Genomic DNA, 108,690 nt, shown 5'->3' with positions numbered 1-108,690 from the left:
ACACCCGATGTAATATGTAACGGGGCGACTGGTCGTAATTCATTATATGCATTTTAAGGACGTTTTAGGAGGATCAAGGATGTTTAATGCTATACATCCCTATGAGGATTCGGGATGTCGCTAAATGATTGTTGTATGCCTATATAATATATATATATGTATACACATATAAGACGGTATTGCAAAGAAATCTACATGTAATAGCCGTCGGTATAAGGGAGATAACTCTTATGTAAATCCAACCTATCTGTCTAACAATTCCACCACTGGTACCAGTGTTACGTTTCTATATCTCACAGTTTGTTTACCGCTGCCACCAGTTCAAAATTAATTGAACAAAAAGGTATGTAACATTATATTTACACTTTATTTACAACACCATAACTCATATAAATACATCAATTGATACAGTTGTTAACTCCAGCTACTAAAACTACACACTACTATTCACACTATCTACCACAAACTACTCTAAGACTACTAAAGCTATCCAATCTCTGGAATATATTCTCAACTCTCAGATCTCCTCGAATCACCTAACCTCCAGACCTCTTTACTGTCTGATCTCCAACCCACTAGTCCTACTACTCACTACTGACCGCTGACTACTGACTAACTGACCATTCTCTCCAAAATCCCTAGTCTAAATGTGCTCCCCTTTGTCATAATCCTGGTACCTAAAACGAGGCTGCTGATAAGGATAACTTTAATAGATTGACTTACAGGTCAGCTCATCCGGCCTCCCTAACAAGTGATGTCACAGACTAGACTTCTCCACACAAGATTTCACACGGTCACTCTAATATACAGCTTCCGAACCAAAACAATTATCTATGGCTACTTAGCTGCCCAAATACCTCTTTAACTCTGTCCAGGAGCCAAGGCTAATAAAATGCATAACAAATTATATACAGAATAAACAGTTAAATGACCCCTAAATACATGACAGTAATAATATCTGATATACACGTCTCTGAGTGGACCGAACTTAAATCACAGACTTATTTTGAATCAATTTCCACGTGCAATTTCTTGAGTTGACACTCTTTGATGGTTACCAATGTTTAAGTCTTCCTCTCAAAATATCCGACACAAGTCACTTCGATTATCATTTAATTGTCGATTAAAATCTAAGTCCCGTAGGAGAAAACTTCCTGGAAAGGAAAGTGAAACCATACTGTCTTCAGGTCAAATTCAGGTCAGTTTCAGGTTAATATCTTCAGATCAAATTTATCTGAAAAGAGCAGAGTCAAGAAATTGACCTAGATTTGACCTGAAATTGACCTAAATTTGACATGAAAAAGTTCAAGTGAAATTCAAACCAATTCCAAGTCAAAATTCAGGTTAATTCATGTCAAGAAATTAAAATTTGGGTCAAATTCTTGACATGAAATTGACCTGAGATTCCTTCCATGCAAACTTCGGAAAAAATTAAGGTCAATTTCAGTTCAATATTTTTTTCATGTAAAATTAACCTCAAGATATTTTGCCTGGGTACTGTGCTTACGACAATTATAATTCCAAGAGTTAACTCATTCACCATTAACCTACTTCAGTTTTACATCCCAGTAATAATGCAAACTATTCAAATCCAGGCAAAACTGGGTTAATTCATAGGCGACTGTATCTGGTTATTATTTATAGAAAAAAATAGTAGCCCCTACTCCTAGGTTTTCCCCCATAAATATTAACCAGATGCAGACGCATGTGATCAATTGTAGATACTGTGTAACCAGAGATAGCTGTTCTATGTTATAGATGCCTAATAACTTGAGTTCCAGATCTAGAATTCACTTAATTAACTTTAGGTTGGCATATCAATTGATTCGGAGTGTAGATATTCAATTATTATTGTTCACATGATGACATAACAGATCTGTCAGTATTTGTAGTGACAGTTTTCAAATTGTATAGGCCGGGCAAAAGTATCTTGGAAACTCTGCACTTAATTGACCTTTGGTTGTGAGGCCATAATTACAATGGTCTAATTTAAGCGCACTGCCCACAACCCGAATGGATGATTCATTTAGGTGTTCATCAGTCGAAAATGACAAGATTATATTGAATATCATAACAGGAACGAAGAGAGAAATGGAACCAGTAGAAATATCACGCGTCTCCCTTCTTTAAAAGGCGATATTCAATACATATTGAGCATTACTCACCTCCGAACTCAGCATTTCTGTTTAAAAATGATGGTATTTAAATAGTGACAGTCGGGATCTTGACCAAGTTATGCCAATAAACCCCAGAACACAACGAATGACATTTATTGATGCAATCATTGCGGAAGGTTACGGCCATGACACAAATGAAGAAAAGTACAATAGCGCGAGTAGGAAAAAACAACAACAACAACAAAACAAAACAAAAACAAAACAAGATTTAATCAGGATAAAAACACGGGATTTCTAACCAGAACATTTTCTTATTTTGGATATGCTATGAATCTGACGGTCGTTTGTATACGTTTTATAGACTTCTTTCCTACGTTCTCTCTTCGCCTCTCTCCTTTGACCGTTCATTTTATTTTATTTTGACCTACTTTTGAGGCTTTGACCCTGATATATTCTCTGATAACACTGAGAAAATAGCCCCGACCATGAACTACATACAGCATTAAAAGTACATACAGTGGAGTTAACGATTATGAAGATATCGTTGTTCGAAAAGCTATCTAAACGCCCCGTTTCTAGATGTCTGTGACCTTGACCTTTGAACTTATCACAAAGCACGATTGTTTACAAGATCTGTGGAAATAAGAAAAAGAAAAATGATGCTGTAATAAGAAGAAAAACAACGTAAATCCGTAAAAAAACTAAAAAATGCAATACAGAATACATAACAGGAACAGAGACAAAATGAGAAGAAAACAACTGACAGGCAGTATTAAAGTTGTTTTTTCTTCTCCTTTTTTTTAAAGTACAGTGTACAACCGATTTTATTCCCCAGAACATTCATACACGTATAGACTTCAGCCAAGGTCGAGACCCCGGATTCAGTATCAGGGCTCCCATTCACCACACTTTTTATATTCTATAAATCTGTAATCCAAATTACATTTATTCGGTTTTATCAGCTAATTATATATAATTTATCGATACTTTGCAGCAGTGAAATCAACATGATAAGCTTGTCTATGTACATCCTTTAAACCTGGCAAAATTTACATACTTTGTCTGAAGAATACATCATATTTCGCGCGTTTGAATGAAATGAATTAGCACGAAATTACTTTCTCCCACGGGTATTCCGCTGGGTGGTGTGACACACGGGGTTGTACCCGTGTACACCGCAGAGTATCAGTTCAGGCAGTGCACTGGGCGACGACAGAGGGATTGTTGTTTTTTTTGGGGGGGGGGGGGCTTATAAAATGTGTTTGTATAGTATATTAAATATTATTCGAGTGTATGAAAAAAATTATGATTGATGACTTGATGACATTTCATATATAAATTTTATATATAAATGGCAATCGTGCAGTGCGTTGTGAATATGCTGTGATGTGTTTGTTGTTCATTGCCACCTTGTGGGTGGCCTGTGGGAGAATTATATTTTACAAGTTAAATAGGCGAGATCCTCCCAAATGCCTAACCGAGCATATGACAATCCCCACAATGGAGCCAAAGATGGTATACATATATATTACTTCCAAAAAGGGGATTATGGTATCAAATAATGTCTATAGATGTCGCTATCAATCGTGTTGGAATTGGTGTCAACTACTTTATACAATCCACTAGTTTTGCCCTTTATGTGACCGTTCCCGACATGCTAAATATTTCAGTACTCTTATTTTTGTTATATGTTTTACGTTTTATTTACATAAGATTATTACATCATTCAGAGAGTGATTTCAAGCTAGCTCTTGTTACTATGTAGCATCCTCTCTAACGGAACTATTTACTTTTATATCTTTCCATTATGAGCTGAGAAGTTGGTGCATATCAGGTGACATTGAGTTTAACTCCTGTCCTTTTTTTACCATTCGATCATTTGTTTCTACTTCCTCTTCAAGTATCCAGATTGTAATAAAAGATATTCTTCTGTCCTTCTCAGCGTCACCAGTCTCAAAGATAAAGCGATATGCATTACATAAGTGCTAACTTCACTTCCTCTTGTAGTAGGTACGCTTACGAAATGTGTCGTTATATTTATGTTCTGCTCTGAACTATTGACATTTATTCATATCTGGAGATATAGAGCTGAACCCTGGTCCGATATCTTATAGCTCGTCTTCTTCATCTATACTTTCAAACTTTAGTGGCCAGTTTGACGTAGAGACTAATTTCTCATTTGTAGATTTAAATGTTTAAAGTCTAAAACAAAAACTCGATATATCCTGTACATCGAGTTAAGTAACATAACAATATTATCCTTTACTGAGACATGGTTAAATGTCTTTGTTAGATCTAAACCTGCCTTAATACTCTGACCACTTCCGCTACTGTAGACCTGTCAGAATAGGTGGTGGTGTATCGGTTTATGTATACGATTACATTTCTACAAAGAGAAGATCCGATATAGGAATAGTTAACATTGAATGTGTCTGGTTACAGATTGTACTCGGTTCAGAAAAAATATGATATGTTACTTTTTATCGGCCTCCACACTCTTCTGTAAACACATGATCCCAGATCTCACATTCTATAGCGTATAACACAGGTATTGCTCACATTGTAATAACTGGTGACTTTAATGCAAATATTTTAGTAGACCACTTCTCATCCCACTTACGTGATATACTTGTTTCTTTTAATCTATCTCAGCTTGTTGAATCACCAACTTTTTATATAGAAGCATCGGGGTCATTGTTAGATATTGTCTGCACTAGTAGCGATAATCTTATTAGTAAATTGTTGAAAAAAGCTTCCTCGACCAACCAGTTAGATACCACTGTCCAATATACTGGTCTTTTCATATTCCAAAGCTAGAGCAGCAGATACTTAAACGTAATGTTTGACGTTTTGAGCTAGAAAATTATGATTTATTTAGGAGAAAACTCATTTCACTATGTACTAAAACAGGCTGGTCTCCCCTCGAGGAAAGACGAAAGCAGCACAAACTTATTCTATTCCACAAAATGGTTCATGGTCTTGCTCTTTAATATCTTCTCAATATTCTTCCCCAACGGAATAAAATTACCACAACCATGATACTCGCACGGGTAGTAATTTCCGTCCTCCAGTGTGTGACACGAGTCTATCTTATAAGTCCTTTTTGCCATCTGTCATCAGTATCTGGAACTCATTGCCAAATTTTATTAAAGGTGACCCTTTAATTTATAACCTTAAAACCTATCTACGCACTCCCGCTCAAAAAATTCCAATATTTTACTTAAATGGCTCTAGACTGGGCAAATTTACCATGCTAGGTTAAGGATTGGAATGTAGCTCCCTAAAGTGTTATCTATTCCAACGTAACCTTATTGATAGTCCTCTATGTTCATGCAAATGAAACATTGTCTATATCCGCAACTATGATTTACTCTTGTTCGGGAACGATGAGCTTTCAAAAGATGAAAATGCTTTATTTTTTTCAATTGTTCAAAATTTCATCATCCTCTCCAACAGATTTGAATAATCACTTTTCATCGAACAAATAGATATCGTCAGAAAACGGATTTACATAAGTTACTTCAACTTGTGTCCGGATCCTGTTCTTTCCTACTATACTATGTGTTGTTATGAAGTTAGTATTATATTATGAATGAAATAACGTTTATATCAAAAGGGGAATTAACATACTTTATTCCAATCTAATTAAAATTTAGATGGGCATTCTCACTACGTTACATGTAACGTAGCAGTGAGAACGACCATCTTAATTTTAATTAGATTGACTTTATTCTAAATCAGAGGCCGGTAAATGGTGGCCATTTTGTTAAAATATGAAACTGAGGCTACGAGAGTGACATTTGTTCCATGATTTACCAACGTACAAAATGTCATCAAAATCTGACAAAAATTTATATTTTGACCAAACAGAAGTCATCTCTGTGGTGGCCATATTGTTTTAAGTTTCATCTTTTAAATTTTGTGATCCTCAACATAATATTGAGGACGAATGTCATTTTGTCTTTGTGTATCAAGGTATAAGAACGAAGTGTATAAAAAGATACCACTGGAAAAAACATCTGTATTTAAACTAGTCAAGCTTTACTACGAATGTAAAAGAGTAAAATTTGTTGAGTGAGTTTGTGTACGATGCAAATGATTTGAGAAAATCATTAATATGCTGTCGTTCTCTATGATGAGCTTTAAAGCTGGCAATAAAAGAATTTGAATTTTTAATTTGACTCGTCAAAAGTCCACAAATAAATCAAAGTACCGGATGACAAGGAGGGATCTAAAAACAAAACCGAAAATAACAGATCATGCAATCAGTCTGACCACTGTTCTATCGAAATTGTTGGTTTGGTTTATTTTGTCTAACATTCTATTAACAGCCAGGATCATTTAAGGACGTGCCAGGTTTTGGAGGAAGAGGAAAGCCGGAGTACCCGGAGAAAAAACACCGGCCTACGGTCAGTACCAGGTAACTGCCCAACGTGGGTTTCGAACTCGCGACCCAGAGGTGATAAAGTGTCGGGACACCTTATAACCACTCAATCTCTCGAATCATTTCAACAGAACAATATATTTGTCAAAGATCAGCATGGTTCAGAAAGCACGGCTCATGTGTGACACAATTAATTTAGGTATTTGAGGAATGGACAAGAAATCTCGACGAAAGAAATGAAATGGAAACCATATACCTAGATTTCTATAAAAAAAACTCTTCCTCATTGAATACTGATAAAAATCTACAAGGTTCTGGTGAGAAAGGAAGCATTACGAAATACGTTGAAAGTTTCTGGAAAACGAAGTACATGTATATAGACGTGACCAGGACAACCCTCAAGGAAGCGTATTAAGGCCAGCGATATCCATGATTTACATTAATGTTCTGCGATCGATTGAAACAAAACATTCCTGACGACCTGCAACATTACCAAACTCAAAACAATTATCCTTAATAACACTAACCAGGGTATCAAGATTTTAAGATTCGTCAAAACATCCCGTTATAGAGATATACTGCATATTTTGCGATATGGTGTGATATTGTGTAATGATTTCACGCGATATGGTGGGATATTGTGTAATGATTTCACGCGATATGGCGGGATATAGTGTAATGATTTCACGCGATATGGCGGGATATTGTGTAATGATTTCACGCGATATGGCGGGATATAGTGTAATGATTTCACGCGATATGGTGTGATATAGTGTAATGATTTCACGCGATATTGTGGGATATTGTGTAATGATTTCACGCGATATGGCGGGATATTGTGTAATGATTTCACGCGATATTGTGGGATATTGTGTAATGATTTCACGCGATATGGTCGGATATTGTGTAATGATTTCACGCGATATGGTGTGATATAGTGTAATGAGCGATGTGGTGGGATATTGTGTAATGATTTCACGCGATATGGTGTGATATAGTGTAATGATTTCACGCGATATTGTGGGATATTGTGTAATGATTTCACGCGATATGGCGGGATATTGTGTAATGATTTCACGCGATATGGCGGGATATAGTGTAATGATTTCACGCGATATGGTCGGATATTGTGTAATGATTTCACGCGATATGGCGGGATATTGTGTAATGATTTCACGCGATATTGTGGGATATTGTGTAATGATTTCACGCGATATGGTGTGATATAGTGTAATGAGCGATGTGGTGGGATATTGTGTAATGATTTCACGCGATATGGTGGGATATTGTGTAATGATTTCACGCGATATTGTGGGATATTGTGTAATGATTTCACGCGATATGGTGTGATATAGTGTAATGAGCGATGTGGTGGGATATTGTGTAATGATTTCACGCGATATGGTGTGATATAGTGTAATGATTTCACGCGATATGGCGGGATATTGTGAAATGATTTCACGCGATATGGCGGGAATTAGTGTAATGATTTCACGCGATATGGCGAGATATTGTGTAATGATTTCACTCGATATGGTGGGATATTGTGTAATGATTTCACGCGATATGGCGGGATATTGTGTAATGATTTCACGCAATATGGTGGGATATTGTGTAATGATTTCACGCGATATGGTGGGATATTGTGTAATGATTTCACGCGATATGGCGGGATATAGTGTAATGATTTCACGCGATATTGTGGGATATTGTGTAATGATTTCACGCGATATGGTGGGATATAGTGTAATGATTTCACGCGATATGGCGGGATATTGTGTAATGATTTCACGCGATATGGTGGGATATTGTGTAATGATTTCACGCGAGATGGCGGGATATAGTGTAATGATTTCACGCGATATTGTGGGATATTGTTTAATGATTTCACGCGATATGGTGGGATATAGTGTAATGATTTCACGCGATATGGCGGGATATTGTGTAATGATTTCACGCGATATGGCGGGATATTGTGTAATGATTTCACGCGATATGGTGGGATATAGTGTAATGATTTCACGCGATATGGCGGGATATTGTGTAATGATTTCACGCGATATGGCGGGATATTGTGTAATGATTTCACGCGATATTGTGGGATATTGTGTAATGATTTCACGCGATATGGTGGGATATTGTGTAATGATTTTACGCGATATGGTGGGATATAGTGTAATGATTTCACGCGATATGGTGTGATATAGTGTAATGATTTCACGCGATATGGCGGGATATAGTGTAATGATTTCACGCAATATGGCGGGATATAGTGTAATGATTTCACGCAATATGGTGTGATATAGTGTAATGATTTCACGCGATATGGTGGGATATAGTGTAATTATTTCACGCAATATAGCGGGATATAGTGTAATGATTTCACGCGATATGATAGGATATAGTGTAATTATTTCACGCAATATGGTGGGATATGGTGGATTCTTTTGTGGATGGAATGTTTTGCCTTTTGGTATATCAACATTGTCCTGTGATGGATTTTCACTATTATAATTTGTAATTTGGTCGGCGTACGACTACTGGTTGATTTGAAGAGTTTTATTTATTTGTTTATTTATTTGTTTATTTTTTTAGGAGGGGCAGATTAGTATCCATCTGTCATACAACTTGTATTCATATCTTCACCCTATCATCTGGTAACAGTTCAGTTAATATATTTTAATTCTTCTGTTTGTTAGCGTTAATATTATGTGATTGTATCATAAAGCGTTTAACATGGTGCACCTCACACTTCAGACTTTTTGTACGATGGCTTAGTACGAAAAGGGTACTGGTATTACTGTATGTATATACATGTATATATATATATTGATCTATGATATTGTAGTATGAAGAGTGTGAAGATGTCTATTGTATCACTGTGATTTCATGTAAGGTTTCTATACCGTCTATCACCATACATTACTTGATATTTCCGGGGCCGCGGTGGCCGAGTGGTTAAGGTGTCCCGACACTTTATCACTAGCCCTCCACCTCTGGGTTGCGAGTTCGAAATCTACGTGGGGCAGTTGCCAGGTACTGACTGTAGGCCGGTGGTTTTTCTCCGGGTACTCCGGCTATCCTCTACCTCCAAAACCTGACACGTCCTTAAATGACCCTGGCTGTTAATAGGACGTTAAACAAAAAACAAACCAAAATTGATATTTCCAATTATATCACAGCGTTGTGTTATAGTTCTTTATGATACTCTACGAGTTTATCATTATCATACTATGTGTGTGTCTATCCAAGTGTATGTATACGTCATTATGTAAAGCTGTGATCTTTCAGTGTTGTTGGAGATGTATTCGTATTGTTCTCTAGTTCTGTAACTCTTCATATTGGAGGAAATAAAGGAAATAATAACAACAATAGTCCAGTTTAATAGTTTTATTTCATTTTCTTTAAATAAACATCACAACACATATATACATACAATAATGGTGTTCGCAGTTGATGAAATAGATACATTTATAACCTTAAATACGCACACATGGCACTGTTTGAAGTCCAGATTTCATTTTCTTTCCGTTCGGGGCGGAATAATTATAAAGTATCGTGTATCTGAAGTTATGTCACTACGACCCTTCACTTACTGTAGTTTATCATATTGTGACATACGGAAGACATGTAATGGTATGAACTATTGGTGATACAATAACATAGATTATCTTGTTTATTGTCAAGTTTGCACAATCTGTAAACTGGAGTTTTTGGAGTTTTACGAAATCATCTTATTCTTATATCTCCTACAATAACGGTATGGAAATACACATTTTACATTACATCACTTTATTATATCACGTTAAACCCCCCATTCTTCTGTTAATAACATCACTTTATTAAATCTCGTTAAAACCCCCATTCTTCTGTTAATTACATCACTTTATAAAATCTCGTTATAACCCCCATTCGTCTGTACATTACATCATTCATTATATCTCGTTATTCTGCCGGCCTTCACAAATATATCTAATGTTTATGCTTTAGAAATCTAACATTGTTATCTACAGAAATGGCCGATGTCAGACATTCTTTCGGCCGCCACAAATACTAGTATATCTTTTAAAAAAACGTATGAAGGTAAATAAGACAAGAATAATTACTCTCGTGTCCCCAAATATTCACGGCCACACGCGCACAAACAGTCACTCGCATGTTCACATCCTCACTGCCGCACGCGTACAAACTCTTACCACAGGTCCTAGCCTCGTCTGTCAATACACCCAATATATAATCTTTGATTATATATTGGGTGTATTGACAGACGAGGCTAGGACCTGTGCTCTTACTATCGTGTAACGAAATACTCACGGCAACACGCGCACAAAGTCTCACACGTGTTCTCAAATATTCACCGGTTGCACACGCACACAATCTCATAGTATACTCAAACACTCACGGCACGTGACCAAACTCTCACTCGTCTTATCATGCACTCACGGCATGTCCACAAGCTCTCACTCGTTTAATAACTCATCCATTTTCTCACCTATTTTACCAGTGATCTGATCAACATTAAATCTTAATGTTCACAAGACATTGCAATTTAAAATAGAAAACCCAGTGAAATATCTGTTCCATTTTCAGTATAAAAACAACTTTCTACATGTATTACGATATGTTGAAATTATATGTGAACGCCAAGTCAAGGGCGATCTGGATAAATTAAGTGTCATTTTCCTTCATTATTATCCGGTCAGAGATATTGACTGCCTACTCTAGATTTAGGATTCAAGTTGTTTTGTTACCCACTGCTTCAAGATCTGAAACAAACAAAAACTTATTGTTATATTAGTGTGTAAAATTCCCTATACAAACTGTAATTAAAGACAAGCAACAGTTTCTCTATTCCATGTTGCAAACAGAAAACAGCTTTCCTGGCCCGGTCTTTTATTTTTTACCACCCGCCCTGGCGTGGTTGCCAAGGTTACATTTCTAATTTCCCGCGATCCGGGTTTAACTTGCAATTTGATTGGGTGATATTTCAAACGTCTCCGGGACCTTGCGGGTCTGCCAGTTGGTTCCCAGTTCCGGTGTAAACAAACATGAAAGACTCAACCCGATTTGCTTCTTACGATGAAGAACATTTAACAAAAATATTGAGTGACAGAGACCGCAAAATACTGTCAATGTAATCGAGGTTGTTGTTTGGTATATTAACAGAAACTATAGAATTCAGAGAGCTTATCTAAAATACTTTTTGTGAAACATTTACAATAATATTTATTAGTGTTTATCGATAAGCTAAATAAGCTCAATTTTGCAGCTTGCTAAAATTGTGCGTCTGGACTTTTAATTACGGATTTTTTGGTAATTTTCTTCGTCAAGGTATCTTCAGAAAAACTTGTGAACGCTCTTCGACGTTGTGTATCTGGGTATATATGGCAAGCCGTTTTAACATTTAATCCCATTTCCTCTTAAGGGGATATTTTTTTCACTTAAGTGAAAAAAACATAATGCAAATAAATGTTAATATCCCTTAAGACAAAAAGAATTTCACTTAAGTGAAAAAAAATTATGTGCAGACATAATGCAAAATACTTGTCCCTTAAGTGAAATTCTTTTCATCTTAAGGTAAATAAAACTGACCATATGTTCATGAAATCGCTCTGTCCTCCTATCCACCCCATGGTATAATGGAATGAACCCTCCCCTTGGACCTGTCTCCAAACCGGTTTTATACCACATTTGTATATCCACAACCATAACTTGAAGATACTTTTTTATCATCATGAAAGTAAAGTGAAACATATTTCAATATATGTTATGTTTCATTGCCATTATGTTTTATTTTCTCCAAGGTAAAAAAAAAATTATTTTCATTATGTTTTATTTCACTTATGATTTATTTCCCTTATGCTTTATTTCCATTATGTTTTATTTCACTTAAGTGAAAAAGATTTTCCCTTAAGATGAATAAAAATTATTTCACTTAAGTGAAATTCTTTTTCACTTAAGTGAAATAAAACATAATACAAAAAAAATCTTTTAACCTTAAGGTAAAAAGTATTTCATTTAAGTGAAATAAATTTGAAGCATATTTTTTACCTTAAGAGGAAATGGGATTAAATGTTAAAACGGCTTGCATTATGTTTTTTCACTTAAGTGAAATTCTTTTTTCACTTAAGTGAATAAAATATCCACTTAAGAGGAAATGGGATTAAATGTTAAAACGGCTTGCCATAGGTATACGTTTTCCATTCTAATCTCCTCTTAAATTCTGAAGATAATGTAATGAATATATTAATGTGTGATACTGCACCCAAACAACGATGATGAAGTGGTACACAACCTCCGACACGTCTTCATTTTAGACAGGAATTTTGTATCAAAAATTACAACCATATTTAAATAGGAAATTGTCCAAGACACAATGAAAATCGGAGTTCGTGTAATATCAGTCAAACGGATTACCTCTAGACATTTTTATACTTGGGCGTGGTATAACTTCGTAAAATATATAGGCCTAAAATAATTTTACCAAAATTTGCTGGAAAAGTTGCCTATTAAGTGTAATTCCTGTAAACAGTGGTGACTTTAATCCCTGTCTTACCTGTATGCCATCGTACACAGGTGTGCAGTACTCTTTGACAAAATTCTCAGGTAATGCAACGTCCAATCCAATAGCCAGGCTGGCTTCAAGAGCAGACCTACCATCAAATGGAACGAAACATAGACGAGTGGTCAGTTCTCCGACCGGGCGTAAAAACGCAGGTCCGCCTGCCATCAGCTACAAAGATATCGGACACTTCATTGGTCATTTCCCAAACACTCTGTCATTAGGGGAAGATAGGGCAGCCACATAAGATATGGTTTACAGTATACTGACAGATTAAGTTGATTTTCTCATTCGATTTCAGAAAAGCATTCTGCTGTTTTGGCACATTGAGTGGCTTTTCAAGACTGAGATCCAAGTTCTATAATTGTAGTGGCAGATTCCATGGTCTCACAGAACAGTTTTTAGTGTATTGTTAGAAAGTTCGGTCTCTAAGAAGAAAGTTTTTACCGTGTTTTAATTGTTAAAACTTACCGCTACGCATGTTTCAGCAAAGATGGCGTCACACATTTGCTGGCATGTTTCAATCCCACGCTGCATCAGCTTGTATTTTACGACACCAAAATCAGGGAAAATGTAATAGCCGGCTGTTGGTTCTACCGCTTTCACCCCTACTGAGGTCAGCTCTCTGAGGAAAGATTACATTATTACGGAGAGAAATGTCATTACGTCATGGTCATGGATTTGTTACTAACTGAGTCACTGTAGATTATAACAACATTGGGGAATATCCGATACAGGGTTACAGAAGGTTACACTTTTGATTATTACATGGAACAGCTTGTTTTCGAAATACAACATTTTATGTCAAAATTTAAGATACTAAAAACATGTAGAAACTTCATAAAATGAAAAATCAAGTCGACGATTGAGGAACATCGAGTTATACCGTGGTACACCTACCTATGGGAGTATCTTCCCACCATTCCCATGATTCGGGAACAATGCTTCATGTACCTATCACAGCCATCAAGGTCCTTTAGCATCTACAAAGCAAATTTTATCATTATGGTTTACCATAAATGATCATTTCTTATACCACGGTTAATGACGTCATAAGTATACTTTGGCCGGTAAAAACTAGATATAGTCCTAACAGATAACGGATGAAGTGACAGGCGAAGTGACAGGTGACGTGACAGGTGACGTGACAGGCGAAGTGACAGGTGACGTGACAGGCGAAGTGACAGGTGAAGTGACAGGTGAAGTGACAGGTGAAGTGACAGATGAAGTGACAGGTGAAGTGACAGGTGAAGTGACAGGTGACGTGACAGGTGAAGTGACAGATGAAGTGACAGGTGAAGTGACAGGTGAAGTGACAGGTGAAGTGACAGATGAAGTGACAGGTGAAGTGACAGGTGAAGTGACAGGTGAGGTGACAGGTGACGTGACAGGTGACGTGACAGGTGAAGTGACAGGTGAAGTGACAGGTGAAGTGACAGGTGAAATGACAGATGAAGTGACATATGAAGTGACAGATGAAGTGACAGGTGAAGTGACAGGTGAAGTGACAGGTGAAGTGACAGGTGACGTGACAGGTGACGTGACAGATGAAGTGACAGATGAAGTGACAGGTGAAGTGACAGGTGAGGTGACAGGTGAAGTGACAGGTGAGGTGACAGGCGAAGTGACAGGCGACGTGACAGGTGAAGTGACAGGTGAAGTGACAGGTGAAGTGACAGGTGAAGTGACAGGTGAAGTGACAGGTGAAGTGACAGGTGAAATGACAGATGAAGTGACAGATGAAGTGACAGATGAAGTGACAGATGAAGTGACAGGTGAAGTGACAGGTGAAGTGACAGGTGAAATGACAGGTGAAGTGACAGGTGAAATGACAGGTGACGTGACAGGTGAAATGACAGGTGAAGTGACAGGTGAAGTGACAGGTGAAGTGACAGGTGACGTGACAGGCGAAGTGACAGGTGAAGTGACAGGTGACGTGACAGGTGACGTGACAGGTGACGTGACAGGTGAAGTGACAGGTGAAGTGACAGGTGAAATGACAGGTGACGTGACAGGCGAAGTGACAGGTGACGTGACAGGCGAAGTGACAGGTGAAGTGACAGGTGACGTGACAGGCGAAGTGACAGGTGAAGTGACAGGTGAAGTGACAGGTGAGGTGACAGGTGAAGTGACAGGTGAGGTGACAGGCGATGTGTTATGTGAAGTGACAGGCGAAGTGCTAAGCGAAGTGACAGGTGAAGTGAACAGGTACCTGTATTTTTGTCAATAGAAAGAAAAAACTTGAAGCCGTACAATCGAAATTGTACCCATAAAATAGTATTCTCCTTGTAGACTTAGTGAGACATCTCAGACGAGTGTTTCCTTACCATGTCACGTACTTGGATAAAAGAAGACAAAGCCCTATTTTATGAATTAAGAAAAAAAATCCCGTGCAAACATTCATGGAAACGAAGCAATAACCTTGGATACTGCAAACTGCACGGGGGCCGATGCACAGGAGTAGGTATGACTGGCAGCACCCAGGACCGCTCTCATCAGGGGAGATAACTGTGGTGGATATATATGGTAACCAATCTGTCAACAAATGTAAAAAGAGCTATCTTAAGACTCCACCGACATTTTTTGACAAAACAACTATAAATCACAATGTTATACCGAAATCATACTGATAAGTGGTAATGTTATATCAAATATTTCGTGACGTGAGTGCTGAATCTGTATTTTAACTGGAGCCATAATATATAGAAAGTGCAATACATATTGTGCATGAGAATATAAAGCACAAGAGGCCAAAATGGCCGTCGTCATTCGTTCCCTGTTAATAATGATAAGATATTACTATCAAAGATACTGTAGTAGATATATAGACAAAATGTTTACTAATTTTGGTTTCTGTGTGTATTGTTCAAAGATACCAAATACAAATTGTACATGTATATGGACGTCGGTTTAGGATCTCAGAACTGACCCTCACTACATAACTTACCCGCCATCCTCCAGCGCTGGCCCATTTTGACATCCCTGTACATAATACTGTACCCTCTGGGTAAACCTGTAACAAGTACATAATTTAAGGGTAAGATTAAAAACAAGAGGCCCGTGGGGCCTGTATCGCTCACCTGGTTAGATTTGACCAAATGTCAAAAAATAATGTTCATGTTCAATTCCTTTTGTTTGTTAACCTCAAACAATTCTATATATGGTTATATTATACCTCATTCATTTAAGTGCCTATTTGAGTCTAGTAGTTGCTCCGGTCCATATATAGTATATGGCCCGGAGTCAAGGGCCGAAGTCCTTGACTCCGGGCCGACGCTATATGAAAATGACGTCATAATACCAAGTTGACGTCGTCATATTATGACGTCATCATTTCAGACACTGAGCGAAATGGCGTCTGGCAGTGATAGATTTGCGTCCTTGGACGAAACCGAACTTGTTTCGATAACCGATGCGAAGGACTCCATCAATACCAAACAAGCAACTAAATACGCAGTGAACACCTGAGTAAGTAAGTGAGTGAGTAAGGAACACCCTGTATTTTTGCATCGTTTTGTTTGTTTCAAATTAAATGTTTAATGATTAAGAACAACTTGTTGTTTATTTTTTCCATGTCATGTTGGTCATATTCGGTATAATATAACAAATATTGCATGTCACTTCGGGCAATATGGGAGTTTATGGACTGGTCAGTCACCCAAATATATGTATATGGACCTCAGCTTCGCTTCGGTCCATATACATATATTTGGGTGACTGACCAGTCCATAAACTCCCATATTGCCCTCAGTGCCATGCAATATTTGTTAAATAGTGTGGGGATCCCAACTGCTTTAAAGAAATAATGAAGTCCAGACTCTCTGAGTTTACAACATGCATTTATAACTCTATGACTAGTAGCGATTTAAAGGAATTACCTCTATTTCCCCTATGGGCCCTTTGGCCCCTTGGGGTCAGAGTCATCATTTATGCAAAATCTGGTTCCCTTCACACAAGAATGTTTCTGACCAAATTGGGTTCAAATCTATTCATAACTTTATGACTAGTAGCGATTTGAAGGAATTACCTCTATTTCTCCATTAGGCCCCGCCCCTTTGGCCCCTTGGGGGTCAGCGTCACCATTTATGCAAAATCTGTTCCCCTTCCCCAAAGGATGTTTCTTACTAAATTGGGTTCAAATCCATTCATAACTTTATGACTAGTAGCGATTTGAAGAAATTACCTCTATTTCCCCATTAGGCCCCGCCCCTTTGGCCCCTCGGGGGTCAGAGTCACCATTTATGTAAAATCTGTTCCCCTTCCCCCAATGATGTTTCTGACCAAATTGGGTTCAAATCCTTTCATGATTTTATTGCTAGTAGCGATTTAAAGGAATTACCTCTATTTCCCCATTAGGCCCCGCCCCTTTTGTCCCTTGGGGGTCAGAGTCACCATTTATGCAAAAACTGTTCCCCTTCCCCAAGAATGTTTCTGACCAAATTGGGTTCAAATCCATTCATAACTTCATGACTAGTAGCGATTTGAAGGAATTACCTCTATTTCCCCATTAGTCCCAGCCCCTTTGGCCCCTTGGGGGTCAGAGTCACCATTTATGTTAAATCTGTTCCCCTTCCCCAAAGGATGGTTCTGACTAAATTGAGTTCAAATCCATTCATAACTTTATGACTAGTAGCTATTAAAAGGAATTGCCTCAATTTCCCTATTGGGCCCCGTCCCTCAGGCCCCTTGGGGGTCAGAGTCACCATTTATGCAAAATCTGATCCCATTCCGCCAAGGATGTTTCTGGCCAAATTTGGTCAAAATCCAATAAGAACTTTTTGACTAGTAGCGATTTGAAGCAAATGTTGACTGACGGACGACGGACGCCGCACCATGGCATAAGCTCACCGGACCTTCGGTCCAGGTGAGCTAAAAAGTATGTTTTCATATCACATACATGTCCTATTTTTAGTGGGTAGGGGACATGTAATACACTCAGAATGCCTGTTTTAATAAGCAGCCCTCTAACATTAATTTGCGGCATCCCTCCACTGCTTCCTACCGTGAGGTGGTATCATTAGATTAAGATTGCTTAACTTTTTTGCACGCGCGCGTGATCAAATAACCATGACCAGCTGGAGGGGTGAAGTTATGACCAAATAAGGTTAGGCTCATTGTCGATGTAATTGAGTAACAACTTAAAACAATTTATATGTTAAATATGAGTGTAAGCTGCTTTGAAACCAACGACAGGATATAGTTTCCAGTTGATACAGTCTGCCTCTCGTCCTTACTTACCACCATACAAAGAAGTATGGTGCTTTTTGGCATGTTTCGACCCAAATGTGACCGTTAAAAATAATCTTCCAATCAACAAATCGGATTTATCATTTAGTAAGGTACTATAAAAATGTTGGAACCTTTAGACATTTTGATAAATTTCAGTGAATTCGTGAAATGAATAAAATGTACCAGAATTATAATAAGTATCTATTTTTACACGCTGTCGAAACATCAATCAGGAACATTTACTTTCACATTGCTCCATGTAATCTGACAACAATTTGCCAACATGTTTATGTTAACATACACGTGTTTTAATTTTTTTTTTTTTTTGCCATTTTTATATTGAAATACTTTTCTTTAAATGAGTCTACAAAGGTCTTGATTTTTTTTTTGGCACAAAGGTAAATTTCCTGAAATTTACCTTCTTTAGCAGTAACCACAGGAATCCAATCGGGAATTATTCAACCTCTTACAAAACTGGCGGGATCATCGTTTTAAATCAGGAGTCGGACGTTCTTACGTCTATACATTTACTATTTTTACTTAAACAGCTGGAACACATATTTCTTATGCACAATTCACAGAACGTCTGATTCCTGTGCAGTAACCTAAGTAAACATTATAGTCTTGGTTATTATACTATCTAATATCTATGTAGACAGCATGTTTTAATTAAACTGTTCGCTGTATACTGGTACATATGTATAAGTAATGAGCTGCATGTCTTTTCTACATCTTTTATTGATACTTTTAACTATATAGATAATACTGATATAACGTCAGTACTCCTCAGTAATCATAGTGTATAACGTTTTACTGCCAAAACCTGCTATACCTTTTCAGCTATGATATGAAATAAATGCTTAAGAATTTGAATTCTTAAAAGCCAAAACGGCAAAACGTTGCAAATCGCCTTGAAGATACCGCTATTTGATTTTCGGATAATTGTCCGAAACTGATAAAACTTGTTCATGAAAGATTAGTAACTCCCAGACATGATTCATAGAGTAAATTGTCAACATCGTGGATATATGAATGAGCCAACAAGGTTAATTATTCTATAGGCAAACCTTTGCGATACGAATTTGTTTTGCTTGAAGGAAAAACGAAACTCAATTAATTAAAAAAAATGTGTTTGATTTTAACAAAATATTAATTCCTTATAGTATAAACACAATTCTATACAAAATTCAAGCTAAATTTACGTACAGCCTGTAAAAGATACAAGATATTTTTATCCAAGAAACGAGAGCTAGTTTAGAAAGCTCTTCTAAGTGCACCATATATAAACACATCGTTGATACGTTTATCATACAGGACTATCTCAGTAAACCATTAACTTTCAAAATAAAACGAATAATATCCAAATACAGATTAAATGCTCATTCGTTGAATATTGAAATTGGTAGATACAATGGTATCCCTAGACACCAAAGGCTGTGTACTTTGTGTGATAATCATGAAGTTGAGGATGAAGTCCATTTTATTTTGTTATGTCCAAAGTATTTGGATTTAAGAGTGAAGTATTTAAAACCATATTTTTATCGCCGTCCATCTGTTTTCAAAATGACTGAATTGTTCTGTAGTACCAATGTAAAAACTTTAAGAAATTTTGGAAAATATTTAATTCAGGCGACGGCCAAAAGGAAGTCACTGTTACTTAGTTAATAAGTATTTATATGTTTGATTAATAGTAAATTAATTAGTAATTGCACAATAGTTTTTTCTTTATCAGAACCTTCTAGAGAAAATATGTCTAGGAATATAATTTCAAGTATGTGATTGTCTTTTTATGTCTTAAAAATTCGTGTAGTTTAAAATTGCAATTGTAATATTGTAATTGTATGATATACACTTTTTGTGATGGCAAAAAAATATTAACACATGCTTTATTGAAATGTATAATACTTGGTGTTACATTGGCTGTGTTCTCCGCCGTCTTGCGCAAATGTAAATTGTTGTCATGTGTATGTATATTGTGATCCTATATGCTATTTGCATACGGAATAAAATAATTGAAAAGCATATCTTCGGGACATTTTTAATGCGTCAACTCACAAGCAATTATCGGCGCGTGACGATTAGAACACCAGAAATCACAGATACCTGTGGTGCAGTGACATATGTGACGAGCTTGTGGACGTAATTTCACACCTGGTAATTGTTTAGCGGTATACTAACCAACTCGAATTGAATATATATATATATACATGTATTTTTGAATTCCTGTTTTAAGAGAAGACATGGCTTGCGACACACGACTGGAAAAGTAAAATCACAAGGATCTCAATCACTTCACGATAATTATACAATTAAAAAAAAAACAAAAAAACAAAAAAAAACAAAACAAAAAACCACATACACTTTAATTATTGCGAGTTTAATAAGTTTTTAGTATTAATCATAATTAGTCACGATGGACTAAATTGTATAATTTTTAACGGAGCTATAATTACGGATTCAATAATTACCTACATGTATATGTACCTTTACGTAAACTATCAATAATATAACTGTTGTGAACCACTGTTATATAATTCGACTACCAATTATCGTATATATATATATATCTTTCTCAAGCATTTAATCGTCGGTAATCCATGAGAGAAGGGGTACAAGGCGTGTTGATAGAGAGTTATATTCTGTTACAGAATTGCAGTTCTCAGAAAATCATTAGTTGTTAAAGGGTCATTCCTTCGCTCGAACGCCAGATGTGTGTTGTACGGTAATTATACGATTTATGAGTAAATTAAGCTTACACTCATATTTATGATTAACTGTGATATTGTCATTAATAATAGTAACATATATACATGTAATTAGTGCTTTGATTTTTGAAAACAATTTTATTTTTTTATTTATTTTTTTCTATAGTGCATAACTTAATGCAGAGACGTATATACAAGTCTCTGCTTAATGGTTTGACAATTTAAAAAAATAATCATTTTATATATATATATATTTATTCATATAATAGTAAAATAATCTATAGGATAGTACTTTTGAATTTAGAAAAAAATGATCTGATTCATATTCCTGAGTTGACCCTATCTTTTACCTGAGTTAGTATTCAATATTGAAACAGACTAACTGAAATTCTAAGAACTTCCTACAGAAACACCTTCCTTCGTCTTCACCGGCGTTGGTGTTCGGGGAATGAGCCGTTGGTGGCCGATTTGGGAGACTCTGTCCGCCCCCCCCCCCCCCCCCCCCCCCCCCCCCTTCCCCACTCCCCACCAACCTCACCGACTAACATCAGGTGTGTCACAGCATCTAACCTGTTCTCGCCCTCTTTCTTTCGGAAATACACCCCAGGGGTCCATTTACAGCCAGTATATACAGTGTTTAGTCTGTCTTATGTAACTGGTTGCTGGAGTTTAGCTTAGGTCATGTTAAGTGAATGATACATATTGATTATCTATTGAAATACAGCAATTAGAATTTAAAAAAATGTTATCAACTGAACAATTAAATGGAATTCATATTACATGTTGATTTTTATTGTAACGAAGATACAAATGTATTCTATAAACAGCAATGATTATTCTTATAATTACAACTTTATGCAGATATAAAACGACTGGAGGACGCATTGAATTCCAAAATAACCCCGATTGCATGTAAAAAAAATTCTATCATGTGGATATTACTTACTGAATAAACTTGGGTTAGAAGCTATATCAAAAGGCAAATACGTGTATAAACTATCAGAAAAAAATGCATAAACTATTCCAACTGAATAATGAAGTTGAAATTTCAGTTGCCATTTGTTAATGAAACTAACATAGCCTCCTATATCCGACGTATTACTGTGAAGATATATAAAGTCTAACATAGCCTCCTATATCCGACGTATTACTGTGAAGATATATAAATGACTTGTGTTAAGTACTTTTTATTTTCTAATCGCCGACTTTAATACATACAAAAAATCTATTTCTAACAATCATTCCGTATGATTATATCTGTGTGCAGCACATTTTATCACTTTAAAGTCCGACCAAATAAACAGAGGATATTGAATGGTTTCCCGTTAAATATAATATATATATTTCACGAGTATCATAGAATATCGATCTTCAAATCAATTTGTTTATTAACCTTGAGCTTTACAGCTCATCAGTACAAACATGAATAACAATTGATACATGATAGCAGTGTAGAACAAAGAATATAAATTGTGTAGAGAATGGACAATTCAAAATTAGGCGATATACATTAAATCATACTTTTCCGTATTTGTGTAGCATCATATATATATTAACTCAGCACTGATAAATCTTTGAAATTATTTGTACATTTTATAGATGCAATAAGTGTACAGAGACGTGTATATCATACGGGATATCAGTCTTCGGGTCCAGATATGATAAGTACAAAATTACTGATTGAAGGTGTAAATGAACTGTCTCGTCCACAATGTCAATTGTTCAACAAATCCTTACATTCCTCTTACTACCCAGATGAATGGAAATTCGCAAATATTACTCCAATCTTTAAAGAGGCCCATGGGCCTTAACGGTCACCTGAGACTTATGACTAACTTCTATGTACATTGTATTAAGAATGAAATTCTAAACAGTTCATAAATAAATACACGTAGTAGTAAAGTTTCGCCCTAATAATTCTAAAAGTTATTTAGAATCCGTGTTTTGAATAATATTTCTTCAGGTGTCAAACGCAGTTTTTCAAAACCTGTTCTTTAGCTGTGAACATGATATCAGTTTTTTGAGAATCGTATCATGCTGCTGCAAGAACCGTGAAATGAATATGACGCAAATGGAAACTGCATTTAACTATGCTGTAACATAATAAAAAAATAAAACAACTGTTTATTGCATTTTCTCCGGTGAAATTAAGAAATTTATCAAACTAATAAAACTTATATATTCACTGCAGCGATGAGCAGTGAAAATATAAGATTTGACAGTAAAAATATAAGATTTTGCAGTCAAAATATAAGTTTTGCAGTCAAAATATAAGTTTTTCGTTTTTGACCAAATAGAGGGAACCTTTGTATTCACTTCATCGAAACTTTTTCCAGTCGAAGCGAAGTTAGAAAAATGGGTTATTTCGCTGTATTTCTGAAATATTCGGCTGGTTGTTGACAAAATGCTCACTTGACGTTAGCTTTTTAAGCACAGATTCTCCAATGACAGAACACCACGCGCTAAATTGCGTTAATCAGTCCTTTCAAAACGTGGAGTAACGTCACAAAGAGATGACGTCATTAATTATGTTACTGATTCCCGCATTCTTTTACGTTATTAATTTTTCGATGATTTTAATTTTTTTATCATAAAATGCAATAAAAAAAATTGAATGGTTTTTCATTGGTGCTTCTCACTTGTAAAAATATCAATATTCTGTCATACTCAAGAAATGATATATGTTATATTAAAGGGAAACCACTATATATTTGTAAGTACATGATGTTGATACCAAACACATTTATAGTCCTCATCTATGAAAGTTAAAAAATGTACGAGCATATTCAAGATAAGGACTAAGGATTTAATGTGACCTTAAACTAACCTTTGTCATAGAAACATGTGCCTGGTCATAATGCAAACGGCCATAGATCTCATCACTCAACACCAGAATGTTGTATTCACGGAAAACCTCACTGTAAACAAAATCATTAATAATGGAATTAAAAAAAAACTAAAATGTTTCTAACACTGAATGTAAAGTCCCTTTAAGGATCCGCAAGTAAAATGTATTTCAAGATTCAACTGAATAATGCTATTATATTGAGGTTTCGTTTCTAAATCTACCATGTTCGATACATCTCTACTATGATTTCTTCCCAAGCAAGACTCCACCAAGTAATTAAACATCTTTTATTGGTCCGACTTATCGATCTGCCAATTCCCTCAATGTCTAACAATAATTTGCCATACAAGTAAAATTTATGCTTTTATTGAAATAAAAAGTATTGGCCATTAATAGATAGTAAACCAATCATAACAAAATTAATAGTTTTTATGGAATATAAATGCAAGAAGACTTCGTTTTCAACATGAGCCATGCGTATTAGAAATATTATCGACAATGGATTATACTTTTCTAGTGGTGAACTCTTGTAATAGTAGACTTGTAAACAAAAATAACGATTAAAATACTGATCGGGTACTTTCTGTCAGATACATGCTGACGTAACGTTTTCTGTGTCTGTTCACTACTTCCGAAATATACACAGCATAAAATGAAATCTGATGCATGACAGAAATTTAATACCCAGCCCTTTTTAGTTTGAAACTGTTTAAAAATGTAAATAATCAATATTGTATACTTAAATGTCCTTGATTTTATTTTTCTCAGTTTCTGTGATAATCCTATAATTGTTTATGACATGAAAACAGTTTCAAGGTTACCTGAGTGCTTTCAGTTCTGTCTGATTATAACCGGTTCCAGCTGAAAATAGACTCTCATGATAACACACAAATACACAAACAGAACATGGATTTGTACTTTTGAGGCAAAAACGTTTGTATTTTGTAACTGACAACCACCCTTGCCCCGCCCCTTGTGTTATCAAGATAATGTTTGACATATGAAACATATAGATAGTTTTCGATAGTAGTCTAATGTAGAAGACTAATGTAGAATTTAATTGAAGAGTTGACACTTGTTAAGCGAAGTAAACATATACAGGCATAACCATTAACACTTTGTAAATAACCATGTAAACATTTCTTATCGTATTTGATTTTCTTATTTTAAACACTTTGAGAATGTCTTTATACTATTACCAGGCGCGGATCCAGGATTTTCGAAAGGGAGGGGGCTCCAGTGATTTAGTGATAATGCGAGCGCCATAGGCACGAGTCGATTTTTTTCCCATTTTTAAGGCTATAAAACAAATTTTTGCAACTTTTAAAAAATAACTTACGAGTGGGAAATAAATTCCATATCCAACAATTTCGAGTCGTGTGACCTGTTTCTACCACAATAATATCGGCTTGAATCAAAGGGAAACGTGGCCAAGTATAATTTCGCGTATGCAAATAAAGTGTACCGGTGACGTCCGGGGCCCGGTGATGTGACGTCATTAGATTATTGATGACGTCAATAACAATTGCAGCTTGGGTCAAAGTTCACCGTGTTAGCCAATCATAATGCGTACAGAGTTTATACCACGTGTGGTATAAACAGATTGTTAATCAACAGCTGTAATGATTAACTGATGGTCTGAGAGTTGAATAACACAGGCTATTGTGGTAGAAATAGAGGTTACACAACGAGTGGTTGTTGGATATTGAATTTATTTCACACAAGTAAGTTATTTTTTATAAGTTACAAAAGACACGAGCTTTAGCGAGTGTTTTTTGCAACTTTTAAAAAATAACTTACGAGTGTGAAATAAATTCCATATCCAACAATTTCGAGTCGTGTGACCTGTTTCTACCACAATAATATCGGCTTGAATCAAAGGGAAACGTGGCCAAGTATAATTTCGCGTATGCAAATAAAGTGTACCGGTGGCGTCCGGGACCCGGTGATGTGACGTCATTAGATTATTGATGACGTCAATAACAATTGCAGCTTGGGTCAAAGTTCACCGTGTTAGCCAATCGAAATGCGTACAGAGTTTATACCACGTGTGGTATAAACAGATTGTTAATCAACAGCTGTAATGATTAACTGATGGTCTGAGAGTTGAATAACACAGGGTATTGTGGTAGAAATATATATATATATATAAAGAAGAAAAAAAATGGCGGATGCATATCTCGCTTCTTTGTAAGTCTGTCTGACGTTTTACTCCTATCTGACGACTTCCCATTTATCGATATGGTAGAAAGCACATTTGATGCATCCGAGATTCTTTGACTGACGAAGAATTATTTACAGAACATGTCGTTGTTTCAAACAATCAAAGACCTTCCTCGTATACTGGAAATTTTGATGGTGTTTCCGCCAGGACAATCACGTAAAATTGTAATAATAATCCACACAGAAATACCATTACATTGTAATAACATTTGCCCTTTTTCAACCAAAAATGTTGATGTACTAGTAAAAAGGTGAATTGTGTTTAGATGAACGTGTTTTTGACATTATTCCATCTCAATATTCCGTCTAAGCTTAAATTTTCGGATGAAACAACGTAACTCTGACGAAAACACCGTCAAAAATGCCAGTATAAGAGGGTGGTCTTTGAATGTTTGAAATAACCACATATTTTTTAATAATCCGTTGCCAGCAAAGAATCTTGAATGCATCAGATGAACTTTCGACCACATCGATAAATGGGAAGTCGCGGTATAAGAGTGCACTCACTTGGATTGTCTGGGTTATTGAAGATCAACAGTCGGTTCTTCTTCAACGTGTTATTTTTCATCAACTGGTAAACAAATGAAACATATTGTCTTTATATAACTATATTTACATTCCTAATGTGGTTTGCTGATATGAACATACCAAGTGAAAACAACAAACATATGACCATGAATACACTATGAAAACCGTATGAAAACATTGTCTCTGCAAATCACCTGATTAATCGGGTCATATTAATACGACATCGACAGTAAGACAGGAAGAGTAGCTTCCTTTGGATCGATAACGTAGGTACGAGATAAGTGTTAAAAATATTGAATGATTGTATTTAATATTATTTTTACTTTAATACTTCTTTCTTTTTTGTTTTATACAAAATTAAACAAAAAAGACCGAAAAATGCGGAACGACATTAAAACAATGGCGTGGTGCATAGGCGGGATCTCCCGGCTGTTCTAATAATTTGGCGTTTCGTCGTATACATGACAAATTTTTCTTTTTAATAAAATTTCTCGTTTTCTCGATATAAATTTTTTGAATCAAGGTTATGTAAATATATGAATTGAATAGATTTTTTTAAATTTTTCATTGTGGCTATGAATACCAGTAGCTAGCTACATATCCTCCGAGGCGCGCTACCGCGCGCCACGGGATATGTAGCTAGCTACTGGTATTCATAGCCGCAATGAAAATTTAAAAAATCTATTCAATCCATATATGGTTTCTATTTCTGCTCAGGAAACACTTAATACTTAATATAGAATTTTTCACCGGTGAATAAATCAATAAATCAAAGGGTATCATTCGAGGCCATTTGATATACTGAGTGATGATAGTACACATTGTATATGTTGATGGTTGCTGATCAATTGAATTGGACATTGTCATAAATGCCCGTGAGTAAGTTAATGACTTAAGTCGGTAGAATGGGAATATCGAAAATCTTTTTATAGTAATGGTGACCTCAGTTTTGACTCCATGTGGTTGAAACATAAATGTATAAAGTTTCAGGACAATCGGATAATTAATAAAGTAGGTTGTGCGAGGCTACCGTGTGGTTCCCGTCTCGTGACGAGGGGATGATTATTGTTTATGTTGAAATGCACACATTATGTAATAGCGATTCGCTTATTGGATGTCAGGTTCAGGTAGTTAATCAAACATGGGTCACTTTCATTTCTCTGGTTCAACCGTAATTTCTGGTGAAACATGGAAATTAAACATGAAGTTCACATCTGATTAGAGCGAAGACTGACCATGGAAAATTTAATTTACACGTGTAGGTTGACAGGACCAATACTGACACTGGATAATTTGATTGACACGTGTAGGTTGAGAGAACAAAAACTAACCCCTAGAAAATTTGATTTACATGTGTAGGTTGAGAGAACAAAAATGACCCCTAGGAAATTAGATTTTCACGTGTTGGTTGACAGGACCAATACTGACACCGGATAATTTGATTGACACGTGTAGGTTGAGAGAACCAAAACTGACCCCTAGAAAATTTGATTTACACGAGTAGGTTAGTGTATATCGTTGACCGTTTATTGTATTCTGATTGGTCAGTGTTGTGTTGTACCTGATTGGTTGATATTGTGTTGTACCTGATTGGTTGATATTGTGTTGTACCTGATTGGTTGATATTGTGTTGTACCTAATTGGCCAATATTGTGTCGTACCTGATGAACAAGCGCTGGTGTGATTTTCCAGTCATTTTCTATGTTGGTCTCAATTACATAGGCTTTGTGATGGGCCAGCTTTGTCTGCGGTTTATAGGTCGTCCACGATGGCGAAATTACAATCACATCTGAAAGCGAGGAACGTTATTATTACATCTACTATACGTAACAATGTAAGAAGAAGTGCAATTCGCCAAGATAAAAAAAAACTCCATCACAGATTCCTGCTCAAGACTGCTGAAAGTGGATGAGATAGCAGGAAATGAGGAATATATTATGGTTTTGGCACAACAGGCTACCGATGTGTTACTTTACCAATATCATCCTTTCCCTCAAGTATGGAGTGAAAAAGTGATGACCATGCAAACAAAATGCTTTGTCATGTTTCATCCCTTCTCTTAACGGTTATATAATTTGTATGTAATTCTACAGACTTAACAAATCAAACAGGGATCATTGCTACCATCCCAGGAAGGTCGTATTATAATTGGATATAAATAGTCTTGTCTATTTTGATTGGCTAGCCTACTTTAAACGCAGTGATTGGTTACGTGCTGTCTTTGATGTCACCATTCGTAGAGGTACCATTGGGGGAATTCATTGCAAACAACATGTTTATGTTTTGTTTTGTTTGTTTTTTTTTATTAATATGATCGGAAATCGATAAAATCTGGGAGATATGGATATGAGTGAAACTCCTCAGTACCTGATAATGACCAACCGGTTCACAGTTGTCCGCTAGTGGACACAATTAGAACCAAGTCATATCCCCCATAGATAAATTTTCAACATAACTAACTACGCGAGCTTCTACTTACCCATCAATCTCAAACTTTACTATAACTGCTTGCCAATGAATAATGTTATTGCTAGACCTCTTAGCTAATTATTTTATATTAACACAGAAAATATGTAATGAATTCTGCAATGTATTTTCACTGGGTTGAAATGTCGTAAACAAATATGGACTTGGTGGGTACATTGTTGATATGATTAGCATCCTGCTCATTTTATCATTATTATTTTTCGGCAGATATTGGCCAACGGATTTACGTACAAATACCTACCTCCATTAAATATCTGAAGGAGAAGAAATATCAGCTCCTTGCTCCCAGGGCCAACAATTATGTTGTCGGGATCAACGTCAATGCCATCATACTTCACATGGAATTTGCTAATACCGTCACGCAGTTCATATAATCCTTCAGAAAAAAAACAAGAAAAAATATTAGTGCACCATGATCTAAATCAAGTTTGAAAAATCCATCGATTACGAATGTTGACACCGGTTTAAAACGACATCATTGTAAAATATTTTGGTACTTTTTTCATCTAATATATATTAAGTGTATCTACACAACTAATGAAGTGCTACCCAAACGCAGATTTGACCTTGAAGCCCAAAATGATGAAATAATGTGGATTGAATTTCAAATTGACAATAATAAATATCTCCTTTGTGTACTTTACAAACCCCCCTGGCAACATTCAAATTCAGGCATCTGGACAAGACTTAAACACTCCCTTGATCTAGCTTTTAATTACACTCCACATGTTCTACTGACAGGCGATACTAACACTGATCTACTACTAGGTAATAACAACGATCTTAGCATACTTACCCAACTATATAATCTAACTAACATTGTCACCAGCCCAACACGGGTAACTAATACAAGTCAATCCCTAATCGACCCATTTTTCACTAGTGACTCTATCAGAACCGATCTATCCATGGTTATACCTGTTTTAGAAACCATAAGTGATCATAGAGCAGTTCTTGTCTCTATATCATCCCCTTTGCTCAAACAAAATTATTTTAAGCGAAAAATTTGGCTTTTTAACAGAGCAGATATTCTGAACCTTAAAACTGAAGTTGCTCACGTAAACTGGAATAACCTTTTTTCCAATGTTGAAAATGTAAGTGAAAAAACTGATATCTTTACTAATACCCTTACTAGAATTTTGGAAAAGCATATTCCTAAAAAAAACTATTACTGTGAATAAAAATGACAAGCCATGGATGAACGGAGATCTACGAAAGGCAATAAAGCGTAGAAACAGACTAAGGAAACACTTTATAAGAGTTAAGTCACCACAATCTGAAATTAAATTCAAACGTGCAAGAAACAAAGTAAGTAACATGCTCAAACACGCTAAGGCTCTTTTCTACGAGAATATTGATGGACAAATAAATGATAAGTCAGCTAACCCTAGAACTTATTGGAAACTAATGCGCATGCTGCTGAAAGGTAATACAATCTCTGATCTTCCTCCTTTGCTAAATCCAACAACTAACTGCCTTACTTCAGACAACTTTGAAAAATCAAATATTCTTAACAACTTTTTTCAATCTGTTTCTAACCTGGACAACCCCGATGATGATACACCCTACTTTGAAACCCAGACTGACACATCCCTTTCCGAAATAATTATAACTGAACAAGAAGTGTCTGATACTATCAATACTCTAGATACTAACAAAGCCGCTGGTCCCGACGGTATTAGCCATAAGATGTTAAAAATACTTACCCCGGAAATAGTTGCGCCGCTTACTCTTATATTCAACGAATCTCTTCGTACTTCTGTATTTCCCGAATCATGGAAGCTTGCCTATGTCACTCCCATTTTCAAAAAAGGTGAACCTGAACTTGCTAATAACTATAGACCCATCTCACTTCTTAGCTGTCTTGGAAAACTATTTGAACGCATTGTCCACAAGCACATCTACAACTATCTTTTTAGTAATGAACTTATCTATAACTTACAGTCTGGCTTCCTACCTAACCACTCTACTACTCACCAACTAATCGAATTATATCACAACATACTTCTTGCCCTGGAGAATCATGAATATACTGCTATTGTTTTTTGTGACTTTTCTAAAGCTTTCGACAGAGTTTGGCATAAGGGTCTCTTAATAAAACTAGAAAAATATGGGATAAAAGACAAACTTCTGGATTGGATAAAAAATTACTTAACAAACAGGCGTCAATCAGTTGTACTGCAAAATTCTATTTCTTCACAATTATCCATAAAAGCTGGAGTTCCTCAGGGATCAGTATTAGGGCCACTTCTCTTCCTGGTTTATATTAATGATATCTCCAACACACTACTTTCTGTTACAAGACTATTTGCCGACGACACCGCACTAACACACTCTTCCAAAAATTTACTCGATGTTGAACAGGTAATAAACTTTGACATGGAACAAATGAATCTCTGGTCGAAAAAATGGTTAATGACTTTCAATCCCACTAAAACGGAAATAATCATGATTTCTAATACCGCAATTCCTTCTAACCCTAAATTTCTTTTCGATAACACGCCGATCCCTATTGTAACCAGTCACAAACATCTAGGTGTAGTCCTTAACAGTGGCGGTACATGGAATACCCATATCGAAGACAATATAAACAGAACCATAAAATACATAGCAACTTTACGAAAATTAAAATACATTTTAAAAAGGAAAAATTTAGAAAAAATATACCTTGTTTTTATTAGACCACTTTTTGAGTATGCCTCTGAAGTATGGGACAACTGTAACGCCACTTTAACTAACAAACTTGAGAATATGCAGTTCGAAGCTGGTCGAATCATAACCGGTTTACCTATCTTTACTAAGAAAGAGTTTATATATAGTGAACTAGGGTGGCAGTCATTAGCTGATAGACGGAAAAATAGAAAATTGTGTATGTTTTATAATATTCGTAATGATAACTCTCCTTCTTTCCTAAAGTCCCTACTCCCACACACAGTGTCTAACTATACTAACTACAACCTAAGAAACAGAGATGACTATCAAAATCCTTACTATAGACTGCAAATTACAAAATCATCTTTTATCCCAAACACAACTAATTCTTGGAACAACCTACCAACTGAAGCAAAATCATCGCAATCCATCAGACAATTTAAGACCTTTCTAACTCACCAAGATACTAATCCACCACAAATTCAACAATTCCTTGAATATGGTTCAAGAAAAGCCAATATTTTACATTGTCAATTACGTAATCGCTGTAGTCCTTTAAAGCACGACCTTCATAAAGCCCATCTTTCAGAAAACGCTATCTGTGACTGTGGACACTATTGCGAAAATTCTTCCCACTTCTTCCTACACTGTAAAAACCATGAACAGTCCCGTAACAAAATGATTGATTCCTTGAACTGGTATAACAGAATCACCGTAGAACATCTTTTGTCTGGGGACCCAAATCTAGACACTAACCATAATATTCTTATCTGTAGGTCTGTACAAACGTTTATTCTAGATTCCAAAAGATTCAACATATAGTATCTACTTGCTTGTTTCTACTAATAAGATATCTACCATTTGTATCAAAAGCCGGGTTGTTAGTGCTATTCTTATGTTTCTTCCTTTCTTTTTTCTCCTTACTGTTTTCTCCCTTTTCAATTATTTTTTTTTAATAAATCTAAACCTCTTTTTCGAACACCATAAGTATATCATAAGTATCCTAAAGTATCATTTAAATCATATTACTTTATCATGAAATTACATATATAGACTGCATCGTGTTTCAGTGGTCCTGCCGGCGAAGTAAGGTTAAGTAATTAGGTATTCCATGGAGTGATCAAAGATGGACAACGTCAGACTGGAGAAAGCTTCTAAGCACAGGATGTGACGAGCTCTTAGAAAGTAGAAGGATCGGAGTGTATGAACAGTAGTGTTTTACTTGCGCCGTCAGGGCCACTGAAACCTCTTGCATGTATAAACGATAAACATTATATCATACTTGGTGTTCACAATCTATTTCGCTGCTTTACATTTTCCAACCTTTTGTTTAAAAAAAAGTTTAATAATTATGTCACGTGAAACATTGTATATACACATTTGTTACGGAAAGGACGTTGGTAAGTTGCATAACTTTTGTCCAATCCATTTGTCATTATGCAATAAAATTGATTTAAACTAAAAGTGTATCACCTTACGAACAATGACAACTGGATTTCCCTGAAACATTAACATGAAGATGTGTATCAATAATTTCAAATGGGGAAATCTCTCACTGTTGACCAACAGTCTGTATAAAGAGGATATTGAATGGTTTCCCCGTTTAATATTACATTTATTTCACAAGTATTACAACATAAAAACTAAATTAAAAACATCGAACAAATTATAGTGTAAAAAGGTGCGAGAATCAGCAACATAATTCATGACGTCATCTCTTTTGAAGTTACTACATGTCAACTTGACGGCGCCATTTTGAAAGGACTGATTAATGCAATTTAAGCGTTTTCTGCTGTTATCGGAGAATCTGTGCATTCTATCGTCAAGCGAGTATTTTGTCAAAACTTTTCAGAAATAGCGAAATAGCCAATTTATCTATATTCGCTTCGATTTGAAAAATCGCAAGCTTCAACGAGGTGAATACAAAGGTTCGCTCTGATTGGTCAAAAACGAAAAACTTATATTTTCGCTGCAAAATCTAAAAATATATAAATTTCAGTTTTATTAGTTTGATAAATTTCTATATTTCACTGAAAAAAATGCAATACATTTACTTTGTGCATCATACATGATAATGTATGTGCACAACACAACACATACCCGTTGTTGTATAATTTAAGGTTTCGAAGGTTCATAATGATTAATCATGGCTTTTAATATTTATAAACGGATATTTACATTTTTGTTATTTATCGTACCACGAAATCTTAAAATCGATAGTTAATAAAAACAAGGAGCGAATACCTGATTCACTACAGTTTCTGACATAGGAATGGCCATACGAAATCAGCTTGGTAAGTCGCACTTTAAAACTACGGATAGTTTCAATTTCTTAGAAAACCGTGTCTTTTTGTCTTCGAACGTAGGTAGGTCATTATAGCTCCACGAGCTTATGTCTTCTTTAGAACTGATCATTATATGCTATAGTATGTATCATCCCATGCAGGATTCATGGACTCCTTTCCTCGACAAATTTCTGTCCGTAACAACGGAATTAACATTAGAATGTTTGGGAAAACAGAGACCAGGGCCCAGTTGTTCAAAAGTGATTAGCTTAATCGCTTGATTAGTGAAAATTTCATTTCTCCTTTACTTCAAATCATATGTGTGTGTATTCTTCAAAATAGACGGGTATGAAGAGACTGATGGCTGCTATAGTTTCAGACAATTTTGCCAAACAAGTTTTACCAGAAACTACTTTATCAGGATTTTAATATGGGTGTTAAACTGTGAATAGCCTAATCACCTTTTGAACAACTGGGCTCAGGCGTCGCATCCTCTCGTATAATCTGGTCACATGATATCGGACCTCCCATAAACTTTAAAAGGTGTTCATGAAATAGTCTCGAACAGGTTTTCCAGAAGAAGTTGACTTCTTATGAATACTTCGTGGTTCATGTAGGCATTCTTGGGAGATCAACTTTACGTCTATAAAAAGCAAAATCGCTATGTTGTCAAGCGGAAATTTTCCTGCAGCTACCAGCTTTTGAAACGATACAAACTCATACTTTTTTAACTCTGCGTTTAAGTTCTTCAGATAAGGAAGAACTTTGTTGTTGTTGTCTTGCCCTTGTACATTTTATGTGTTCAGAAAATTTCCAACTAGGTGATCGATGGTCGTTGAGGAAGATGAAAACTTCTCCGAGCAGTTACTGCATCTATACTATACAATTTCCGAAAGACAAACAAATGGCACCAAACAAATAAATCTCCATTTGATCTCCATTTATACAACATCTATGGCAGCATATTTTTGACTACCACTGCCAATTCCCGCCGTGAGCTGCAGCAGCGCTAAGAAACAGAATTGCGAAAGTGGATTGGTCCATTAGGGAAAATGGCCTGTTAGCTATGATAGTAGGCAACACTAGTGTAAACACCTGGCAATGTGCAATCTAACGTCACACAATACAGCTTTCAGCAGAAATTTAAAAGGAGCTTGCAGTTTGGGAGCAAGAACAACTCCAATCAGAAAGCCAGCGACGGGCACTGTCGACAAAAGATTAAGATCAACAGAAGAGAAGTCTATAACAATTTAAATACTGGGAAATGTCTGCGGGGAGACCATTGTATTTTTCTATCACGCAAGTCTACCAGCCACGCAGCTGACACGTGCAGAAACTCAGGGAATAATAGGGAAAGCAAACAGTGACTCGGGTCCCAGCATTATGTGGCAGTCTATTAACGGTTTTTGACAATCTGTTTTTTCGGACAAGCATTCCTTCAAAGAATGCAAGAACCTCCAGTCAGTGGATGGTGACACAATCAGATGTAGCAGGTAAGCTGATTCCGAGTGAAGTGGATAAAGGGTTTTGACAAGGACCCTATGATACTTTACCATTCGAATGTTACATAAGTCCCATAGGGATATATTTCGGTAAATATCCAGGGAAACCGCGCCTCATTGTTGATCTGTCAGCACCTCATCAATATGAACTTGATTCTAGTGTGAACGAATTAATCGACAAGGAATCATGCTCCCTCACATATGTCAGCATAGATGACGCTATCAACAAAATCTTGGAACTGGGGAAGGGAACCACTATGATGCATTCAAGATAATTTTCATTCTACCTTCGCAATGACACATGTTTTGTATTAAATTGAGGAACAAATTTTATTATTACAACAAACTGGCCTTCGGTTGTAGGTCAAGTCCGAAAATGTTTGACAATCTTTCTGTAGCAGTGTGTTTGATAGCACAACATCAATATAATATCAAACACATACTGCGTCTTAAGACGATTTCATCACATTTGAGTTTCCGGACAACTGTGGTGATAGGAACATGGCCCTTATACACCTGATTTTCCAACGACTAGGGATTCCTATGGCCAAACACAAAAACTTGTGGACCTGCCACATTGATTGAATACCTGGGGATTGTGCTTGATTCTGACAGGATAAAGGCTAGATTACCTATTGATAAACTGACTAGGATTATAGAGCTCTTGAAATCCTTTCAGTCAAGACATTCGTGTAATAAGAGAGAGCTTCTGTAGCTCCTAGGTCATTAGACTTTCGCGAGTCGCGTGGTACTACAGGGAAGGGCGTTCGTATCACAACTTCTTATTTTATCAACTGCAGTCAAGGAACTACACCACCACGTGAAGTTAAACAACAATTGTCGGGAAGATATCACACTATGGATGTGTTTCCTGTCTAACTGGAACGATGTATCCGTGTTTTACAATGTCATAGTAATTACATCTGATGACATACGCCTCTTCACTGATGCATCAGGCACCATAGGCTATGGTAATTTCTATCAAGGACAATGGTTCACAGAACCATGGCCAGTAGACCTACATAACCCATACGCGGAGAACAGCGATCTATCTATAGCCTTTAAGGAGTTGTACCCGTAGCTGCTATGATTTGGTGGCACCTGTGGGTAGGTCAACGGATAGTGTTTATGTGTGACAATATAGCTACAGTAGGCATATCTCAGAAAGGCAGGCCCAAATCCTCTCATACCATGCCTCTTTTGTTCGTAGTCTCACCCTTTGTGCAGGCATCATACAACTTCAACTGACTTCGTCTGACACCCCACGCAGCTCGGTTCCCATGCAGAGTACCGAGAGGCGTTCTATAAGAATTGATCCAGCGATAAAAGAATTGTGGTCAGCAACCATAGCACCGAGCACCAGAAGGTCTTATCAAACAGGTTTCGACAATTACTTTCAGTTCCTATTATTTTCGGGCCTAATTGCCACCGTCTTTTTACTGCGATTAACTGTGAGGATTTCCTGATTCAGTTCGTCGCCTATTGCTTCAGCAGCAACATATCCTTTACTTACTAACATTAAACTTTCTCTTTGTGGTATCAGGTTCACGAGTTTAGAGAAGAACATTGTATATCCATATGTACAGGATATGCCTCGGCTTCATGCTATTCTAAACGGTGTCAAGAGGTCGCAGGTTAAGAGTTCCAAACCAAGATTGCACATTACTTTCTCCATTCTCGAGAAAATATGTGGTCATCTCCGCAAGACCACTATTTAGACCTCATGTTAGAGTCTGTGTGCACCGTACCATTTTTCGGATTTTTACGTTGCGGAGAATTTACTGTGTCTGGCCTATGTGATGCATCTTTTAACATGTGTATTAAAGACTTGGTGATCGTCGAGGATCGCAAGTTACTAACTCTAAGATCAAAGACAGACCCCTTTAGACAGGGCGTAGTTATAGACCCCTTTAGACAGGGCGTAGTTATAGACCTCTTTAGACAGGGCGTAGTTATAGACCCCTTTAGACAGGGCGTAGTTATAGACCCCTTTAGACAGGGCGTAGTTATAGACCCATTTAGACAGGGCGTAGTTATAGACCCCTTTAGACAGGGTGTAGTTATAGACCCTTTTAGGCAGGGTGTAGTTATAGACCCCTTTAGACATGGTGTAGTTATAGACCCCTTTAGACAGGGTGTAGTTATAGACCCCTTTAGACATGGCGTAGTTATAGACCCCTTTAGACAGGGTGTAATTATAGACACCTTTAGACAGGGCGTAGTTATTAGACTGTTCCCAACTAACCACTCTGTGTGTCCTTACACTATCTGTTGTAAGTACATGGCCCAGGAAATGTGCGTGCAAACAAATCCTTTTGATCCCTTGTTTGTGAGCAATACAGGACTAGTTTTATCGCGATTGATGTTTATAGACCTTAATAACCTTAGATTGTGTAAATCTCGACTCCAGTCTGTATAATGGACATTCGATTCGTATTGGAGCAGCGACGACTGTCACGCATGTTCACATAAAAGATCACGGTCGTCCGACGCATATCGTCGATATACAAGGACATCCATGGAAGACATAACAGCCGAACGTTCCATGGTTTTGTGGTTAGACTGGTACAGATTTGGTATTATAACATAACACATGTATAGAACGGTAATTGATGTACATGTAGCATAGATATAAGAATAGTTCGCATAAACCCAAGTCATGTACATGTATACCCTATAATTATTTTGGGGCATTTTGTATACTCGTTAAGAGCAGCATGGCTGTGTTTTAAGAGGGTTGGATTGCCCCTTTTGCCAAATTATTTGTATGTGAAAATTTTTACGCATTGATGCGATCTATATGAATAAAATGTTGTATATAATGTACGTACAAAATCTAGAATGATTTTTTCTTCATAAACTACTGTATGCTACACGAAGATAGCCGATTGGAGTCACGTGGGTGCGAGTAGCGTGATAACATGTGCCTGGAAGATAACTGTCATTTTGATAATTATTTAGATGTCTTACTGATAATTAAGATAGAGTCATTTGTTGTAAATTTCGTACAACTAATCATAAAAATTCATTGTTGAAACTGGCAGATGGCGCCAGATAGAGTATATTGAAAGAAAATGCCCATATTGTAATGGTCAACACATTGGTGACGAATTTCATTTACTTGAATGTACAACATTGTCTGCTCATAGAATGTTATATAAAGACAAATATTATTAATCAATACCAAATATTATTAAGTTTAATAAACTCATGAACACAGCTTATATTAAAACACTAATGAAAATATGTTATTTATAAGAATAATTCACAGCATTATATTGTTTGTCCTCCTTGATACAAATCATCTTTATACTGACTAGACTACATCTGACTAGACTACATTTTTATACTGACTAGACTACATCTTTATACTGACTAGACTACATCTTTACACTGACTAGACTACATCTGTATACTGACTAGACTACATCTGACTAGACTACATCTTTATATTGACTAGACTACATCTTTATACTGACTAGACTACATCTTTATACTGACTAGACTACATCTGACTAGACTACATTTTTATACTGACTAGACTACATCTTTATACTGACTAGACTACATCTTTATATTGACTAGACAAATCTGTATATTGACTAGACTACATCTTTATATTGACTAGACTACATCTTTATACTGACTAGACTACATCTTTATACTGACTAGACTACATCTTTATATTGACTAGACTACATCTGTATGTTGACTAGACTACATCTTTATATTGACTAGACTACATCTTTATATTGACTAGACTACATCTTTATACTGACTAGACTACATCTTTATTCTGACTAGACTACATCTTTATACTGACTAGACTACATCTTTATACTGACTAGACTACATCTTTATTCTGACTAGACTACATCTTTATACTGACTAGACTACATCTTTATACTGACTAGACTACATCTTTATACTGACTAGACTACATCTTTATACTGACTAGACTACATCTTTATACTGACTAGACTACATCTTTATACTGACTAGACTACATCTTTATACTGACTAGACTACATCTTTATACTGACTAGACTACATCTTTATACTGACTAGACTACATCTTTATACTGACTAGACTACATCTTATATTGACTAGACTACATCTTTATACTGACTAGACTACATCTTTATACTGACTAGACTATCTTTATACTGACTAGACTACATCTTTATACTGACTAGACTACATCTTTATACTGACTAGACTACATCTTTATACTGACTAGACTACATCTTTATACTGACTAGACTACATCTTTATACTGACTAGACTACATCTTTATACTGACTAGACTATCTTTATACTGACTAGACTACATCTTTATACTGACTAGACTACATCTTTATACTGACTAGACTACATCTTTATACTGACTAGACTACATCTTTATACTGACTAGACTACATCTTTATACTGACTAGACTACATCTTTATACTGACTAGACTACATCTTTATACTGACTAGACTACATCTTTATACTGACTAGACTACATCTTTATACTGACTAGACTACATCTTTATACTGACTAGACTACATCTTTATACTGACTAGACTACATCTTTATACTGACTAGACTACATTTTATATTGACTAGACTACATCTTTATACTGACTAGACTACATCTTTATACTGACTAGACTACATCTTATACTGACTAGACTACATTTTATACTGACTAGACTACATCTTTATACTGACTAGACTACATCTTTATACTGACTAGACTACATCTTTATACTGACTAGACTACATCTTTATACTGACTAGACTACATCTTTATACTGACTAGACTACATCTTATACTGACTAGACTACATCTTTATACTGACTAGACTACATCTTATACTGACTAGACTACATCTTTATACTGACTAGACTACATCTTTATACTGACTAGACTACATCTTTATACTGACTAGACTACATCTTTATACTGACTAGACTACATCTTTATACTGACTAGACTACATCTTTATACTGACTAGACTACATCTTTATACTGACTAGACTACATCTTTATACTGACTAGACTACATCTGACTAGACTACATCTTTATACTGACTAGACTACATCTTTATACTGACTAGACTACATCTGTATACTGACTAGACTACATCTTTATACTGACTAGACTACATCTTTATACTGACTAGACTACATCTGTATACTGAGTAGACTACATCTTTATACTGACTAGACTACATCTTTATATTGACTAGACTACATCTGACTAGACTACATCTTTATACTGACTAGACTACATCTTTATACTGACTAGACTACATCTTTATACAGACTAGACTACATCTTTATACTGACTAGACTACATCTTTATACTGACTAGAATACCATCTTTATACTGACTAGACTACATCTTTATACTGACTAGACTACATCTTTATATTGACTAGACTACATCTTTATACTGACTAGACTACATCTTTATACTGACTAGCTACATCATTATACTGACTAGACTACATCTTTATACTGACTAGACTACATCTTTATACTGACTAGCTACATCTTTATACTGACTAGCTACATCTTTATACTGACTAGACTAGATCTTTATACTGACTAGACTACATCTTTATATTGACTAGACTACATCTTTATATAGACTACATCTTTATATTGACTAGACTACATCTTTATACTGACTAGACTATATCTTTATACTGACTAGACTACATCTTTACACTGACTAGACTACATCTTTATACTGACTAGACTACATCTTTATACTGACTAGACTACATCTTTATACTGACTAGACTACATCTTTATACTGACTAGCTACATCTTTATACTGACTAGACTATATCTGACTAGACTACATCTTTATACTGACTAGACTACATCTTTATACTGACTAGACTATATCTTTATACTGACTAGACTACATCTTTATACTGACTAGACTACATCTTTATACTGACTAGAATACATCTTTATATTGACTAGATTACAAGCCGAAGCCAATTCAAGCATGCGTCCTTTATCTACTCACTGTGAGCGGAATTTGAAAATATATTTATGAGACTTTTTATGTGACCTGAACTTTTAATTTGTGCTCTTATATTCTCCGAAAGTATGGAAAGTGACCCGTCATTCTGATAACAAAACAATATTTTAAATATCACAGATACATGTTATATATATACGAACCGCTGGAATGTATTCGTGCCAGCCAAGTACCAAGGACCACGGAGACGGCTGTTTGTACCAAGTCCCTGTGTTTTAACTCACTCAGCTATCACGAGGCTGTGTTAGAATTATAACATTATACGACCCCCTGTGCTCATATTCTATACAGTGTGGACTGATTTGTGGGCTATGTCCTGACGTCAGAAAAGAAAAATGTCGTGATTAGATAGCTGGAGTCCACCAAGACACAACAGGATTAAAGCCATCGATTCACGGCAAGCTAAAGCTAGATCTATTTATAAAAACACGCGCGCATACCAACCTGCAACGGGAAGATAGGCGTTTTGTTGAGCATTTTCCTTCAGAGCTTCTGTTGCTATCTCTATCAATGGAAATGGCGACTGTCCAAAAGCGAAATGATAAACCTTCTCTCCCTGTTCAATCAATTTCCTGATCTTCCTCATTGAAGGCAAGGTTAGAAGCTGGTGCGTATCCCCTCCAAATCGGTCCGAACCAAGTCTACATTCTTAGAGTCGGTAGACATGTTGGCGTTCCACTCTAGATAATAAATATGTGTGTGGGTTTAGCTGCTAGGCCTAGATATAGGACGACCCTGATCGAAATGTTGTCTATAAATATGTCAGTAAGGGCTACCCTGATATGTTGACATATCTCGTACTGGTACACTGGATCTAACATAAAGGCGGAGATAGCCGAAACAGGAACCGATTATCCTCTCATACCGTAAATACTCGCAGAAATAAGGACAGTGATATATATAGTCACAGGGACCGGACCATTTGTTACGTGTACAATCACAGGGACCCGACCATGTGTTACGTGTACAATCACAGGGACCCGACCATGTGTTACGTGTACAATTACAGGGACCCGACCATGTGTTACGTGTACAATTACAGGGACCCGACCATGTGTTACGTGTACAATTACAGGGACCCGACCATATGTTACGTGTACAATCACAGTGACCCGACCATGTGTTACGTGTACAATCACAGGGACCCGACCATGTGTTACGTGTACAATCACAGGGACCCGACCGTGTGTTACGTGTACAATCACAGGGACCCGACCGTGTGTTACGTGTACAATCACAGGGACCCGACCGTGTGTTACGTGTACAATCACAGGGACCCGACCATGTGTTACGTGTGCAGGGACCCGACCATGTGTTACGTGTACAATCACAGGGACCCGACCATGTGTTACGTGTACAATCACAGGGACCCGACCGTGTGTTACGTGTACAATCACAGGGGCCCGACCATGTGTTACGTGTACAATCACAGGGACCCGACCATGTGTTACGTGTACAATCACAGGGACCCGACCATGTGTTACGTGTGCAGGGACCCGACCATGTGTTAAGTGGGATAGGTCGATATACACCTAGTCTGGTCCGGAGTTCTTAGGTCCCTGTGATCGAGAGAGGTAGATATACACCTGAAATACTCCTCGGCGTTATCAATTCATGCTTTATGATTCGTGTCATAGTAAACGTACAATTTTACTACAGAGAGTATTTGTTATATACAAAAGAACGAGACAAGATGAAATATACAACATTGTGTAATACAGAACAGAGTTAATGCTAGATTAGTTCATATCAAATAATATTAACTATCAAAGTAAAATAGATTTAAAGCTGGACCTGGATACAAAACAAGTGATAGCTATAGTATGTACAGTCAGGAAGAAATCCGTAAGATAAAAAAAAATGATAAAATCAAGCGAATCAAGTTATCGAGTCGCACACTTTCTCAGATTTTAATTCAATTCGATTCAAATAGTTGTTGCACAATTCTAATAACACAAGTAGATTTGATGCCAATACAAAAAAGTAACATGTATAAACATATAAAACGGTTCAACAATTTAAGAAGAGTATTAGATTATACAGGATACGAGGTCACTCTCCTCGGGTCTAACGACTGTTTTATGAATGTACATGTTATCAGCTGGCAAAATGGTAATTTTTCATATTCTGACATAGATCTACCAAATTTCAGACAAATAACAGTGTAGATTTCGTTTTCAATAACATATTAAACTTGACAGTCTTCGGGTTTCATTCGTCACTCGGACACGCTAATTGTGTGTAAGAAGAGACACGTGGCTTGCAGAGGTCCTTAGTATGATAATAGGGTTGCAATACGAGTAAATCCAAGGGCATCAGAATAACAGTTTATCGGAGTTATCCCCCCTGTGCGCGCTGATGAGAATTAGTAATAATGAGCAATGAGTACGAATCGGAGAATTCAAATTCATGTGATAACAAAAAGGAAGCATGATATCAGAGGCGGATCCAGGAATTTGAAAGGGGGGGGGGGGGGGGGGGGGGGGGGGGTCCAGTAATTTAGCGGTAATGCGAGCGCCGTAGGCGCGATCCGAATTTTTTGGCGAGGGGTCTGGGGGCCAAAATTTCGGAGAATGAAATGATTATAGCAAATTTTGCAATCTTTCAGGGATAAGATTTTCGATATATTCAACTTGCCGAAATAATTCAAATTTCCATACTGGGGAAATAAAGACACCCCCTACCCTCCCCACAAGACCCTACCCCTCCCCACAAGACCCTACCCTCCCCACAAGATACCAATTTTAGACCTAGGAGTCTGGATCTCTGTCAATTTAACATTTCTTACCATGTCAAAAATGTTGTATCAAAAGGTATGCAAATGCTTTGGATTTTTAAAGCGTTCTTGTAAATATTTTAGAAACGTTTCAGTGATACGGTCATTATATGTCAGTCTGGTTAGAAGTCAGTTGGAATATTGGAGTGAGATCTGGTCACCGTACCAAACTACCTTCGTATCGCTCTAAAGAATTTGTTTGAAATATTTGTGCTTTAAGGCGGACTTAGATTACCAAAGTCATTCTTATTCTGATTTATGTAAACATCTTAACCTGCCTACAATAGAAAGTACGCGGCAATATATGGTTATTTGTTTCCTTTTTAAATGTATTCACAGACTTTGGATTGTCTGTTCTAAGTAGAAAAGATAGGTATTTTAGTCCCCAAATGTTTACGTCCTTGTAGAGTTTTACACTTTGTTTCTTCCCCTAGTTGGATTTATCTTAGAAATAGTACAGTTAATCGCCCAGTAATGTCTATTAACACAAACGCCGGTGACCTAGGCGGGAAATTTAATTGTACATTGCCTTCTTTGAAATCCCTCCTAAAGACAACATGTTTTAAATGAGCCTATTGTTACTTGTATTTCTCTCTTATTTTAAGAATGTTACACATTTTTATAACTTGTTTATATGTAACTGTGATATTTTAATATACCTGTTTGTATTGTTATCAATTCTGTAATTGGGACCCTCGGGTCTGTTGAATTGAATAATCAGTATACGGACCTCCATATCTTGCTCGGGTAACGAAAATACCCGTATAGAACTCTTGTGTAAGATTTGATTCGTTGTATTTCAATCTTAAATGTCTTCCCCACTAAGAACCAAACTCATAGTCAGAAATCCACTTTTTTAGCCCACCATCATCAGATGGTTGGCTATTCAAATCGCCCTGCGTCCGTGGTCCGTGGTCCGGCCGTCCCTCCGTCCGTAAACAATTCTTGTTATCGCTATTTCTCAGAATCTTTCTCAAATTTCATATATAGGATCCCCTTGGTTCCTAGTTATGCATATTGCATTTTGAGACCAATCGGAAAACAACATGGCCGACAGGCAGCCATCTTGGATTTTGACAATTAGAGTTTGTTATCACTATATCTCAGAAAGCACTGAAGGGATCTTTCTCAATTTTCATATGTAGGTTCCTCTTGGTGCCTAGTTATGCATATTGCATTTTGAGACCAATCGGAAAACAAAATGGCCGACAGGCAGCCATCTTGGATTTTGACAATTGAAGTTTGTTATCGCTATTTCTCAGAAAGTGCAGAAGGGATCAAATTTCATATGTAGGTTCCACTTGCTGCCTAGTTATGCATATTGCATTTTGACACTGATCAGAAAACAACATGGCCGACAGGTAGCCATCTTGGATTTTGACAATTGAAGTTTGTTATCGCTATTTCTCAGCAAATACTGAAAGGATCTTTCTCAAATTTCATATATAGGTTCCTCTTGATTTCTTATTATGCATATTGCATTTTGGGACCGATCGGAAAACAACATGGCCGACAGGCAGTCATCTTGGATTTTGACAATTGAAGTTTGTTATCGCTATTTCTCAGAAATTGCTGAAAGGATCTTTCTGAAATTTCATTTTGCCCTCGGTCCTTAATTATGCATATAAGATTTTGAGACCAGTCAGAAAACAACATGGCCGACAGGCAGCCATCTTGGATTTTGACAATTGAAGTTTGTTATCGCTATTTTACAGAAGGTACTGAAGGGATCTTTCTCAAATTTCATATGCAGGTTCCCCTTGGTCCCTGGTATTGCATTTTGAGACCAATCCGAAAACAACATGGCCGACAGACAGCCATTATCGCTAAATCTTAAATTTTAGATATAGGTTCCCCTTGTTTGAAAAGTACTAGAGGGCTGTTTCTGAGGAATGGAAAAGTAGAGAAAAGATCAATCTGACATGGAACCTATAAAGATCATTCAATGGTGGGCGCCAAGATCCCTCTGGGATCTCCTGTTTTACATTTGGAGCCAGATATCCTATACAATTTGGCCCAGTGACCATGATCTTTGAAAAGCTAAATTCTTGTTTAATTCCAAGGTCAGCAGATCCCCGAATGCATTACCAATGGAAAGGACCTGTCACAAAGAACACACATGTAAAATAACTAAGCTGTATCCTAATTAGTATTAACACGATTTAAAAGAAACAACACTTTAACCTAGCTGTCCAGGGACGCAGAAGCCATGGGTACAACTAGAACTTGCAGCATGTATACTTTTCTCTCACTATATTCCTAGCCCCTTTACGCGTCTGCGAACATACGACTGGAGCTCGCAGCCTGATCAAGTCGTGAGAATGACTGATTTTCTGGTCGACATCTCCCAACAGACTATTGGCATGGGAACAACCTGTGCTCCTCTCTTCGCAAAAATTATTATTTTTTTTTTATTTATTTATTTCATTCAATGCTGATTATATCTAAGAGCTTATCGGAAACCGGCCTTGCATATATTGACAATCTGCCATCTTTAAATAATGAACTTTATTGACCATGTCAATTGGATAAACCTTGAACTGCTTACCTCAAATTTTACTAATCACCAGGGACACCATACAAGCCATATGTGTTTTGCATGCTCATTAGTCAAAGATTGACTTTGACATTTCTATACATACCATTGATCTTTGACTGAGTGCTGAATACCTATGATATTAATAACCTGGATTTGGTCTAGGAACAGAGGCTTTCACCAATGAAACAGAACACGCTTACCCTTCCTGACCACCTAATCTTTTTTTCCTCATACTTTTGTAAGGTTCTCCGTAAAAGTCTTTTCTTTTGTACGGTTCTCCATGAAAGTCCTTTCTTTTGTGAGGTTCTACATCAAAGTCTTTTCTTTTGTACGGTTCTCCATGAAAGTCCTTTCTTTTGTGAGGTTCTACATCAAAGTCCTTTCTTTTGTAAGGTTCTCCATGATAGTCCTTTCTTTTGTAAGGTTCTCCATCAAAGTCCTTTCTTTTGTAAGGTTCTCCATGAAAGTCCTTTCTTTTGTAAGGTTCTCCATGAAAGTCCTTTCTTTTGTAAGGTTCTCCATCAAAGTCCTTTCTTTTGTAAGGTTCTCCATGATAGTCCTTTCTTTTGTGAGGTTCACCATCAAAGTCCTTTCTTTTGTAAGGTTCACCATGATAGTCCTTTCTTTTGTGAGGTTCTCCATCAAAGTCCTTTCTTTTGTAAGGTTCTCCATCAAAGTCCTTTCTTTTGTGAGGTTCTCCATCAAAGTCCTTTCTTTTGTGAGGTTCTCCATCAAAGTCCTTTCTTTTGTAAGGTTCACCATGATAGTCCTTTCTTTTGTGTGGTTTTCCATCAAAGTCCTTTCTTTTGTGAGGTTCTCCATGATAGTCCTTTCTTTTGTGAGGTTCTCCATCAAAGTCCTTTCTTTTGTAAGGTTCACCATGATAGTCCTTTCTTTTGTGAGGTTCTCCATCAAAGTCCTTTCTTTTGTGAGGTTCTCCATCAAAGTCCTTTCTTTTGTAAGGTTCACCATGATAGTCCTTTCTTTTGTGAGGTTCTCCATCAAAGTCCTTTCTTTTGTAAGGTTCTCCATCAAAGTCCTTTCTTTTGTGAGGTTCTCCATCAAAGTCCTTTCTTTTGTAAGGTTCACCATGATAGTCCTTTCTTTTGTGAGGTTCTCCATCAAAGTCCTTTCTTTTGTAAGGTTCTCCATCAAAGTCCTTTCTTTTGTAAAGTTCTCCGCGAGTCCTTTCTTTTGTTAGGTTCACCATGATAGTCCTTTCTTTTGTAAGGTTCTCCATCAAAGTCCTTTCTTTTGTGAGGTTTTCCATCAAAGTCCTCTCTTTTGTGAGGTTCTCCATCAAAGTCCTTTCTTTTGCGAGTTTCTCCATGAAAGTCCTTTCTTTTGTAAGGTTCTCCATCAAAGTCCTTTCTTTTGTAAGGTTCTCCATGATAGTCCTTTCTTTTGTAAGGTTCTCCATCAAAGTCCTTTCTTTGGCGAGTTTCTCCATCAAAGTCTTTTCTTCTGTGAGGTTCTCCATCAAAGTCCTTTCTTTTGTAAGGTTCTCCATGATAGTCCTTTCTTTTGTAAGGTTCTCCATCAAAGTCCTTTCTTTTGTGAGGTTCTCCATCAAAGTCCTTTCTTTTGTGAGGTTCTCCATCAAAGTCCTTTCTTTTGTAAGGTTCTCCATGATAGTCCTTTCTTTTGTAAGGTTCTCCATCAAAGTCCTTTCTTTTGTAAGGTTCTCCATCAAAGTCCTTTCTTTTGTAAGGTTCTCCATCAAAGTCCTTTCTTTTGTAAGGTTCTCCATGATAGTCCTTTCTTTTGTAAGGTTCTCCATGAAAGTCCTTTCTTTTGTAAGGTTCTCCATGAAAGTCCTTTCTTTTGTAAGGTTCTCCTCTCCATGAAAGTCCTTTCTTTTGTAAGGTTCTCCATGAAAGTCCTTTCTTTTGTAAGGTTCTCCATGAAAGTCCTTTCTTTTGTAAGGTTCTCCTCTCCATCAAAGTCCTTTCTTTTGTAAGGTTCTCCATGATAGTCCTTTCTTTTGTAAGGTTCACCATGAGGTCCTTTCTTTTCCCGTTTTTATTACCTTGCTTCATTGATTTGGAATTTTTGTTTAATTGTCAGTATTTTCTGCTGTTTTTTTCTTTTTACTATGTCTGTAAAACCATGTACATACTTGCCGTTGATAAGGATCTTTGATAGCTGACCTGAAATAATATCCTTTTGTACCACATTATTTTCTTGAACGGGACCGGTATAACTGGTCTTGCACAGCATCCAGAAAGGAACAGAAAATTAATGTTGCCACTGAATCTGCTAAGACAGCTACAGTATTGCTGTATCTACCTAGATAGCCACAGTATTGCTGTATCTACCAAGAGAGCCACAGTATTGCTGTATCTACCAAGAGAGCTACAGTATTGCTGTATCTACCAAGAGAGCCACTGTATTGCTGTATCTACCAAGAGAGCCACAGTATTGGTGTATCTACCAAGAGAGCTACAGTATTGCTGTATCTACCAAGAGAGCTACAGTATTGCTGTATCTACCAAGAGAACCACCGTATTGCTGTATCTACCAAGAGAGCCACAGTATTGCTGTATCTACCAAGAGAGCCAGTATTGGTGTATCTACCAAGAGAGCCACAGTATTGCTGTATCTACCAAGAGCCACAGTATTGCTGTATCTACCAAGAGAGCCACAGTATTGCTGTATCTACCAAGAGCCACAGTATTGCTGTATCTACCAAGAGAGCCACAGTATTGCTGTATCTACCAAGAGAGCTACAGTATTGCTGTATCTACCAAGACAGCCACAGTATTGCTGTATCTACCAAGAGAGCCACAGTATTGCTGGATCTACCAAGAGAGCCACAGTATTGCTGTATCTACCAAGAGAAACACAGTATTGCTGCATCTACCAAGAGAGCCACAGTATTGCTGTATCTACCTAGATAGCCACAGTATTGCTGATTGAACAAATTTCAGGAAGCCTTCATAATTCACATTCCTCATGTTTTAATTTCTTCACAAAGTAAAAACTAACAATTAATTTGTTTACATTTTTTATTTTTTTCTTCTTGGGCATGAAAATGAAATTCACAATAATGTAATGCAGCAAATAATTCAATAAATAAAATTAGCACTTTTGAAAAACTTAAAGTCAACCCTCTATCTTGACTTCTGTAAGTAATAAGAGCACAGGGCGCGGGCAATTGACAGTTATCAAGATTCCTTGTTCTGAAGTTTTATGAAACAGACTATACCTTATAGCAGAATACCCAAGGCTGTTAAAACGGTAAAATATTCAGTCATAAAAATATTCCAGATGAAGATATCACATTGAGTATTCATCATCATATATTAAGCTTAAACTTCACTTGAATATTCCTGTAAACTTGTAAACAATATTAGCTGTTATTTGGAACATGATTTCACAAATCATATTTGACATCGTTTTCTTTGACCTAATAATTGATTTACAATGTCTTTTACTAGCTTTCTGTTCTTTACAACATTTAGTTAACAAAATGAATGAAGTTTCAAATAAGTATGGTAGTTATTGATAAGTAATTTGTATGTGTGTTTAGCATTAGTTTCAGGCACACTTTGTACTGACATCTGTATCACTGAATAGACAAAATGTGGCAAAAACTTCTGTTCCAGTGACTTAATTTGCTGAAGAAAATTGAACACATAAAGTAGCAAAACATTTCACATGAATTATTACTTTTGAACACCATTTTGGCACTCAGTCAAAGATTTTTTTCTTGGGAGAAAAAAGGTAGGGGTGCCCTTATTAGGGCAGACGCACTTATTAGGTCATATCCAGTACATAATAGAATATCAAACTGTCGAAAAAGTAACATGTCCACCAACCAAAGCTTTTCTAGCAATCATTTGATCTTTTCCTTACATACAATGTCACACCATGTTGAATCGTCACTTCAGAACTAAGTGAAAAAGAATATCAATTCAATTTGAATACCTAATCATGTTTTGGTATAAGTGCCGTTTTTTCTGGACATCAATTTTCTTAATCAAAGTACACCCCCCTCCCCACAAGATGGGGGCTGGGGGTTTCATGTCATTACAATTTGTGCTTCTTGCACAAAGTTAATTATTGAAATCCCCAAACCATTTGTTAAATTTAACAATATTGAAATGAGAAATTGTAACAGATAGAACATAATGCCATGTATTGTATGCTATCAATTCTCTTATCAATGAAGGTCATGCCTACAATACTTATTGCAGTCCTTCACAGGAAAGAGATGCTAAGTTAAATATACATGTAAGGATCACAAGCTTCGCCACATTTCTAGCACTTTCCATGGCGTGTTCACTGTAAACAATACCAAACCTGTCTATAAAGACCATTGATCCTTTAGACCAGGTGAACTATCAAAATTGATACAGAATGAATTGCGTTATATTGGGAACCATATCAGATGGACTTTATAGACAGATGGTCTAAAACATTTCTTTATAGAGGCGGGCAAAAAACAAAATGGCCTGTACAGTGAGATGGTGTTCAGGGCCAGTTCCACTACACAGTACACTTCAGTGCTACATTACATAAGATGACAACAGCCAATGTAAGAATGGATGATCAATAAACTGTAACAGATGAAATATCACTAACAACACTGGATTCACTCAGGTTCATCTTGGCCGAAAGTCATTTACACAAAATGCTGATAATTGTTGCCTTATCAGACTGTAAGGCGAACATCTTTTCTTTTTTCTTTCTATCACTCTAAAAATTTCAGGTACAAAAAAATATCCGGCCTTCACCATGTAAACTATACGTTATAACAATCAAATATTTAGATCTAATCAAGAATATACTATCAAGTCTGCTCTGTAGATTCATCTGTTTCCACAAAGGCTGGCTTCCACAGGAAAAACAGTTTGAAATTGTCGTTCAGTGCCAATCAGTGGGAAATATTTTTGTTTAATCCTATTCTCTCACTCCATTCCCTCAAACCGCCATGTTGAGGCGTTCAATGACATGGCGATACATGTCTAGATTTTCTTGAAATGTGTTCTCAAGATATGCAAGTCTTTGTTCTTTGGACAAGCAACTCAATGTTGCTGACAGTTCATCGGGGCGTAATACTTTCTCCAACTTATCAAAGTCACGTCCTTTTTTCTAGAGGAGAAAAAAAAAGAGGGAGATATTAGAGTCATTCATGTAAGGTGGAACTAAATATTGGTAAAATATCAACATCAAACAGGGAAACATGTAGGGACACTACAATACATGGGTCACAATACTTTGGTTTTGTTTTGTTTTATTTGTTTAACGTTCTCAGGTCATTTAAGTACGTCCTCCAGTGCGTGCGATATGTATGCACGTGGTGAGTGTATGTGTGTTTTGGGAGGCTACGGTATGTTTGTCTTAAGTCTCCTTATGACAGTCCGGAACTTTTGCTGATTTATAGTGCTATCTCACTGAAGCATACTGCCGAAGACACCCAGCAGGACACCCCACCCGGTCACATTATACTAACAACGGGCGAAACAGTCTTCACACTCCTTATATGCTGAACGCTAAGCAGGAGTTGCAACTACCATTTTCAAAGAGTCTGGTATGTCTCGGCCAGGGGACAGAACCCAAAGCCTTCCTCACAGGGGCGAACGCTCAACTAAAGGCCAAAAGTGAAAGCATTGTTGAGGGAGACATTAAGTTAGTAAGACAGAAGAGAAAAGATAAGATCCCAAATTTAGTCGCCTCTTACGATCATGCAATGGGGACAGCAGGTACAATTCTTATGCCCTACTTATCGGTCACGCTACAATACATACCAATACATATCCCTTCACATTGCTTTAAGAAAATAGTTGTGATTAAGTAGTCTGTAGTTCAAAACTGTTCTCCCATATTTTCATGTGTGTAAATCAAACACAAAGGATTACAAGCACATATGTACCAATGGGATGAACATCAAGGTCATGCATCATCAAAGCTTTTTGTTAAAGATGTTTAAGTCAAGTTCTAACCAAAGAGACAGAAAAGGAGATATTGAATAATCAGCAATTGGGTCTGAACATGGCTATTATATACTGGTAATACAACAACTACATGTTGTCAGTCTACTCTCATACTTTATATACTGGTAATACAACAACTACCTGTTGTCGATCTACTCTCATACTTTATATACTGGCAATACAACAACTATATGTTGTCGATCTACTCTCATACTTTATATACTGGTAATACAACAACTATATGTTGTCGATCTACTCTCATACTTTATATACTGGTAATACAACAACTACATGTTGTCAGTCTACTCTCATACTTTATATACTGGTAATACAACAACTAAATGTTGTCAGTCTACTCTCATACTTTATATACTGGTAATACAACAACTAAATGTTGTCAGTCTACTGTCATACTTTATATACTGGTAATACAACAACTACATGTTGTCGATCTACTCTCATACTTTATATACTGGTAATACAACAACTACATGTTGTCAGTCTACTCTCATACTTTATATACTGGTAATACAACAACTACATGTTGTCAGTCTACTCTCATACTTTATATACTGGTGATACAACAACTACATGTTGTCAGTCTACTCTCATACTTTATATACTGGTAATACAACAACTACATGTTGTCGATCTACTCTCATACTTTATATACTGGTAATACAACAACTACATGTTGTCGATCTACTCTCATACTTTATATACTGGTAATACAACAACTACATGTTGTCAGTCTACTCTCATACTTTATATACTGGTAATACAACAACTACTCTCATACTTTATATACTGGTAATACAACAACTACATGTTGTCAGTCTACTCTCATACTTTATATACTGGTAATACAACAACTACATGTTGTCGATCTACTCTCATACTTTATATACTGGTAATACAACAACTACATGTTGTCGATCTACTCTCATACTTTATATACTGGTAATACAACAACTACTCTCATACTTTATATACTGGTAATACAACAACTACCTGTTGTCAGTCTACTCTTAGTATTGGATCTTACACAGCAATATTTAGTAACTTATTTGTAAATTGGTTATTGAATCTGAGGATGAGACAGCTTACCTGGAAGGGAGCATTGAGTCTGCGTTTGATATCCAGTCTATAGGCTCGGTACATCTCCTGGTCGCTCGTGTCCGTCGCTTTCAATCTAAGGATCTCGTATATTCTCCGTGATTGTCTCTGAAATTGTCACAAACAATCATTAGGTTTTCATTTGAAAATTTGATGAGTAAAGTGTTTGTTATTGCAGACTGTCATACCTGTAGACAGTTTTTGAACAATATGATGCTCATCTGGTAAGCTCTGTTATTTTATCAACTAATTAAATTATTTGGATTAAGGATTATGTACACTTTTTAGAAGTCACAGTGACACTTAAGAAAATGTAATTTTTTCTGATTTAATAAACTGGATAGACAATCGAAAAGCTTTAAATAATTAACAGTGATATACAACTGAAGAATCAGCGAGAACTAAGTCAGAAGCTCACTTTAATGATGGTAAAAAACTTCAACAAATTCGCCTAATGACCACAACACAGCTGGCCTATCTGATTGACGTGCTTGTGTCTGTCATATTGTCAATGTCAAGATAAAGGAATATTTGTGTTACAAGACCAATTAATAATAAATATTCAACATTCACTACACTTGGTCTGTATGTTCATGCTCTACATTCATATACAATGTACTGGCAAAATAAGATGAAATAAAACTACCGCCAACTGTCCACGTGGTAAATTTTCCTCTGTCAGTTGAGCACTTGCAACCAGGTATGTCGCACAACATGGTTGACAGTACACAGTAAGGATATAAAAGATAGCAGTATTGCACCTTATTACCGTGTCATGTCAGAAAAATATTTATATCTTATTATTCATGAGTTTTGGAACTTACCGTATTTGACTTAATAAGGGCGCAGGGCGCGGGTAATTGACAGTGGGGGCGCCCTTATTAAGATTAGTTATTCTGAAGTTTTATGAAACGGACTATATCTTATAGCAGAATACCCAAGGCTGTGGAAACGGTAAAATATTCAGTCATGAAAATATTCCAGATGAAGATATCTATTCATTATCATATATTAAGCTTAAACATTACTTGAATATTCCTGTAAACCATACCAGCTGATCTTTAGACCAGAGAACGTGTGTTCCACCATTTATGTTCAAAAGGAACTCTTTTGTGTTCAATTTATAGACACAGGTGATTTCCCAGATCATATCATTGATTTACAATGTCTTTTACTAGCTTTCTGTTCTGAACAAAAGTTATTTATCAACAAGAATGAAGTCTTTTACTTTATCTTCAAATAAAGATGGTTATTATTTGTATGTGTATTTAGTTTCGGGTGCTCTTTGCACTGACATGTCATCTGTAGGAATAGACAAAATGTGGCGAAAACTTGTGTTCTAGTTACTTAATTTGCTGAAGGAAATTGAACACATAAATTAACAAAACATTTCACATGAATTATTACTTTTGAACACCATTTTAACACTCAGTCAAAGATTTATTTCCTTGAAAAAAGATTGGGGCGCCTTTATTAGGTCAAATACGGTATTCATGTCAAAATAGTTGCAATATACATGTTTTTTCATGTTACACTGAATGCTGGATTGGAACGGAAATCTGACGTTTGAACACAGTTTCAATGAGTTTGGCCCGGAGATGATTTGCTATATTAGATGTAGTACTTTTGTACGTTAAAACCACCAAGCTTACATTCTGCTTTAGATTTATTGGAATTTAGCTGGAAATGCTTCCAAACTCAACTGGAATGTTTGTCCATGCTTCAGATCAAAGGACTAAAAGAGGTTAATATCGTACCGAATATTCGAATACTATTCCACTATTCGTTTCAGCTCTATCACTAACCTTGTTTAGCTTGAGTTTTTCTCTTGCTTCTTTTGCCATATCCTCGGAGAAGCCATCCCTGAGTTTTGAGGACTCGTAGCTTGGAAGACTCATACAGTTTCTTGCATCAATAAAATCGCGTAACCTCTGGAAGTTTTCTGAAGGATCTTCCACTGGATTAAACAAGTAAGTTAAAATCGCTCAAAATCGAAATTAACATGGCTTTCGTCAAACTCAAAGAGACCCCTTTTAAGATGGAATATTCTGAAATTTCATTATAACCATTGCCAAAATGGTGTTAAAACAATATATAATTTAATGTGTAAAACTTTTTTGTCATAAGTTTGATGACCTGGACAGAAATGTTGACCTTCATTATAACCCTTTGGATAAAAATGACCTCAAGTGCTTACCTGTTATGTCCATGACCTCTGACCTTGTGTAACAGTCGTTGTAAAATGTCTGTACCATGTGACATCCATGACCTTGTTTTTGGAAAGGTGGTAAAACTAAAACTTGACTGTAATAAATAATCGAAGTACTGTAAGTAAGGGCCCTGGGGGAGTAAAACAGAATTTCAGCAGTTGTCGAGAATTCATATATATATATATAAGTTACATTGCATTGCTAATTTGATATATAAATGAATTGAACACCTATTGTAAAAAGATCTTCTTTTGTGTTTAGATCAATACTAAACATCATAAGATGTTTGTTTGCTGTATTTATCGCCCTGTGAACAGCCAAGGCTATTTTGAATAAGGATCTGAGTCTCCTTGTAGTAGTTGGTTTCATCAAATTTATGCGGTAACAGTTGCAGGTGAAATCATTTTCATGTTTTTACAATACATACTGATTCCAAGTAATATACCCTGTTGGTAATGAACAGACATCAGTCAAGTCTTACACAGAAATCAAATGGATTTTTAAAATCACAAGTTTGGTGAAGACTGGAATATACTACCTGTCAATTTTTCAAAAGTAGAAAGTTTGAGGTGACAGTGTAGGTTAGAAACTGTTTCTAATTTAACAAAGACATCAGGAATGAGTTCTCAACAATAACCACCTCCACAGAGTAAGTTGATAGTATACAAGTACTTTTATTATTAACACCCCCTAACTACCCTCAGAGTGGTACCCTTATCATGTGACATGTATTGTTATAGGGGAGGTAACTCTCAATTATCAATGTACAGCCAATCATTTAAAAGAGTAACCAGAGATGGTTTGCCCACTCCAACTAGCCTGATTAAAGAAACAGTAAACATGTATAAACATTCAAATAAGCTGTGGACTATTATGCAAGTGCTGTCACAGAAAAGTTGAAACAAGAGGCCCAGAGGGCCTGTATCGCTCACCTGGTTTCATGAGATATGAAACAAGAATGATGCTTCAGTATATGTCAATATATATTATAAGCATTTTATATGGGTACATGTACATTGGTTTTATTTTAATACTAAAAATGCCAAAAAGTGCATTAATCCATGAAATGAAATTGACTTTTGGTGCGACCCCATAGGGATGCTACCAGTAAAACCATTGCTAAGTTTCAGAGAATAATTTGTTTAAATCAATTTAGCCGAATTGACCCCTTTTGGCCCCACCCCTCAGCCCCCTGGCGGCCTGGGTCAACCTCAACATTTGTACAATTTTGAATCCCCACCCCATAACCATGCTACCATACAAATGTGAGTAATATCCATTGCTTAGTTTTAGAGAAGAAGTTGTTTAAACAAATTTACCAATTTTGGCCCCACCTCTCAGGCCCCTTGGGGTTTAGCCCCACCATTTGTACAATTATGAATCCCCACCCCATAGGGATGCTACCAGGCAAATATGAGCGATATCCATTGCTCAGTTTCAGAGCAGCAGTCGTTTATATCAATTCTGCAAAACCGACCCCTTTTGGCCCTGCCCCTCAGCCCCCAGGGGGCTGGCCCCGTCATTTGTACAATTTCAAATCCCTACCCCAAGGTGATGCTACCAGTAAAATATGAGAGATATCCATTGTTTGGTTCCAGAGAAGAAGTCAATTATATGAATATAGCCTGATTGACCACATTTGGCCCCGCCCCTCAGGCCCCTGGGGGGTCAGTCCCATCATTTGTACAATTTTGAATCCCCACCCCATAGTGATGCTACCAGGCAAATATGAGCGACAGGCATTGCTCGGTTTCAGAGAAGAAGTCGTTTATATCAATATAGCCCAATTGACCCCTTTGGCCCCGCCCCTCAGGCCCCTGGGGGCCAGCCCCATCATTTGTACAATTTTGAATCCTCACCCCATAGTGATGCTACCAGGCAAATATGAGCGATATCCATTGCTTGGTTTCAGAGAAGAAGTTGTTAATATCAATATAGCCCAATTGACCACATTTGGCCCTGCCCCTCAGGCCCCTGGGGGCCAGCCCCATCATTTGTACAATCTTGAATCCTCACCCCATAGTGATGCTACCAGACAAATAGTAGCGATATCCATTGCTTGGTTTCAGATGAAGAAGTCGTTTATATCAATATAGCTAAATTGACCCCTTTTGGCCCCGCCCCTCAGGCTCCCTGGGGGGCCAGCCCCATCATTTGTACAATTTTGAGTCCCCTTCCCATAGGGATGCTTCTGACCAAATTTGATCAAATTCTGATCAGCGGTTATGAAGAAGAAGTCAATTGTTGACGGACGGACGGACGACGGACGGCGCGGTATGGCATAAGCTCACCTTGGTCCTTTGGACCAGGTGAGCTAAAAAGGAACTTAATATTGACCTTAAATTGCCAACAATAAAACCTTTACATGCTAAATAGCTTACAAAGGCAGTGTCAGTCCCTGAATTTTTTTTTTTTTTTTGATAAATCGCCCGCATCTGTTTTTGATCCATTAAAACGGTAAAATAAAATGCCACCCTCCCTCATCTATTTTTTCAAAAATTTGCCTTAGAACCAACTAATTGATTTTATATGTCCTTAGAAGTCCATACACAATGAATAAAAGTTCCAAGAATTATCAATAGGGGTATAATAGTCGAAAAGACAGTATTACATTGTCGAAAAGACAGTATTACGTTGTCGAAAAGACAGTATTACGTTGTCGAAAAGACAGTATTACGTTGTCGAAAAGACAGTATTACGTTGTCGTAAAGACAGTATTACGTTATGTTGACAAGTACACAAAGGCGGTGAGCCATAGGTAAAAAGAATGTTTTGAATGTGGTGTTTATGAACATTTGTTCTATAATACACTGCTATAACAACCAACCAAGGGAAAGACAGGTACCTAAATGTGCCTACTGCAATCAATGAATCCACAAGAACCAATTTACAAGGCTAAATGGTGGGATAATCGAAAATTCACTTACAAGCCGGCCAGCGATATCTAAATTTAAACATTCTACTTTGACAAACCCCTCCAGTGAGGTAACTGACTTCGAAACTAATAAATGATGGTCAGAAGAAAATTTGGGATGGTGCTCTCTCAGAAAAGGTTTTTAAAAGGTAATGGGGAGGTATGAGAAACAAATAACAAAATTTGACGTGAATAACTGCCAAAGTTGATGATCCATTACCTTATTCTTGGACGAACTTTCTCCGGATATGCATAGTAATTGTAAACAGTCATGTATCCTGCAATAGCGTAGACAGGGTTTCCATCCACCTTGTATCTCTCAAACCTGAAACATTTAAACAAATGAATCAGGCAACATTCTACAGGCTTTTTTTTGCAGAAAGCAGAAAAGTTCCTCATACATTAGTGTAGTGAGGATAGAATTTCAAGGCCTTACTAATAATGTTAACAAAATAGGCATGATTAACATGGTAAAAATATGACAGAATAATCTACAATCCTGATGTTATATGTATATTTACAAAGATATCTGTGAAGATTAGCCATTACATACAATAAATAAAACATCCATCTGTCATCATCCACATCTATATAGGAAGCAGCGTCGATGAAGAAGAGGATGAACGTCTGTAAATGTTCGTGGTATTCTTGGAATCCAGGCGGTGATATATCTGTTTTGTATATCTCAAAGTTTCTCTCCTGATTGTCTGAAAGGTATACAAAATGCAGGAGCAATTTTCACAATACTTCATCTCATTAGATATTCCATGAGAAGAATAACCAAAGATTCAAGAAAAAAATACAAGAAGCTTGTGGGGTCTGTATTGTTGAATTTGTTCACCTGGACATTTCAGTAATTTTGGTTAAGTACTCTGAAGCTAAGTTACAAATACTATTCGCATTTCTTTTAACCAAACTGAGGACTGGTCCCAAAGACAGTGGAGTTCCCATCTCGACTGACAAAGCCGAAAGTTTCATTCTATACACAATAAGACCACAAAGTGGGTAGAAATCATTCATGCTTTTATTACAAACCAAACCATAAGTGTCAGTGGATGCGACATAATAAAAACTTCCGAATATTGATCTACATGAGCAACAGAAAATCGTTCAAGCGTAAAGCTAAGTTACCTGTACAAATTGGAAGTGAAAACAAGGAATTGAAAATGAGAAATACCCTATGTCTATAAATTGAACACAAAGAGTTCCTCGATCACCAAAAACAGAACAAAATGATGGTATCGTCAAGGGAAATATATAGCAATTTAGGATGTTTGTATTGTAACAAACCTGGATGGGGTATACCAGGGTGACACTCAATGAAGGAATTACATAAGAGAGAAATTCGTTCCAGAGATTTAGTCGACACGATGCGAGGGTCGCGGTAGATTCAGGTGGCAATAGGCCGAGGGTAGACTGTACTTAATGCAACTCTTTTATCCTTCCACCTCCATATACCAGTAGAATACTTATTTGTTAAGATTTTTTTTTTTGTTGGCGTCAGGCTCATTGTTTATACAAGATTGGTTCCCCTTCACCAAAGGATGCTTCAGGCCAATATGACTTTTTTCAAAGAATTTCCTTTGGACCAGATGAGCGAAATTTTCGAAAATAAAATGCTGCCCAAGACAACTCAACTACATATTGTAACTTAAAGGCAAGTTTCAAAGTTGAGAACGTTTGGAGGAGATCTCTGGACAACACCAACTACAGTGTATTACTACTAGTATACCTTTGATAACTTTGTAGCTGTGAATCATCTCGCCATATGGTTTAAATGTGGCATCCTTCTCTAGAGAGGCTAGGAACATGTCCTTATTTGTGAGATAACCTGCAGGGAGTTTTCTGTTTAAAGTTCCCATCACATTATCTGGCTATTGATAAAATAAAAACATATTAAGTTTACCTTGTGAGTAACACCAGAAGTGTGAAACTTATACTTCCCCATACTCAGTATCAAATTTAATATGACATTTGGATTGTTAATTCACCTGTCTTACATGTAGTTCCTAGTATCACAACACAATTTTCATGAAGCCTTGACCCAAAATTTACTAGCCCTGGAAGTCGGGCATAATGGTACACCTGAACATTGTAAAAACATGTAAATTATGAGTTATATTTTCATATATATATATATATATCTCTAGAACAAAAACACATGTTTTTGCAATACATTGTAGTTGTAATTGAATAATATTGAAGTATTCTGGTTGAAAAAAAGACATAGTTTTAACTTTGAAATCACCTGTATCCCATCAAATCGCTGCGGTGTGACTTTGTCAGAATATTTCATGTTGACAAAGGTTGTGAGTCTCGCCGCACTGTAGAACATTTCCACCACTAAATCCTTGTAGCCAAATATACTCTCCCTATAACACATATTTAATACATGGTTATACAAATTTTTCATACTATACAAATTTTTCATACTATACAAATTTTTCATACAAAGATTGAAACATTTTTCTAGCATTTTTTTCTCAATTTTTCAGACGAACATGTAGTGAATGGAGACAATTTTTATGTTATATCGTAAGTGACAAGAGGCCTAGAGGGCTTGTATCGCTCACCTGGTTGGATTTGACCAAACGTGAAAATAATATGCATTGGAGAAACACTGAAAACTGGAGAATAGTCAAGATAGTTTGGAGGCCATCCAGGGCCGAGAACTATGCATTACCATGACAATTCTATAGTGTGAGGTGTTTCTCATACTTAAAACATGGCGTCATTAGACTTGACTATTACACAGGTGTATTGTTCAACTATTCCACTGTTCAAGGTAAACCTTTTCCTGTTACACTCTCGAGACCTATTCACTTTGTTAACTTCATTAAACAAGAGGCCCATGGGCCTTAACGGTCACCTGAGACTTGAAATATTTCAGTTTATTTAATTGACCCTTTTTGCCCCCCCCCCCCCCCCTATCAGCCCCTAGGGGTCAGTCAGGGCCAACATATGCATATTATCAAACTTTCATTCCATGCTGAAAATGTTAACCAGAATGAATTCCACTAGAAATCAAAACAAATCAGTTAAAAGTGTGATGTCCCTATATATAAACTATAGTAAAATTTACCCCCTCCCCAGAGGCAACCTTGTGACCCCAGGGTCATGAAATTTAAAATTTCAATAAAGCACCATAAGACCCTTCAAACTATAAAGGGTATTTGATTCCACCTTATTTCAGTCTTGAGAAGAAGATTTTTGAAATTTCAGTCAATTTGACCCTTTTTAGCCCCGCCCATCAGCCCCTGGGGGTCAGTCAGGGCCAACATGTGCATGCCATCAAACTGTCATATCATGCTGACAATGGTTACAAAATTAGAATGAATTCCAATAGAAATAAACCAAATAAAAGTCAAAAATGTTATTTCCCTATATAAACTATAGTAAAGTTTAGCCCCGCCCCAGGGGCAAACTTGAGACCCCAGGGTCATGAAATTCACAATTTTGGTAAAAACCTTCAAACCCAGCCATCTATGAAGTGTATTTGATTCTATCATATCTGAGAGTAGAGAAAGATTTGTGAAATTTAAGTCAATTTGGCCCTTTTTAGCCCCGCCCATCAGCCCCTGGGGGTCAGTCAGGGCCAACATGTGCATGCCATCAAACTGTCATCCCATGCTGACAATGTTTACAAAATTAGAATGAATTCCAATAGAAATAAAATAAATTAAAGTCAAAAATGTGATTACCCTATATAAACTATAGTAAAGTTTAGCCCCTCCCCAGGGGAAAAAGTGAAACCCCTGGGTCATGAAATTTACAATTTGGTAAAGCACCTTAAGACCCTTCCATCTATGAAGAGTGTTTGATTCCAGCATATCTGAGAGTAGAGAAGACGATTTTTGAAATTTCAGTCAATTTGGCCCTTTTTAGCCCTGCCCATCAGCCCCTGGGGGTCAGTCAGGGCCAACATGTGCATGCCATCAAACTGTCATCCCATGCTGACAATGTTTACAAAATTAGAATGAATTACAATAGAAATAAAATAAATTAAAGTCAAAAATGTGATTTCCCTATATAAACTTTAGTAAAGTTTAGCCCCTCCCCAGGGGAAAACGTGAAACCCCTGGGTCATGAAATTTACAATTTTGGTAAAGCACCTTAAGACCCTTCCATCTATGAAGAGTGTTTGATTCCAGCATATCTGAGAGTAGAGAAGAAGATTTTTGAAGTTTTAGTCAATTTGACCCTATTTGCCCCGCCCCTCAGGCCCCTGGGGGGTGGGGACCATATAATTTACAATTTTGGTTGACCTTTAGCCATAGAAGTTTCCTGCCAAATTTCATAGAATTTGGTTTGTGGGTTTTTGAGAAGAAGTTGAAAATGTAAATTGTTTACGGACGACGGACGACGCCGGACAACAGGGGATTAGAATAGGTCACTTGAGACTTTGTCTCAGGTGACCTAAAAAAAACTCATCATCAATCTGTAAATGTTTCACAGGTGCAATCGATTCAGAACAGGAACATAATCAAGCAATACAGGAAACAGAGCATAAATTGGAGAACACTGTTAACAATAACCGCCAGTTTCAGAAATATCGTGGCAAACAGGACTGTCAGTCATTCGAGGCCTAAAGACTGATGGAAACTAAAAGGCTATAAACCGTCAATATATATATATATATATATGAAGTACAAGAGACCCAATGGACCTGTAACTCCTACCTGGCTCTACAGCAACTTTGAGGTCAATTCTGCAGATAGTATGCTAATCACCACTTTATTCAAATATCAGAGAAGGGTAGGTTTATTGATGTCAATAAATTTTCTAGTCCTTCATTCCAGCATACCACTGGCCTAAAATCAGGACTCTTGGCTATCAAGAAATCATTGGTTCAAGATTAAAACCTATTTGACTGACATGACCTTTAATGAAGGTCAAGGTTATTCATCTGAACAAACTTGGTAGCCTTTCAACACGTCATACCACAGGCCCATATCAAGTACCTGGGCCTCTTTGTTATCGAGAAGTCATTTCAAGATCTTAACTTATTTGATCCATGTGACCTTGAATGAAGGTCAAGGTCATTCATTTGAACAAACTTGGTAGCTCTTCACCCCACAATGCTACAGGTCTAATATCAAGTCCCTTGACCTTTTGGTTATTAAGAAGAAGTTGCCCTTCGGGCAAGTGAGCTAAAATGGTGTGCACTATATGCGAATATTTACTGTACTAAGTACGCAGAAAGATAGGAGAATTGTTAGCCATTGCGGCTATCTTGAATTTGGGACTGACCAAATTTTTTTTTTTTTAAATAACAACACTTGTTCAGGAGGAGCTTGTGAGGATTATTTCTGGTAAGTTAGAGCTGAATCCAACTGATAGAACTTTAGAAGAAATTTGAAATGTAAAAAGTTTACGAATGGGGTATGACAAGGGGCAAAGCATGATGGCTATAGGTTATCCTGACCCTGGCCATAAGATGACCTAATAAAAAGATGTTTTTTTTTATATTCTAAATCAAATATTTAATCATCAACACTTACTGATCTCCAAACAGTTGGTGAGACATATCAGGTAAAAATGTTGTACTGTCATCTTCAACATCAGATTGTTGTCTTACTGAAAAAGAACAATGAAGACTTTATAGGAGTTTATACATATATATCTAAATGAAATTTAAAGTCAAATGGACATGTCCTTGCAAACACAAGACACAAAATTAATTCTGGCGAGTCAAAAACATACCATCAACTATCAAAGGCCAATGCAAGTGAAAGCTGTGGTACACTACACATATGAAATTGCAAAAATTATTTTTGCATAAATTTATATTTTACATGTACAATTTTGTATATTTCTTCTTCAGAATTAGTACATCATTTTATTTATCATTGTTGAAAATTATACAAACTCATTTCATCATAAATTTGAACATGCTGCCATGAAATTAATTTCTTTGTATTAAACACTTTTAAAACAATTTATTACATCATTTATTCATTAATATTACTATTTTTTATAGAGAGTAGTCATTGTGTATACATTACCCAGTTTGAAGTGTATGGCTTCATTTGCGGAACATTTGTAGGCCTCAAGTCTATCTTTCATAAATGATATGCCTGCAACATGTGTAAAAGTTTATAAATTCTATATATGTTTATGAACCGGTACATTATAGTTATTTTACAAATTTTTCTATTCTGTATATTTCAACTGTGAAAAAAAAATCAATACTAATACAAAGCTATACAAGCTAGATTTAATATTCTATCTGTAAATGAAAGGAAAACATCAGTTATTAGGAAGAGTCTTTGACTACACATGATTATAAAGCCTACACAATTTCAAAGAGAATACATAATTGAAACCTATTAGGGAAGAAATCTCTAGACAAATTAAAGTTTACACTGGACATAAATAAAACACAATACATGTACCATAATACTTGTCTTCAGTAACATTTTAATGGTTTTTTTAAAAATGATTTTTATAATTACACTTTCAATCAATCTAATATCTAGATGGTCATTCTCACAATGTTACATGAACATCTAATGACATTGCATGAGGGATCACGTCAGGATGACTTTTTTTCTATTAACCTATCAAATTACTACTTAAAGAATCTTGGAAGAGAATTTCGTATGTGCAAAATAGCATGACTAGAGTGCATAGCTTGCATAATCTGTCAATCTGTTCAAGTCATTTCATCCAACGAAGCATATAGCTATATACATGCTGTATCGAAATGGTTAGCTTCAGATGCACGATGTGATGAATTGGTGAGATCGATGATGTCGAAAAATTGACGATTTGACCTTAAAGTGAAATATTGAGATAACAAAGGTCACCAAAATGTGACCCCTTATGTGATGTCATTAGATGTTCATGTAACGTTATGTAGTGAGAATGAGCATCTATATTTTAATTAGATTGACTTGCAATGTAGGTATATCATAGCATTAACTGATAACATCTTGATCAGCGCTGGCAAGTATTCGAGTCAATTGCTAACTGACCACACTTTGATGTCATCTCTTTAGCTGTCCACTAAAGTTTCAAGGGATGCAAGCTGTATATTTAAACACGTAGGCTATGGCAAAGCTTTAATTTATGGCCATGGTTATCATGATATCATTATTAGAAAATATTTCTGTCATTTTGACATGTTCTAGCACAGGATTTTCTTAACAGTACTCTATCAGAATATAAACATAAATAATTACATTTAAATGTGTACATCCCTGTTACGTTTTCATTCCAGATCTGTAAATCTGTCCATCTTTTTGTGGAACAGTTTCAATAATATCATTGTATTAATGTTTATCTATGTCGTCACGTGCCCAGGCTTAGGCTCAGCTACTGTTTTGGATCATAGGTACAGGATAACACATGTACACATGAAGGTAAGAAAATGATTTATCTTTCATGAAACGAGAATACTGCAGCCTCATAAACACAGACAAAATATGAAATAACTTGTAATGAAAATGTACAAATTTCACTTTTGCCAACATTTCCCCATTATTCTATCCTCTTGTAACAGGAAAGAGAGTAGTGTGCCTCCACTGGGGATCGAACCAGTGACCCTCGACTTTCTGGTCTGCCGCTCTACCGACTGAGCTCAAAAGGGTTATCATATGAAATCAGAGCTAACAATCGAGGTCTTTTTATGTCTAATAGCGCGCTATTAGTTTCAAACATTTGAGTGAGTTTGATCTGGATGATACATATATGCAAGCGTTTGCATGATGAAGTTATGCGACTTTTAACAATGTGTTTACAAAATTGGTCTATGGAAAAATGACTTGGGCTATGGGATTTCAATTTTCTGTAGACCAATTGTCTAAGGAATTTTCATATATACTTTCATACACTGGAAAACAATGAAAAATAAATAAAAAGTAAGCTCTGTTGTATTTTTTGCAGAACCGATTAATCAATTATGAGCTTTTGCAATCGATTGTCGTGAATTGGAAGGGTTACCAACCGATTTTCGATTACAAATCGATCATTGTGACATCACTACCTGGACCTCCGATCACTAGCCGGCTGCTCTACCAATTGAGCTACCTGGTCACTGACGAATTACTCAGTCCACTTTCACTACATTCCTCTCTCCTTCAACAAAATCTTTGACCCCGAAGACACATACAAGTCCCTATACCACCTCCGTGGGTATTTCAGTCGGACGCCATATGGTAATAGGAGGGAAATGTATGGCCAGACCAGGGTTCGAACCCTGGGCCTCTGAACACTAGCCAGATGCTCTACCAATTGAGCTACCTGCTGGTCGCCGACAAACGACCCAGTCCAGTCCTGCTACACTCCTATAGCTTGCACATAAGAGTGGTCTACGGCACCAAATGTAACAGGAAAGACAGCAGTGTGCCTCCACTGGGGATTGAACCAGCGACCCTCGGCTTACTGTCCATCGCTCTACTGACTAAGCTAAAGGGAAATACCCCCTAGCGCGAAGCTAAAAGGCGACCATATCAATGTAGGTTACAAGTAAAACATGGCACACTCTATTAACGTCAGTGAATAACTATTTTTGTATGAAAATGTTTCTATACATGTTTTCCGAATATTCTGTTTCACCTGATGGTGTCGGCCATTGCACTCGCTAATACCCCTTAAACAATGGCTGGTTGTTCGTTACGGTTTTCATTTCGACTTTACAGTAACGATACTGTACTGTATATGGAATTCAGATTTACGCAGTTTTCGGACATTCACTTTTACCGTATAATGTTACACTTATACTTCGAAACATGAAGGCAGGGTATTCAATGAATATATTTTCAATTTATCAATTAATGAAACAGATGGTTTGAAGCATTAAAGTTCTATTTTAGAACAAAACTTCGAATGTGTACGTGTTGCTTCTTACCCGCCATTTTCGTAGATCCCGCGACATAAAAATAGCTAATTTCCGGATCCGGTGACTTCGAATTTCTCTAAATTTATCCATCAGAGAAATGGGAGAATCTATCTACTTTCGCATTCACATTCGCAAGGTCACCAACGGACCAATCAAACGAAAGGTTTCACGTGATGCCCTTGTAGCACACGAATCATGGCGGCGACAAGAGAAGTAAGGTTTTTTTCCATGCATTTATTTATGTTTTTCTAGCATGCCACCACGTCCCACAATGATCATTGTTCTAAATTCGATGTCATATCATATCATTGTTTTGTGTTGATTATGTATCTTTCAGAATGAAGGCTTTGGTTTTATTTCGAAAATATGGCCCTTTTTGAGAGCAGAATGTGATTCAAAGCAGGTAAACTTGAAAAGGTTTGCAGGGAATATTTAGCATTTGGTCTGAAAGTATTTTTTAATTGCCTGTATAACCTGGTGACTGTTCCTTCAATTTGGGATATTATCTAGCATTTGATTTGAGAGACTAGTAATGGTGAAACTGTTGCAACTTTTATTTTCCAAGGACTTTGAAGGGCACCAAGTTACTTCCCTTTAAACGCGAAATGCAGACGATTTTTCTATCCCCCTACAACTTAGTCGGAAACATATGTTTTACTTCGATTCCTCTTGCCATTCCGTCCGCTGCCGAAATGGGAGCGACGAATTACCCTACTGTCTGTAGCCAAAACTTCACCTGACCATATATCCAAATATGATGCAGCATTAACCAACATTTTTGTTGAGTTGACCTCATGCAAGGTTTGGCTGTATATAGCACTTATCTCCCCTATATCACTATTCCAAAGCAACAATAATACCCACCTTAAACGCAAAATACAGACAATTTTTATTTATTCCCCTTATAACTTTATTTGAAGACAGACTGCTTTACCTCAATTCTGTTATGGATTTGACAGAAACAACAGAAAGACATATTAATATGTCATTATATTTTATATTTAATATCATAATATTTTTTTCTGGTGCAACTGACAACACCAATATTACAAACACTGTTCCTGTTAAGGCCCATGGGCCTCCTGTAATACTTCTAGAAAACAAAATCCCCATCACAATGCATTCTTTAGCTACAATTAAATTCTTGATAAATTGTTACAAAATATTCATGTAAATCATACAAGTCAACATTTTGGGTTCAGAATCTAGACCACTGTTTCTTTTTCGGAGTTTACAATATATACATATTATAGAACCGTTATTCTACAGGCTTTTATTTCTTAATGAGACAGTTATGTCTAATATTTGTTGTGAAACTATCCCTGCATGTGTTGCAATGGTTTTAGAATTACCTAGTACCTTGATATTGTATGCTAGATACCTTGTTTGTTATACTGGGTTTCTCCTGGTCTGTTGATACCAATGCATGCCTTTCATTTCAAGTTTCATTATCATCTTGTGTAATTTAGTTTGCATGATGGATTCCTTTTGTTCAGTTTATTACTGTAATGTATATATTTAATATTTATTTATCATATTGCATGAAATTGTGATTAATTAAAGCCAGACATGACTGTGCGATCTTAAAAAGTTCACATATTCCAGTAGTTTTGGAATTTTATTTCATTGGACATTTCATTGTATACATTCAATATTAAAAACCTCAGATAAATACATGGTTATCCATCTGATTTGACAAATAGTTCACTATACCCTACAAACAGGAACTGTGTTTATAATGTCCAACAAGCAAAGGAACACTTGGAGCTCGTATCAAAATCATACCATCATACAGAAACAAAAGTAGATTACCTAAATGTCTACCTTCCCTCAAATGTTGTAACAAACATCACCCTGCATGACCTACAATCCTATGACTCCTGTTATGAACATATGTTGTACAAGTTGTTCAAACCATCTAAATTATCTTCTAAACTCAAAACTTACAAAACTCTGTTGCCTGCATGCTCACTCTTGTTCTTTTGTAAGAAAATTGTTTTAAACTATAAATCCAGGACCATGTTTAACAACAGTGCCAACTACATGGTACATGTGATAATACTATTAACTGGGTTCACAGGCTAGGGGTATCATGTGTGAAACCTGTAATTAGTGATACAGTACCACATACATTTTATAAATGTCCGTACCAACTCCTATGAGGAATTAAATGTTAGTGACGTTGCCTGGCACTGCATTATATGTTATCAACCTAATTATAGCGATATTTTAAATTTGTTTGATCTCTATGACATTAACACATCCTACCAGTTCAATACATTATCTAGTCTTGATGATTTGGGTCCTTCAGGTTTCAATACCAGCTCCAGTGTACTCAATCACAAACCACTTCATTTGTCCTCCCCTGTCCGCATAAAAAAGGGAACTCATAAGAAACAACTCAGTAAACAGCTAAGGATTCTAAATATAAACTTTCAATCCATTTGAAATAAGCAAAACCTTCTCAGCGACATACTAGAAAGCTCCATGCCAGATATTGTAATTGGCAGAGACCTGGCTCAACCCAACTACAACTAGAAATTATTACAGACACTGGCTTCCTCTGTCAAAATTTAAAAATGGGATCAACATCAGTTAAAGCACAGACATACAAATCATCAGTGTGTCCAACCCTGGAGTACACCTGTCCTGTTTGGGACCCACACACCCAGGATATATATAATATCAATAAGATCAAAATGGTACACTGTAGAGCTGCTGTCATATATGCTTAATAAAAATGTCCATGCACATAGAACATCCAGTGTCTCCGAAAAGTTGAACCATCCCTTGCCAACAGCATAGTTGTCAACCATCCTAGATTATGTGGGAAGGCCCCAGAAAATCATTAAATTTCTCCTGATTTCCAATTTGCTACACTTCTCGAATCGGGGTTGCAGTCATCCCTAATAAAACCCTGAAAATCTGAAATACTTCGACCCTTGCCTGATTATGTAAATAAGACCCAATACATCTTGTATTAGGTCTGTAGCATGATGGGGCCAAACATGCTAAAATATATTAAAACTCAGGTGACAGTTAAGGCTCATTGGCCTCTTGCCTTAAAAATCTTTATATCATTGTCACACAACAGAAGAATAATAATATATGCATTGATTCTAAACCAAGGTACGTTACTGAAGTTTGTTTACAAAATCGATAGTCTAACCATGCCACTACTGAGTTTGTTCAGATATATGACCTTGACCTACATTAAAGTTCACAAGGGTCAAATAGGTTTATAGGTTTTAATCTTGAAACAATGATTTCTCGATAGCAAAGAGACCTGATATTAGGCCTATCGTATGCTGAAATGAAGGACTAGAAAACTTATTGACATGTATGAACCTAGCCTACTCTGATATTTGAATAAAGTGGTTATCAGCATAAATATAGTATCTGCAGAAATTACCAAGATTATCAGCAAAGTTGCTGTAGAGCCAATTGAGCGATATAGGCTGTTTGGGCCTCTTGTTTGGTTATATGTATGAAATTGTTGAGATGTCCACCCCATAAATATATAGATAGCATTGTTGGGCATCAAGAGATAAATGCAACCACTTGTAAAAAAAAAAGTGCTCTGGGGTCTTTCCCTGAGGGACTTAGTTTCCTTAAACACAATTGTGTTGAGTCTGAACTTCGTTTTTGGGTTATAGCTAAAGCAGTTAATATTCCCATCCCATCACCAAGTATAGCATTGTTAGACATTAACAAATAAAGCTATTAACAAATTGAACATGAACTTTATTTTGATGTTTGCTCAAATCAACCAGTTGAGCAATACATGCTGTCTGGGCCTCTTGTTTGAACTGTCAGCATAAAATTTTAATATTTGTTCCGAACAAATTCATATTGTCCTCATCATACATGAATCAGTGTACAATGCCTGACAGTTATTTTTTTCAGCCACATTTTAGCCAGCGATTTGTGATAAATTATTTTACACATTAAATCTCTTCCTATAATAGAAGCATATAAGATATGCTTCATAGACCTCTTGTCATTTGCAAAATGTTGAATGTGTTTGATGATTCATGCACAGTGCTTTCACACATTGAAAAGTATATTCAAAAGAAATTTCATTTGATTAGGACATGTCCATTGAACATTACTAGCATTATATAGTTGATGCAGGAAAATATCACCTGTTCTGAATCAGTGATGATTGCTATTTATATATAGTTGTGTGTCAACTGGAAAAGCCTTCTGAAGCATGGGAGTATCTCATAGTGTAACATCCAGTGCTATGATAATAAAACATACAGGTTTGCATGAGTGGTTTTATGTCTATGTTATAAAACATTATATATAGCACAATTATCCATCTACCGGTATATATAGCTCCCAATATAGTTTACAGAAGACTTAATATAGTACATGTATATGTATAAGTATATTTTCTGTTTTGATTGAGTGGTTTAATTTTATATATATATATATATATGCGTTATCACTGAATAACCAGGTATCCAGCAGACTGGGTCCACCAATAAGATAATATATGATCATACTAATTAATTTTGTAGGTGTTTTGTTGATAATTACATACCAGGTGGTCCTCATTTTAAGCTCATCAACAAGTTACAATTTTTCATGAAATCCAATGCAACACTGAGTAATTTTGTCAGTCAGTCCATCAGAGATAGAGATAACTGTGACCATTATCATTAACTTTAGGTAAATTAATTAAATGTCCTCTTTTGCAGGTCATCTATAGCTGGATAGTTGGTCTCTTGAACAGGTTTTAATGTACAATGTATTTAGCAAAAAACAAAAACAGACAAAATAGGAACATCATGCATGTATAAATTTCTTATTGTTTTGCAGGTGGAGATTTTCAAAGGAGCAGAAACCGATGAACTTCGCCGAATCTTCCTCAAGGTAGAAAATGTTTCTATAATTCTGAGATAGGATTTGATCAAATTTTCTATTTGAAAAAAATCAGCTACTCTGGTTCAAATACATTTTATTTCATGTTATATGTTAGAAGAAATTATCATATATATTATCCATTATTTTCTAAATTTGAGACCATATCCTGATTAAAGAAACAATCTTTCCTGTGAGTTTTAAAACACCAGGTACTTAACATCAGGCACATATACAGTATGTATAGCCAAAATCAGTGCACGCTCTGAGACTAGCAGAAATTATGTTGTGAGACTTTGTACAATTTATTTACTAGTATGACTGTTTCTTTCTTCAGTATGCGAGTAGTAAGACACAGGAAGGGGAGGAGTATATGACCTACTCGGATCTGATCCACAGCTACCTGGGTATTCTCCGTGGAGATGACTATGACGAGTACACGCTCCAGTTGTTTGGTTCTAGTGTGGATACTTCCAGGAACATGTAGGTTCACGCAGGTCATTGTAGGTTCACGCAGATCATTGTAGGTTCACGCAGATCATTGTAGGTTCACGCAGGTCATTGTAGGTTCACGCAGGTCATTGTAGGTTCACGCAGGTCATTCCTGTCTCTGAGACAGTCATAAATGATTTAATAAGATATACAGTTAAGGTTATCAACAAGTGACATTCGTTATACAGCCAAAATGCTCAGTCATAAATCATTTTGAACATTTCTTGAACTATATGAAACAAATTAAGGAAAAGTTCAGTAGTAGGATCACATTTGTAATTGATATTTAAAATAGGGTTGTCACCTCTCACATCCTCGTTGGGAGACTCACGATATTCAGAGCTTTCTCCCACGAAGACCTCTCTCACATGACGCGAGACATCACTTTTTCATAAATTCTCCCTCTATATCCTGTCAAGCCATTACTATAATGTACCAGACTGCATTGCATCTATGCGGTAATAATTTACTGATCATTGATGATTAAAAATGAAAGACAAAACCACTTTTTTCTTAGTATCACTTACCATATGGCATCTAGGTGTGTATTTAAGAATGTTTAATTCTTTATCCTGTTGTGCTAAATCTCCCGAACAGTCCCATGGTGGGAGATCTCCCTCTTTAGCATCTTTCGATAGTGGCAACCCTGTATTTTACAATTTTAGTAGATATTAACCATTATAACATGTTGAAAAGACTATTATATTTGGTTTTTGGGGGATATTGTTGAAATGTTTAATGTCTTGCTTTTTAGGAAGATCTCGTTTGCAGAGTTCAAGGCCTTTGAATCTTTACTGAGACTGCCAGACTCCATGTATGCTCTTGCCTTCCAAATTTTTGACAGAAATGGAAATGGATATATTTCATGCGGTAAGCATTTGAATTAGAATCGAGAGACATCTTGGCAGAATATATCTTATATTTCCATAATATATCATTAAATCGCTTATTGACCTGAAATTAGGCTTCACCCTCTAGGCTTGACCAAAAAAAAAGTGGTTATAATTATTTTTTGCACCATATCAATCCATCCAGCTTATCATTGTGTGTATGCATAAAGTAAACTGTGTTTTAATTTGTTTGCTCTATAAATATTCTGCACTATTGCATACTTGCCAACTTTTTAAAATTCTCATGGGGGAGAAAGTGCGAGAGCGACATTTTTGACTGGAAAACACATTTCACGCGCGACACATTTAGCAAACAAAAACTAAGGGGAGATAATTTGCTATTTGAAAATAAATTCCTTGCATTAACACTTAATCTTCCTTCCCTCACTAAAAAAAAGGAGGAAAAACTTACTTCAAGATTCGCCAATGATCTTTTTTATTCAAGTTTGGAAAGATCATTATATAAGCAACAAGTTACAAAAAAAATAGCTGCAAAATTACATCATTTTTAATTATTTCTGAAAATTATTTAACTGACTGTTCACTCTAAATAAAAGTATTTACTTAGATATGTTATGAAAATTATGTTGTAAGATAGATGTCAGTCAATGAATGCAAATTATCACAATGATATCACTTTCTATCAAGCTTTCTCTCCGGCAGTAAACTTCAAAAGAAAATACCTAAAATGTCACAATAAATATCTAGAGTACAATATAATATCTGAATGAAATTTCAAATGTTTCCTTTGGTTTAAAACAAAGACAATAATACAAAAAAATAACTAAATAAAAAGGGCTGTACACTACTAGCAGTTGTACTCACTATAGGCTTACAACTCCGTGCTTTGTAGGTGGGGACTGATACTAAAATTCTAAGTTTTTAACATGACAGTATTTAGTTTAAGAAAGTGAGTATTTTTGGACATGTTTTTGTCTTTCAAAATGTGAATTGGGAAAGTTTCTGCCAAAATAAGTCTCTGCTAATTGATACTAAGTATGCTGATGATACGGTGATTGAAACGACATGTTACCTACCGGCAACCAGGCCTTCAGTCTATATGGTCGTTATTGTGAATTTATTTCCTTGTGCTAATTATCTTAAGATCAGCCAATGTTTAAATGTAGTTAATATTTCAATAAGTAATCTGTCACATTCGATACTCCGTTGATAACATTGCCAGTGTTGTTTTCACTTTTACTGTCCCGAGATATACTGTCAAATAGAGGTCGTTTATGCGCTTGACATCAAAGGCAGTATACGAAGCCATTTGCAAGCGTTTAATCAACCATGACCCACCTGCTACGAAACCATCACCACGCGTCCTCAGCTTAATTGGTTTTAATTAATTGTTTATTTATCGGGGTATTGTCACCCTTGCAGTCAGTGAAGTGTCAGAATTTCGTTACGGTCTGTGAGCAGGTCAGTTAACTGACCAATGCCCCAAACATATGTCTTTCGCCAGCCAGCAAGCCTAACCTGTCATAGGCCTAAGTGAAACTAACAAGATGAATAGGGGCTCCATACGGGGTTATCAAGACATATTCTCCAAAATCGGGAGAATACACTATGTTTTATCTATACGATCGGGAGACGGGGCAGGGAGTCTGGAATCGGGAAATTCCCGACTAAATCGGGAAAGTTGGCAAGTATGCTATTGAGTGTAATCAGAACTTAAATTAGCATTAATTTATTGGGCATTGGTTGTCGGATACCTTTTAAAGGTGAAATCAACCTATGAATATATTTTCTATGCGACCAGAAGGGCCACAGAGTATGTGTCCAATATTTTTTAACAATATAAATTTGTCAATTATTCAAGTCAGATTGATTATGTTACTCTAATTAAATCATTGTTTTCAACTAAGCAATAACAAAGACTGATAATGGTTTCATTTGTTTACAGGGGAATTTGAAGAGATTATCCAACATACAACACTCAATAGAAAGATACCTTTTGATTTCGACTGTGATTTCATCAAACTCCACTTTGGCAAAGATAAAGAACGTAAAGTGACATATCCCGAATTCACCCAAATGATCCATGTGAGTGTAACTTAATCATCATGGAAATTATCAATTTGGGGACTGATATGGGTTTCAATGTGGAAATATTCACAGCAAAACTACTGAAGATAGGTCAAAGTAAAAAGGGGTATTTTTTGTGAGGGGTTATTTAAATCCTTTACTTTGATAATGATGCTCTAGATCTACCAAACATGTTCTGGAAGGAACAAATTATTTTTCCAAAGGACCAAGGTGAGCTTATGCTATACCGTGGCGTCCATCGTTCGTCTGTCCATCAACATTTGACTTCTTCAAAACCGCTGATTGAAATCAAACAAAATTTGACTGGTAGTATCATTGTGGGGTGGGGATTGAAAATTGTACAAATGTTTGGGCTGACCTTCTGGGGGTCTGAGGGGCGGAGCCAAATGGGGTCAATTTGGCTCAAATGATGAAAACAACTTCTTCTCTGAAACTACGCAATGGATATCACTCATATTTGTATGGTAGCATTGTTATGGGGTGAGGATTCAAAATTGTACATATTGATATTTCAGTGGTAACATCCACAGGAGGCTGGGATTCAAATTTATACAAATAATGGGACTGACATCTCGCTCTTTGGGTTTGGGGTCTTTCACCACCCTTGAAGACTTATTACTGTTGTTTTATCTGTGAAACCATTTAGATCCCCACCCCATAATCATATATAGCCTTGCTGGGCATCAAGAGATGATCACAATCCTGATGTAAAAATAGGCCAAGGGTTGAACCGTTATTTCCCCACCCCAAGGGACTTAAATTTAAATACTCCTCTTTAAATACAATCATGTTGAATCTTGACTTTGTCTCTGGGTTATATCTTTGAAGCAGTTTAGATCCCCACAACATAATTATATATAATCATACATCAACAAATAAAGCTATTAGCAAAGGAAACATAAACATTATTTTGATGTTTGCTCAAATAAACCAGGTGTGCGATACAGGCCCTGTGGGCCTTTTGTTTAAAATATCACCTTTTACATCTAACACCTTCTTCAGTACTTTGATTTAAACAGTTTTAATTTGTTTTAGGACTTCCACGACGAGCATGCTCTTCAAGCGTTTCGCAGGCTGGACAAGAGGAGTACAGGTTACATCAATGCCAAGGACTTTGAGGAGATCATGGTGTCTCTCAAGAGCTATCTCCTCACAAGTTTTGTCAAGGAAAATCTCGTAACAGTAAGAAAACTGTTACCATTATTAAATTTTCCTGATATCTCGGTTTGTTTTCTGACAGAAAACTCTCTGCTTTTCTTCATAAAGTATGATAAAGTACAGTGGACCTCCGATAATCCCGACACTGGTAGTTCGTAAAAACTCACAATATGGACAAAATTGTCCAGGAACGGATAGTCCGGAAATTTTGCATTCCGAATCCAGAACTCCATTTTGGGAACGGAATGTAATTTTGTTAGTAAAATTCCTGCAATAATCCAGACGATTTTTCTCACCGCGTAGAAAAGAAAAAAAATTATAGATTGGTCTTGTTTTTGTTTCAAATGTAAACCAGATAATAACTATGATATAAACACATTTTATTCCGTAGTTAGTATTTAGTAGTTAGTAGTTAGTTCATAAAATAACATACATAACCAAGATATGATTATTATTGATCATCATTAATATACTGAAAAAATATTTTGTTATATATTAATTTACTCTAAAAGAAGTTATTATTGATCATCAGTAATATACTGAAAAAATATTTTGTTATATATTAATTTACTCTAAATGAAATTTAGATGTTCAAATAGAAGGCCTTTCACAAAGACATCAGCTTGTATAAAAAAAGAAACAAAAAAAAACATGGACTGTTGGCAAGTCTTTTATTTCAGGTTTTTTAACCCCTGTATAAATCACAAAACATCGACTGTTGGTTAGTCGTTTATTTTATGTTTTTAACCTACATAAAAATCTCAAAACGTGGACAAAACCTTTGTGCTATCTTAACATTCTGCAGGGTCTTTATCTTAAGTAAAATAACTTTTTAAAGAATCGGATCGTATGTATAGTAGCGATATGCAGCACATGGGTGTCTTGTACGTAAGTGTGTTGTTTGTAGGTCACCATGACTGACTTAACTGATTCATTAAATAAGACAGTTCAGTTAAAAAAATGTCTATAATAGTTACACCATACAATAGACAACAAAATTCTGCACAGTATTATTCAGAAATGTCGGTTTTAACATAATTATATAGCCGCTCTGTAATGGGTAACTTAGAAATAAAGCAACTTTCACTTAAAAATAGAACAAATTTCTCTTAAAATATCGTTTATTTCCGATTTCCAATTTTAGAAGGAAAGAAACGTAGACCAAAACAGGAATCATATATGTAAATATTTATATTCACGAAAATATCCCAAATTATTTATGAAGTGTCAATTAAACGTTTCCAAGTGTATATAATCAAGGGAAATAACTCTTTCGCGACAGATTTATTCACAAAGCTGATGAAATTTGGCAGTCCGGAAAACTCTAATCCAGACGGTTTAGACTGGGAGCAAAGATGTCCGGATTATCGAGGGTCTATTTTACAAACTTTATGTAAATCAATATATCTATTGTCGCTGTGTTACTATGATAATCATATTATAATACGAAACTGACAATATGCATGTGTTGCTAGGTAACAGTTGGTGGGGAGAAGCACAGACAGGTGAGCTACTCCTTCTTTATGGCCTTTATTTCACTGCTGAATAACATGGAACTGGTGAAGAAGATTTACATGTCCGCTACACGACGTGATACTACCAAAGATGTCACAAAAGGTCAGTTGCACATTCTCTTTAGAAATAATATCTATTATAAATTTGCACTTGATGTAGTAGAGTGGGGATTGGTTTTCCACAGATTAAACATAGTATTATCAAACTTAACCTATTCTTGACACCTTATATGTAAGGTAGATCAAGATTTTGTTCTATTTATCACTTTCAGCTGTGATACCATGATATGGTGTCTATAACTCCAGCTCTTAACCCCTCATCAATATACAGTGTAAATAAAACTATGTATTTGGACAGTTCCAGTGTTAAATTCTGCTATCAACATTGGAAATAAGAACTTTGTAGCAATGTTGGATTTTTTGTGACAAATGGGATATTTATTGATTTCAGAGGAGATGCTCTATCAGGCACAGGAATACTCTCAGATCACGCCGCTGGAACTGGATATTCTCTTTCACTTGGTTGGGTTGAAGCATCAGAGAGGGTAAGACTGGCAGCAATAATGGTGTACTGATGTACCGGGTACACACATTGATAGTGTACTGATGTACCGGGTACACACAGTGATAGTGTACTGATGTACTGGGTACACAGTGATAGTGTACTGATGTACCGGGTACACACAGTGATAGGGTACTGATGTATCGGGTACACACAGTGATAGTGTACTGATGTACCGGGTACACACAGTGATAGTGTACTGATGTATTGGGTACACACAGTGATAGTGTACTGATGTACTGGGTACACACAGTGATAGTGTACTGATGTACCGGGTACACACAGTGATAGTGTACTGATGTACCGGGTACACATAGTGATAGTGTACTGATGTACCGGGTACACACAGTGATAGTGTACTGATGTACCGGGTACGCACAGTGATAGTGTACTGATGTACCGGGTACACACAGTGATAGTGTACTGATGTATCGGGTACACATAGTGATAGTGTACTGATGTACCGGGTACACACAGTGATAGTGTATTGATGTACCGGGTACGCACAGTGATAGTGTACTGATGTACCGGGTACACACAGTGATAGTGTACTGATGTACCGGGTACACAGTGATAGTGTACTGATGTACTGGGTACACAGTGATAGTGTACTGATGTACCGGGTACACACAGTGATAGTGTACTGATGTACCGGGTACACACAGTGATAGTGTACTGATGTACCGGGTACACACAGTGATAGTGTACTGATGTACCGGGTACACACAGTGATAGTGTACTGATGTACCGGGTACACACAGTGATAGTGTACTGATGTACCGGGTACACACAGTGATAGTGTACTGATGTATCGGGTACACACAGTGATAGTGTACTGATGTACCGGGTACACACAGTGATAGTGTACTGATGTACTGGGTACACACAGTGATAGTGTACTGATGTATCGGGTACACACAGTGATAGTGTACTGATGTACCGGGTACGCACAGTGATAGTGTACTGATGTACCGGGTACACACAGTGATAGTGTACTGATGTACCGGGTACACACAGTGATAGTGTACTGATGTACCGGGTACACACAGTGATAGTGTACTGATGTACCGGGTACACACAGTGATAGTGTACTGATGTACCGGGTACACACAGTGATAGTGTACTGATGTACTGGGTACACAGTGATAGTGTACTGATGTACCGGGTACACACAGTGATAGTGTACTGATGTACCGGGTACACACAGTGATAGTGTACTGATGTACCGGGTACACACAGTGATAGTGTACTGATGTACCGGGTACACACAGTGATAGTGTACTGATGTACCGGGTACACACAGTGATAGTGTACTGATGTATCGGGTACACACAGTGATAGTGTACTGATGTACCGGGTACACACAGTGATAGTGTACTGATGTACTGGGTACACACAGTGATAGTGTACTGATGTATCGGGTACACACAGTGATAGTGTACTGATGTACCGGGTACGCACAGTGATAGTGTACTGATGTACCGGGTACGCACAGTGATAGTGTACTGATGTACCGGGTACACACAGTGATAGTGTACTGATGTACCGGGTACACACAGTGATAGTGTACTGATGTACTGGGTACACAGTGATAGTGTACTGATGTACCGGGTACACACAGTGATAGTGTACTGATGTACCGGGTACACACAGTGATAGTGTACTGATGTACCGGGTACACACAGTGATAGTGTACTGATGTACTGGGTACACAGTGATAGTGTACTGATGTACCGGGTACACACAGTGATAGTGTACTGATGTACCGGGTACACACAGTGATAGTGTACTGATGTACCGGGTACACACAGTGATAGTGTATTGATGTACCGGGTACGCACAGTGATAGTGTACTGATGTACCGGGTACACACAGTGATAGTGTATTGATGTACCGGGTACACACAGTGATAGTGTACTGATGTACTGGGTACACATAGTAATAGTGTACTGATGTACCGGGTACACACAGTGATAGTGTACTGATGTACCGGGTACACACAGTGATAGTGTACTGATGTACTGGGTACACATAGTGATAGTGTACTGATGTACCGGGTACACAGTGATAGTGTACTGATGTACCGGGTACACACAGTGATAGTGTACTGATGTACCAGGTACACACAGTGATAGTGTACTGATGTACCGGGTACACACAGTGATAGTGTACTGATGTACCGGGTACACACAGTGATAGTGTACTGATGTACCGGGTACACATAGTGATAGTGTACTGATGTACTGGGTACACATAGTGATAGTGTACTGATGTACCGGGTACACACATTGATAGTGTACTGATGTACCGGGTTCACACAGTGATAGTGTACTGATGTACCGGGTACACACAGTGATAGTGTACTGATGTACCGGGTACACACAGTGATAGTGTACTGATGTACCGGGTACACACAGTGATAGGGTACTGATGTACCGGGTACACAGTGATAGTGTACTGATGTACCGGGTACACACAGTGATAGTGTACTGATGTATCGGATACACACAGTGATAGTGTACTGATGTACCAGGTACACACAGTGATAGTGTACTGATGTACCGGGTACACACAGTGATAGTGTACTGATGTACCGGGTACACACAGTGATAGTGTATTGATGTACCGGGTACACACAGTGATAGTGTACTGATGTACTGGGTACACATAGTAATAGTGTACTGATGTACCGGGTACACACAGTGATAGTGTACTGATGTACCGGGTACACACAGTGATAGTGTACTGATGTACCGGGTTCACACAGTGATAGTGTACTGATGTATCGGGTACACACAGTGATAGTGTACTGATGTACCGGGTACACATAGTGATAGTGTACTGATGTACCGGGTACACACAGTGATAGTGTACTGATGTACTGGGTACACATAGTGATAGTGTACTGATGTACCGGGTACACACAGTGATAGTGTACTCAGGGCTAGAACTTTATTTTCAAAACCACTAGTCAGTCGGGCTAGCCATTCAAAATTTTACTAGTCCAAATGTAAATTTCACTAGCCCAGTCGGGCTAGTAAAATTGAAAGTTGCTAGCCCGAAAAATATTGGAAATATAATAATGAATATCTATGTTAAATTGTGACATATTTATTATCATGTTTCTCATGTATGTATGTGTCCTCATGTGTAACAGATCAGCAGTAAATACTTAACTAATCTGTTGTGATAATAATCAGAATATAAACTGTAATTATAATATTAATAACATCATAACTTAAATTAATAAAATAAATAAATGAGTTTTGGAATTTGGAAAAACGACAGAAAATGGTCGACCATGCTTTGCAACATATTAGAACGCACTCAAATAATGCACCGACTCTCTTTTGTACAGTAGGATTTAACTTTTGACCACGTTTGTCAGACATTGAACTGTCAATGCATGAACAGTTAATGGGTCTTTTCTCATGTTAACCCTTAACAACCCTTAACAAAGGCACCCTTACGATCACTTATCCCTGGATAGGCCTTGCATACCATGGACTGTCCTGTGGTGTCTATTTCGACCCACGGACATTCTTGTTGTCGCTGTTCTCTGAACTTACGTTCACGTTTGTGATCTTTTTCTCTTTTTTATTGCTTTCATCCTCATTATCATCAGAATTACGATCACCCACTTTCCGTTTCCTAAAACGTTGAATGTAGCGGTCCATATTCAGTTACTACGAACGCTTTTACAATGTGTCAAAAAATGAGCTGTCAAAAACGAACCTGAATGAGCTGCTAATAATTCTTTCGATACAAACGCGAACATGACCAAGACTTACCATGTGCTCAACATCGGAATTCTCGGACTTCATTATGATTTTAATGCTTTCGGAACTCTCGGGCGTTTACTAATGTATACACACGGCAACATGTCAAGTGAAAACGGAAAGTGGAGGATCGTTTTTCAGCGAACATACGAATAAATAATACACATAGGTATGTGAGTTGTTTATTGAAATATTATCGGGCATGTGACACTGTGATTTTTACTAGCCCGACATTTTGATAAGATAAAGTTATACAAGATTTCCACTAGTCAGCGGGCTACCAGAATTTCAAACCACTAGCCCGGGTAGAAAATCTACTAGTCTCAGACTATCGGGCTACCTTTAAGTTCGAGCCCTGGTACTGATGTACCGGGTACACACAGTGATAGTGTACTGATGTACCGGGTACACACAGTGATAGTGTACTGATGTACCGGGTACACACAGTGATAGTGTACTGATGTACCGGGTTCACACAGTGATAGTGTACTGATGTATGGGGTACACACAGTGATAGTGTACTGATGTACCGGGTACACATAGTGATAGTGTACTGATGTACCGGGTACACACAGTGATAGTGTACTGATGTACCGGGTTCACACAGTGATAGTGTACTGATGTACCGGGTACACACAGTGATAGTGTACTGATGTACCGGGTTCACACAGTGATAGTGTACTGATGTACCGGGTTCACACAGTGATAGTGTACTGATGTACCGGGTTCACACAGTGATAGTGTACTGATGTACCGGGTACACACAGTGATAGTGTACTGATGTACCGGGTACACACAGTGATAGTGTACTGATGTACCGGGTACACACAGTGATAGTGTACTGATGTACCGGGTTCACACAGTGATAGTGTACTGATGTATCGGGTACACACAGTGATAGTGTACTGATGTACTGGGTACACATAGTGATAGTGTACTGATGTACCGGGTACACACAGTGATAGTGTACTGATGTACCGGGTACACACAGTGATAGTGTACTGATGTATCGGGTACACACAGTGATAGTGTACTGATGTACCGGGTACACACAGTGATAGTGTACTGATGTACCGGGTACACACAGTGATAGTGTACTGATGTACCGGGTACACACAGTGATAGTGTACTGATGTACCGGGTACACACAGTGATAGTGTACTGATGTACCGGGTACACACAGTGATAGTGTACTGATGTACCGGGTACACACAGTGATAGTGTACTGATGTACCTGGTTCACACAGTGATAGTGTACTGATGTACCGGGTACACACAGTGATAGTGTACTGATGTACCGGGTACACACAGTGATAGTGTACTGATGTACCGGGTTCACACAGTGATAGTGTACTGATGTACCGGGTTCACACAGTGATAGTGTACTGATGTACCGGGTACACACAGTGATAGTGTACTGATGTACCGGGTTCACACAGTGATAGTGTACTGATGTATGGGGTACACACAGTGATAGTGTACTGATGTACCGGGTACACATAGTGATAGTGTACTGATGTACCGGGTACACACAGTGATAGTGTACTGATGTACCGGGTACACACAGTGATAGTGTACTGATGTATCGGGTACACACAGTGATAGTGTACTGATGTACTGGGTACACACAGTGATAGTGTACTGATGTACCGGGTACACACAGTGATAGTGTACTGATGTACCGGGTACACACAGTGATAGTGTACTGATGTATCGGGTACACACAGTGATAGTGTACTGATGTATGGGGTACACACAGTGATAGTGTACTGATGTACCGGGTACACACTGTGATAGTGTACTGATGTACCGGGTACACACAGTGATAGTGTACTGATGTACTGGGTACACACAGTGATAGTGTACTGATGTACCGGGTACACACAGTGATAGTGTACTGATGTACTGGGTACACACAGTGATAGTGTACTGATGTACCGGGTACACATAGTGATAGTGTACTGATGTACCGGGTACACACAGTGATAGTGTACTGATGTACCGGGTACACAGTGATAGTGTACTGATGTACCGGGTACACACAGTGATAGTGTACTGATGTACCGGGTACACACAGTGATAGTGTACTGATGTACCAGGTACACACAGTGATAGTGTACTGATGTACCGGGTACACACAGTGATAGTGTACTGATGTACCGGGTACACAGTGATAGTGTACTGATGTACCGGGTACACATAGTGATAGTGTACTGATGTACCGGGTACACACAGTGATAGTGTACTGATGTATCGGGTACACACAGTGATAGTGTACTGATGTACCGGGTACACACAGTGATAGTGTACTGATGTACCGGGTACACACAGTGATAGTGTACTGATGTACCGGGTACACACAGTGATAGTGTACTGATGTACCGGGTACACACAGTGATAGTGTACTGATGTACCGGGTACACACAGTGATAGTGTACTGATGTACCGGGTACACACAGTGATAGTGTACTGATGTACCGGGTACACACATTGATAGTGTACTGATGTACCGGGTTCACACAGTGATAGTGTACTGATGTATCGGGTACACACAGTGATAGTGTACTGATGTACCGGGTACACACAGTGATAGTGTACTGATGTACCGGGTACACACAGTGATAGTGTACTGATGTACCGGGTACACACAGTGATAGTGTACTGATGTACCGGGTACACAGTGATAGTGTACTGATGTACCGGGTACACACAGTGATAGTGTACTGATGTAACGGGTACACACAGTGATAGTGTACTGATGTAACGGGTACACACAGTGATAGTGTACTGATGTACCGGGTACACACAGTGATAGTGTACTGATGTACCAGGTACACACAGTGATAGTGTACTGATGTACCGGGTACACACAGTGATAGTGTACTGATGTACCGGGTACACACAGTGATAGTGTACTGATGTACTGGGTACACAGTGATAGTGTACTGATGTACTGGGTACACAGTGATAGTGTACTGATGTACCGGGTACACACAGTGATAGTGTACTGATGTACCAGGTACACACAGTGATAGTGTACTGATGTACCGGGTACACACAGTGATAGTGTACTGATGTATCGGGTACACACAGTGATAGTGTACTGATGTACTGGGTACACAGTGATAGTGTACTGATGTACCGGGTACACACAGTGATAGTGTACTGATGTACTGGGTACGCACAGTGATAGTGTACTGATGTACCGGGTACACACAGTGATAGTGTACTGATGTACCGGGTACACACAGTGATAGTGTACTGATGTACTGGGTACACACAGTGATAGTGTACTGATGTACCGGGTACACATAGTGATAGTGTACTGATGTACCGGGTACGCACAGTGATAGTGTACTGATGTACCGGGTTCACACAGTGATAGTGTACTGATGTATGGGGTACACACAGTGATAGTGTACTGATGTACCGGGTACACACAGTGATAGTGTACTGATGTACCGGGTACACACAGTGATAGTGTACTGATGTACTGGGTACACACAGTGATAGTGTACTGATGTACCGGGTACACACATGTACTGGGTACATGCAGTGATCAAATTGTGTGTGGTCCACAAATTGTCCTCAATACTGAATTCAAAGATCAATATTGACATGTATGCCTTCATCCTGATAATTTTATCCACCATGCATAACATCTTTATAACATGTTTATGTGGTCTCAGCACTTTGGTAAGCTTTTCTGATTCAAAGGACCAGTGATGGTACATATTCAGTGGGCCCTCTTATAAACACTGTTTAAGTCCATCCCTAAAGTCCCTGTTGGATAGCAATTATACCCGAGTTCTTTATTATGTCCCCAATTTAGTGAGAGTGTGTACTCATAACAACCTTGACAAAGAAGACAAGCATGGTCAGTTGGTATTTAAGTCATCATTTTAACCAAAAAATGATGGGCAAAGCAATAGTCTCGTCTGTCATAATTGTTTTATTTCTGTAGTGTAAACATCCGATCATTCCAATCATAACCAACATATCTGCAGTTACTTTCCATTCATGAAATTATGGTTTACCTTTTCAAACAGGAGAATGTCATATGAAGATCTGGACAAAATTTCACCAATGAAAGGACGAGAAACTCCATTTACAATTCAAATGGCTATTGCACAGGTATTCCTTTAAACTTTTCCAGATGTAAGATGCATTAAATTCCCTTTTTGTACACTCGTTGTGGACAGGTTGCTGTTGCATGGTGTTGTCAGTAGAGTGTTGCTTGTTGTTGCTTTAACAAGGTTTATTTTGAGACCATGCAAATGTCCTGATTCATTAGACAAAGGCTCTCTAGTGTAAACTTTACTGTACCTATGGTAAAAATTCCGTCCACCGTCAACTTTTTCCTTTAAAAAACTTATTAAAATCCAAGAGCCCTAGAGACCTGATATTGGGCCTGTAGCATGCTCAAGTGAATGACCTTGACCTTCATTAAAGGTCACATGGGTCAAATGGGTCAAATGGGCCAAAATCTTCATACGACTTCTTCTTAATGACCAAGAGGCCCAGGGACTTTGATATTTGGCCTGTAGCACCCTAGGTTGAAGGGCTACCAAGTTTGTTCAAATGAATAACCTTGACCTTCATTCAAGGGTCAAATAGGCTAAAATCTTCAAATGACTTCTCAATAACCAGGAGGCCCAGGGACTTGATATTAGGCCTGTAGCATACTGGGACGAAGGGCTACTAGGTTTATTCAAATGAATGACATTGACCTTCATTCAAGGTCACATAGGTCAAAAAGGCTTAATTCTTCAAACAATGATTTCTCGATAGCAAAGAAACCTGATATAAGGCATACATGCCATACCTCCCAGCGTGAGACAAAATCTCCCTTATTTTCTAATCATTTATTTCCTCCCGGCAGGAGAGCCAAAATTCCCGTATTTTGTAATTCCCTCCGGTATTTTTGCCGACGCCATTTTTGTTTACAATTCAGTGTTTTTCTCGCGAGATTTGGCTAAATTTAGCGATCACGTGATCCATCTGTTCACGTGATCACTCAATCAAAATGGCACCTGTTGGACACGGCTTTCACACGAAGCTTTGGCTAGTGTAATGTTTGCGCTAGCATATATATCACCATGAAATAAAGGCAAGTCGCTTACAAACAACTTTAACCCCCTTAGCTAACAGACTTGAATTATGGTTTGTTTTCTTTTAGGACCATACTTTGATGATGATAATTGATACAGAGTCTCAGTCTGGTCAGACGCAAAATCACACGTGTTTTTCATTTACCATGTGTATCGTGGATCAGTGATAGCAAGATGAAATCCGATATTTTCTTTTAGAAAACTATCAAAATTAGCACATCTGTTGGTCGTTACAAAGTGGTCAATCATGGTGTTTACAATGACTGTACAGTCCATGACAGAGACAATATACAAAATCTAGAATGATCGTGATAAGATTTACTGCAGTCTCCTAACATTAACATCTTCCGTTCTCATAATTTCATGTATACACTTGCACACTTGGAATATTTTTATATCTAAATGGTCCAACATAAGGTATCCCACAGGACATTTCATGGTGATTTTTACAACTGATGTGTTCCCTCGGAGTGGATCAAGCTTTCTAATTTTAAGAAAATCCAAACTGATAAATGAATAACTTGCTTGTCTTAATGTTTAGCTACATGTAATTATAATATACCCTTTTCAAATGCTGTTATGCAATATGCATAAAGCTGTGAAACTTTTTGTGTTGCATAAAAAAAATCAGAAAAAAATTCATATCATCAGAATCTGAATGTATACTTATTGCATTTTTTACCTTATACAACTTTTTGTTGTTTGCATATACAATATGATTAATATCTAAAATAAATACAAATATTCTTTATCACTTTCAAAATTAGTTAATTGCTAAAAAAATTGAGTAAAAATGTCGATATTTATGTCGCGCACAAATCTCCCTTATTTTAGGCAAAAATCCCTTAAAATAATCATCAATCTCCCTTATTGGTCTCCCAAAAATATGGCATGTATGTATAAGGCCAATTGTGTACTGGAATGAAGGACTAGAAAATTTATTGACGTGAATAAACAGGGTATTCAATAAAAATATTTGTAAAAGGCTACAAATGAATAGTAACAGGTATACATGTATCTGAGGATTACGATAATATGTTTTTAGACATTTTTTAAAAAGTGAATTAAGTCATTTAAACCGGCCAAAACACCATTCTAACCGGTCAATTTGGCCGGCGACCGGTTCTAAATGAAAACACTGATAAACCTAGCTTCACTGATATTTGAATAAAGTGGTTTACAGCAAAGTATCTGCAGAAATAATCTAAATCAACTTCAAAATTGCTGAAGAGCCAGTTGAGTGATACAGGCCCATTGGGCCTCTTTCTTGTCTATTTGAGGGCTGTTTCAAAATTATCTGTATACCAGAGGTGAGAGGCATTTTTTCAGAGACCCCCACAACCCATCAAATATTAAAACATTTTTATTATAAAGAATACTAGAAAAATGCAAATTTACCCCCACCACCCATCAGATATCAATATCAATACAAGTGTTTCCCACCTCACCCCTCCCAAAGATATTTTTGGAATAGCCCTTAATATAATATATTAACACTAGTGGATCATTATTAAATATTTCTGGTAAGTTTCAGTTTCACCAACCCATAGAAACAGGTGAAAATGTTCAACTTTCTGGCTGATGTCAATCTTAAATTAAACATAGTGACTGAATTCTTCTTTTTTTTCCAGGAAAAATTAAATCTAGAGCAAGGGAAGGAACGATCTGGTTGGCTTGGTGTACTGGAGAGTGTGTACAGATTTGCTTTAGGATCTGTAGCCGGAGGTAGGTATGCAGTGTACTACAACAATTCACCTTTTATTAGCTCACCTGAGCTTATGCCATACTGTGGCGTCTGGCATCCAGCATCCGTCCGTCCAGCAACAATTGACTTCTTCTTCATAACCCTTATTAGCTCACCTGGTCCGAAGGACCAAGGTGAGCTTATGCCATACCGTGGCGTCTGTCGTCCGTCGTCCGTCCATCCGTCCGCCGTCCGTCTGTCGTCCGTCCGTCAACAATTGACTTATTTGACTTCTTCTTCATAACCGCTGATCTGAATTTGAACAAATTTGGTCAGAAGCATCCCTATGGGTAGGGGACTCAAAATTGTACAAATGATGGGGCTGACCCCCTGGGGGCCTCTGGGGCGGGGCCAAAAGGGGTCATTTTAGCGCTATTGATATAAAAGACTTCTTCTCTGAAACCAAGCAATGGCTATCACTCATATTTGCCTGGTAACATCACTATGGGGTGGAGATTCAAAATTGTACAAATGATGGGGCCTGAGGGGCGGGGCCAAATGTGGTCAATCTGGCTATATTAATATAAACGACTTCTTCTCTGAAACCAAGCAATGGCTATCGCTCATATTTGCCTGGTAGCATCACTATGTGGTGGGGATTCAAAATTGTACAAATGATGGGGATGACCCCCCAGGGGCCTGAGGGGCGGGGCCAAATGTGGTCAATTGGGCTCTATTGATATAAACGACTTCTTCTCTGAAACCGAGCAATTGATATCGCTCATATTTGCCTGGTAGCATCACTACTGAGTGGGGACTCAAAATTGTACAAATGGTGGGGCTGACCCCCCGGGGCGCTGAGGGGTGGGGCCAAACAGGGTCAATTTGGCTAACTTCTCCTCTGAAACTAAGCAATGGATATCTCACGTATTTGCCTTGTTTACGTTGCTCTCCGTCTTCTTCAATTAAACACTACATAGGAACACCTCGTATTGCACCAAGCAAAAAATGGCGAGGAGTTCCGATAACTATGAAGTGTCTATTGAACATGATTTCTCTGAACAGTCAACAAAACTGACGATGACAATCTTGATCCTTGGCCTTTTAGTACACCTCCTAAAAATGTCTCACAAATTCAGTAATATAAAGGTAAATAATGTGAAGAGTGGCCTTTTCCCTGAACAATCTCAAAGAGGAGCAATGTAAAATACTCACTTGCTTCAGAATGTATACACTGTGTTACTGTATTGTAGACTGCCGGCCTATTGTAACAGTACTGGCCACTTTGTCATTAATAAAGCATGCAGCAAACACACACGTACAATCACCGGGCAATGATAGGAAGTTAATGCCATAGGTAAATAGGTTATAAGAAAATTTCAAACGCCACAACTGATGAAACAGTGCCGTCTACGTCAGCACAGGGGCCTGGAATTTGTGTGTACATGTAGCTCATTTTCAGGCATTTTCTGGCTCTTAAATTAACGAACATTCAGTAAAAATGACACCCTCGATGTTCATATAAGACAATATTTGTTTGATTGTAACACAGAGTCTATATTAGTGTAGAGTTACCAGGAAAACTACCAGTCACCCTAGCCTTTCAATATTATCATCGTTATCAACGGGCCTATCTTCGTCATTCCATCAAGAAAACCGGTTTATTCACATTTAATCCTATAACACAGAAAAGATCGAATACTTGTATTGAGTCACTGTTGACTGGTTCACACATGAAGTTGCCTAAATCACCATGAATTTAATATTACCACCCACGAAACATCGCTGCATCATGGTGATCCAGATCAACATCACTCCCAATAGCCTTGAACTATGAATGGAATTCCAATGAGTCATGACGTCAGTGACGTAATATTTGATAAAAATATGTGACTGGCAATAAAAAGTACAGTGTGTTCCGTAATAGGATCAAATATTTAGGTCACCCGAGACAAAGTCTCAGTTGACCTGTTGCGATCACCTTTTGTCCGGCATCGTCCGTCGTAAACAATTTACATTTTCAACTTCTCAATTACCAACAGGCCCAGAGACCTGATATTGGGTCTGTAGCATGCTGGTATGAAGGGCTACCAAGTTTGTTAAAGTGGATGACCTTAAAAACCTTCATTCAAGGTCACAGGGGTCAAATATGCTAAAATCTTTTAAACAACTTCTTCTTGATAACCAAAAGGCCCATAGACCCAATATTAGGTCATATAAAATGCTTATGATATATTAACATAGCAAGATGGGTGACACATACACATATGCATCATTCTTGTTCAAGAATAACAGGAGTTGGTCGACTTGTAGTTTGAACCATTGTTGAGAGAGGCAGTTCAAAATTAGAAAAATATTTGATATTAAGTTGTTATTAAAAATTTAAACAAATAATTCAGAAAATAACCAGTCTATAAAAGTTGCTTTCTATAATTTATTTTCAGACTTCATGGTTATGTACTATTGATATGAAGGAAACATTGAGATAGGAAATCCTTGTCAAGATAATTAGATCAAAATGAGAGTGCAGTATTTACATACTAAATGTTAATGATTTTGTTTCCAGCCACTGGAGCCACAGCAGTCTATCCCATAGATCTGGTGAAGACACGTATACAGAACCAGCGTACGGGCTCCATGGTAGGAGAACTCATGTACAAGAACAGTTTTGACTGTTTTAAGAAAGTCATTCGACACGAGGGTGTCCTTGGACTTTACCGTGGTTTAGGACCCCAGTTGGTTGGTGTCTGTCCGGAAAAAGCTATCAAACTCACGGTTAGTATTCCATAATGCTGAAGACATTGTCAAGTTATTGAACTTTAAAGAATATTTATATTGATGATTGTGAGAACTTTGCAGGTGATACTTTGCAATTTTGTTCCTTAATTTATCTTCCCCTTTGTCTAGATGCTATTTGTGAAACCCAAATGAGCTGCTCCACACAGTATATTGCTGCAAACTTGAAACTAATCTGCTCATCACGAAATCAGCTCTTAAGAAATTGCTAGTGTTAGAAACTATGCTCCATGTTCACCTTTCATGAGTGATTGTGTTTTAATACCATGTTACATAAACTGTCTTTGTAGATTAATGTACATTTGTTCAGAGACACCTGTAATAAAATACCATTTGATTTTCCAAACATACAGGTAGTCGTTTATAAAGATTTGACGGTATGATCTTGAACATGAATATTCTATGTTATATATGATTCGTAGTGTCCCCGAGTAAAATCCCTGGTAAAGATTATCATTTTGTTTTTCGTGTACAGATGAATGACTTTATGCGAGACAATCTTATGGACAAAGATGGAACTCTCCCTCTCTGGGCTGAATGTGTTGCAGGAGGCACGGTAAGACAAGCATACATGCCTTGTACAATTGAAAAGCAATGGAATTAGTTCACAGTAAACTGGCACCGGTGGTACAGTATTATAACAATTCCTAGGATACTAAGAATGAGTCCAAATCAATTTTGAATTCCATTTTCTCTTTTTCCAGGCGGGTGCATCACAAGTTATGTTTACAAATCCTTTAGAAATTGTGAAGATCCGACTGCAAGTAGCCGGAGAAATAGTCGGCAAGACTCGTGTCAGTGCCTTTACCGTGATTAAGGATCTCGGATTCTTTGGGCTGTACAAGGTTTGTATATTATTATTTAAATGAAACCTTACTGGATATTTCTGTAATCCAGGCCTGTTCTCGCTGTTTCTGTGATACAAGTACAGTGTGTGTAAAACCGCAACATTGTTACTGGTAAATTTTGCATCAAGGATAGTAAACATTTTCCATTCAATTATAGATTGGACTTTAAGTCTGTTTGAAATCTGATTACAAAGCTGAAAAATAATTCTTTTAGAGATTTGATTAAACTTCACCAGCAACAGGATTAAAGCTATCAAATTACACAGAAAGTGAGAAAGTAATGTATTAATTCACTGTTAGTTTAAATACTGGAATCTGGGTGTCTGATCTGCCCAGCCATTTATAGGCAAAAATGTCCAGAACAACTTACCTATACACAGTTATATCTTGATACTTATTTACTCTTAATCACTAAGGGGGGTTGGAGTCAAAAGGTAAAAATCTGTGAAATCCTTATGAACTATAGATATGATAATATATGCATCTCACGAAAGATCCAGGTTATAAGCTATTAGGAGTCCCAACGTGGTAGTTCACACGTATATCCGGTTTTTATCCCAGAGAATTGATTACATGTTTCGGCTCTAGGAAAGGGATGACAGCTTATTTGGCTCACTCCAACTCGCTCCTTATAGCTTACTATTTACTTTTATCTTGTCTGACATGTACATTGCAAAAGTGAAATTATTCTGGCTGCAGCAGTGACTTTCAAAACATCGTCTTTAGTTCTGTTTCACAGAATGTATTGGTGTTTTTTAACAGACCTTGAATATAGTTACATTGCAGTGTGGACATCACAACCTCCTATATAGATTCTGTGAACTGTATTATTTTGTGTAATTTTGGGTTAAAAATCTCAGATTTTGAGAAATTTGCTCTTTATTTTCTAATGCATGCTCACATACAGTCACTTCAGATATTTTTAGGTCACCTGAGACAAAGTCTCAATTGATCAATTCTAATTGCCTTTTGTCCGCCATCGTCTGTCCATAAACAATTAACATTTTAGACTCATTCTCAGAAACCCCTGAATCAATTTCAATGAAATTATTCAGAAACCTTCCGTGGCCATGGTTGATGGGTCAAATTAACCAATTTGTTCATAACTCGGGAGACCGTTAAGGCCCATGGGCCTCTTTTCTGGTTCTTCTGGGGGTTTTGTTTTTAAACGAACATTAATGTTCGGTTATTGCCATCAAGAACTGGACTGAGAAATATGACCATATTTGGTAGCCACATTCACCAATACGCCATCTACTGTCTGTTTCAATGAAATATGGCTGCCCCCATTGCCTTACGCTTCAAATAATTTACTTGCAAAAACATCTTCGTTTTATGTAGTAGTTTTACCGAAAATGTTGAAATGTATTCAGTAGATGTTTTCAAGATGCATACGATTTGAGAAATGCATAACGCTAGCGAAATGTGAAGACTAAATGAACCTGAACTTTGCGAATAACTCCAGGTCAATATATTTATGTAAACAAATATTGCGCAGGCGCATTCGTCTCCGGATGTTTAGAAAGTTTTACTCTTCCTAGTTCATTCCAAAACGGCTGACATTAGGATAGCATCGGTCTGCAAATATGTCCGCGATTTACTTAAATGTGTATTATATATATTCTAGAATGTTACATCATTATCAACTAGATGAGTATTTATATAATTTAGAGAAATAAATATATCAATAACGGCATACGAGACGATACATTGTATCATACTATAGGTTACTGTACAGTACATGTTTGCGAGAAAGGTAGATACTAGGTGGCATTTGTGGTCAGGGTGACTGGTCATAGCATTAACATTGTCATCGATTTCCACATTCCATTTTCCTTTGACGAAAACGACCAATAAATCAAATGCAAATGATAATATCTTGTTGCCATGTGCACGGGATTGGTTGTTGTAGGCGATACTTAGAACGTATTTACCCGTTGTAAGGGAAGTAACTGCAAGATTACGGAAATCAAACGTTAAACCAATTTGATTGGTCGATTCTTTGGCAATGGGTTTACAATCGAAGTGACAGATAACTACGGCAATATTCAGATGATATCAACAATAACACTTTTAGATACGTGTGGTCGGCAGTTGTCATGTTTAAAATGAACAATTATATAGCTTGTTTTTATTTCGGCAAAGTCGAGAATATTTACTGAAACGGACCAAGCAGACTTGGAAATACCGAAACGAAGAAAAATGGGGCTTAATTATAATATAAATTGGCATTATTTTCAGAGAATTGACCAACATATATGTTTTTCAATGCCTAATTGTATCATATGTAAAATATTAGAGGTTTACGAATTTTAAATTAATTTTTCATTTGCGAATCGCGGCCCGATCGTCGTTAGAGTTGAATTACCGAAATGGCCGATAGTGGACCCAAATCGATATTTTTACGAGAGAATGGACCCAATATAGGATCTAGATCTATTAATCTTTGGTGTGTGTATAGAGACCATATGCATTTTTTTTCTTTACCTGGAAGTATTTTGAAAGAATTTGCAAAATACCGAATTCACGATCAAATTTTCGATTGTGACGAACTACTGAGACAGTGTTAAGTTCATGTTAAGTCAATCTGATTGAAATCAGCTGTTACATATGTACACATGGCTACGTTTACTATGCAATATGCCTACGTAATTTTTTTTCAAAGACGGAAAACGGAAATCCGGATTATCTAAAAACAAATGCAAAAAGACTTTTGATATTCACTTAATTTGACATTCAACCATTAATTATTATTTGTAGTTTTATAACTTCTGAAATAGTTTGATCGATTCTCTATATAATATTGCTGTGGAACTTGTGTTATTTTTCAAACAAATTCATTTTGATAATTTGTTAATTTAGAACGTTCATCAAGTCATGATCAAGACTTGAAATTCTCGCTACACCATACTTCAAACACAGTAATCAATGAATTGATAAATTGAAAATTGAAGTCAAGCAAATGAGTTAATATTTACCTAAATAATTTTTCAATTATATATATACAACACATGTTCAGCTGACTATTTGTGCCATGCTGTTACAAGATTTCAGTTACAATTCTAAAAGTCAAGCAAATGAGTTAATATTTACCTAAATAATTTTTCAATATACAACACATGTTCAGATGACTATTTGTGTCATGCTGTTACAAGATTTCAGTTATAATTCTAAAATTGAATTAGTATGTAAATACAGTGTATATGTTATACTGTCAATATCCACAAAGCGAGTGTAGTCTACTGTACTCAGTCATGCCGGTAGATAGCGGTACATATACATACTGCTTACATCTTGTGCCTACTTGTGTGAACTATAAATCAATAACAAAAATGGTTCATATATTTCTATATATGACTTCACAAATTATGCGGTGTCTGAAGATCTGAATGAAGTGAATAAACGATGTATTAAATTATTTTTATGAAATATTCAAGTCATAGATCATTCTTTTTTTAGAAATACTGATTTTAGGTCCATTTTGGTAATTCAACTATAACGGCAATTAAAATACTTCTCGTTTTTTTTAAAGCCGGAAAACCGAAATCCGGATTATCTAAAAACAAATGCAAAAAGACTTGTGATATTCACTTAATTTGATATTCAGCCGTTAATTGTTATTTGTAGTTTTATAACTTTTGATATATTGTGATTGATTCTCTGTATAATATTGCTGTGGAACTTGTGTTATTTTTCAAACAAATTCATTTTAATAATTTGTTAATTTAAAATTTTCATCAAGTCAGGATCAAGACTTGAAATTCTCACTACACCATACTTCAAACACGGAGTAATCAATGAATTGATTTACCTTAAATAATTTTTCAGTATGCATGTTCAGATGACTATTTGTGCCATGCTGTTACAAGATTTCAGTTACAATTCTAAAATTGAATTAGTATGTAAATATATGTTATCCTGTCAATATCCACAAAGCGAGTGTAGTTTTACTGTACTCAAAGTCATGCCAGTAGATAGCAGTACATATACTTTCTGCTTACATCTAGTGCCTACTTGTGTGAACTATAAATAATAACAAAATGGTTCATATATTTCTATATATGACTTCACAAATTATGTGGTGTCTGAAGATCTGAATGAAATGAATAAACGATGTATTACATTATTTTTATGAAATATTCAAGTCATAGATCATTCTCTTAAACATATTGATTTCAAGTCCATTTTGGTAATTTTACTATGACGGCAATCAGGCCTAGAATGGCGAATAAACCCCTAATATTTTACATATGATTAATTTTGACATTGGGAACATAAAATTGTGTCCATTCTCTAAGCACTGGTAGAATGTACAGAATAGAGCTTCATAAATATATTCTCAAAATTACTAATTACCCCGGTAAATATAACATTTTACATAAACCTCCCATGACTGATGGTGAACTTAAACTTGCAAATCTCCTGTGTCATTCCAATTTTGATAGGTGTAAATATATACACTTACTGTTATATATATATAGTTATAGATATGGAATGCTTCACAATTTGCATACAGTTATGGAATCTTATAACACCCCCAAAAATGTTCTCACCACATAAAGGTGTGATTTGTGCAATTACATTGCTGAATTGTGTGGTTCAGTATGATTGGATGGTCAACATTGGAAAAGGACAATAAATAGGGAATGTGTCGTCCCATCGAATGGACTGTAATCTTTGTGATCAGGTTTGAAGTTGAAAATGAATCTTGAAGTTTTCTTTTCCTGTTTGCTGAATTATTCGATGAAGATAGTCTTTATCTGGTTGTTATTCTTTATCACATTGTTTACAATACTGTAATTATAACAGAAGTTTATCTTCTCATATACAGATTTATTAACATCAAATGATTCCTGAACAAAAGGAGTCAGGTTTTTTTGTTTTGAAGTACCATAAATGCTTGAGTACAGTTTCAATAGGATACATTCCTAATTCGGGCCTTGATTAGCAGCTCTGGTTTTGGTTTTCAGTAATTCTTTATGTGTGTTTCATTATATTTAGTTGAAATACAACTATGTATGCCAAACTAACGATGGAACTAGCCTAAATTTAGTGCATATTAGAAGTTGGCATCAATAAGGTCACAGAGTCCTGGCTGTATTATAACTGATGATGCCTTCCCGAAAGAAAGAAGACATATTTTATTTTCATCGATCCAAGATAGATCAACAAACTTCCAATTTCAATTAGGACCTTACAGAAACATGCAAATGTACAATCAAATCAGAACAGCTGCAAACATTTCAAATTATTTGCAATTAATTCCTAAACCGATATCAGTAAATTTATCAACTTAAAACTAAGAAGATTACTGATTTTGCATTAAACAATAATGTTCGTTTACAGTACTTCCAGTACTTTGATTGAAAATAATTTTAGTGAATTTGGGTATTTTCTTAACATACAAAATGTACTGACAAAGTGGGAAGGAAAGACATAATAACACTACACATGTATATGTATGTATTTCTCATTTGCAGGGTTCCCGGGCCTGTTTTCTAAGAGACATACCTTTCTCAGCTATCTACTTTCCTGCCTATGCACATTTAAAGAAAGCGTTTGCTGATGAAAATGGTTACAACTCACCTGGTACTTTGCTGCTGGCAGCTACATGTGCAGGTTTGTGGACATTTTGAGATCAGTTAATTAATAGAACATGGCTATTCTAGGTTGAAAAATAAACAGCTTTTGAAATTTGGAGAAAATAGCAATGGAATCTTTAAAAATCTATTTCATGTTTTGACATTAGAACAATGAAAAGAATAAAGACCACATGCTGATGATATACAGAAGTTGGCACAGGCGAGACATAAAATTATGTGTAATTCTTTTTGTATAAATATGTTTTGTCTATGTCTCACACAGGTATGCCTGCAGCTGCTCTCCCCACACCTGCCGATGTGATAAAAACGCGACTACAGGTTCAGGCTCGTAAAGGACAGACAGTCTACACAGGTCTGATGGACTGTGCCAGAAAGATTTATGCTGAAGAGGGATTTGCTGCCTTCTGGAAAGGAGCACCAGGTATAGATGTCGGACATTTTAGTAAAAATCTAAATATAGTGGGGGCAGACAACTCCAGTAGTAACACACTAGTCAGGCATGGTCCTTTAGTCATTTAAACAGAAATATGTAAAGTGTAAGATTAACTTGCTCACATCAGAGACATATATAGAAAGATAAAGTAACATCGCTATTTTTCTGTACAAGTGGTGGCTCCCTTTATTCGTGACCACTCAAGCATATCCCTTATCGAGAGCGCATGTGTGTATCGATGTACTGGAACTTATTCGACATGTTCTGGTTAATCCGCCATTACGTCAGACCAAAACATCGTCAATTTTAAATACACACAAAAGCACATCGTTTTATGTAGGCCACTACAAAAGTTACTACATTATCCAAAAACTATCATACTTATGGGATATAGTCTTATTGATCATGCACACTGTTGTCATTTATCCGTATTTTCGAAAAATCCATAGGGACTTTTCGAAAATTGGAGATTCCCGACGATCTTCCCTATGGTGTGCTTGACTTTCATACTCAAAATACAAACACTTTGACAGCAAATTGTGATATATTTCATATTGATGACACTTCTGCACTTTGATTAATAAAATTAAAGCACATCATTGGATCTTGGTGATGATTTCAAATAGAAATTATCGATAATTATGTGTCTGGCTTTCAAATTAACACGAACATACCGCAGCCTCCCAAAACACACATACGCACTCACCACACGCATGCATGTCGCACGCACGGGAGGCCGTCCTTAAATGACCTTAGCTGTTAATAGGACGTTAATCAAAATAAACCTAAACCTAAACGCATCAGGAGAAGACTGAACTGAGCGACCGCAAAGGATTGTGGGAAGGTCAGGGGCCACCACGTAGACATAAGGGCAAATAGAGAGCTGCCAATCTCTCTATATATGTCTCTGCTCACATGTGTTACTCTTAACTAGTACTTTGTGTAACTTGAGATCTCTGTCCAATTTTAATTATTGGTATTGCTGAATATAACTAATATGATCCGATCCATTACTTGACTTAAAAATTGAAGCCGAAGGGTTTTATGTCAAAACCTTTACACTACTTTTCTTAGTCCACCTAGATGTATGTTTGATTACCGGCACTCTAGGAACTTAAACCTCAGTATTATGATAGACAGATATTGGCTGAATTCGATTTTGCATTATTATTGGAAGTAGACTGTATGGAGTTGGAGTATATTTGATGTTTCTGTTATTTAGACAGATATATAAACTTAAATTGGATGTCATGTTTTTTCAGCACGAGTATTTAGATCATCACCGCAGTTTGGTGTGACGTTGCTAACATACGAATTGTTACAAAGGTTGTTTTATGTGGATTTTGGTGGCAGGTGGGTATTTTAGTAGTTTGCTTATACAGTGGAACTTCTCTAAACCGCTAAGTCTTAAGTCACTATGAAAGTCACACTTTTAGCATTTTCAGTTTTATCCTAAATTTACATTTCATAAGATTAATATAGCAAATCATTCCGGGTACACTTTCATCGGACATGTGTGAATACAAAATCTGTTTTCAAAATATGGCAACTTAATTTATTTAAGAAAGAATGTGTGTTGTGTTGTAGGCGGCCAGAAGGTTCTGCAGGCAAGTCTCCTGTCCTTGAAGAGCAATTGTCACGGAACCCAGACCACATTGGAGGTTACAGACTTGCTAAGGCAACCTTTGATGGAATGGAGTCAAAGTTTGGTCTGTGCTTACCAAAATTCAAGTCCTCGGCATCTTGAAGTTTTATGTTTATAGAAACGTCAACATTTTTTAAGAAACAGGCAGGAAGAAAGAATGAAAACAAGTTAAAAAACAGAATTGCAGAGCTTTATTGAAGACATGGACTCCTTGTTTATATAGCTAGTTTTTGTTTTAAAAATAAACCATTATTTATTATACTATTAACAGTGTGAATATAGATCTATATTAAAAACTTCCACCTTGTTACCCCTAGAATACCTGAAAAGGATGACAGCAACAATGGAAGTTGTCACCAAATTAACTATTTAGGGTAAGAATGGACAATGTTGACGACTGTCTATGGAACATTTTTGGATGTAATGAAGTTTGATTGTGTTACTGGTCCAAGGAGGGGTGCGGCTAAAGTAATGCTGGCTTGTTACTGGCTTTCATCCTCCGCTAGCTTCAATGTCTGGCCATCAACGAATGTGTGATCAATGATAATAGATTCTTTATGACTACTGATAGTACTGCTCTTTCACTGTATTGCTCAATATTGAAGAATGATGGGGGTAGGGAGAATAGTGACAGATCTTATAAATGTGAAAGGAAATATGAAAGCTTATACCACAGTTTTGTGCAGGGGTTCGCTGGAAGCAATTTGTCCAGCCATCTGTCTGACAGATTCTGGACAACTGCTGCAGCAGCTTTCATTGAATCTTTTCCAGAAATCACAAATATATTAAGCACATTTTGAAGTTGTGCAGCCTACATTTATTTTCTATTTGCACCTTTTTATGGCAGTTGTAAAGGATGGAGGAGTTTATTGTAACTTCTCTAATAAACATGGAAAGCAATGCTGGGGAGGTAATCATAACAGCTGTGACAAAAATTGAAGAAACTATTGGGGAGGTAATTGCAACTGCTCTGACACACAGGAAGAAATAATGAGGTGGTAATTGTAAGACATCTGACAAACATTGAAGGATGTTGGAGGCAAATTGAACAGTTGTTGTAACATGATATAGAAATGTTTATATAGACAAATACTCCAGATGTTATATAATCATATGTGTACACATTAGTACAGGTACGATTTTCTATAAAAAATGTCTCAGTTGATATTTTGGTAACTCTTTTGTGGATGAACCAGAAAACCAACTTTTCAAACTGATAAATGTATAATATTATAAATAGTTTAATTTGGCCAATTTGCCTATCTAAGCAATTATTATCAAGCCTGTACTAGTTTATGGGTATACCGATTTACAGAAAGACTGACAGAACTTTTTGATACTATTTGTAGACCAAAAATAATTTAGTTTTGCTCTCTAATTTTCTATTATTGTTGGAAAAATATGATACATCTAAAGTAGAGTATTGGAGTAATGAAAGTGCTATTTTAATTGCAATTAATTACATTGTTTTTCAGGATGGAGATGATTCTCCTAAAATATATATGACATGTGGATTCACTTCACAGTGGTCATGTGATAGTTAAATGTGCCAATGACATTACAAGATACATGTATTTACTTAAGATGGATTTATAATGTTCTGATAATTACTGATAGCAGGGATAACTATTGAAGTAAAATTATAGGGTTTTACCAGGACTTGTCAGATTGTAGTATCATAACCCAGAGTTCTCCCTGGAGAGAGATCTGATTGGACGATAATGGTGCATGTTTAATTACAATATATATATATATATACAGACTTGGTTCCCCTTAAGTCCCTTTGTAAAATTTTTTGTCCATTGACACAAGCAAATTTTTAACTTGATAAAATCTCGAGTTCAGCAATGATATCCTCATTGGAGATGCTAATATTGAATAAAACATTGAAGTGTTTTAGTTAAAATCTGATTAAGTGAATGCATTTACATTCATGTATTAACAGTGTTTCAATTTTTACAAGCGGTGCTGGAATGGTTAGAACCATGCTTTTATTGATGTCATTGGTCAGGTATGTGATAAACTTGCCCTATGATATATTTTGACCAATATTTATGGGATACAAATATCCCATTTAAATTTTTTTTAAATTTAGGCAGTGGTAAATGTAGAATGTTTATGAGCTTGTTATTAAGAATTACATTTACATGAAATGTTTTATCATTTCCGTCCGGAAATCTTAGACATTTATTTAGCATTCTTATACATTAAAAGTGCATATAATGTTTTTGTGGTAGATTTCATTGTAGTCATTTGGACTTGTGGTGGAGACTGTATTCAACATTTTTATCAATGTGACTATATGACAATGTGTTACTCTAAAACATATACTTGTGTGGAAATTAAGGTTTTATTTAAAGTGACATGACTATGTTGATGAGGATCCCCAAAACCAGGGATGCATATATACGTCCAGGAGTAAACTGCAGATATCACGGTGGTTTTTTTTCCAGTTTTAATTTGCTTTTGGTGGAGTCTTTTTTTGTCATAAATTGCCAAGCAGTGTTGATTGTAATATCTATAAAGACAATCAATGGGAAGCATGTTACAGTTATTGTTCCTATCATAAGTTAAAATCTTATACAAATTTCTTTCTTTTATTTTTCTTTATTTAGATCTTTTCCTTTATTTCTAAGGTACAATTCGCCTGTTAAAACCTTAAGTGAACTGTAGTGATGGGAATTGGTTTTACTTTCAGAATGGATAATAGGAAACTCGAAATGTATCAATTATAATCGGTTTCCTAAATTTAGCACAGAATTGGCCTTTCGTAGATGTACATTTCAAGTCCATTTATGATACGTCTTAGCCATTTTTATCATTATTTTTTATATTGAACACAAAGAAAGTATTTAATGGTTGTCAATATATTTAAATATCCTTAATCGCTTGTAAATGAACACTGAATATATTGGTAAAATATAAGATCTACTTCATGGTTCAATAACATCACAAAAATACATGAAGCCAAAGATTTACAAACACTTTCACTTTCAGATTAATTGCTTTTAAAAAATCGTCGTCGTCGATGATCAGTTGTTTTTTTTTTTTTATTGTTTTTTATTATTTTCATTAACCTACCACTAGTTACTTGTAGAATCTGAGTGAATGCTTCAGTCTCTAGACCGAATGCTGAAGTTAAGGAATGAATTTCCTATTAATACTGGTCAGTTTAGATAGCTACATCTAATTTTGTTTATTTTATGTTTATTATGTTTTTGTGAACTACACAAAGTTTTGTTAAGGTAGGAAGCACTTGTGCTCTGTAGAAATAACACGTTTTCCATAAAATTTTGTTTTTGATTCACATTTTCAGTATAGTGTTAAAAGTGTAAATTACACAATGATATTTTTTCATATGGACATGATCACATTGGTGTGTCGCATTATGTAAGATATAGTCTTTTTATAAGACGAGTTGTCGAGTTTTGCCTTTATATATATACACAAACACACACACACACACACAAAATGGGATGTTCATATATAAGATGTGATATTGAATAGAAAAAGGTTGTTTGATTCATTTAATGAAAATCTAAAATTATCAGCTGATTGAGAGTTCTTTCATGTTTTATTACTCATGAAGTTCAAAATGCATGAAAAGATGTATTTTTAATAGCAAAAATCGCATAATACACACTTGCAATTACGTAAACTGTATTCTATACAGGGTATATAAAAACATAAACCTCATTTTCCTTGCTTGATGATATAAGATGTTTTCAGTATATGAATTTGAGTTCTTGTAAATTGAATATAGTTTGATAACATCAGATGTAAAATAGACATGTTTCTCTGTACTTGTCAAGCCCTGCTTTTTGAGAAAAATTGAAATTAGCTATAATGTTCAAAACTAAGCTCTGCCTTTTTGTGCTGTAACTCTTCAAATGCATTTTTAGTAGGGTCAGGATGACCTTTAGTCATTGTGCTTCGTCCGTCGTGCATCATGCTTAAACTTTTCACATTTCAAATTTCTTCTCAAGTTCAAACAGTGGGATTCAGTCCTAACTTACCAGAAATGATCCTGAGATGGTCCTGATAAACTTTTTTGGGTCGTTCTGAAAAACACACTTTTAACTTCTTCTCCATGTCAACCTGGTGCCATTGAGCTGGAAATTGACAATGTTAAGGTTGGTTAGCCTATGAAGTGTTGTTATGTTTCAGCAGAGACCTATATACTAGGGATTCGCAACAAGCTCATTGGCTTACCAAACGTCACCGCCGAGCGGAAGTTCGGGTGATTTATCCCAGAGTGCATTGCTGCTCCTACTGTTTAGACGCCATATTGAAAGTACGCCTGAATCACGGTCAGCTTTATCACAGCTCATAGAAGACTATTGTCCGATAACCAATCACGGGAATCAAACGTAAGTGTAATTTTTTTTATGTAAACTGGTGTTTCAAACGTATTCCGTCGTACTTTATGTTCGGAAGACTGCACATGTGACCGTTCAACTTCTTTTCACGGCGATTACCGTGCTGGTTAGCTTATGTCGGGCCGCTTAAGTCTGGTGTTAAGGACAGTGCTACATGGTTTCAGTTTAACTCCTTTTTTATTTATTGACCAATTTCAAAATGGTTTTCAAATAAGTGTTGCTCGATAGTTACTGTATCGCGTTTAGTCAAATTTGTTGTGTAATTCATTGTGAACATTTAGTTATTGCCCAGTGAAAATAAGTAAACAAAACAAATGATGGTTATACTGTGAATGTCTGGTGTTAAGGACATGTACAGTGCTACATGGTTTCAGTTAAACTCCTTTTTTATTTATTGACCAATTTCAAAATGGTTTTCAAATAAGTGTTGCTCGATAGTTACTGTATCGCGTTTAGTCAAATTTGTTGTGTAATTCATTGTGAATATTTAGTTATTGCCCGGTGAAAATTAGTAAACAAAACAAGAGAAAAAGATGGCTGGTATATATATATATATACTATCGTCTATTTTGTTTTTAACTGGAAGGTGTATTTAATTCAAACTATCCATTAATTATATTCAATTCAACTTTAATGTCATATTTATGATTAGATTAGTGATTTGATAGCTATAATCTGTAGAATTTTATATAGTATAATCATGACTTCTGTTAACATTGATCTCATGATAATAAAGCCATTTTTGAAAGAAATGCATTAATTGAAACTAATTGATAAAAGCATAAATCAGTCTAATGTAAATTAAATTAAATATTATACTTTTTGTAAATTATTTAGTGTTTCAACACAGATATTTGATACAGAATTGCAGGGATTGATCGAGGAATGAGTGTGTTGGGATATAATAGCTATATCTTTTGCACATAGCAAAACATTAAATACTGCGGTATATATTTTATTGTATTGTGTGGGAAATTAATAAAATCAAAATGTTATATATTTTTTCCCCCATTATGACCGATATATATATAACCCCCCCCCCCCCCCCCCCCCCCCCCCCCAAACCTTTGGGGCATTGATCACACCTCACCTTTGATAAAGACATTAACACCTAGTCATGGGGCATCTCCTAATAAACTCAAAGGGGGTCCATTCAGACTGTAGAGTATATACCTGTATGTACCTGTACTTCTGGGTCTACAGGAAAAAATATTGTCATGGTGATCACCTGGGCTGCCCCACTCCATCCAAACCATAAGGACATTGGCCACACCTTTATTACCTTTGAGATATACATCAATCAACAGGTGTGTCTCATTGTCAATACCTGTCCTGAGGCTGGCCATGTCCATCTCCCCAAAATACCAGAGTTCACTAAAGGCATGCTGTGCAGTATACAATCTAAATATTTACCTGTACTCTGGAAGACAAAAATCCCTCAGGTGTGTCCTCATTCCCTAATTAAACTTAAATGTGTCCATTCATATTTAGATATATATGTTTTAGGTTAATTTTGAATTTACGAATCTGTTTAATCAACATTTGGGGTATATGAATTATCTGCAGGGTATTTGAAATTTGAATGTTTCAAATTTAAATCTTATAGAAGCTTCTCTGCCTATTCTATACCATAATGTATCAATACTTATTAAACTTGATTTTTTTTTCAGAAAGCCAAAGAAGAAAAGATCTACCATTGGCACATGACCTATCAAAGTTTTCAATACTAAATAATAAAATATTATCAATCATCAAACATGACAGTGTTTTTTTTTTTTTTTTTTTTTTCATTTTACTTAAGACTTTTGCTATAGCATTTGTCTAATAAACAAGAAATATCTCTAAAGAAAGATAAAAGGCATAGTTTTATTGCTGGTTTTTATACTGTAAAACTGCTGGTGAAATAAATCAACGAATTACTGGTCTAGTGGTGGGTGCAGATGAGCTCTAAGGCCTATAGGTATACAAGATATATAACATTAAACAACTACAGATGTGTACAGGAGAGTGTTACATACATGTACATGAAAACTGTTCAATATAAAATTATCTACACTAATAAATTTTGTCTTTTGCAAGCCAAGTATAGATATTAACCTAAATTTGACAACTCTCTAACATTATTAACAGATAATAGTTGGATTAATTTAAAAACAGAATGTCTTTTGTAGTAATATTGTTTTATACATTTTACCCTCAGACCTGTATATAATGGACACATCAAAATAAAATGAAACTCGCCCTCGATGTCACCCAAATCACAATTGTTACAGGTTCTATTTCTTTGGGTAATATTATTATGTCTACCTATTTCTATATTTAATTTGTGTGAGGATGCTCCACATACATTTATATTTAGTTTCTATAGGTTTAAAACTGTACACAGTGGCTATCTATCAGATATCGATATATAATCTACCTTTCGAAGAACTAGATGTCTGTTAACATGTTTTGTTTTGTAACATCGGTCAATCTCTGCTCAATGCTTTTAAAAGCATAGTCTACTGGTGATTTAGAATAAAACATGTACTCAATACCTAAAGCGGCTAATTCATTCTTAATGTCACATATCCACACGTCATTCTCATTTACCATTTCATCAAGACCTGTTTTCAATACCAGATTACCCGACTGTTTCACCAATATTTGAACACTCTTAATTTTCTCATAATAGTTAATGGTAATCTACCCAATTCACAGTAAACAAAGTCATTGCAAGTTGATTTAGGCACCTTATTAAGTTCAGTATTTTTTTTTTACAGAATTTCTAATGTACGCTTTCAACATCTGGTGCTTTATGAAATCCCTATATTTCCGATGCATAACGTAAAATACTGTTTACATACGAATCAAATATAGAACAATGAGTTTCTACATTCAAGCAATGATTTCTAAGAGAAGTTGTCAGAGAAAATAAAGCTTTTCTGCCTTGTTCTGCAAAATGTTTTTGTGTTTTGTAAAACTTCCCATTG

At 36.5% G+C, this 108,690-nt stretch overlaps 3 protein-coding genes across 4 annotated transcripts; 1 reads left to right on the top strand and 2 right to left on the bottom strand.

The window, feature by feature from the left end:
- Nucleotides 1-10,793: 10,793 nt before the first annotated feature.
- LOC117322221 (aspartate aminotransferase-like) lies at nucleotides 10,794-42,372 on the bottom strand. The gene is given in 14 exon segments (XM_033876998.1): nucleotides 10,794-11,267; nucleotides 13,058-13,234; nucleotides 13,535-13,688; nucleotides 13,964-14,046; nucleotides 15,485-15,598; nucleotides 16,011-16,076; nucleotides 23,825-23,915; nucleotides 24,667-24,706; nucleotides 26,576-26,639; nucleotides 28,258-28,385; nucleotides 29,325-29,459; nucleotides 42,015-42,147; nucleotides 42,149-42,190; nucleotides 42,192-42,372. Coding segments are annotated over 14 exon segments (1,311 nt in total). The 5' UTR covers nucleotides 42,237-42,372; the 3' UTR covers nucleotides 10,794-11,228.
- Nucleotides 42,373-49,879: 7,507 nt separating this feature from the next.
- LOC117322220 (histone acetyltransferase type B catalytic subunit-like) lies at nucleotides 49,880-67,960 on the bottom strand. Its single transcript, XM_033876997.1, has 11 exons — nucleotides 67,916-67,960; nucleotides 65,070-65,141; nucleotides 64,566-64,641; nucleotides 61,313-61,436; nucleotides 60,797-60,938; nucleotides 59,618-59,771; nucleotides 59,285-59,389; nucleotides 56,138-56,244; nucleotides 55,746-55,897; nucleotides 53,932-54,048; nucleotides 49,880-51,982 (listed from the first exon to the last, which is right to left on the bottom strand). The coding sequence occupies exons 1-11, from the start codon at nucleotides 67,920-67,922 to the stop codon at nucleotides 51,812-51,814; spliced, it is 1,227 nt and encodes a 408-aa protein (XP_033732888.1). The 5' UTR covers nucleotides 67,923-67,960; the 3' UTR covers nucleotides 49,880-51,811.
- A 130-nt stretch (nucleotides 67,961-68,090) lies between these two features.
- On the top strand, nucleotides 68,091-104,792 carry LOC117322219 (calcium-binding mitochondrial carrier protein Aralar1-like). 2 transcript variants are annotated; one of them, XM_033876995.1, is made up of 18 exons: nucleotides 68,091-68,119; nucleotides 68,244-68,309; nucleotides 72,734-72,787; nucleotides 73,113-73,258; nucleotides 74,022-74,137; nucleotides 76,064-76,203; nucleotides 77,242-77,388; nucleotides 78,840-78,981; nucleotides 79,330-79,423; nucleotides 87,269-87,353; nucleotides 89,962-90,055; nucleotides 92,581-92,789; nucleotides 93,286-93,366; nucleotides 93,515-93,655; nucleotides 99,139-99,277; nucleotides 99,524-99,682; nucleotides 100,957-101,047; nucleotides 101,282-104,792. In XM_033876995.1, exons 1-18 carry the CDS (start codon nucleotides 68,102-68,104, stop codon nucleotides 101,439-101,441), a joined length of 2,082 nt encoding a protein of 693 aa, XP_033732886.1. In that variant the 5' UTR covers nucleotides 68,091-68,101; the 3' UTR covers nucleotides 101,442-104,792. The 2 variants fall into 2 exon arrangements, with proteins under 2 accessions (XP_033732886.1, XP_033732887.1); XM_033876996.1 differs by lacking the exon at nucleotides 68,244-68,309 and having other exon boundaries at nucleotides 68,092-68,119.
- Nucleotides 104,793-108,690: the final 3,898 nt, after the last annotated feature.

The sequence above is a fragment of the Pecten maximus genome, chromosome 2, assembly GCF_902652985.1.
Source record: "Pecten maximus chromosome 2, xPecMax1.1, whole genome shotgun sequence".
In the NCBI taxonomy this organism is placed as follows: Eukaryota; Metazoa; Mollusca; class Bivalvia; order Pectinida; family Pectinidae; genus Pecten; species Pecten maximus.
The sequence above is the reverse complement of the archived record's forward strand: the minus strand, read 5'-3'. Positions and strand labels throughout refer to the sequence as shown.

What these genes read in the sequence shown, in the direction of transcription:
- LOC117322220 (XM_033876997.1), bottom strand. An exon ending in AGCGATTTGATGGGATACAG is followed by an intron (nt 60,939 to 61,312) that starts GTGATTTCAAAG and finishes TTTTATCAATAG; the next exon opens with CCAGATAATGTGATGGGAAC. An exon ending in AAAGTTCGTCCAAGAATAAG is followed by an intron (nt 56,245 to 59,284) that starts GTAATGGATCAT and finishes TATTTATTACAG; the next exon opens with TCAAGTTTTAGTTTTACCAC.
- LOC117322219 (XM_033876995.1), top strand. An exon ending in TTCGCCGAATCTTCCTCAAG is followed by an intron (nt 72,788 to 73,112) that starts GTAGAAAATGTT and finishes TTCTTTCTTCAG; the next exon opens with TATGCGAGTAGTAAGACACA. An exon ending in AATTCACCCAAATGATCCAT is followed by an intron (nt 76,204 to 77,241) that starts GTGAGTGTAACT and finishes AATTTGTTTTAG; the next exon opens with GACTTCCACGACGAGCATGC.